General features: G+C 46.1%; 2 protein-coding genes across 2 annotated transcripts; one reads left to right on the top strand and one right to left on the bottom strand.

Annotated features, from left to right (window-relative positions):
- Positions 1–34,088: 34,088 nt before the first annotated feature.
- On the top strand, positions 34,089–38,884 carry LOC142814783 (uncharacterized). Its single transcript, XM_075894087.1, has 2 exons — positions 34,089–34,318; positions 34,400–38,884. The coding sequence occupies exons 1-2, from the start codon at positions 34,104–34,106 to the stop codon at positions 36,621–36,623; spliced, it is 2,439 nt and encodes an 812-aa protein (XP_075750202.1). The 5' UTR covers positions 34,089–34,103; the 3' UTR covers positions 36,624–38,884.
- Positions 38,885–60,285: 21,401 nt separating this feature from the next.
- Zpr1 (zinc finger protein Zpr1) lies at positions 60,286–142,453 on the bottom strand. Its single transcript, XM_037423580.2, has 3 exons — positions 141,602–142,453; positions 86,430–86,726; positions 60,286–60,605 (listed from the first exon to the last, which is right to left on the bottom strand). The coding sequence occupies exons 1-3, from the start codon at positions 142,301–142,303 to the stop codon at positions 60,363–60,365; spliced, it is 1,242 nt and encodes a 413-aa protein (XP_037279477.1). The 5' UTR covers positions 142,304–142,453; the 3' UTR covers positions 60,286–60,362.
- Between the last annotated feature and the right edge of the window lie 1,726 nt (positions 142,454–144,179).

Raw genomic sequence — 144,179 nt, 5'->3', positions numbered from 1 at the left:
TTATTCTGCTAAACAGCTGATCGTGGACCATGAAATTGATGGAGGAAGTTGCATTTGCTCGCATCGCCTGTAAAGCAGAAACGTAGTCAGCAACTGATTCCCCCGGTATTTGCTTGCACTTTTTGAAGTGACGCTCTAGGACTTCATTGCTTGGAGACTTGCAATTATTTTCTAATAGAGTGAGTGCTGCCATGTATTCATCCTGCGTGCCTTCGTCCCCTCTCCACTTTCCACCTGGTCCTGTGCATTTTGTAGTGTCCAGTAGACATCAAGGCCCTCAACTCGGAGTACATCAAGTAGTAGACTCATCTTGAGAGTGGGCCGGGCGGTGTCTCCGACGGCGACGTACGCCTGAAGGACACGGCAGCATTTAGCCCAAGGCACGGGAGGAGTGCCCAGAGTTTGCAAAAATGGCAGAAGGAGTGATGGAAGTGGTGCTCCATTTGCTCCAAACTGCTCCAAAGTGCAACATTTGCTAGTAACTTTTTCAAACGTGCTCCGAAAGGATGTTGGAAAACTAAAAAGAATGAAGTTGAACCATAGGACCATCCCGTGAGATAAGCGAAACCAAAAGCAAGCTGTATACACTATCATCCTAGTATGCTACTCAGTAGCATAAATCTAGGAAAATCTCAATGAGTGACACATATAGGGCCGGTTGTATATTTATTTATATGAGAATGAAGTCATGCTTTCAAATAAAATTTAAAAAAAAACAAGCATAGGGTCCGAGCTCGAGCAATTGCATTGTTCTATTCAGTCTCTTTTATCACTTTTTTTCGCTTTCTATAATTCACACAGCTGAGGGGCATTTAACACAGGTATGCAGTAAAAGATAAAAAGCCTTTCAAAATGTTGATTGCTCTCTACTTAACTGTTTACTCAATTATATCACGTGCTAAAGCTAAAGCTCAAGTGCGACACTTGCAAAAGGTGTCCTTTCCAGCCTGAACACAAGAAAAGTCTGGGCTCTCTTGACCCTCTCCCCCCCATGATTTATGCCAACTATATTGCTTGTATACTAGCTGCGTACTTGCATACGACATGTGCAGTAATAAATATAAATATTTATTATACCAATAGCGATCCTAAGCTATAGCACTTTTTTGTGCTCCAAAAACACTTAATTAAGGCTGCTCCAAAGCACCTTTTTTTCTGCTCTAGAATGTGCTTCAAAAAGCCAAATGTCACTTCAATCACTGCAGAAAAGCAATCACGGAAGTCATGCTGGAACGTTGAGGCACTGAGGAGTCGCAGTTGCCGGTATGCGTTGGCGAGTCACTGGTGCCAGCAAGCATAGGCCAAACGTGCAGAAGCGGCCGCAGTAGGCCTAACCCATTTCGAGCAGCGTGAGTCGGGAAGTGCTTCGTAAATGCGACAGAAAAGAAGCAATCTGCATAGAAAATCAGTGGAGGATGCCAACGAAGTACGTAAGATGCTTATTGCTTATTCATCTCGTCGCCAGTTTGTTGTATCGCCGCCGGATGCATTGTCCAACAGGGACAATGAACATGCTAGCGCCGGTGCTGTAAGGAGCGTCACGCTAGGTCGAGAACGGGGAGGGGACTATTTATTTAAAGAGTGCGCGTCGGCACGTAGCAATGGTTACACAACATTGCCGTTGTGTGGCGCTATGCGACACATCCCAAAACCAAAAATAATCGGATATCCATGACTTCGAGATAAGTATTTTTTAATTTACGACATGAAGAGAGAGAGAGAGAGAGAGAGAGAGAGAGAGAGAGAGAGAGAGAGACGAGAAAAAAGGAAGGCAGGGAGGTTAACCAGATGCTAGTATCCAGTATGCTACCCTACACTGGGGTTGGGGAATAGTGGGTTGAGAGAGAAAGGAAGAGTTAAAATTCTTAGGACATGAAATGCCCCACACCACAAGCACATCTCCAGCCAGCCTTGATTAGCGATACCATGCGGCAGCTACAGGCTCTGACACGTGGCGTGCACAGGAGCACGCACCGCCTAATAGACATTCTGACCTGCTTTGCCTGAGTATGGCCACGTTGAAAGGTCCACCTGTTCAACTGAAGATGCATGCTCCCTCAGGCGCTTTCAGCATGTTGATTCCAAAAGATGACGCGTTTTGAATGATAGCACATGCCTGACTAGGTACTTGTTATTGTGCCTAGTCAGGTATGATACTCTCGGCATTGTGAAACGTCTTCAGTGCCAGCCACTCCAGTTCAAAACTAAAGCACAGCGCATGAAGCAGGTAAAAAATAAGTGCACTTTCCGCCACAATTCTGATATTACAGTTTTACATACTCGCAAACAGGACCAAATGAAGGCATGACTTTATTGAAAGGCCATGTTCCCCAAGAAGTGAGTGCCCTTTTAGGGAAAGTCGCACCTTCATTTGGTCATGTTACAAAAGTATGTGAAATCATAATTTGTGACAGCATGTGTGCTTTTTTTACCTCCTTCGTGCACTTCGCTTCAGTCTAGACCTGGAGTGGCTGGCACTGAAAAAGTTTCTCGATACCAAGCGTTCAGTAGCTGACATCACTGAGGCAAAGTGGAACCTAAAGGTGAGGCATGCCACCTGTTTTATACCTAAGAAGCCTGCTCTAATGACCTGGCAAGGCCCCACTGGGCTATGAAATGTTCACATTGCAGAAAACATACACTGTATACTTAGCAATGTCCCAAAATTTAGCCACAAACCTTCTTTGCTGGCTCATTAATTATTGTCATTGAACCGATGAGTTTCCAGAAAAGCCAATGTTAGGGACTGTTGCTTACAAGTGGGTGCAGAAGCTCTAGCCAGAACTGGGGGAAAACCTATTCTACGTCAGAAGAGTCCTATGGCAGGTGTCGTGCCATTCTTCAAGCAAAAACAATTTGTGTCTATTTCAAGTGGCTAAAAGAAGTGGCTCCGTGGCAATGAATGTAGATGTACGCAACTTTAAGGCAGGGCAGGCAATCTACAGGAACTTCGTAAAGTTAAAAGCCAGCAAAACAAGAGTTTTGAATGTTGAATTATGTATTAAAGAATTGTGCTGCATCCCTTGCCCCCTTTTTTAACGATTCTCTATCGAAAGTCATTTGATTCCGGTGCTTTACCGCGTGACAAAAAAACTGCAAATGTAATTCCTATATTCAAAAGCGGCAATAACACACAGAGTCGAAACTACAAACCTATTTCACTAACTAGTGTTTCATGCAAGGTACTAGAGCATATCATTTACTCTAACCAAATGGCTCCTCTCCAAGAAAACAATTTTTTCACCCCAGCACAGCATGGTTTTAGGAGAGGTCTCTCATGAGACACTGAACTGATTGTTTTCTCATGATATAGCTCTGTCGATTAATAATGGCAAACAAGTGGACTGTATTTTCTTAGACTTCCAAAAAGCCTTCGACTCGGTAGAACACAATCTATTATACTTGTAAAACTCTCTGTACTTAATATTCCTACGGCTCTTTTTCAGTGGATTGAGGCTTATCTTACTGATCGAAAACAGTGTGTTGTCCTTAACGAAACGACCTCATCACATAAAGCAGTCTTGTCAGGTGTTCCTCAGGGATCTGTACTCGGGCCTCTTCTTTTTTTTATATTTATCAATGATATAGGCGAAGGAGTATCAAGCCGTCTCAGATTGTATGCCGATGACTGTTGTCTTTACCGTGAAATTAATACTTTGAATGACAGTGACAAAGTGACCTCACCAAGATACTACTATGGTGCAATACGTGGAATATGACACTAAATTTTTCTAAATGTAACATTGTCCAGTTTTCTACAAAACGACATACATTACATATGAAACACTCTCTTGATGGCGAAAGCCTCAAGATTGTACCCAGCTACAAATACTTAGGGGTTTTATACAAAAATGACTTTTCCTGGAATGACCATATTGATTACGTAGCAGCGAAGGCTAGTCGGGTCCTCAACTTCCTAAGGCAAAACTTCAAGCAAGCTCCTCCTAAGTTAAAAGAAATTCTTTACTTTTCAAATGTTCGCACTACATTAGAATATGGATGTTCCGCTTGGGATCCCGGTACAAAGACATGTATTGACGAATTAGAGCGCATCCAAAAGCGTGCAGCACGATTTGTGTATCCGAACTATGATTTCAGAAAAAGCTCTTCCGACATACGGGACACTTGGATGGCCGTCTTTGCAGGACAGGCGGAAATACATGCGCCTGAAACTGTTCCACAAAATTTTTATAGGTGCAACAGGCTTAAGGAAAAAAACCTACATACTTGATCCTACCTATAGATCTGCCTATGTAGACCATTCGCTGAAGGTTAGGGAATATAGGTGTCAGATCAACCTATATAAACATTCCTTTTTTCCGAGGACAGCCCATGACTGGAATTGTCTCCCGAATGAAGTTGTACTGTCGTTGCCCACTTCCTTTGATGAAGCCCTCGCAGAATGTTTGTTTAACCAGGTTTTTGCATGAAATATTGTAACGGGTGCAAGAGAAGAAACTTCAAAAGCTAGTTTATTATGGGCGAACTTGTGCCCAGAAAATTATGTGCGAAAAGATGGAAGAGTCCGCTAGAGCGTTCCAAAACAAAAACTGTTCATGCCCCATCGCACCTTCTTCTTCTTTGCTGCTCCAACCCACACTGACTCGTGCCCGTGAACAAGAGGCATGAGTCGTGCGGCCACAAGCAGGAGTGCGCACAAGACTGTGGACGCTGATTCTTCATAATGTCGGATAGTGTAAACAGTCTCTGTGGCATTAGTCCCCCTTCGAAATACACATCGTCCCGATGCACGATGGAGGGAGGCAAACAGAAAAAGAGAGCATTTTCATTCCCTCTCCTAATAGGGCTTCATACGAACGACGTGTACGACTTCTGCGCTGTTTTGCGCTTTGAACGAATGTGTCCATCGGCGATGACTTCGTAGTTTAGGTCACTAATTCGTCGGAGAACCTTATAGGGGCCAAAGTATCGACAAAGAAGCTTTTCTGATAGGCCGCGGTGTCGGATTGGTGTCCATATTTACACTCGCTCGCCTGGGTTGTATTGAACTTTTCTGCAGCACAGGTTGTAGTGGCTTGCGTCCTTGTTTTGCTGTTGATGTATTCGGTGTCGTGCCAACTGGCGTGCTTCTTCAGCCCTTTGCAGAAAGTCGCCAAGTTCCGATGGCTCGTAATTGTCGTTGTCTACTGGCAACATGGCATCGAGTGTCGTAGTGACAGTGCGACCGTAGACCAGTTGAAATGGTGTGACGCGGATGGTCTACTGCATGGCCGTATTGTAGGCGAAGGTTGCGTATGGCAAGATTTCGTCCCACAATTTATGCTCAATGTCAACGTACATCGACAGCATGTCAGCGATGGTGCGGTTCAGGCGTTCTGTCAACCCATTGGTTTGGGGATGGTATGCAGTGGTCTTCCTATGGCTTGTGTTAGTCATTGTCATTAAGGACTGCACCAAATCAGCCGTGAATACTGCTCCTCGATCGGTAATCACGACGAGTGGGGCTCCATGGCAAAGAACAATATTCTGAACGAAAAACTTCGCGACTTCGTTGCCGTTCCTCGCTCAAGGCAGCCGGTTTCAGCGTATCATGTCAAATAGTCAGTGGCAACTATTATCCACCTTTTTCCTGATGCCGACATTGGAAACGGTCCGAGGAGGTCCATTCCAACCTGTTGAAATGGAGTCGCAGGTGGCTCTATAAGCTTAAGAAGGCCGGACGTCTTGAGGGGTGGTGTCTTGCGCCTTTGACACTCGCGACATGTCTTGACGTAATGCTTCACGGATGTTAGCAACTTGGGTCAGTAGTATTGCTGATGGATTTTCGCGAATGCTCAACTCGCGCCCAAGTGACCCGCAGACGGTTCATCATGACAGGCTTCTAAGACTTCATGCCTCATGGTTGATGGTACAACGAGTAAGAACTTGTCCTTGTTGTGTTCGAAATTCCTCTTGTAAAGTGTATTATCTCGGAGGCAGAATGAGGATAACCCTCTCTTAAATACGCGAGGCACTTGTTCATCGTGCCCTTCGAAATACTTTATTAATGGGAGCAGTTCCATGTAAGCCCGTTGATGTTCAGCAATTTCTGAGGTTTTTATCACACAAATGAGTGGGAAGTCCTCTTCTTCTGAAAGAGTCGAGTCGACTGGTGAACGTGATAAGTAGTCAGCATCATCATGCTTTCTGCCAGACCTATATACGACCGTAATGTCATATTCTTGGAGCCTGAGACTCGATCTCGCAAGCCATCCCGATGGGTCTTTTAAGCTCACCAGCCAACAAAGTGAGTGGTGGTCGCTGACGGCACGGAACGGCCTGCAGTAGAGGCATGGGCTGAACTTGCTGATCGCCCATATGACTACCAAGCACTCTTTTTCGGTTGCTGAGTAATTTCTTTCCGCTTTTGACAGAATGCGGCTAGCATATGCTATCACTTTCTCTTCTCTATTTTGCCATTGCACCAGGACCGCACCTAGGCCGAGATTGCTGGCATCTGTATGAACTTCCGTATCTGCGGTTTCATCGAAGTGGGCCAGGATAGGTGGGGCTTGCAAACGTTTCTTTAGTTCGTTGAATGCACTGTCTTGTTCGGTGCACCAAATAAATGGCCCGTCCTCTTTTATGAGTCTTGTTAGAGGTTCAGCAATTTTCGCGAAATTTTTCACAAACCACCTGTAATAAGCACATAAACCCCAAAATCGGCGTACCTCCTTCTTATCTTTTGGCTTGGGAAACAGCCCCACGGCCACAGTCTTCTCCGGGTTCGGGCTAACACCTTGAGCGCTGATTACATGACCGAGGAAACGAAGCTTCTCGAATCCAAACTGGCATTTTTCCGGTTTAATCATCAAGCCGGCTGACTGGATAGCCTGAAGTATCGAACGTAGTCGCTCTACATGCTGTTCAAGCGTTGCTGAAAACACCACAACGTCGTCCAGGTAGACTAAGCAGGACTGCCATTTGGAGCCTGAAACGACACTGTCCATCATGCGCTGGAATGTTGCAGGCGCACAACAGAGGCCGAATGGGAGTGCTTTAAACTCATATAGACCATCCGGGATTACAAAAGCAGTCTTTTCACGGTCCCTTTCGTCCACTTCAATTTGCCAGTAACCGATTTTTAAATCCAATAAAGAGAAATACCTTGCGTGCCGTAGCCGATCCAAAGTATCATCAATACGGGGCAAAGGGTAGACATCCCGCTTGCTCACGCTGTTCAGCTTTCTGTAATCAACGCAGAATCTCAGCGTATTGTCCTTTTTCCTCACAAGGACTACAGGCGACACCCACGGACTATTGGATGGCTGTATGACATCGTCCTCCAGCATCTCTTTCACTTGGCTCTTTATGATCTCTCGTTCCTACGGTGATACTCTGTACGGATTTTGGTGTACCGGCCTTGTAGCTTCATCTGTTATTATTCAGTGTTTAACAACCTAGGTCCACCGTACTTTTGACGAGGTAGAGAAACATTTGGTGAAGTCTCTTAGGAGGTCCTGAATGATTTTCTTCTCGGCTGGTGATAGATTTTGGCTGATTGCAACTCTTGCCACGACATCGGGTGCAGGTTCCGAAGTAGGTGGCCCTGACACCAGACCACATAAGTCCGTCACTGTTTGAAAACCGTGCAGGAAGGGGATAGCAATGTCCTTTGCAACATGCTGAATTTCGTTTCCGAAATTCGTGAGCAATACATCAGCACATCCACCACTTAATTGAATAATGCCTTGAGCGACACAAATGCCTTTCTTGAGCAGTAGTTCAATGTTTGCATCGGCTAACCTTCAAAATCAACGAATGCTTCATTTCTTACACCGCCTATTACGCTGCATCGTGGCGGCACGGTAACATCACAATCTATAACACGTAATGCAGTGTACTCTGGCTCATTTGTGTCTATGGCCAGTTTGGTCGAAAAAGAGACACTAGAATTCTGCAGGTTGATTATAGCTCCGTTTGCTAGCAGAAAATCCATTCCGAGTATTAAATCTCTAGAGCATTCCGCAAGTACGACAAAGTCAGCAACGTTAGTAGTGCCTTAAATTCCGATTCGTGCGGTACATCTTCCCACAGGTGTGATGAGATGACCCCCAGCCATGCGTATCTGGGGTCCACTCCAACGCGTCAGGACTTTCTTTAGATCCTTTGCGGCAGCGTAAATGACAACCAAATAATCAGCACCTGTGTTAACTAAAACGTAAATACACACCCGTCTACGGTAACACATAAGTCCGAAGAAATTTTGTTTTTACCTAACCTAGTTGTAGTGTTCCGCTCGTCATTACTGCACTGGGACCTTGACAGAGGTCGCAGTGCGTAATATGTGAACGTAATATATGAATCTGTTCCAATTTACTGCTTTTTTTCGCGTTTCTTTTCTCTTTGTCTTTTTGAGTGATTCGTGATCTGTGAGAATATTGGAAGTGCTGTGCCATTCTGTCTATGTTCGTTGGTCGGACATCAGCGGCCTTGCCTCCATAGGTCGCTGGCTTCAGTTTTCCTGATGGGAACTGCTTGAACGACGGTGTGTTCATGTTGAAGGTGGAGAAGGTGAACTAAATCTTCGAGGGCTTGGTGATCGATAGCGAGCAGGCGCTGGTGATCTAGGCTGATGTTGGAAACCAGCAGTTAGAAACAGATGGCCGGACAAGTAATCTTCGATTTCAATGGGTCTTTCGCCATTTCTGGGGCATGGCGCGTTTGGAGAAAACCCACGGAGACCAACTCGTCAATATGGGCACATTCTGTACAGTTGTCCAGCTTCGCCAGAGTGAAAACAGAGAGGCGTCCTGTTGGGTGTGCGCCACACGTCGCTTTTTCGTGGCTTCGAATTAGCTGGATAGTTTGAGCCACGCGAAGCCGGTCGGTAGCCACTGGGAGCTGCAAACGAAGCAGTATGCACGGCTACAGTGTACTAGAATAGAGGCAGTGTGCTCACAGGCGGCGGTGGGTGACCCACTTCGTGTCGACGCCGAGAGGCGGCGCGGTTCGCAGCGTCACCTGAAACTCCTTTGCGCGCCGAAGTAGAGAGCCACAGCGCAATTGTTGAAATGTCAGAAAGTATGCAACGTTCGCGACATGCAATGCACGACACTTCTTTTGGGGCATCTTATCAGTGTGCAGGGCGTGAAGCAACTGACATTGTATTATTTTCCGGCCGTTTAAATGTTCAAAGTGGTTTCGCTAATGCAGCGGTCATGTCGACTGCGGTTCCGAGGTGCGAAAAACACTACGCACTTTTTTTTTCGCAATGTCAGAATTAAAATTTTGGAATTTAACGGGCCGAAGCCACACTTTCGCTATGAGGTGCGCCATATCGAAGGGCTGCAGGTTAATTTAGATCCCTTTAGAATTTTTATTGTCAGCCAAAATGCCGACACACGGCTTGTTTCGTTTTTCTCCTCCATCAGGAGAACAGCCACCGCAGCTAGGATCGAACACACGTCCTTGGGTTGAACAGTACAACGCCTTAGACAGCCTCCACGCCGGGTTTTTCTTGATTACGTGCCTGCTGCAGGAATGCGCGCCCTAAACCCAAACTTTAACCACCATGACAACCACGCACGACGTTTAACATTCTAGCATCGCTGCTTCGAGACTTGAGGTGATGATTGGTGTGTGGCGTGATTCTTGCTGTAAACAAGACGTAGCATCATTATTATCAACAGCCTGTTAGGTCCTGCAGGACGGAGACCTCTTTCATTGATTTACACCCGCTCCTGTCCTTCACTGCCACAGTCCATTCCATTCATTGCCTCTGGATTTTCATATTTCGTGTATCCATCAAGTTAATGACGTAGCAAATTAAAAAGAAATGATAAAAATTCATGTAAATTGATGAAATAATGTTTATTTACAAATAAGGGATGAAAGAATTTGCACAAGAAACATTAGGGTAAAAAAAAAGGCTGAATAATGGCAAATCGAGACATTTACACATTGATATGCACCATTACTTGGAAGGAGTCTTTAAACAATAACAAAACGACAAGCAATGCTCTGGCTCCGCTGGAACGTCATCCTGTGTGAAGTCGCAGTCCTCCCCTGAATCACCAATAGCAGCCCGTGGAAATTCAGTACAGTCAGTCTCGAGAGCACTTCGGCTCTTTTTCTTTGCGGCTGCATGGTCATTTTTGCACATCTTCCTTTTAGCTCTCGGTTTTGGCATCTTCTTCGTGAGGTACTGCGGCAACTTTGGAAGAATCGTGGGGACGGAGTTTTCCGACAGCATCGGTTTATCACGAGGAATGCGTACCTCTTTGCCATCTATATGGTGCACGAACTCCTTGATAACGAACCTCGGTTAGAAATGCAGTTCGCAGACCGCAGAAAACTCATCCAGTTTCTTACCTGCACGGTGGAGATTTCTTTCCCACTCCTTCCCCACTCCTTCCGCCGTTCTTCATCACGCGGGACGCTAAACAAAGACGCCTGTGGTGCATCCTGCACACGACTGTACCCGGTTCGACAACCGGGCGCAAAACAGTAATTTCGACGGCGGTTAGGCATCTTCACGAACACATACTACACAATGATCCAAGCATAAAGCACAGAACACGCACACGGGGTACCCACGTTGATCCAATCGAACTGAACTGAGCGAACCAGCCGCGTCCGCCAACACGAACCAAGAGAAGTTTTTCAGGTGCGTCAAGCGTCAGCGCCCCTGGTGGGCATCGTGGAAGTCGACACAGAGTGCGCTACGGCGGAGCGCCGCAAGGATAGGGCAGTGAGCACACTGCCTCTATTCTAGTACACTGTAGCACGGCGGGATGGCGCACAGCCTCGGCGTAAGTCAGTACGGGGCGTTCCTGCAATTGCTGTTCAAGTCAAACAGGTTGTGCCTCGGGTTCGGCTTGAAGAATGGCGTGGCGAACTTCATCTCTGATCAGAGCAGTGAGAGACGAAACTGGCGTTGGGACTTGTCGGGGCAGCAGCTTCTGGAGCTCTTCCTTCACAATGGATCGCACCATTTCCCTCAATGCTTCGCTGCTGCTGCCCAGGTTTGCTGAGAGGGCATCCGCAGGAACCCTACTCGTGTCATGATTGTAGTGACGGGAGCGCTGCTGCAATGCCCGCTCTATGGAGGTGGCTTCGGTGCGGAATTCAGCAACTGTGCGAGGTGGGTTGCATACCAAACCGGCAAATAACTCCTGTTTGACACCTCGCATCAAGTGACGCAGCTTTTTCTTGTGTGTTTGAAAAGGCGGGACATGTCCTCAATATACATGCCAACGCTTTCATTCGTGCGCTGGTTCCTGGACTGCAGAGCGTTCTCCGCCTTCTCCCAACGATCGGTGCTGGCATATGTAGCTACTATTTGTCGTCGAAATTCTTCCCATGTCGGTATGAAAACCACGGTATGAACGCTTCGTGGTTTTCATACCACGTCCTCGCTGCATCCTCCAATGCTAAGTACACGCGACGCAGTTTCCTTGCTTCATCCCAGCCGTTGGTCTTCGCAACTCGCTCGAGGTGTTTTAACCAATCCTCCACATCTTCGAACGTGTCACCGTGGAAGGGCTCAGGCAAGCACGGTGGGGACAGAATAAGTTGCGATGATGTCACCTGGTAAGCCATCGTTCTGTTGTCTGTGGACGCTGCTTGTGTTGCTGGAGCACTGGGGAGGGGTGCGAATTCAGGCGGCTCTCCTTGAAGGCGGCAGCTTGAACGCTGGTGTACCGGAGTCAGTTCGCCAGGTTCCAATCGTTGAGGATCGGGGCTTCGCTCTCTTGCGCCAAGGGGGCTTCCAATCATACCCGGCACCGTCCACCAGAATGTAACGGGTGCAAGAGAAGAAACTTCAAAAACTAGTTCATTATGGGCGAACTTGTGCCCTGAAAATTATGTGCGAAAAGATGGAAGAGTCCGCTAGAGCGTTTCAAAACAAAAATTGTTCATTTCCCGACGCACCTTCTTCTTCGCAGCTCCAACCCACACTGACTCGTGCCCGTGAACAAGAGGCATGAGTCGTGCGGCCACAAGCAGGAGTGCGCACAAGACTGTGGACGCTGATTCTTCATAATGTCGGATAGTGTAAACAGTCTCTTTGGCAATATGTGGGATATTTTGAGCTTTAGCTCATCATTTACAGCTTCTGTCAAGTTGTGTTTTCTACTCTGTCTTTCTTATGAGGTTATGTATCTATAAAGTTATTTTTTGTTTAAAAGTTTACATTATATTATGTTTTGTTGCTTTTTCATGTTGTACGACATGTATCAACCTCTTAGTAACGTGGTGTTTAGTCTTTCTATAATGTTATATATGTTTAGAGTGCTGATGTTATCTTTATTCTTACATAATGTTTGTTGCTTTTCATGTTGTATATACTACCTGTATCTTTTCCTGTTTGTTTCCCCCTTACAATAATGACCATTTGGGCGCTATATATATCTGAATAAATAAAAATAAAAAAAAGCAAGGTAGTGGCTTCATGTAACGACTTGGAACTTGGAAAAACTAAAATGGTCTATTGCAGCTATCAAATGCAACACCGTTTCTGTGTTCTTTACAGCCAAGATGCATAACCTGAATGTTTCATTCAGGACGATTGTGAGTGAACGAGGTATCTGGCAGAATGTGATTAGTCAGTTTTTAATGAAGCAGCTAAACTCAGTTGTCATGAAAGACCCGTTTTAAATGGACTTTCTCGAGCATCACCCACTTTCTTCAAACGAATCCTTCGATATAGTACTCGCTCTCGGTTGATGTCCAGGACCCTTGTTAACAATGTTTAAGCAGGATTCTGCAGACTGGGGAAAGGATTTGTATTCACACCCGAGTTGCTGGCTAGTGGGTTTTTGTAGTTTTTAGCTTAGCACATTACTTTGCAGAGTTGTCATGCCTGTTGGCTTTATTTGACTAGGTGTGCAAAAGAATTTCTTCCATACAAGTTGGCGTATTCCAGAACTATGAGAATGGCCATCACTAAACAATGCCTACAGTCTGTGTACGTGAAGATTTTGCTCACACATTATGCAGAAGGCTTTTTAAAACCAATTGGATCGGTTGTCTGTGCTTGGTTTCCCTCACATACTCTTTATTGCTGTAGCTGAGTCACTCCTCCAGGATATCTAGGGAGACCAACATGGTACTGGGGTACAGCAAGAGCAGAAAACCATGAGACTCGAGGTCATACCACATATGCACCGAGTTGCACACAACCTAAAAATGGTCGCAAACAGACATGGTGTGCCGATTGTTTTTTCTGCGCCGCGAAAGCCGTCTCAGCTTTCCCACATATAGTAGTATACTATCTGATGCAAGCAACAAAAGTGGACACCACAAGAGGCATGCCAAGTCGTCCACAAAATGCGCCAGCAGTGTTCTTTATGAATTTACACTATCCTGCGGCAAAAGACAAATGCTGGCCTGGGGGGAACATACATGAATCAGCGAGAGCAAAAACGTGTACTTGTGTTGAAAGATAAAGATGGGGCACATTTGCTGATGCATTGCAATTTTATTATTTTATTATTTATTTTATTTAATTATTGGCACCTCAAGGGCCCCACGGGACATTAAGTTAGGGGTGGAAATCAGAAATAAGGACAAATGCAGAAAAAAAATACAACAATTGACAACAAACAACAATAAGAAAATATAAAATGTAAATACAAATTGTGGCCATCAGAAAAAAAAAGTCTATTTACAAAGGTAAGTCGAAAGATATCAGTTTCATGCCGATAGTTATAGCGCGAGAACAAAACGGTGACACAGAGACAAGAAGGACATGACATGTTCTCGCGCTATAACTACCGTCATGCCATACCAAATAGCCCAAGCTGCTACACATCACTTTCATATATCATACTAAGTGTTTGATAGTGATCGGAAGCATGCTGCATCATGAGCAGGAGCATCATCTCCTGAAAGGCCATTCCAGTATCGGGCAGTTCGGATGAAAAACCACTAAGGAATGTGGTGGTGTGGGTACGGGGTGGAATTACTGCGTTCAGGTGCTCTGTTCGATGTGTTCAATGAGTCAGTTGAGTCAACCGGCTGTCGCGAGACATAGTGTGAAAGAATCTGTGGTAAATCATCATCATCAAATCAAATTTTATTTTCGCTTCAGACAATACAGCGCATTGTCCCTGCGAAAATAGGGGACCAGAGAAAAAAGCTGCGCTTGCGCAGCTTGTATAAGCTGTGGTCACCCGTACAGCATCCCTGCGAAAATAGGGGACCAGAGAAAAAAGCTGCGCTTGCACAGCTTGTATAAGCTCTGGTCACCCGTACAGCAGTAGTGACAGGGCAAAACATCTAACAAGTCTATATAGCCACAGTATATACAATGCGATTACCAAAAGTAGTTATGTAGACTACGGTGTTCTAATAAAAAAAATGCATAGGCATGAGATGCAACGACAAAAGAAAAGAAGTACTAGCTTCAGTTTAGACGTTGGAGACAATACGCTTATATGATATGAGTACTCGGAAAGAATAAATCTAGCGAAACAGTTCTATACCGATTGAAGAGCTTTAGTGAGATTAGATTGGTGGGAGTCAAAGATAGCACAGGCATGTTCAAGTTTAGTTCACACTAGCATTTTATAGGCAAGTAATCTTATGTGTGACGGTGCCATGAAAAGACTACAGTAAAGGTAACCAAGCATTTTGATAACTGAACTGATAATGGGGGTTATATGATCCTCCCAAGACAAATCTTGAGACAAGTGAAGTCCAAGGTACTTCAAGAAATGCACATTAGATTTAATGCAGTTATTAATCCTGTACATTCAGGGTGCATGGCTGGGTCGACGATGAAATGAAATGTTCACGGTCTTACTCGTGTTCTGTGACATGAGCTATGTGGTACACCAATCTTGAATACAAAAGAGGTCTTTTTGAAGAGTACAAACGTTGGAAAAGTTATTGATAGAGTGGTACATAATGCAATCGTCTGCAAAAAGACGTATTGCAGAGGTTACAGTAGATGACAGGGCGTTGATGTAGGTTAAAAAGAAGAGCGGCCAAAGAACAGTGCTTCTGGGAATGCCAGACAGAACGGGCGAACTGGATGATGCGCAGTTGTTAGCATATACGAACAGTTTGCGGTTGAATAACAAACACTTAATACTGTTGCGAAAAAGCGGATGAATGTTCAGGCGGGATAATTTTAACAAAATGATTGATATGTGGGGTTTAACGTCCCAAAACCACCATATGATTATGAGAGACGCCGTAGTGGAGGGCTCCGGAAATTTCGACCACCTGGGGTTCTTTAACGTGCACCCAAATCTGAGCACACGGGCCTACAACATTTCAATTTTAACAAAAGACGAGAATGAGGTACCTTATCGAAGGCTTTTTCAAAATCTAAGAATAGAGCATCGGTTGGAATGTTAATGTTTAAGTTGAAATGAATGTCATGAGTGAAAAGAGCACCTTGAGAGTCGCATGAGTGACCTCTCCTAAAACCATGTTGATTCGGATGAAAGAAGTCCACCGAGTTTGGGAAATAAGCAACAGTAAATGACGTGTAAATGAGTAAATGACGGGTTCTATGATCTTGGAGCATATGCTGGTGAGTGAAATGAGACAGTATTTACCAGGGGAAGACCGGTCATTTTCTTGAAGACTGGAATGACCTCCCGTATCCTTTAGTCTGGCACTATACCTATGTCAAGTGAGTGCCGGATAATGATACAGATAATCGAACTGCTCACATACTTTTTAGCATTTTCACGTTGATTCCATCTATACCACAGGATGACGAGCACTTCAGGGAGTCTATGAACTTAACAATGCCTTCTGCCCTGAATTCAATACCCTCCATTGAAAGAAAATTGAAGTATAGAAAATGTGATAATGCATCTGCAGTTTCTTTTGTCAACACTGAACCAAACGCTGGATTCAAGTCATCAGGAACATGGGAATTGGCAATGGCTGCCCCATGTTATCACATATTGAAATGGAACTTTTATTACAAGCTTTTATCGCTTTCAGAAAACGCCGTGCAACATATTTAGTATGGTAGTGGAATAGTAGTCACGGCTTTGCATGTGCTTTTATTGAGTTGTACTCTTTATCGGCCTCATTATGTTTGGCCCGTTTGAAGAAGAACCAGCACATATAGCGACTTGAAATAATCACTTTTTCGTATTATTTAGGCCCTCTAAAACTTGTTAAACCAGGGTGAGTGCGGTTCTTTATTTATAGTTATAGTCTCGCTGTAAAGATTCATTAAGTACAACATTTTGGCCTTGAATAGTGTTCAAATGCTTTCAGTTGACAGCTGCTGATACGTAAGAACAAGTTTCTCCTGAAAAACAAAGTTTACGGTTAGTGCTGGAATAGTCAGCCTTGTCATACAGCATAAGTACTTCTTTAGATTTGTTGCTTTTTAAGATGTTCCAAGAAAAGGTTGCGTGGATGACATTGTGGTCGCTAAAACCACTGATATATGTAAGGGGTAGTACATTATCATGTGACGTGAAAAGGAGATCCAAAATGGTTGACGAGTGTTTGGTTACTCGGATAGGTATAGTTACCAGCTGCGAGAGGCCAAAAAGCAAACATGTGTTCACAAATTCGCTAGCCATGTTATTTTGCGCAAGACATGATGCAACATTACTCCAATCTATTGTAGAAAAATTTCAATCCTCGAATGATAATGAACTACGATGTTCTAATGAAAAAAAAAAACAATATCAATGTATGTTTCAAGTTACAATCACTTTAGTAAAACCAGCTACTGTAAATATACAAACATGAGTAGTTCTAATACATTTACATAAATAGATCTAGTAAGGTTTTGTTAGTAAAGTTAAGAACGTCAACATTTCTTTGTTCTAGTTCATTTAGTGCGGTTGCGAGTACATAATCAAGTTTTTCTTTCCCATAATGGGTACGCGAGAAAGGAACGTGGTATGGTGGGTGATACCTGAAAGGATAGGAAATTGTATTTGCTCGAAGATTTGCAATTTCTTCGAATAGCTGTGTTCTTCCTAATGTGGCATTTTTGTATGTTCTCAGTAGTTTATCCTTGTATATGTTGTGACTCTTCATAATTTTATGTTTGTGAAATAAAGGTTCTGTGTGTTCTAGAAACGAGACGTTTTCTATTGAACGAAGTGCTTTTTTCTGGACCAAGAATATTTGCTGTAAGTTTGATAATGTTGTGTTTCCCCATATTAGCGTGCAATAATATAAGTGAGTGTTGAAGAGCACGAAATATAACATTCTTTTAATGCTAACAGGAAAAGTGTGACGGTTTCGGCTTAATACACCGGCTGCTCTGCTTAATTTTGGCAATAAGGTTCTCACATGTTCATTCCAGGACATATTTTCTGAAAAAATTACACCAAGAATCTTAATATGTTTCTCGATTTTGATTTGAAATGGCCCAAGAGTTATATAATCGTCAATGCTTCTTAAAATGCCCGGGGCACGGAACAACACACATTTAGTTTTCGATTTGTTTAAAGTAAGCCTATTGAACTTGCACCAGATCTGTAAGTTATGACAGAATGTATCACCCTTTCGTGTTATGGTCTCCAAATCTCTTCCCTCAAGAATCACCTAGCAATCGTCAGCATATATAATATATTTACAATCCTCATAGATTCTTACAATATCATTAATATATAAAAGGAAGAGAATCGGTCCTAGTATGCTACCCTGAGGAACCCCATATTCAATAGGCCTAAGGTGTGATTTACATTTATTTAGTTCAACGTATTGGTAGCGCGTTATCAAATAAGATTTAGTAAGTTGTAACACTTTCCCACGTAACCCATAATGTTCTAACTTTTTAAATAAATTTGAGTGGTTTACCCGATCGAAAGCTTTACTAAAATCTAGAAATATACCCAGTGTCATGACCTTATTTTCAAAGTTGTGTAATATTTCCTCTTTTTGAACAAGAAGTGCTGTCTCAGTGCAACGTCCCTTTCTGAAGCAAGATTGGTGATCTGTTAATAGGCTGTATTTTGTAATGAATTTTTCATTACGACAATTTATTACTTTCTCGAGTCCCTTTGAAAAAATAGGCAATATTGACACAGGACAATAGTTGCTTAAGCTATTTTTGTCTCCATTCTTGTAAATCACTGAAACTCTAGCCACCTGCATGCTGTCTGGAAAAAACCCAGTAGAGATAGCGACGTTATATATGTGTGTAAGCACTGGTGCAATTAAGTCTATAACGTATTTGATTGGTTTTATTTCTAAATCATCCACATCGCGGCTACGACTGTTCCTAAGCTTCTGATACAGCATTGTCCCTTCAGGGACAGATGTTGGCTGCCAGTACATTGTGTGGGATAGTCTCGGGATACGATTAGCAGCTTCGTGACAGTAGGTGCTACTTCCAATTTCAACAAAGAAGTTGTTGAAAAGGTTCGCGAGTTCGGTCCCGCCAATCGTTTTGTCATTTATGACGAGGTTGGCGACAGAGCACGTGACCACCGCCCGCCTATAAAACTACTGCTGTTGCATGGACGCATCATTTGGCAGTGGTGACAGCGGCAGAGCAGCAGGCGTAATTCTTGAATGTTGCACATTAGAGGTTAGCAAAATTTTCAAATATTTCTAAAAGTCTATTAGGACATTATCGCTGTCACCGCTGCCACAAAGAGTGACACTTTCTGTTCGTTGTTGTGACCATTAGAAATGACAAAGGATGTTTCAAAACAGGTTGAACAGTCCAAAGATGAACTCCGGAAGGAATTTAGGAACTTGAAAAAATCTCTCGAAAGAAGCATGCATGCAGAAGAAAGCTCCGGACTGAGATTGACGACATGAAGCGGAGCACGGATTTCATTAGTAAAAATCTTGATGATGCTAACTTGCGGCTTGATGTTACTTTGATGGAGAACAGCTCTCTTAAAAAAGAAAATGAAGCGCTCCAGCATAAAGTTCGCTCCTTAGAGAGGGAAGTGATGGAATGTCAAACCAGTCTTGTCAAAACTGAGCAGTACTCGCGCAACAAAAACCTTGAGATCAAAGGTGTTACGGAAACACCGAATGAGTGTTTGGGAGATGTTCTTGCTCGAATTGGAACGGCCATCAGTGAACCTGTCAGTGCGAACGATATAGACGTAATTCACAGAGTGGCAACGAAAAACAAGACAAAAAAGAACATTATTGTTCACTTCATGAAGCGCGAAAACAGAGACAAGGTTCTAGAGAAGGCTAAGAAAACAAAACTTACGAGTGGAAGCCTGGGTCTATCACTGGAAGCTTCTAGAAGTGAGGCAAATCATCCTATCTTTGTAAATGAACACCTTTGTCAGTATCTAAAGAGACTACTTGGTATGGCAATAGCACGCAAGCGCGAAGATGGCTGGAAGTTTGTCTGGATAAAAAACGGTGCCATTTTTGCCCGTCGCGATGAGACTTCATCCATCGTGGCAATAAAACGCGAGAGCAATTTAGACAAGATTACCGCCAGAGGATAAGAATGCGCGCCCCCTGTGCAAACACTTCGATTGTCCAGATTGTAGAAACATGGATGCTAACTACGTGCTACCTGAGGACATGCGCGGTATCATATCTGACAACCCAGAGAAGCTTTTTAAGGTTTTCCATCTAAATGTTAGATCCATGCAATGTAAATTTGGTGAAATCTACGCCCTTTTGGAATCCTGCAATATTAGTTTCGAAGCACTTATGTTCACTGAGACTTGGTACAATGAAAATTCAGATCACTTTGTTTTACCGTCGCACGATCATTTCTTTCTAAACAGAAAAATTTGTAGGGGTGGTGGAGTTTCTATTCAGGTTGCTATACCAGGTTTTGAAATTCTATCAGAGCTTAGCACTGTTACTTATGATATCGAAGCCATTTGTATTAAGAAAAATAGCAATGTGTTCGCTGTTCTGTACAGACAACCAAGTGGCAACATCTTGGCATTCTTGAAGTTTTTCGATTCTTTGCTTTCATGTGCCAGTGAAAACTGATGGTTACTAACAATAGGCGGTGATATGAACATTGACATTGCAAAAGGCTTGAGTGCGACGAATGATTTTTTGCTTGTATTACAAATCAACGGTTTTCAAAATCTTCTATCAACACGTACACGCGTTACTCTTTCATCAGCATCTGTGCTAGATTTGTTCATTACTAACCGAAACACTGATGGCATTCTCTCTGGCGTTATCAACAGTGATGTCAGTGATCACCTACCTACATTTTGCATGCTTAACCGTAACAGTTCATTGCAACAAAGGGATTGGCCTCAGCTCGTGTACAGGAATATATCGTCTCAAGCGCTAGAGGTGTTTCGGGATAAGATTTCTAAAACAGATTAGAGGGAAGTATTTCTTCTTGAAGACAGCAATAAGTGCTATGACTTATTTATAAAAATTTTCAAAAAACATTATTTAGAGTCGTTCCTATAACGGACATACCGTAAACAAAAAAGGGTGCGCAAACCGTGGATCACACATGAATACATCAAGCTTATTAAACATAAGAATAAGCTTTTTGCCAACTTTCTCAAGTCTCGTAACACGGAAGAATTAAAAGAGTTTAAAAAATTTCAAAATAAGTTGAATAAAGACATTAAAAAATCAAAAAACGAATATTATAAGCGCGTATTTGACAACGATTGCTTGCGTAGTGGTAACAAAGTGTGGAAAAAAATAAACGAGTTACAAAACCAGAATACCAAGGATTATACGATCGACAACCTCGTCATAAATGATACGTCATATTTAGCTCTAACAATGATTCATGAAGAGCCGTCATAAATGATACGTCATATTTAGCTCTAACAATGATTCATGAAGAGCCAAAAGAAAGAAGCTATCGGGCCTTGGTGGACGATAGCAACAGCCGATTAACATTTATTTTATTCATTCATTTACAAGATACTGCAGACCCAGTAAAGGTCCAAGCAGGAGGGACAGAAAAGTACAATGCAAACAGATATAGAAGAAAATGAAAGAAACAGTAATATTAGACAATTAACACAATCCATTGACAGGATGAAAAAATTATGTTACAGAAATGAACAATTTGAAGTAGAAAATACAAAATAATTTGAAAGCACAACAGTACTATAAATCCAAATATTCTATTAGCAGAATAAGAAAATATGCACAAAGAACAAAGACATATTCAACAACTAATAATATTAATAGCGTCAGTGCTGCATAAACTACCTACAGATAATTTGTCCCAGTCAGCTATGCTATGGGGGGAAAAAAAGAGTATTTTAAAAGGTTAGTTTTCGAGAGATACGGTGTCAACGATTCAGCATGACGATTTCTCGTTCGTCGAGCTGCAAGTGGCTTCAAGTAAAAATCTGGGGTAATCAAAAAATGGTTGTTCATCAGCAAAAAAATGAATTTAATTCTATGAATTTTTCTTCGTAATCGCAATGTCTGATTGTTATTAGCTAGCATAAGACTGGTTGGGGAATCGGTTGATCGATATTTAGCGAAAATTAATCAGACTGCTTTAAATTGGACTTTTTCTAAAGCGTCAATGTTGCATTTGGTATAAGGGTCCCACATGATAAATCCATACTTTAATTTAGGACGGATGGATGCATAATACACTGTTAGGCGAGTGATAGGGAGAGTGTGTTTCAATTTATGTCTTAGGAAACATAGTTTTTGGAAAGCTGCCTTGCAAATGTTGGAAATGTGAGAATTCAAAGATAAGTTGTTTGTCATCGTCACACCAAGGTACTTGTATTCACAAACTTCTGCAAGAGGGGTAAAAGTAATTCTGTATGAAAACAATCATTTGTTAAGTTTTCTCGTAACTTTCATAAATAGAGATATGTTTGCACTTAGTTCTATGTGCCACTTGGTACACCATGATTCTATGTTGTGTAGGTTTGAATTTAGAGCTCTTTGGTCGGCGTCGCAGGTTATTTCGTTAAATAATACACAGTCATCTGCAAACAGCCGAATCTGCATGGGTGATTTAATTAAATTCATGATGTCATCTATATAAATTAAAAACAATAAAGGTCTTAGAACACTGCCCTGTGGGACACCTGAGGTTACAGGAAACTCACCTGAAAAAATTATAGTCGATTTCAACGAATTGTTTACGATCAGTCAAGTAAGCAGTAATTCAACCAATAAGGTATGATGGTATCTAAACCAATTTAAGTTTTTTGACTAGGTGAGGGTGGGAAACAAGATGGAAAGCCTTTCTAAAATCTAGAAAAATTACATCAATTTGTCCAGCCTTATGAAGCACACCTGCAAACTCGTGAATAATTGTGGTTAATTGGGTAACAATTGACAAGTCTTTACGAAAGCCGTGCTGGTGGTCAGACAAAAGAGTCTTATCTGCGAGAAATTTATCAATTTATTTTGCAATAACAAGTTCTAGTAGCTTGCAACAAGATGAAGTTAGAGAAATGTGACGATAATTAGTCAAAAGTGTAGCATCACCCTTTTTAGGTATAAGTACTACGCATGCCTTAGGCCAGTCACTAAAAAGGATTGCAGACGATAATTATGCTTGAAAGAGCAGTACAAGAAATTCAGATAATTTTTCTGCATATCCGTGAAGGAAAGCATTTGGAATACAATCCGGTCCAGGGGTTGATTTAGTTTTCAACTTAAGTAACAAAGAGACTATACCAGGTTTCGTAATCTTATCAGGTGGTGAAACAGCAAGTGAATGGTTCAAACAAGGCGGGACAGATTAACAGGAAAAAAACGCTATGAAAATACTTGTTGAAATGGTCTGCAATACTTTGTTTCTCAACTACTACACAGCCCTGGTGTACAATTTGGTCAATAGGTCTTGCTACATGTTTCATGAACACCCAAAATTTTTCCGGAGCATCCAGCATAAAGTTTTGTCGAGTATGCCTAAAGCACCTTTCTTTTGCATTTGACACCAAATGATTTAGTTTAGGCTGTCATATTTGAATAATATTACAAGAGGCACTTTGTCACCTTAAGCGCTTAAGTTTTCTTTTAAGCTGCAGCGTATCTCGCGTTATCCAGGTGTTTTTTTAGCTGTTTTCTTTGTTTTATTAGGAACAAAATTATTAATACAATGCATGCATATGTGCTTAAACCTCGCCCGAAGGTCAGTAACATCACTTCCACGAAAATTACTTATACAAAAGTTCAACTAGTCTAAAACGCATTCATTTCTGGCACATGAAAAATCTTTGACAGTTACCTTTTTAGGTAGAATATTGCTACCTGACTGTAGCCGACAAGAAAAATACACAAGGTGATGATCCGAAATTCCTGGTTCAACAGATACAGGAAAGACGTCAGAGGTTTTGCTAATAAAGGCAAGATCAAGCACACTCGACGATGTGCCTTGAACATGTGTTGGTTGACTGACGATTTGTTGCAAGTTGTGGCACATAACAATATCACCTAAGCAATCCACATTTTAATTTGGATCTTGATCAAAAATACATGCTCCCACTGAATCTTTGGAAAATTGAAATCCCCGACAAGAAACATTTTGTCAAGAGGAAACGAGGACATGTGTTAGTGCAGGCCATGAAGGAACTGCAGAGGCGAGTCAGGAGGGCAGTAGACGCCAAACAGCAATAATGACACGTCCCAGAATGTGAGCTTTAAAGTAATGCATTCCACATTTTTCGCCTGACGCAAGAGTACGACAGGAATGTGTTCTCTGATCAAGATAGACACACCTCCTCCCTTTATATGTCTGTCACAACGAAAGACACAGTAAGAAGAGGAAAAACTGTCAAGTTAACAATATCATGTAACCAGGTTTCGGTTATCACAACTACGTGAGGGGAGTACCCTGAAATGATCGCCTCTAATCGGTCACTTTTGTTAACAATGCTACGTGCGTTTATACTGAGAATTCTTATTTATTTGCAGCATTCAGGACAAAGTCAGTTGTTTTTAGAGGCAGCATGGCGGTTCCGAACACCAATCCTCGTGTTCTGAATGTTACCCCAGATAAACAATTGATAATCTAAATGCAATTTATCATCTTTCAAGCTGACCTTCTTTCCCTCCCGTTTCTCTGTTTTCACTCTATCCCACAAAAGCTTGCACTTTCTTAGTGTGACATGAGAGTAATTGTTTTGTACAGATATTCGAAAACCTTTTAATCTGCAAGCGTTCTTTAAAATTTGCTGCTTTTTGATGAAGTCCTGAAAATAAACAATTAATGATCTAGTTCTACTCGGTTTGCCAAGAAGGTGAGTTCTGCCTATTGATTTGCATGTAACATCAAGCTTTGTCAAGAACACATCCTGCACAACCTTAGATTGCAGATTAGACACCGATTCATCTGCTTTTTCGGGAATACCAAAAACAACAAGGTCAGAATGCCTACTTTTGTCCTCGAGATCAGTCAACTTTGTTTCCAAGGACTTGACTGTATGCTCCAGAACATCAATACGAGTGATTCGTTTTTCTAAATCCGAAAATCTAGCGACCCAATCTGCCATCAGTTTTTCCATACCACTTTGTTGCGCTTGAAGTACCGTCATGTCATCAGCTAACTTTTGTTGCCCAGACAAAAGCTTTTTCAGAAACATTTCAGTGGTAGGGTGGGGTTTGATTCAATGCTCCCACAAATTAAAAGCAAGCACATACAAAGAACATCATGTACAATGCTAGCCAACCATTGTGGGTACGGTAGGACCAAAAGACCACGACGATCACTTCGAATTGAGCTGTAGTAGCCACTAAACTGCACAAGACAGAAGAATGACCTATCAGGCCACATGCTCGTCATTGGTCCACCGTATCCACTGAAAGGATAGGCCCTGTCGGGGGTGCCTTATAAGTTGGTTCGCAGAGGTCACATGATGAGAGCGATGCATGTGCGCATGGACACCCAGAATCATAGATAATGTCCTGTTGTGAAGGGGCTGGTGCACGTTGCACGATGCAGTGCAAGGCAGTTGACGCACATCAGTGACAGTTTGCTGCAGCTGTAGTCCTGCTTCTGTAGGGATACGCTACTGCTGATTTGTTAAACATTCAAACCATTTCCAAAAAAGTTTTTACATTTACAGCAGAGCACTTAAGCAAACAATGTGTGGCAATAGCCACACCGCCCCCACAATCATCATCAAAGCGGTCTTTACGAAAGATGTCAAAATCTCGTAGATCAGGAAGAATCTTGTACTCAAATATGTAAGAGGTTAGCCTCGTTTCTGTAAACAGTGTGACGTTTCTAGAAGATGAAGAGGTCAAGGTGCATAACAGATCTCGTTTAGGCATCAGGCTGCGAGTGTTAGAGTAGAGCAGCAAGAGATAAAGCTCTGATTCGGTCTTGGTGGCGTTTGCGCTCGTTGCAAGGCTTGACGTTCGACAACCAACTGCATAGCCTGATCATAAATGTATGTTTAACAGTCACAGATGAGTTTGTCATAACTGAGGTTATACAGGGAGTGCAGTGCTTTACCGAATTCGATAAGGCATTTTCTGGCTGCCTGAATTTCCGGGGGAAATTCTTCAGTGATGCCGTAATCTGTGCCTGTCAGCTTACTGCTTAACGAAAGGAGTGCTTTTTATCCTTGAAGTGTGCAAATTTCACTATTATCGGTCGTCGTTTCCCATCTTGATAAGTTACGAGTCTATGGGCACATTCTTTGTCACGACTTTTTTGTCATGCCCAGACTTTTGTGACAGAGTTCAATGACTACTAATTCTTCACTATCACGCCAAGTCTTGTTTCGTACATCACTAAGCCCATAAAAAATGAGGTTACAACTTTGGGATCTGCTTTCCATGTCGCTAATCCAGTCAGACTGCCTAGTTACTTGAGCAGCGCTGTTGGAGGCAACACTTTCAATGTTGTCAATTTGAGACTGTACATTTGGAAGTGACAGTAGGTGAGATTCTATCTTGGTCAATTATGAGCTCAGATCATTGAATGTTTTTCAAAATCAGCAAGGGTTGATCTGACTTCTTCGCTGCGCAGTTCCTCGTGCTGCCCTGAATCCTCATGCTATTTCAGAACTTTGACCAGCCAACAGAGTTTCCACTATCAAGCGGCGCTCGCCACCTGCCTGTGAACACGTCACCTCACCATGATAAGCTGTGCCAGACTGGAGTGCGCATTACAGCCGACGCTACCAGCTCTGTGGCCTCATGGTCACCAGCTGGCAGCTTGGATCTCGGTACGCCATTTTCTGACAGCAGCAGCGTTCCCTGGAGCCAGGCAGACGCTCATTGTGCTCAGTGGGCTCGGCGACACACCACCGATGGGTCATTCTAACCCGATTGACTTCTTCGCTATGCAATTCCTCGTGTTACCCTGGATCCTGATGCTATTGCAAAACTTTGACCAGCCTACCGGGTTTCCACTATTCAGCGGCGCTAGCCACCTACCCGTGAATGCGTCACCTCGCAATTCTCATAAGTGTGAGCCGTGCCTGGATAAGGTTAGGGTTATCGGTAGAAGCAGGGACACCGCTGTTCGAGAATGGGTGGAGGCATTCCGTATATAATCACGAAGTTCATTCTGCATCAGCAAGGGTGTAGCCATTAATTTGGGGAGGGGGGGGGAGGAAGGGGGCATTATTTTGAATTGGACATTTTTGTATCTCTATGCTACGGAGAAAAATTATTTCGAGGGGAGGGGCATGGGCCTGGTGTGCCTCCCCCTGGCTCCGCCTCTGTGTGTCAGTGATATTTTATTGTGTCTCTGGTAGGTAGAAAGCTAGTCCACAGATTGTGCTTAGGTAGTATGCGCTCAATGTGTGCTTAGCTTGCTGCACCTATCTGTGCTTACAATTCTCGATGCAGGATATTACGAATAAGAAGCTGAAAGTTTGCGCAACCCTCGACCCCTTCCCTCATTATTTCGTCATGCAAGACAGCCATATCCTTGTAGCTTGTACATGAACATGAACCGAGTAGCCCAGCAAAGAGTAATTCTAGCCTGACCTGCATGTCTTAAAAATTCATGAGAGCAGACTTGACATAGATGACGGACACTATGTCTGGGTGATGCAGGCCAGCGAGACATGAGGCTGTGACAAGATACAGATATGCAATGACAAAAAGAATGAATGCAGTGATTGTGCAAGCAGACCAAACTAGAAAGAGGCCACGAGTGATCAGTGCTTGTTGTCACACAAAGCATAAAACAAGAAAAGTGACCATCAAAGGTAACTCACGCACCGTCAGGAATGTAAAAGCACTACCATGCATCCATTGTTATTTTGTGCATGGGTAAAAATGTAGCTCCATAAAAATAAAGCTAGGGCTGCAACTAAGGCCTATAAATGTTTTGCTGCGATAGTGTCAGAGCGCATGCTCCAATCTGTTGTGGTCAAAATTAGAAAAAAATCACTTATTGTTTAAGTCATTTTAGGAAAAACTTCTCTAAACTTCACTTTCGGTGCCAAGTTAGTTTCCCAAATTGGATTGAGGCCAACATTATTACCTATGGATATTTACTGGTGAAAGAAAAAATTTTTTCGTTTCCTTAAGAACTTCGTAAAATTAGGTTTTACTAGATACAGTTTTAATAGTAATTATCAGTAAAAACTGCACAGTGGGAAGCCACCAAAAATTTGTAAATAGTGGTTGCTAGAGCCGACGTTTTGACAGCTGGACTTGTTTTTTTCAAAGCTAAACAAAATGTCAAAAAATTTCCAGAATTTTTCTTCTGTACAAGAGTTATTGCTTTACCTGAGGGCCTATCCCAAGAAATAAAACTATTTAAAATATAGGGAAGCAGAGAATTGTACCTTGATACTATTTGACATAGTGCACACATGCCAATGTACACCAAAAGTTTTGAACGTGCACTGACTGCTAAGCATAGACAAATGTGCTAATCTGATAGTAAACATCACATACTACAGCTTAATAAAAGCACTTATAAAAATCTACAACTTCTATGACTTAAAACGACATTGTACTTCTACAAGAATGAAAAGTCCTATTTTTCTTGTGATACTTGATTTAGCAACACCAAACAGGTGCATGTGTTTCGTTGCAGACGTCCCATTATTCTAGACTTAACCAGTATGATGCACTTTTCCTGCGTAATTTTGATACGGAAACCCTTGTATATATAGTAGACTGCTTTCCTTGCGTGGTCAATAAGACACATGCTCTTTCGCCGACACAGAAGAACAATGGTTTTTTTTTTAACGAAATATACTTTCTTAGCGTGCAGGGAACGTTTTCAGAAAGAAGATAGAGCCAAGAGATAGGACAGAGCGCACACTTACAACCAATTTTATATCCATCTTCCTTCTGAAAACGTTCCCTGTGCACTAAGAAAGTATATTTTTTTCAAAAATACAATACCAACCAACCTAAGTAGCCACTCTTTTGCAACAATGGCTTTGCTGGCAGAAGATGGTGCAAAGCGCGTCTTATCAAGATCAGCTACGATGACGCCATAAGGCTCGACCTAACGGTACCGCCGTGGATGCGGCCTCCTTTAGTCATAAAAGACCGAGCTTTAGGGCGCTAATAAAGTTTCGTGAATTAATGAATGAATCTGCTGATGCAACCACCAGCCAAAAAGATAGAGGCCACAAGAGCACACAGAACTGAGCAGTTTGAGCATTCATGCGTGTGGTCATATCGGTGACACACGGGCCTTTTTGATCACAATTAGGGCGTCAGCATCAAACTTGATCAAGATTAGACAACAGTGACAGACTTGTTGATCGTGATCAAGAGTACTCAAGTGACACCGGTATTAGTCACCCCTACATGACCCAAACTAACCAAGATCTAATACGGTGCAGCCGTCAGGCCAATTGAAATTTAAAAGGTGACAACATAGCAAACAAGAACCCTAGTGACAACGGTATTCTCAGTGCAGTGCGTCAGACACCGCGGTCTCATTCAAAACTAAGGTCTGCACAAAACACCCAGCACTTGTGCATGATCATGCCGACGCGGGATGTTAGTAATTCAACACTACAGCTAGCACGAAACAGCCAACACTAGTGTATTATCACATTCACAGGGAATTAAACGTTTCATACAAACCACTGCACAACACACACAAGACAGCCAGCACTTGTCCACAATCACATTGACGCGGTATATTGGGCATTCAACACTACACCTCAAAAGAAAGAGCCACGGCCGCCCAATCTCCCCCCTTTGGAGGATCAAGCAGCCGAGAATCAGCCAGCACTCACGCATCATCCCAGTAACACGTAATAATATCGCAATCATATAAACTGCCACACAGCACCAAAATAAAGAAAGCACTGACGCACAAAACAGCCAGGTGCAATGATGGTCGATGTTATTGCACCGTTAGAGACTGAAGCAAATAGGAATATTCGCACATTTCGGTGCCTAGGCCGCGCACGGTCACCAGAAAAGCACTTAGCATTCGGGCGCTCCTATTAGTTCACGCCATGACTTGCCGTGGTGCTGCAGTAATCGGCTGGAGTTGGGAGGGATTGTAAAGACGCGTTCCAGCACTTGCTACAAACATTCAAATAAATGTTTTAGGGGCAAAGCTCTTTACGCCATGGATTGTATGTCCCATGTTGTCATAGTAGCCAGTTGCATTGCATTACATGTCAATAAAAACGGTATCACAGCATATCCACGAAGTGAATAATGATTAGTGGGGCAAAGCGTCCTCCAGTTCACCCGTGCTTCCGTTTGTGAGTCTGTGCGTGCATGCATTTGTCTGTGCATCCGTCCATTCGTCCGTACTTTGCCCCACTCGTCATCGTTCACCCCATGGATGTGCTGTGATTTTTAAGTTTCAAAACCACTTTCTCTGTATTCAGTGATCTCGATGAACAGGTCCTGTAGGAACTATGCTAATACGTATGCAATAGCAGTGAGGTGAAAATCTACACATTCTTTCAAGGACTGCAATAGGCCATTTCCTGCTTATAATATTTCTATTCCCAACTGAGAATATTTAGACTTCTTGTTGGATTATGAAACCTGGATGTTTTTTCATTATCTACTGGAAATAATTCCATTCCCTGCTGAATTAAGGAACCTGGAAATCTTTCTAGGCTGGAAAAAATTTCCATTCCCAGCTAGAATTTCTAGCCTCGAAAAATTTCCAGGTTCTATAATCCAGCTGGGAATGGTAATTATTTTCACTTGAGCTACAGCTATGCTCCCTGAGGTGGTCGTTAATACAACGCCCCGTTTGTCCAATGTAAGAATTGCCACAGCTAAGGGGAATTTCATAAAGAACACCTTTGGAACACCGCCTGAAGGGTTTCACGTGCCTCTTTTAGCAACCTTGCTGCTTGGCACGAGAGATTCGTGAGCACAAGTGTGCCAGTTTATTCGGGGTGGAAAAGAAAACACAACAGGAATTGCACACCTAGAAGCCACCTTCTTGACGTTATAGATCAGCTTGTGCAAATAGGGCACGACTTGTGGTTTATCGCGCTCCCTTTCTGTCGAGTGCTTTCCCTGAGTGCTGGTATTCTATATTTATTTTTTTATTTTATTTATTGAATACTGTAAGCCTTTCCCAGGCTCATACAGGGTGGGCGAGTAAATATACACAGTCGCGTGCACACCAGGCAATATCGCACATAGTGGAAAAAACAGAATCACAAGATGATGGTGAAAATAAAACTTCAACGATGAAAGCAATTGTACGAAATCATGGACAGGTCACAAAACATCGAGGTATCAGCAGGGGGTACAGTGATCAGTGTTTTCAGAAGCGCTCAAGAACATCAAAAAAAAAAACAAAAGTCGCTTTTAGTCTTCATAAAACAGGTTTTCTAGATTCCGAACAAATGAATCTGCAGAGGAAAGGTTAACGCATTCACGTGGCAATTTGTTTCACTCTTCCACTGCTGACGGGAGGAATGAATATTTAAAAGTGTCACAGCGTGACATGAATGGTCTGATGAGCTTATTGTGGTTGGTACGAAGGGAGTGATGGTTAGGCGGCTTTATATAGTTGTCTTTATCTATGTTTAAACCGTTGTGATACAAAAGAAAAATAAACTTTAAGGAAGAGACACGGCGACGGGCTGCAAGGGTCGGCAACTATGCCCGCCTGCGCAGCTCAGTGACACTGTCATGCCTCGAATACTTAGAATAGATAAAGCGAAGGGCCTTGCATTGGATGATTTCTAATTTGTTGGAAAGATATTTTTGGTGGGGGTTCCAAACAATGCTGGCGTACTCGAGAATCGGCCTTATGAAAGATTTATATGCTGTCAGTTTTACATTAGAAGGCGCCAATGCAAGTTTTCGACGCAGGAACCCTAGCTGGCGATAGGCTTTTGTGTATGTGCTGCTTATATGTGCATACCATTTCAGTTTACTTGTAAAGGTAACGCCCAAGTATTTAACACCGTCGTTTCTTGCAATGTTTGTGCCGACCAAATTGTAACTAAAATGCTGGATTGTTTTTGTGCGAGTTATGCTAAGGCAAGCTGTTTTTGACACATTAATTTCCATTCCCCACTCAAGGCACCAACATGCAATATTAGCTAGTGTAATATTAAGTCTAAACTGGTCATCAGTTGTGCGGATAGTGGTGTAGATCACGCAGTCGTCAGCGAATAATCTCATTTTAACGTTAGGCTCAAGGCACATATAGATATCATTAACATATATTGGGAACAAGATGGGCCCTAAAACGGAACCTTGTGGTACTCCGGAAAAAACTTCCAATGAATCAGAGGCTGTGTTGTTTACGGTTACATACTGGCTTCGATTTGATAGATACATTTTTATCCATGCTATTATGTTACTGTTAATACCAATAGACACAAGTTTGTCATTCAATTTACTGTGAGGCACCTTATCAAAAGCTTTGGCGAAGTCTATAAATATGGAGTCAGTTTGCAATTGTGAGTTAATAGTAGTTAAGAAGTCATGCGTTATTTCCAAGAGTTAAGTAACGGTAGACAGGTTTTTACGGAATCCATGTTGGTTTGGATGCAATAAGTTGTTATCTTCTAAATAAGTAATTATTGCCTTGTTGATTACATGTTCCAATAATTTACAGCAGCAGCTAGTTAGCGAGATAGGCCTGAATGTTTTTATAGACAGCTTGCTCCCACCTTTATGAATTGGGATTACCTTTGCACACAACCAGTCTGCAGGTAAAGAAGCTGTTTGCAGGGATGCTTTAAAAATTGCTTCAAGGAAAGGACATAGTTGCTCTGCGTAGTGTCGAAGGAATACATTTGAAATATTGTCAGGACCCACTGATTTCTTAACATCGATCTGCAACAGCAGGTTCAGAATACTTTCCGTAGTGACAACGACATCGGGCATTAAAAAAGGATGCACCGGAGCAACAGGGCTGCTTGGTGCGCATGCACGTGTAAATACCGACTGAAAATACCTATTGAAAGCATTGTAAACGGCCTGCGCGTCCTTTACGATAGTACCCTCAATTTCTACTTCAGTTGTTGGGTTTTCAGGCCGTGCCAAGAAACGCCAAAATTTTTGTGGCTGATCCGTCATGAAGTGAGATAACGTATGTGAAAAAAAAGTTTGTCTTGCATTTCTAATTTCCGCCTTAAGCTGAGATGCAAGTTCCTTTAAGATGATTGGATTCCTCTTTTTCTTGCGCATTCTCTGTACCCTTATTTTAAGGCGAATAATACGGTGATTGATCCATGGTGTTTTTCTTTGTGTGCGTTTTAGTTTCGTTGGGATAAAATTTTGTTCACAGTATGTAATTATTTTTTTCAGTTGAATCAACATACCATTAACACCTTCACATTCCTCTAGAGAAAAAGTCTCTGGTGATTGATTGATTGATATGTGGGGTTCGACGTCCCAAAACCACTATATGATTATGAGAGACGCCGTAGTGGAGGGCTCCGGAAATTTAGACCACCTGGGGTTCTTTAACGTGCACCCAAATCTGAGCACACGGGCCTACAACATTTCCACCTCCATCGGAAATGCAGCCGCCGCAGCCGGGATTCGAACCCGCGCCCTGCGGGTCAGCAGCCGAGTACCTTAGACCACCTACTATAGCCTAGCTAAGTGCACGGTGCGAGCGTTACACCATTGGTGCTTACATCACTGCTCGACACTGGAGATGCACACTCGGCAGATGCAACAAGCCTGCAGCAAAAATTGATGACCACATCGCTCAAGGAGATCTTGACGTGATAGAAAGCGCTGCCTGCCATGACAGTATTGCTGCCCCAACTGAGCATTACAGCCTTGTGGGAAAAAAAAGTGACTCTCGCCTAGCATATTACATGGCTGTATATGTTGCTAAAAAGTGTGTTGTTATGCCAGCGAGTCCTCGTCAAACGACCGTGCCTCTGAAAAAGGCAATCTGGGTCAAGGCCAGCCCGCAGTCGGCCTGGCGCGATCACCTCGACGGCGTGAACACGCGCGGCGCCCCTCTGGCCCATGTGCAGTGAGTCAGCGGCGCACGTGACAGCGAGCCGGCGGCCGCGTGTCGGGTGGTCTGACGCATGGCGCGGCGACCCCCATTGGCGGAATCTGCTCTGACGACCAGCGGCGCTTCTGATTGGACACTTTGGTTGGACTCGGTGTAAATAAAAGAAGCCCCGCGGCGTGTCGTGATCGGCAGTCCTAGAGAGAGGAGTCCCCATGTCGGAGGGCCGACATGTGTGTGAGTCAGCGGTCTTAGGCGAAAGGCTGACCTATGTATTAGAGAGAGGAGCTCGGCTCTTCGAGTCTCTGCCGGCCCCAGTGCCGAAATTGTAACGCCTCTGTATATATGCTGTACATAAACCTTGTTTAACTCACCGTCGTCTCGTCCGCTCGTCTCCTCAGCTCTGCGCAGAAGCAGTCGCGAGCTGAGAAACATACGCTACCAAACGGCTGGTGACCTTCCCGGCGGGGTCGAAAGCAGTGGCGCCTCCGGGACCGCGTCGGCGTCGCCGTCTTTCGCAACAGTGGTGGCAGCGGTGGGATCGGTCCGCCGTTTCTCAACAGTGGAGGTCAGCGGCGGGATAGGCCCGGCGCTTCGCAACAGTGGTTGGCAGCTGCGGGATCGGCCGGCGTCAGCGACATCGATGCGGTGAGTGCCTGATGTTTTCCCCTCAGTTCACCAGACTACTCTAGCTCAGGTTGTAGTAGTTTAGAGAAGGGCTGTGTGAAGCATTAGAGTGAGCTTTGATCGTTTCAAGCAAAGTCGAAGTGCTTTGAAACCAAAGTTAATGCGGAGGGGGTAAACACGGGAGAGTGAAAAGTTGCTTGCGCGTCTTGCTAGTTGACTTATAGTGGGTACGGCAAGTAAATTGTTAACAGGGGCAAACAGCAAGAGGCTAGTGTGAACGATGGAGAACCTTAAAGTGAAGGAACTCATCGAAATTTGTGAGGAACTCGGCATTACTTTGGGCCGTGCGAAACGAAAGCAAGCGATCCTTGAGATCATGAAGGATGAGGGAGTGTCGGCTGAGGAAGTCGATGAGGCCTGGGTGGATATTAAAGCACGCCGTGAGGAGGCTGAAAGGCGAGAAGTAGAAGCTCGCGAACGTGAGGAGGCTGAAAGGCGAGAAGCTCGTGAAGAGGCTGAAAGGCGCGAAGCTCGCGAACGTGAAGAAAGGCGCGAAGCTCGCGAACGTGAAGAAAGGCGAGAAGCTCGCGAGCGCGAGGAGGCCGAGAGACAAGAGCGCCTAGAGTTGAAACGACTAGAATTGGCAATCCTACAGTGTTCGCAGGCGCCTAGCGTAGCTTCTCCGACGATTCAGGTCAGCGGTTTCAGAATTCGGGACCAACTGCCACCGTTCGTAGTAGGCGAGGACATGGCGAAGTATCTCGTCAAGTTTGAACACGTCTGTGAGCGAAATGCTTTGGAGCGGTCTCTTTGGGCGCAGAACCTGCTAGCTCTTCTTCCCGGCGAAGTGTCCGACGCGATAACTTGCTTGTCTAGGGAAGCGTTTGAGAGCTATGACGAGGTTAAGGAAGTGCTTTTGAGACGTTATAAGTTGTCACCTGAGGCTTTCAGGCAAAGGTTCCGGTATGCTAAAAAGGGGAATGAGTCACACGTTGACTTCGCGTTTCGTCTTAAAGCCGATTTGATTGAATGGCTCAAGGGCGAAGGTGTTTATGACGACCGCGATAAAGTGGTGGAATGCGTTGCATTGGAGCAGTTCTACCGCTGCATCGAGGATAATGTCAGACTTTGGCTGCAGGACAGACTCAGTGAAGTACAGCTAAACAAGGCAGCAGAGTTAGCTGAGGAGTATTATACTCGCCGAAAGTTGCACAGCAGGGCAGTGCGCGTTGAAAAAGATGAGAGAAAAGAGGGCTTTTCAAGGAAACCTGATCAACGGAAACCCGTTCCGCACCGTAATTTCAAAAAGGACCCATCTCTTACTAAGGACAGTGTAGGGGAAGGGCAAGCAGAAGCGGAGAAATCGAGTGAGGTTTCTACCACACAGGCATTTGAATCGGAAAACAAACGGAAGCCGCTAATCTGCTACAACTGTAAAAAGGAAGGGCACATCGCGAGAAACTGTCAGGAAAAGTTTGCCTTCGCAACGATCCGAGAATCAGAGAAAAACATTCGGTTGTTGGAGCCGTATCTCCAAGAAATTAGGGTGAATAAGAAAACGTGCCGAGCACTTAGAGACTCAGCGGCAACCATGGACGTTGTCCATCCTTCATTGGTGTCTCCGGATGACTTCACAGGAGAATGCGCGTGGATCAGGCAGGTCGCCGAGGAGCAGAGTGTTCGCTTACCAATCGCCACCGTTGTCATTGAAGGCCCGTTCGGTAAGCTTTGCACCGAAGCAGCTGTGTCTGCCGCGCTGAACGATCGTTTTCCTTATCTTTTCTCCAACAACTCGGAGCAGCTTCTCAAAGAGCAGGGCAAATCGTTCTTCCCCAACTTAGCGTGCATGGCTCTCACGCGATCGCAAGCGCGGAAGCTATCGCGGCAGCTTGATCTGGTTCCATGCGGTGAACTCTCAAGTGACCTTGTCGGCGGGTCGACGGAACCCCAGAAAGGAAAGTTTCCGCATGAGTCATGGGAGCAGTCACGCGAGCGGCCCGTCGTCGACACGACCGGCGCGGTTTCCGGAGAAAGGGGAGACGACGTGGCGCCATTGAGTCAGAGCGAGAGGGTTGCAACGCTCTCGCCTGTAGCGGAAAGTTGGAGCGAGCTGCCGAGAGTTGATCGAGAGACGCTCATTGGAGAGCAACGTGAGGATTTCTCGATTGAAGCGCTAGTGGAAAGCCAAATTGAAGCGCGAGTGGAAAGCCAGAAAAACGCGGCAAAAGTGCTGTCGAAGGAGCACTACGAGAAATCGGGGAAGAAGCGCGCTTTTGAAGTTGATAATCAGGTAATGCGGCTGCAGCCACCCAAAAGGAACAAGCTTGAGGTTGATTGGGAAGGGCCCGCCAAAGTATTATCGAAGCCTTGCGATACAAATTATGAAGTGAAATTAGGAAGGCGGCCGGACAAAATTTACAACTTGATGAAACCATACGTTCAACATCAAGCGATCGTAAATCTGTTGTTGAATGCTTCGGAGGAAGAGGAAGCAGAAATTTTTAGTTCTAGTGAGATAATCGAAAGGAAATCGGAAGTAATCTGGGAACAGTTGAGCCTAGAGCCTAGCTTAAGTGAAGGAGGACCTGAGAAAGAGGACCTGAGAAAGATTGTTTCCGAGTTTGGGTATGTGTTGTCGGACCGTCCCGGAGACACGACGGTGATCGAACACGATATCGAGCTAAGCGGTGAGGAGTCAATCAGTAGCAAGCCGTATCGTTGTTCCCCTGTGCAACGTCGAAAGTGTGAGCCGCTCTTGGTGCCGCATAGGTATCGTCGCCTAAAAGTGGCCGGTTACTGAAGTGGAGCATGTTGCTCCACGGCGCAACTTTGACGTTCGCTAAAGAAAAAAAAAAGGGAAAGGTAAACGTTAATGCAGGTGCATTGAGCAGTGCGTTTAGTTAGTACCTTCTCAACCTTTCGGTTTCTGGCTGGCGATTCGGGGCAAAATTTTGACCTCATCACGACCTGGGCTGAGCGCTCTCGTTCAGAGTGATCTCAAGGGGCCAACTTTGTGGTATTCTAATTCGTTACGTTGTTGTACGTGGGAAAAAAAAATTGAGTTGTCATTTTAAGAGTCTTGTGTCCCACATGTGCCTCTTGATGTAGAGGGAACAAAATTCCGATAGACACGTAGATAGGTATATGTTGTACTATACTTTGTCTGGTGTTCTGTCGGGTGACCGAAGGCACTTGCGTGTGTCGTGTGTTGTCTGTTGTCGATCCGTTCTTGGCAAGTTGCAGAACCATCGACAAGTGCTGAAACCGAAGATGGTCAGAAGAGAAGAGTGAAGCTGGTCAGCAAGTTGTGGCGACAAGCCAGTGGAGCTGGGATCCGTCGTCAAAATGGGATGTGTTCCCGGAACAGTCTGGAGCTGTAGTCTCCCCATGGCCCTGGAGGCGAACCTGGAGGGACCTGGCGAACGAGCGCACCTGACATCCGAGCCCCGTGGAAGCAGCTCGTCTTTCCGGTGCATTGTCTGGCGGCGGGGGTGCTGTTATGCCAGCGAGTCCTCGTCAAACGACCGTGCCTCTGAAAAAGGCAATCTGGGTCAAGGCCAGCCCGCAGTCGGCCTGGCGCGATCACCTCGACGGCGTGAACACGCGCGGCGCCCCTCTGGCCCATGTGCAGTGAGTCAGCGGCGCACGTGACAGCGAGCCGGCGGCCGCGTGTCGGGTGGTCTGACGCATGGCGCGGCGACCCCCATTGGCGGAATCTGCTCTGACGACCAGCGGCGCTTCTGATTGGACACTTTGGTTGGACTCGGTGTAAATAAAAGAAGCCCCGCGGCGTGTCGTGATCGGCAGTCCTAGAGAGAGGAGTCCCCATGTCGGAGGGCCGACATGTGTGTGAGTCAGCGGTCTTAGGCGAAAGGCTGACCTATGTATTAGAGAGAGGAGCTCGGCTCTTCGAGTCTCTGCCGGCCCCAGTGCCGAAATTGTAACGCCTCTGTATATATGCTGTACATAAACCTTGTTTAACTCACCGTCGTCTCGTCCGCTCGTCTCCTCAGCTCTGCGCAGAAGCAGTCGCGAGCTGAGAAACATACGCTACCAAACGGCTGGTGACCTTCCCGGCGGGGTCGAAAGCAGTGGCGCCTCCGGGACCGCGTCGGCGTCGCCGTCTTTCGCAACAGTGGTGGCAGCGGTGGGATCGGTCCGCCGTTTCTCAACAGTGGAGGTCAGCGGCGGGATAGGCCCGGCGCTTCGCAACAGTGTGCAGAAGTCAGGATGCACTGCTTGTCGTACTTCACTGCGTGTTCCAGCTTCAGAAGGGAAGGAACATGAGTGTTCGGCCTTTACGAACTTTTGCGACAAAGGTGGTTTGTTGTACCCGTCTAAGGAGCTGTTTGACTTCATTAGCTATTTAGAAGACACATTTACAGACTGCTTCAGCACTAATGAACTGCGCAGTGATAGCATTTTAGATGTGCTGCATCTGGTCAGGGTTGAAGGGAGACCCCTTGGCTGTGCTCAACATGCAAAAGCAGTGAAGTCTCATGTGGTAAAATTTTATGTTGTCACTCGATTGAACTTTTTGGTTAAAGGAATCAATAGAGCTAAGGAAGAACGGCGCAGGAGGCTGCAGCACCTAAAGCTCCGTAGGTGCGTGTAGGATTCCCGTACAGCTGAGTGCTCCTCTCGTCCTGTTACATACCTGTAACAGTTTTCTTTGTACATAGTATTTACAGTGATTTTTTTGTACTTTGAAGTTTATCTGTGTACATAGCCAGTGTAACAGTGATACTTCTTTGTATATATGTAAAGCAATAAGTTTTAAACATCTTTATTTTTATTTTGTTTTCTTTTAAAATGTATCTTTATGCATAGTGTGTGTGACTGATATTTCTTTGTATATAGCAGCCGGTTTTAAACATCTTTATTTTTATTTTGTCGTGTCTGTAAACACATTTAATATGCTGTTGACAGGTGGAAAAAAAAGCGCGTTGGTTTATGCCTGGCTTTATCCTTTGGCTAAATTACAGCTGCTTGTTTCTACACATTGAAAGATATTTGTATATTTGCTGCTGATCCAATAAAAAGCTAAGGGATGCAGACATCGCTGTTGTCCTTTTAATATGGGTGTAAGAAAAGGTAGTTTTCTATTAGCATCGTTATTTAAAGCATTCCTTCCCGTAGCCGAGGCGTTGTGACAAAAGCACACGTGTAGCTTTCGCTCACGACATTCATTCCAATTTGAACTGCTATTTACAGCTTCGCTTTACTGCGGCCATGCACAATGAGACGGACAGCACGCGGACTTGACAGTTTCTCTCAATTGGTAAAAAGACTAAAAAAAGAAACGGAATCGCGAAGAACCTACGCAAGGGGCGCATTCGCGCGTCACCGTAGCAGACGCTCAGAGCCGCGAAACTAGTGCAGCAACATTTAGGGGCAATATTATGAGGCGAAAGCCTGATTATCGTGTGGAAACACCATTTTTAATGCTACTCTGACAATATAAATCTATAGCCGTACACCGGTAAGAAACTGGCCGTCGCACGTGTCGCCAAAGGCGCAGAAGCCCGGCAACGCACGACCGCGCGAGCGATGCGCGACCAAGCCGGATTGCTCGTAGCGCCCTCTATCGCAACCGCGTACGGAGCTTCAGGAAAACAGCGGTGGTCGCGCCACTCAACCTATTCTAGTGTATGATTTAGTGTAGATGTATGATTCCAGCGGTGGTAGAGGTCGGACGTGTTTTTGGAGAGCTCCGGAATGACAGCTACAGATAAGTGTTTTTGCATGTTTCCAGCTTGCCTCTGTATGTAGCGTTATGAGAACGTAAGGCGCTAGCGTAAAGCTTGATTAGGTCTATTACGGTGTACGTTTTTTTTTAGTATTTTGTACTGTGTCTTTTTTTCTCCAGCCACCACGTGGCTGAGGCCTGCGCGTAGACCGACCACGTGCATGCGCAGGTGCTGTGAAGTGTAGCGTATTTATTTATTATTGTGGTTCTTTTTGGCTTAGACCAGTGTATTTTAGTACAGTTTTCTAACACGTGGGCATCGGTAAACTGAGCTAGCCATGGTCAAAAAGACCGTAAAGTGTTCAGAGTGCGGGGTAGGGTGGAAGGTGGAAGTTAGTGCGGAGGAGAAAGCAGAAGATGACGCCAAGTGTAGACAGTGCGAGTTCGAGGAGAAAATGAAAAATATGATGGCGGTCCAGAGTGGGCTCATGGAGAAAATCGCAGAGCTGGAGAATGCATTGGCGAAGGAGCGAGAGAAAACGTCAGCCATGGAAGAAAGGCTCCGGGCAGCCGAGAAGGGCCTATCGAAGGTCGTGAAAGGGAACGAAGACGCAGGTGACGGCGGAAGCATTATGGCGACGACCCCCCGTGCGGGAGAGATGAAGGAAACAGGCATGACAAAGGCAGATACATTGGCCACAGGGCCCAGCTACCGGGAAGTAGTTTTGAGGGAGGGAGGGAGCAAACCAGCAGCCGTGACTCACGCTAGTCACCTAGTCAGCAGCCAGGTGCAGGTTTCAGAAGGAATGTCTGAACAGGTCATCATCGCCAGTGACTCAAATTTAGTCCGATGCCCAGCGGCAATCAAAGAAAGGGTGAAAGGCGACAAGAGAGTTGCGATAGGGACGTTCCCAGGACAAACGCTGGGGACAGTAATGAGTCAAGCGGGTGAACAACTCGCAGCTAAAGCTAACAATCGTAACCTCGTTGTAATTGCGGGAGGGCTAAATGACGTCCTGAAAAAAGAATCGTCAGGACTAGCGACGACCTTGGCGAAAGGGGTGGATGACATGCGCGCCGTGTCCCCCCAGGTGCAAATTGTAGTATGCACAGTACCGGAAGTACCAGTACGCAACGTCAACCTGCAAAGAGCGGTTGTCGACGCAAACAAAGAGATATGGCGAATTAGTCGAGAGAAGGGTTTCGAGGTAGTGGATTTAAACAGGGAAGTGCACAGGTGGGGTGGATTCCAAAGAGACAAGAATTCATTTCGATAAGAGGCTTGGACACGAGGTGGGCTGGCGACTGGCAGGACGCGCAGTAGCTTTTTTGGGGGGCTCACGGGCCCTTCGGAGTCCGGGGTAGCTCGTAACAGGGAAAACAACCAGGAGGACGCTTTGACAGGTAGAATTGCGAAAAACCAGAAAAAAGGTAAAAGAAAAAGGAAAAAGGCGCGTGTTGCAATTAGTTACATAAACATGCAGGGTGGCAGAAAGAAGGCAAAATGGTTAGAGATTGAGGAGCAGCTAAACAAAGAACAGATAGGCGTGTCTGCGGTTACAGAAACACACCTTAGAGACTTGGAAGAGCCACCACATATTGAAAATTATGTTTGGGAAGGGTGTAACAGGACCATATCGGAAAGGAAAGGTGGGGGTGTAGGAATGCTAATTCATCGCGGAGCCAAATGGGTTAGAGTGAAACAGACGTGTTCAGAGCACCTCTGGGTTCTGGGCACAGTAGGTGGAAAGGAAACGTGGCTAGGGGTAGCCTACTTGTGGACGGGGAATAACTGCAGAGAAAAGAATCAGGAGATAGTGGATTGCATGAGTGCGGATATTAAGGAATTTGGTAATGGGGCCGAAATCATCCTTCTATGGGACATGAATGCCCACATACATGACCTTGACGGATATTCAGACACCAATGGGAAGTTATTACTAGATCTTTGCGAGCAACATAGTCTGGAGATGGTTAACACGGGGCCTAAATGTGACGGCCAGATCACATGGGAAGTCGGAAACAAGCAATCAAGTATTGATTATTGTCCCATGACTGAAGGAATTTACCACAAACTGACAGAAATGAGGATAGACGAGGAAGGCATTAACAGCTTGGGTAGTGATCATAAACGAATAACATTACAAATGGGATACGAAACTGAAAATATGAGCATGGAATCAAAGTCTGGCAGCTCGTATTTAAATGACAAACAAAAAATAAATATAGCCACAAGAGTCGAGGAAGAAGTAGGCGAAATACCAGGCAAGGACTGGGAGTATAGTGAGCTGTTACATCTAATGACGAAGGAGATAGGGAGAGAGAAGAAAACTGTTTGCTGGAAAGGAAAAAGGAAGCCAAAAAAGTTGGTGGAACAAGGAAATCCGGGAGGCGATCGAGAAGCGACGCGAAGCATCACGGGAGCATAGAAAGGCAAAAAAGGAGAAGCGGCCGCAGGACGAAGTAAAAAAAAATATGGGAAATATATTTAGGGAAAAAATCCCTTGTACAGAAATTGGTAGAGGCAAAAATTAAAGGTGAAAGTGAACGCTGGATGACAGAGATACACGAAAAAAAGGAGGCCGCGCCTAGGATTTTTTGGAGCCACATAAAGGCGCTAGGTAGGAAGTCTGTCACAACGCAACAACATATTCTAGATGGAGGAAATCAATTGGAAGGGTACGAAGCGCTAGGTTACATCCAAAAGGTAACAGCCGATTCGTTTCAAAAGAGCGTCCAGGGGATCTCCCCGGTGAGTAAAAGTGTGGCGGAGAAAGCAACAGAGGAAGAGCTAGTACTTGATAATTTCAACTAGAAAAAGGCCGAAGGAAAAATTCCAAAGCGCACTGCCGCGGGTTTAGATGGGATTCCCGTTAGCCTCATTAACGAACTAGGACATAACACTAAAGAAGCATTGTTAAAAGCAGTAGAAAAAAGCTTAAAGGACGGACAAATACCGGACAGTTGGCGACAAAGTAAAATGAACTTAATCTATAAAGGCAAGGGAGAAAAGGACAAGATTCGCTCGTATAGACCACTAACCATTACATCGGTACTATACAGGTTGGCGATGCAAGCAGTAAAAATGAAAATAGAAACATGGGCCGAACATAACGATATTTTGGGAGAACTTCAGAACGGATTTCGAGTCGACAGGCGGTTAGACGATAACCTGTTTGTTCTCACTCAGTGTATAGAAATATCTAAAATAGAGAATAGGCCCTTGTACGTGGCTTTTCTAGACATCACTGGGGCATACGACAACGTGAATCAGGAAATTTTGTGGGATATATTGAAAGGAATGGGCATGGGCGACGACTGTATACAGCTTCTGAGGGAAATATACCGAGAAAATACAGTTTGCATAGAGTGGGAAGGAATGCGTAGCAAAGAGAACGTTGAGGTTAGCAAGGGTCTGAGACAGGGATGTCCTTTGTCCCCGCTGTTATTCATGCTGTACATGGTGAGTATGGAAAAAGCGCTAGAAGGTAGCAACATTGGTTTTAATCTGTCACACAAACAGGGCGGCATGATGATTGAGCAGAAGCTTCCAGGTTTATTTTATGCGGACGATATCGTCTTATTTGCGGACAGTCGAGATGATATACAGCAGCTGGCGAATATATGCGGAAGGGAAGGTGAAGCTCGTGGACTAGGATTCAGTGTAACGAAGTGTGGATTGATGGTATTCAATGATCCCTGTGATCAGACGGTGTCCATACAAGGCCAAGAAATACCGAGGGTAAGTGAATACAAGTACCTTGGAGTATGGGTAAATGAGAGTGATAGATACATGGAGGTACAGGAAAAAGCCTCGGCAGCAAAAGGAAAGAGGAATGCGGCAATAATGAAGCACAGAGCGTTGTGGGGATACAATAGGTATGAGGTGCTTCGAGGCCTGTGGAAGGGTGTAATGGTTCCAGGGCTTACTTTTGGGAACTCAGTGGTGTGCATGAGGGCAGAAGTGCAATCGGGAATGGATGTAAATCAAAGGACTGTGGGACGCCTCGCGTTGGGTGCTCACGGGAAGACGACAAACGAGGCTGTAAAGGGCGATATGGGGTGGGCAGGTTTTGAGGCGAGGGAAGCGCAGAGCAAAATAAGGTTCGAAGAAAGGCTAAGAAATATGAAGGAGAGTAGATAGGCAGAGAAGGTGTTCCGTTATTTGTATAGGAAGAGCGTGGACACACAGTGGAGAAAAAGAACTAGAAGACTCACTAGTAAATATACGGCTGGTATTGTAAGCCATATGTCAACAAAGAGCGTTAAGGGAAAAGTCAGGGAGGCGGAGAGGATTTACTGGATGGCAGCTATGGAGAAAAAACCGGCTTTGAGTAACTACCGAAAGGGCAAAAAGGAAATAAGGAGGGAGGCATTTTACGATAATTCAAGGGGAAGCGCTTTACTGTTTGAAGCGAGATCGGGTTGCCTTAGAACGCGTAGTTATAAAGCAAGATTCAGTAAAGAAGAAGAACAATGCACATGCTGCGGGAAAGATAAGGAAACGGCGGAGCATGTTCTGATTGAATGTGGAGATATCCACCCAGGTGTACGTTTGGGCACGAGCCTACAGGAAGCCTTGGGTTTTAGGGACAACAATGGAAAGATGAACACACCCGCGATTGAAATAAGTAAGAGACGGTTAGAGTATTGGTGGCAGAAAATTATAGAGAAAGGACAAAAACAAATATTGGAAAAATAAAATATGGACAGTGTGCCGTAAATGGCAGAGAACTTAAGCTGAAAATTTACCTTTTTTTCCATTAAGATAGAATTTATCGAAGTAGAGGCATTAGGCCAACATAAAAAAAGAAAAAGGTTTTTTTTTTTTTTTTTGTGTCGAGCCTGGTGGCATACTTGTCACCACCCCGTTATAAAGGGGACGCTCATAGCATCCATCCATCCTAGTACACTCTAACTTAAGTGAACTGCATGCGCCGAGAAAAGCGCTTGATAACGAGAGCATTTGCAATTGTGGTTAAGAATTGCCTATATATGTACATTAAGAGAACGCCTTTTCAAGTTATTCTTTTTTCTAAATTGACATTACAGCAAAATACGTGCATTTAGAGTGGTAGTGTTGTTTTCCTAAGCCTTGTGCTGATAAAGTTAGCGAAACGCTCCTTCAAGTCTGGCAACAGTCAAACCCAGGCAGCTGAACGAACAGCTGGTGGCATTTCGTCTGCTGCTGAACGTGTCTACCTGCTTAGTTTATTTTGTCTTGTATGCGTCTATTAACGCAGTTTATATTTACGGTAGTGTTTGCGTGTGTGTAGTTTGAGAGCCTACTTTCGCCGGGGTGACTAACGAACTACGTGAGTGATGACAGGAAGCGCAATAGATGGTTTGTTGCTTTGTTTACTTTCGCTTTACTGAGAGCCTTCTGATCACTAATGTAGCCACCGAATGTATAACGTGGTGGAATGAGTATTTTTTTACTATATATCACAGTATGTTGGCGTGCTTTTAGCATTCACCACCGCATTATGTATAAGGATTACTCGTACGTAAATTCGTTCTCGCTACGGGAGTACGTGCACAGTTCCTAATTTCAGGGGCCTGTGCAATGTTTTTTTTTTTTCTCATTTACTGCGAATTTCACCGTGGCGCTTTCGTAGTTGTTCCTCTGCGTATAATAGGAAATTTGAAAGACATTGCTCGCAACTGATATTCAAGGTTATACCAGGGTAGCGTTAAAAACTAGGCATGTTATACTCGTGGCTGAGCGTTTGAATTAGACTGCTACGCAAGTTAAGAAAAGCGATCGTGTGCCTTTCTTTCACTATTGGCGAAAAATACAATTTAAAGTTGTTTTCTTCATTTAGTAACATATATAGTTGGTTAACAGGGACTGGTGTGTGTGTGTCAACTTTAACATTTCAAACTTCCAAGGAATAAGTTATTGTTTTTGCATTGTTTTTCTATTTGCCCTGCATTTGTGGATGCGTCTAATTTGACAGATTCGCATAGAAGTAACCTTTAAATTTGTGTAGCTTCCGTCTCCAAGTTCACACAGCGGCAACGTCTTAAATTTTTTTACCGTCTCCTTCATCTGCATGCTCAGAAGCACAATCGTTAGTGCATGAATGACCTTCGCACTAATGTTTTGGATTTTATTTGCAATATAGCTACTGGAAGTACCTGTTGAAAAGGTTCGTGGTGTCTGTGCTGCATTCCAAAGCCCCGGCACAACATAAATATAGGGGATGTTTTATTTTTTTTTTTGGAAATCATAAAATTGAAGCCGCGTCTGACTTTTGGCGCTGTTCTGTTTTAAAAACTATCCTGTGGGTTCTCTCAACCTTAGAGAAAGTGTCGTCAAGAGCAGCGTATATTATTCTGCTGATTTATTGAAGACCAGTGCAACAAAGCGGTGAAAAATGCTCAAGAGTATTGCAGTCATCGCGGATACACCTGGTCAGAACCCTGGAAATAAAATATCCGCTATTGCTGCATCATTAGCAAGTCTACCAGTTAGAACCACGCCATCTCAGTTCCGTGGAAGAGGAGTGGTGCTGCTTTATATAAAACAAGCTTAATTTTCCTAGAACTGCTTTCCTGTAGAATCGAAAAAGTGGTTTTTTCAGTCCTGTGTCATCATGAAAAGACAAACACGACGATAATTATGTATTAATAAATGAACAAAACAGAAGTTGTGAATGGCAAATGGACCTTTATTACATGTGGCTGATGAGGAGCAACGTGGCAAACATAAGAATGCAAATGAAAAGTGTTCATCAATTAAACATATGCAACCTACACACTGTAAAGATAAAGTACGAGCTCGGAGGACATCATTAATAAAGATTAGGAAGTAGACACCATAGTGCGCCTAATGCAGTGTAGCTGCACGCATTCACTGCTGTTTTTGTGCTTTTGTATACAGTCGTGCAAACTCTGCAATGCATTGATAATACGGCAGATTCTAGGAGGCCTTTTCTCTGTGTTCTTCTGTCGGCAGCTGGTCTCCTGCACAAAAGAGGCAAGAAATAATATTAGAAAAACGTAATAGCTTGGATACAAAAGCCGCGTTTTTCTTTAATTCTAGCTGTGCACACATTCATTAGTATGTCTCGCGTTCAAGAACAGACATGGTTGAAGTATTGAGCTTTGAATATTTTGACACATGTTTAGCTCAGGCACTTGGGCAGCTGACCAGGCATATGGGTATATACTTTCATTATCTAATTGCACGAATCAGTGCCATAGTCAGCAATTCTTCTTCGGGGGGTAGGAATGGGGTTAAATTTAAAAAAAACAATCTCATTATGTATCTGCTGTTTTTATATTTCATATGTTTGCGTTTTCGTACGACACTCGACGCACTTTTGCGTACATGCAGGTTTCACAGAGCATGATCATCTGCTTGATCCCCGAAATGTGTACTTGGTTGTTCATTGGTATTGTGAGCTGCATAGACACTGTATAAAGAAGCTATGTTTCACGCGTAGTAGCTACAGCAGCACACTAATTGCGCCCAATGTATTGTGTTGTGCTTTTCTTAAACTGTCTTTAACAGTAATCTGACCGAAGCAGGAAAAAAAAACACAGGAGAACTTACCTTCTCATTGGTACAGATGGTCGTCTAACGGAGGTGTGCTTCGTCGTAAATTTCGGCTAGGGCAGCAAAGGTTCACCGGAGAAGAAGCCACTCTAAAGTACGGTGAACCCAGCGCATCAAAAGTTTGCTATGCCGCTTGCTTGTCAAGCTTTCGCACCACGCTTGAACTGATGCGGTGTGCGAGCTTCATCAAAACACTTCAAAGCACTGCAATCCGCAGTAAGTCATGGAGCACTCGCACGAAGAGTATACGCACACCCGAAGGCAGGTAATCCACTGGCTCATGCACGGAACGCAACACATCACGGCACTGGTGAGTGCTCCTTTTGACACCACGCCCGCTTGTCCCGGCGCCACAGTAGCCGTTGCTGAACCGTTCGAAGACAGCTCCGTAGTAAACGCGCACCGTCATTGTTGAAAGAACGCGGCGGTGGCAGCCTACTTGATCGAGAAACGCCGTCAAAGTGAGACGGGCTCCGCCATGGACGCGATGCTGGCGCAAATATTTCACTCGAGGGACGATTCAAGGTAGCTCGATCGCTTCCAATTGACAATCTCGAGGAAACGCTCAAGATTTTTTCAAGTGAAGGAAGCGTTTCAAGTGAAGGGCGGTTTGTGAATGGGAAAACGCCACTTAAGGAGTGTTTCGAGTGAAGGGTCGAGTGGAGGAGCGTTTGTGAATACGGGCCTTAGCGTTTTTTTTTTTTTTCACAAAGCCCGAGGCATTATGTGTACGCTATTTTTCAAAGAATGGTATGAAGTCAACCCTTTAGTATTGCACACACCCAGAAAAAGCGATTAGCGTAGTGTGGCACGCGAAAAAAAATGTGGAGTCGCGTTCCTCGAGCACAAGCAAGGCTGCGCTGTATGTCGTCTGCTCAACGATACGGATGGATGGATGCTATGAATATAGTGACAAGGACTCTTTGTCCACTTCATAACCTCCGTCGCAGGTTATGAAGTGGACAAAGAGTCCTGCCTGTTTTGCTAGGATCGTTGTTTCGATCAATATCTTGCAGAGAAGATCGGCCTTAACATTTTCGTGTGCAGCAAACACCCCCAAAACCTGAGAAAATTTGCCTGCAAATGGCACGAACATAACAACCATACCATGGTCGCAAGGAAGGTTCGCATCTGCCCGTGGTATAAAGAGACCCAGGTCGACAAAGCCTCCGATTCTACCACTCTTGTCAATTGAAAGGTGCTCAGACAACTTCATTTCGTCCACCAGGATGCCGCCATGACGGCTGAAGGTGTCCATTGTGTCTGTTTTCGTCTTCAAAGTTTCTAGAACCTTTCTGTTGAAACCGAAGCCACTCCTGTACGAGGCGGTGTACTTCCGCAGAGTAGTATCGCCCGGAAGCACGAGAATGTTGTGTCTTCTCAGATGTCTATAGAGCTTCGGACTTCTCATCTTCATGAGAATGCATTCGAGCATCCATTCATTAGTGAAACGCATGCCATTTGTGCTCTTTCGCTTTGATGCTCTGAAACAGTGCCGCACATTTTCCTGCTGCTTTGGGGGCAGCGTAGAGATCTTCTCTTCCAGTGTTTCTTCTTTTAAAACCGCGTTTTTGGCTCGCATGCCCTCAATTCTACCTTTCAGGCTCAGCACCTTTTTAGAAAGGCGCCTGTGCTTTTGCAAGGTTGACCTCAGCCTCTGGGCAGCTGTCATCACTTGCTTTCGGCGATGTCACTTGAGCCAAGACATTCTTGTGAGAAGAGCCTTTCGAAGGTACCGACACGACAAGTGAAAGATTAGTTTTGCCCTTACCTTCTGTCACTGTCGTTACTGCGCATCTCCGGCTGTAGAAAGCGCCGCCAATGACGGCTGTTTTTTTCAGGAGGCTCTTTGTTAGCTCCTCTGCGATGATCGCCGATGTAGACATGGCACCAGGGCATTTCAGTAAGCCTGAGGCTCGAAGAAGAACTCCCTCAGCTTCCCTTACAGTCTCGACACGTCCTTCAGTCATCAATTTCCCAGCGAGGAATGTCCTGAATGAGACTTCTTGGTCCTTGCTTACACTTAAGAGGACCGAGCGGTCCGAGTTTACGGTCCCAGTGGACTCTACAAGCTCTCCAAGGGCGTATACCGTACCTTCAAAGTTTGGAAACCGATGGGACGACCAATACGCAGACGCAGTACTCAGATTACACAAATTGTCAGCGCCAAGCACTGGGGAATCAAATCCGTCGCTTTCGAACGGCTCTTCCACAGCCGCAGTGCTGCATGGGCTTTCAACTTTCTTCCTTTTGCGCTTTGTATCATCAAGCTTGGCTGGTGCCTCCCGTTTGCGAGGTGCTCGCTTGGGAGGAGCTGTCGAGCTCAAGTACTTTGGCGCATTTGGCAATATCGTAGGCACTGCGTCACTCGTTAGTGCCGGTGTTCCGCGCTCAATCCTCACCTCCTTTCCGTTCACAATGTGCACGTAGTCCCGCTGAATGTACCGCTTATCGAAGTGGAGCTCACACACTGCGCATTTGCTATCCAGGGGTTTGTCGCTCCGATGTAAGTTCTTCTCCCAGAGCGCCCGACGAGCTTCATCTTTCGGCATGCTGAACAATGAAAGCTGCTTCTCCGCTTTAACGCCCGAGTAACCGGTGCGACAGCCTGGCGCATAACAATGCCGATGCCTGCCTTTCGGCATGGCTACACCGTTTTCACACACGAGTAAACGGCACTGAGTTGCAAAACATTTCGCGCAACACGCAGTCCCCGTCGCCTTCGCTGCAAATTGCAATGGCCCGGCGGCGGACGCGGAGGAAGTTTCCAAGCCGCTTCGATCGCAGCGCCCCCACGCTAACTTTCCGCATTTCGGGCTTCGCCAGGAAGCGTAGGCGACGCCCGGCGATTGCACCACTCAACCTATTCTAGTACACTCTACTTAAGTGAAGGGAGCTTTTCCAAGGCCTCTTTTGGCGAAGGAAGTGTGGAGGAGCGTTCATGAAACGCAGCGGCCCCTTGAGTGGAGGAGCACGCTCCACCTTGACTTCGTCAAGTCGAGGGGAGCCCTTGAGTGAAGGAGCGTTTGTGAATACGGGCCTAAGTCCCGCTAAAAGTGACCATGAGGCGATGGGAAGCTGTACCGGTAGTGTACACTGCGTTTGCATCGGTTTGACTGGGTGCTTCTGTTGATGTTTCTTGTAATTATGCGTATTTAGTCTTATCGCCGTATTCACTGCTATTGAGTGGTATCAGCACCGTTGAAGCCCTGGCACTGAAGTTGTCGAGCGAAGTGTTCCACACGGGCATGGACTCGCATCGTCTTCCCGCAGCCAGCGCGTGGGCTCGACGCCGACACTTGGCTTCTGCATCGGTGTTGCGTAAGGCAGGGTTGCTTGCCGACGCTGCCATCACGTTTCGGCATGTCGAGCCCGCACTTCATTCCTAGCAGTTTTTCATCGACGTTGCCATTTGCGCTGAGTTTTCCTAGACTGGAGCTCGGGGTCCGCTTGCCGACAGTTACGTTGCACTTCAGCACGTCGAACCTTTCGCTTCTCCACCCGTTACTTCGCGATCTCGCTAGGCATCCAACGCTGGGAGCTAGAGTGCAAGGGGGAGAGGGCACAGCCGCTTACGCAGGTTCAAACGCACTAGCGAGTTCCAGCGCCTTCCGACTAGGCCTTGCTTCATTGCGCGTCGACAGAATCTTGTTCCCCGATGCCATCACGTGTTTGCTGAAAGAGTGTTAGCCTTTAAGTGAGGCCACAGTGTCTTCTCTAGCCCCTTACACAGGCCGGACGCACTAGCACGCCATGCAGTGCTCGGGCCAGCTGTTGCGCATGCGCAGGGGGGTGGTCATGCCGCACATCAAAGTGAGCCCCGCTCGATGATGCTTTGCCTCTAATACACCTCAGTGTTTTGAGGGCGTGTAACCAGAAATTTTTTCGATGTTAAAATGTGAGCACTGTGGTTTTTTTTTTTTGTTTGTGTCCTGCCATTTTCCTGTTTCCAGTTATGTATCTCTGCAACTTATTGAAGTCATATTCGATGCCTGTTCACATTGTAAAAAACTTGCCTGCTGTTAAATTTTTTTGCCTGCTGGTCAAAGTGCCGTGTGTACATTTTGTCGGCAAAAAAAAAAGATCAGTTGAAAAAACTAACGCGTAAGCGAAGCAAGTTTCTTTAGTTTGCACTATACAAAGCAATCGACAAAAAACAGGGCTTAGCCTGGGCGTTGCTCTTTTTAGTTGACTTCCCCTACCGACTATCAAAAACTACTAGTACTCTAAAAGAGAGCTTTGCAGTGCATTCATGGGTACTGTGGTAGACCCAAAGATTATTTCAAATTGTCATTGTTCTCTACTTAGGATTTGCTTACAGTGAATCAAGTCCAATCAAGCCCACTGTTGCATTATATGAAGCACATCAACTACACAATCAAAACTTTACTTTGTCTAACGATGCATATCACTTTTGAAAACAAATCCACTGGGTCCCTAAGATGCGCACAAACTATGGCAAACAAAAATTAAATTATCAGATAACTGCACCAATAATGAAATGCTGACGAATGTTAATTTTGATGGTATGTTGAAATCATTCAAAAAGCAAGCAAAGAAATATTTACTCGTATCTGATTTGCGCTTTCTATAAGTTTACATTTTGTATCAGTTTGTGTTTTTATAATGCTTTGTATCTGGTCTACGCTGTATGCTTTACAGCAGCATTGTGTTATACAAGTAAATGCAGCTAGCTCTGCAATTATGGCTTTCCTTTATTTATGTCAGGCTGCACAAGGGAGTCGAGGCCTTTATTAGGCAATCCTGCCTTCAGCCCTGGCTTCTCTCTTTGTGTGAATAGAAAAATAAACTTTTCTTTACAGATGAATGCAGCGGGTTAAGCAGTAAAAGCGTGTGACTGATCGAGTTAACATAATGACATGCTCAGAGAAACCGACCTGCAACATTTGCCCAATCTTTCACTACATGCCTGCAACAGGCAGCGTGGATGCAAGCCATCTAAAAAAATGTTCAGCTTGTTTTCAAGAGAATCGAAAGTTGGGCTAGTTGGATATACATGGTATAACTGTCAGTTCAAGCGCACGAATAAGCAAAAAGGAAGAGAGGACAAGCGCTTTCTCCCAACTAAACTGTTTATTAAAAAGGGAAGAATATATAAACAGGCAATCAAAAAACAACGCATGCGTGTGCAGGCGAAAAAGTACACCCGTGGCACATCGAGAAGACAGGGTAAAAGAAGAAAGATTATCTCGGAACATAATCTAGAAAAGCAAACTCTTTATCGTGGAGCAAAACCGAAGGCTGGCTGACGCATTGTTCCCCTCTTTTTCTTATGTGAAAAGCTTCTGTCAACTCACGAGTTAACCGAGTGTTAGATCCAAAAACCACTTCAGTATCCTGAAAAAGAGGATAACAACTGCACTCTCTGCAATGAGCCGCGAGATGCGATGCACCCAAGGATTTCAAGGAAGGATTTCAAGAGACTGCATTAAGTCAGCACATCCTTGCTCACAGGTAAGGGAAACCACCACGAACCCACTTCCCCCGCAGGCAGAATAGGGAAGCAATTTTCTTTGATGTCGAGACAAGCTGCTTTGAGTAGATCACAGTTGATACAAATAATATGATCCGTTGTGCGCGCAAATTAACAGACAAGGTGGGCACCACTTATTCAGCGTCAACTCTCGGTATCACATGAGCAGACATCTAAAACAGCTCTTTGTACGCCAATGCTCGAAACAGATGCCTTTTCTGTCGGCAACCTATACCTATAGGGCTGTGTGAATAGCCCATTTTAGAATGAGATCGAATAAGATTGAAATAATGTAAATGATGACAAATCAAATACAAATTGAATAGTATTCTAATAGTAATAGGACAATTTTCAATATTTTATGCTTCAGCAATATTTACATTGTAATTAAGAGTCTGCAACATTAACAAAATGATCATTACGACTAATTTTTACTGACGAAATATGCCATTGTTAGGTTAACTGGGTTAGACTTGTAAAGGCAGTGACAAACAATGAAAATTTTCGACCGTTCGCGCAAACACAGCAGTTAATTCAGAATTCAAGGAGGTGCTTTGTGGTCCAGAAATAGGGAAGCGCGTCCTCGGCGTGCCTTTACGAGCTACACGACTACCCTGGAAGAAAGGCTTAAGGCCGCAGGGACCGACTGTGTTAGCTATCTGAGTTGCTGAAAAACGTTGCACGTACGGGGTGCATAAAAAACTCTTTTTGACTATATGTATACTTGTGTTTCTCTGCATGTTTTTTTTTTTTAAACTTTTCTTTTCCCTCTTTAAGAGAGTGGTGAACATACTGTAAAATAAATCAGTCTTCGTGATGCGTTCGTACTGAAAGGACGTCTTGACTCTGTCTTCGTACTTTAAAGAAAGTTTTTTGCCGCCCTGCTATTCCCCAACACCAACCATTTTCAGCGTAGTTCTTATCATGACTGCTGTCATTTTAACCAGAGCTGTCCTGTCTAAACGAAAAACGGCCCAAAACATCTGTAAAAGCCTCAAACAAGTTGGCTAACAGAAATATAAAAATGCTCTAAAAAACAGTACTCATGATTTTTACTAGTTACAAAAAAGACGTTCTCGAAAAAACAGTGCCTATGCTATACACTGTTCACCAGACAAGTCTTTGCGACAGCTATCAATTAAGAGCATAGTACAAAACGTTGCAGCAATTTCACCTTCCTTCTCGCATCTTCCACCTTTTCAGAAAGCTCCTGATTGGTTTTCTTGCAAAAAAAAAAGAAAAAGAGAGGGTGTTCTCATCAGAATATGAACCATTACTACTCTAGCCATCACATTCTCCTGAAAAAGATGTAGTGGCAATCTCCTTAATTTTTCAAGCACAATCCAAAAGAGGTCACCAGCCACAGTGTTTTCGTGAAATGTCTTTAGATGGTTTTCTCAATTGCTTTTAATGTAGAAAAAAGACCGCGCAAGAGATGATGTAAGCAGCCTTCTTGAAAACACCTCATCTGAGTGAATGCACTTTCATGTGGTCTAGGTGCGGCTTCCCAGGGGTACTTGTGAGACATGCTATACTCTTTTCTGCGAACGTATCCGCAGAATTTTTATGCAAACGTACCCACAGATGTAGTACACTCACAGTGTGCTACATCTGCAACACCCAGTTACCTGCTATAAGGTTGAGACATGGGAACATTGCAATTCAGGAAAATTTCTACTGTTGTAATATGAAGCCATTGTAACAAAACATGGTCAAAGATGACCGCTTATATACGATTGTGTTGTTTCATAAGAGAAATATATATTAAGGGGGGAGGCTACCCTGGAGACCGAACTTTTTTATTTTTTAAGATATCTGGATGAAACTTTCAGGGGTTGTTCACTACAATAAAACTAGCACAACTGCTAAGTTTCACGAAGCTGTGTTTCTTAGTTCCAGAGTTATTGAGGTTTAACTGGGTGCTTCATTCACATGGGTGCCTGAGGAAGAGTCGTGAGAAATCCCAGGACATAGTAGAAAGCTGAAATTCATTGTGGTCATTCCTTGATAGCTATCCCAGGGCGCTACAAAGCCGTTTTTTTTTAATTTCCCCCCCCCCCAAAAATTTTCACGCAACATTGAATTTGATGTAACCAGTAATGACCAGATTCATCAAAAATTAATTGTTTATTATAAATTAACAGCACCAATTTTCAAAAAAAGGAGCTTGTTACGCCCTTGCAAGGTCATTCAGGAACAAAATAAAAAAATGGCACACAAATCTGATGAACTGTTTTTGAGTTCTTGCTTTCCTCAGCACCACAACTAGCAAAAAAATCCCTTCTGAGAAAACAGGCCGAGAAAGTTCAAAACACGTGTTTTCTTCAAAAAGCTCCAGCACAGTAGCTAGAAGTGTCCTGGCGCACTCTTTTCTTCTTTTGCCTGGCCTCCATCTTCTCTTGGTGTCTTTTAGAATTCTTTTTTAGGCGTAAAGCATCTTTTTCACGAGCTCGCTGGATGGCCAGATGACCTGGTTGAAGTCCAATGGAGTCCGATATCACATGGGTTGCTTTGCAGCAGCCGGCATTGTAGCGCAGCACTGCTTCATGCAGTGCTGTTTCTACCGCGATCAAGGATGAGTGTTGTTCCTTTGGCATCAGAGACCACAGAATGGAGTGGAATGATTCTGATGCATTTTGTGTCTTCGCTCCCAGGCAGCGCTGAAGAAGCGACTTTTGTGACAATCTTTCGTAGATGGGCAGCATAGCTGCAGCAACATAGTCCGGTAGGCTGTGTTTATGTTTTGGCTGTGGCACACGCTTTGCCTCTGCAGCTCTATGGCGGCACCATGATTGAGCCCCCTCTGGGCAAAGTTCATGGTGAGGGTCCTGGTCAGTCGGTGTGACGTGGTGATATGTTGCCATCACTGCACGCTGCATGGCTGTTAGGTCAGTTGAATTGTTTCTCAGGGCCCAACCATAATATCCTGTCACCTTTTCAATGAGGGCTTTAGTCAGCTTCCCCTTCCCACTCAGTGGCTTATCACTTTTCTGCACAATGTTTCGAAGAGCACTTCCAATCCTTTTCTGAACATGGTTCAGACATTCTTCTTTTACAATTGGCACTAGCCCGTACACATTCTCTTCTGTGAGGGCAGCGAAGGTACGGCTGTCTCCATCGGACACAAGAGTGGTGTACCGCAGGCCATGCTTGGATACAGACCGCCCAAAGAAAGTCAAGCCTGCCTCCACTTCCATGCTTCCCGATTTTGCGTCTGTGTTTTTCTGGCAAATGTGGTGTTTCTGCCAGCTTTCGTATGCTGCATCTCCAGGTTTGGGCCCTGTTTGGCATCCAAGGCAGTGGTTTGAAAGAACTGCAGCATCCAAGATGAGACCTGTAAAGAAGTCAATTACCGATCCCACTCCGATGTGTGATGTGTGACCCCGCTTATGCCATGTGCCATCGTACACTACGGTGATGTCCTTGCAGAAGCTGGGGTCCATTTCTTTATATGTTTCGATCACTGCTGTGGCAGAATCAGCATAAAACTTCTCCAAAGCGGTGGCCTCTGGCTTCCTGAACGTCTCTTTCAAGTGCTTTTGAAACGTCTTGTGGTGAAGACCTCTGTAAGAGACGTTCATGGCAGCCCAAAAGTGATTAAGAGCTGTTTGCCCCTTGCCTATTTGCTTTATAGCCATTATGGCGCGAACATTTACATCGAAGGCCTGCGTGTCCTTTTTGCGGGGTGATGTCCATAATTTATCGACGGTGCCACAAGAGGCGCACACGACTTCAAGTTTTGTTGCAAGTCCAAGCTTGGTGCTCTCTGGGACAGTCATAGCACCTTTCAAACATTCTTTGAACACTGTGCGAATGAGCACGACGTTAAAGATGTTCATTTGAACGAGCGAAAAATGTTCGCCCTCACTTGTCACTGCAGGTGCAAGAGCCGGCTGCATCAGTTGAAATTTCTTCTGCGTCGCCGGCGTAGACTCGAGTTCAGCGCGAACGGCGTCACGACGTTTCGCATTCGCATCGATTTCTTCCTTCGTTAGGAAACGCGTCCGCAGATGAAGCGACGGTCCACTCACGCTCGATGGCGGCACCGATTCAGACGAAGTGCTGGGTCCGGCGATATCAGAAGCACTCAGTGTCACACTGGATGGCATCGATTCGAAGCACGTGTCGAGCCCGGCGATCTCGGAAACACTCGGTGCATTTGCGGCTCCAGCCACACTCGATGTGTCGGATTCTCGACTGGCGACAGCCGACAACACAGTTCCGTCGCTTCAAGCGTCTACGCAGTCGGCACCCGCAGCAGAATAGCGGAATTTCGATGATCGTACAAGCTGCATAGCGCGCCTCCGCGCACCGGACTTCCGCACTGACTTCGGCTTCGTTGCCGGCATCGCCCGCAACAACAAAGACGAAAGGCACAGAACTAGTGCAAAAAGAAAAAAAAAAACGAGAGAAAATGATCGAAAAGATAGCACAAGGCGAAGAGCGGCTCGTAAGCAGACGTCTGTCAAGGCGGACGGAGCAGAGAGCAACAACGAAGCGAGCGCGCTGGACGCGCCATCGAGAGGAGCGACCGCCCCCGCTGCTGCACAGCAGCCAATGGCGGGCACGCTTTCTCCCGCGAGATATGAATGCGCTGCTCTAGCCACTCAGCGCTCCGCATTGCATCACGGGAAAACGCCAATAGCGTCTCAACTGTGCTGCCGACGCCATTTTGCAAGGCGGCGAACGAGAGAGAAAGAATTCACGGTCAAAACAACACCAAGATGGCGCGGGACGACCGCATGGTCCGGGAATGGCGCGCGCGCGAAGTTTGGTTTGATTTCGGGATTTGCGCCTGTTTTGGACGCCGCGGCGGCCTCGAAAATAGTATTTTTTTTTGCACTTTGCGGTTGAATTAGGTGCTGATAATTATAGAATAGGTAGTTTATGAGACATACAACCTAAAAATGTGGTTTTTCAAAAAACCGACTTTTTCGCGATTTTTCGGTTTTCAAGGGCCGCGTCCCCCCCTTAGAGCAACAATATCCGCTGCTTTGTAGATGCTTCAACAGTTAATAATTGATCGAATGTCACTGTGATGCAACTCTCTAAGTATGGAGAGCGTTGTTCATCGCGCGCCTTTCATCTTGCTGTTCTATTTCTGGCGGCTCCTCCAAACTCTGAACTTGACATTCAAAGGACGCCATGCATTGATGGGGATTGATGCCTCTGTTATGAACATTTTGGCTTTCATATATGGGGTGAAATTGCTGAGAACAAGCACGGAAAGGTACCGGGCGCGATTTCTCACTTTTTCCATGAGTTCAAAACATCTTGTCCAAAAAACCATGACGGTCATGCATTATACCATGTTGTCGTTCTCAAATTGAACATCATAGACCTTGTGTTCGGCTGTGGCCTTTTTAACTTCGTGACGCAAAGCTTGCTTTCACCTTTTTAATTGCGTCGGATTTCTTTGGAGGTCTGTCACGATCAACATAAATTGGTTTACACCCCAATCAAGAATAAAGTATGGCATGCAAAAGATTTACTTCACCATGCCAGATTAAAATATTTTGCTATAGTAACATGGTCTCAACTTGTTTCGCTCGTCCACTCAGTTTCCTGGGGTATTTTCATTGGAGGTTACAACTACCTTTCAGTGTGACACTTGATTATCCTTGATCATGCCCTCAAACTATGTTGTTTGATAAACGATTGTCTGTTCACGTATAATTACATTTAAAATATTTATGCACTGTATATTATATGAATGCAATAGCTTTAAAGAGCTTGTTTCACAGAAATTCCAATGTCAGCATCTCAGTTGTGAGTGAGAAAACGTCACCTTGTCTGTGACAAAAAAAAAATCTAGAAACCTGCCAATAGAATAAATAATCAAGAACATCATTATGACTAAGAATCGAATTGAACACCTGGCAATCAGGTGTTCTACCACAGAGGAACGCCAATAGTCGAAACTGACACGAACAAAAAAGAAAAACAATATAAATGTCAGTAGTAGAAGTAATCATTAATATAGTGTCTAAGCAATAAAACGAGGCCTTATGTTTAGACTTGTTTCCTTTATGTTGTAAGTGGTAGAAGCGTAGAATTGGGCCAGGCGTCCATACATGTGAAATGTGCAACGAGTGGGTGCTTTAAAGGCCTATCCATTACAAAGCACTCAAAGATATGTTCACGTGTTGCCTTATGCACACATAGAGGGCCCTTCACGGATTGGCGTAGTTGGAACTTTACAATTGTACTTTCAATAGACATTCTACGATAATTTGAAAAGCCCAGTGTTGCACGCACAGTCATTCGATGCCTCACGGCATTATTGAGGCATACATCGAGACCGAAGCTAAACAAGTAATTGAGAAGGTGATTCGCACAGGGCCTGGTTACTCTATCACGGTCTACTTTTGACGCAGAACCCTAAGTGTCGCACAAGTTTTAGAATTGCTGTGTTTGTAACTGTTGCGTAATTGCTTCACACAATATATACATAATAGTCAATGGCATCATCTTTGCTATATCCATATATTTCTGCTGCATGTAATAATATCAATAATAATAATAATAACAGAATGATAATTTTCATTTGCACAACAATATGAACTCTCGGTTACCGTGCAAGGCTAGAAAGAAAATCTCCTTACAATTGTCCAGTCTGCTAGCCCTTCACCGTAGGGCTAAAGAGACTGGGGGCTACCTACCCATATGAGCTTCTAAAGCTGCTTATAGCACCTTTTATCTTGGCCCCTGCGACTGTAGAACTATGTTCACATGAATAAACAAAAAAGAAGCAAACAAGTTGCGCGAAGCAAAGTCTTCGTTGCGGTCGTCGCTGTTGGAGTCCGGCGCAAAGCAAGTCGGTGTACCGTACTATAGATGAATCTACTCCTCCTCTGTAATTTCTGCCGCATGTAATAATAATAATAAATACCAGAATGATAATTTTCATTTGCGCAACAATATGAACTCTCGATTACCGTGCAAGGCAAACACGTTTTCGTACAAGAAATTACGCCGTCTACACAACAACCCGAAAGGTGACGTGTGAATACAGCGTACCATTCGCTTTCCATTGCCGTCGCCGATCACAACACGGGCAGCGGGAGCAAACTCGAACTGCAACGCCACTACTTCTCGCGACCGCCATCCGGCCTGCCTCTCTGGCAGAGCTTTCAAACCGAGTTTATTCTAGTAACCTTTTCTGCACCCAAAGTTGCAGTTAGGAATAAAGCAAGAATGTTAAGCTTTCTTCATCGTTTTATAGGTCATTGTCATCACTGCTAAAAAATGTATGATCGAAGTACAATAATAAAAGAACCACATCAAAGCCCCGCTGTTGAGCGCTACACTTCCTTTGAGTGATTTGCGATGGCGGTGGCTGCTGTCCATACACGCAGCGTCCCTTGCAGAAGTGCCCCTCGTAGCGATGTCGTGCAGAGGGACCCTCTCTGGCAAGAGAAACATGCAGCGCTCCGCACACTTCCCTTTCTAGGTGTGGGGTGCTCAACATGCATAGGTTTATTTACCTATACGAAATACCCCACTATACAAAATACGTCGACAGAATTCTCAGACAAAAAAAAAAAAAGCAGTGACTTATAGTCAGTAAAATACGCTATTCAATAATTAGAGGGTACAAGTTCTGTGAAATTGCATGCACACTAGAATCCTGCACATTCACAGGCAACATATAAAAATAGTGGCAATGTAGCTGCAGTACATCACCACACAGAGAATGCACAGAAGGCAATGGCTATGCAATCCAGGATTTAATCATTTTCTGATGAAACAAATCAGCATGCAGAAGGTCATGCAATTTTTTTCATGTGTGTCACAAATAATTCTCAGTCCTCATGTCGTTCAGCCCAAGCAGCTCATTCTGCTCGAAAGTACGCTCGTATTGCGTGACCTTCAGGGCTGGGTCTGGCTCCGGGGCACACAGATTCTGCACATAGCTGTTACCACAGGGATCATCCAACACCAAGGTGACTGGTAGCTTCCCAGCAGCTGCCTGTGTCAGCTTTTCCACCACAGCACCCATGCGCAGCCGGCCTGACCCGGTAGCTGAGTCACCCTGCACAATGTGGTTCCACTTCAGAATGCAGCTATCTCCGCGCAGCAGGACAAGGCACGAGAAAAGAAAGATGAACAAAACTGACAACTTATCTACTGAAAATACGCATCAACCTTATGTGGCGGCAACAAGAATGACGTGCCAAAGAATAACAATCTACTGAAAGAACTAAACGATTAGAAGATTGCACTTGATGATCAAGGCTGTACGGTCAACTGCAGCACGTGAAACGAAGACACATATATATACTCATACAAATTTTAAAGGAGAAAATTCAAGGATATTCTCAACATTTCAAGGGTTCCTCACATTTTTCGGCTAAATACAGACTCCAAGCTAGGATTAAATTTTTTACAATGACTGAATTAATTGATTGCACTTATAAATATAGTTGAAACTCCATAGACTGTGGCAAAATGCTCTCAAGTCATGCTGCCACGAAGACACAACATGCATAGTTCCTATGCCGATGAATACCTGTGCCATTTGGAGTGACGTGAGCAATAAAGACCGGATTCCTAGACAATAAAAGACCTGGAATTAGGCGCCAAAAATAGGCAGGCAAAACACTATTTTAGGCCCTGGAAATCGTAAATATAGGCACAATAAAGTTTGAAGAAAGTCAAAATTCAAGTGGGATCTGTGTCTATGACAGAAAAGCAATCAGAAATCTTTTAGTTTATGATGGTAAAAAGGCGCAAATGGTTTATCATGGCCATTCACTCCTGGGTCTGTTTCTTTTGGCATGGCTGAGAAGGGCAACAGAGCAGCAAGGAGCCAGAGTGATAATAGGCCTTTCTTTCTCGTATTAACTTGGTCTAACAACGCAGGGTTACATTCACCAGGTTCACAAGGGCCATTCACCAGGTTCGAGAACTTTGAGCAGGCAAGAGGAATGCATGCACTGGGCACTCATGATCTCATCTGCCAAGATTTGTAATGCTATGCGCCCTAGAAAAAGGTGACATGTCAGAATGAACACCGCTTGACCTTCATCTGACGAGCACTCGCCCCAACATCATGGAGGTGATGTACGTATACAAGAAATGGACCTGCGTACGCCAAAGTAGTACATGACACTGCAAGAATTATTCAAGGCGACATGTGCAATTTGTGCACTCTGTTGCCTGAATAGAGGCATGAAGGTAGACATAAATAGATTCAATTTGTATTAAAACATACAAATGCAATCTATGTCGTATCAGGAGAGATGCGACGCTAAGCTGCCTTCATTTCATTTGCACTTGTGTTCTTGCCATTCTCACATCTTACCGGTGCCAGCCCTGACATATGTTGACATGTTTCTGGTGCATCGTCCCTTAGACCACTTCCAGTGGTGCGAGGCTGTGTATCGTGAGGATACATTATCGATGCCAGCCTCTCTAAACATATCCACAAGAGGAATCCATCCCACAGAAACAGGCAGTACAATGCAGAGAAAGTAGAAACGACGCAACAGCGCTTGCGTGCTTAACTTCGCATGAGCATGTAACGCAAATGTAACTTTGCGTGCGCATGACGTGTTGGTGTGTCTGCGTCATGTGATCATTCGGCTCCAAGTTGCTCCAATATCAAAGAGGGGCTTGCGAAGTACACACCGTGTGAGTGGCAAAGGTTTCAAGCTCACTTCCTCGTATCATGCTTTCACAGCTTGTAATGAAATAAATAAAAATTCTAGTGGTGCAATGCTTTTTATTGGGCAAGCAACAATTTATAGTGTACAAGTAAAATTTCTCATGTGAAGTAGTGGCGCACGATTTAAGAAATGACAAAGAAAACAAAAACACGTGAGCATCCTTGGTCTTCTTGATTTACACCTACTTCGCCCTCATGACACGCATTTGTTCATTATTCTGCGACTGTACAGAATCATCTCCTGTTCCCTATACGCATGCGAGTAGACACAGCGGAGATGCCAAGCAGACGACGTGACACAGATGAATACGTGATGGAGGTCGATTGGCCTTCCTACTGTCTGAGAGGCCTTGTCGCCTTGACAGTGCTGAAAGGAACTTATGAGATGGAGTATAGGCTGCACCTCATAAAGTGCCGAAAGCTCAATTTTGCCTGGTAATATGAACACCAGTCAACAAATGTACTCGAAAGCAAAATCTGAGGTTAAATAGTGTTCATATCAATACCAATTTTGAAAATAGACATTTATAGACACTTATAAAAATTTAGGCACAAACAACATCTATAAAAGCTCTTCTTAAGCTCTAATTCATGATAATATATCAAAGTGGCACAATAGGAATGCAAGAAACAAAATAGGCATTCAATCCGGTCTCTAGTAGTCAACAATGCACTTCACAACACACAAGTGAGGCATTTCAAGTATTTAGGCATTACAATATCAGATGACTTATCTTAGAAAAACATATTATTAGCTTATGTAATATTGTAGAGATTGTAGAGCATTGGACATTAAGGCGTAAGCTAAAATTTGCTTCCCTAGATGTTAAACCAACTGTATACATGACTTTGATATGACACGCACTTGAATACGGAAGCATAATATGGGATCCACATAAAAAACGAAATAAAGAAAATTAAAAAATACAGGTACACAAATTCAGTGACTGACGTGCTCACACAACAAAGCTTGTCTGAGATTTCATTGTGGCGAAAAGTGGCTAGATTAAAATTCATTCACTTAATGAAACACGGCTGCTTTAGATTTAACCCTGAGATGCATACAAAACAGAATGTCACGTATTTCACAGTCTGTGAGATCGAGCCATCAGGACCAATCTGTGCCCATACCTACAAAGGTTGGCACTTTTGAAGAGTGGAACGTGCTACCGCACAATGCGACTAAAATTAACTCTTCAAAAGTATTAGAAAAAAATGATACAGGCCTACTATTCCTCAATATAACCACATATAAGCATTATTATCTTCCTTTTTTTTTCGTGTGATAAGTGGCATATATGTTTTGACATGATTTCAACTAACTACATGTGATGTTGAAAAGTTCTCAACTTTGATGAATTTTGAAGCATATGGAACAGCGTTCGTTGAGTGTAGTGTCTTGGATTTTGTTACTCTGCTCATCATTGGTCACCTATGTGTAAAACTTGAATACTTTTGTGCGTTGTACTTTCGGTTATATTTGCTTTGTGTTCGAACTATATACAACTTGTATGGTCTGTATGGTTATTTAAAGCTGCCAGATGCATTATCTGTCCTGATTTCACTCTGTAGTGCTAGTGTCTTTAACAATGTTTGAAAGGTATTCCCTCCTAAGTATTGCACCCCTGACACACTTGGACATGCACTGCCGGGACTGCGGGTGCACTGCAGATTTTTCGAGAACGAAGGTTCTTTTTCGTCACCACGGAATATTTGAAGCCCACAAATTTCAAAAGGCAGGGAAAAACTACATCAGGGCACCATCAATTGCTCCCCATGAAAACAAAATATCATTTTTAGATTATTGCCACTAACATTGTTAGGGCAAGATGGCTCGTGTCAACACAGCAGTGTTTCTTTAGTTTTATTGCGATGGCAATTATATGGACAGTCTTGGCTGGTTTTTACCGTCTGGTTTTAAGCTGCATTCATGCACCATATATGTATACATTTCTATATATAGGAAAAAAGCCGTCCGCGCTCAGCACCCAGCTCGTCGCAATGCGCCAACGTAGCTTATCTCCCACGGGTACTTTGCTCACGTATGGGGGTGGGGTGGGGGATAGGTGCTAGTGCGCTCGTGTATCCTTCAGTGGGGAGAATCGTGTGCCTTTGCCTTTCACCGGAATGATTGCGTTAGTTGCCTGGGCGACAAAGGTTAACTTCGCTTGCTAGGCAGGCCTCGTTTGTGAAAAGAGTGCTTTTCAAACACAGCAAAGTAACAACTGGGACACTCATTAGTTCGCACTCATGCCACCCCTCTGCACCTGTGATTATGTTTCGTGCATCAATTTTGATTAAACAGCGCATCAAGTGTTGCGTTGTACACGTTAGTCAGCTCTCGTCCTGTGTATGTTCTTTTCGTGCGTGATTTGTGCGGAAGCAGCGGGCTGCACGTTTCGATCTGATCTCCTAGCCATTCTCAGCGTTACATTTCAAGTTATAAAGTGAACCAAAACGTAGAGGCGAGTGAATTGGTACTGATCCATTAAGATCAGTACCAATGTAGCATGAAAAGGACACGAACATGGTGTGCAGTTTCTGCCTGCGTCTGGGTCGTGCGTTCATGATATATGTAGTAGTAATAGTAGGTGCTAGTGCGCTCGTAGTAGACGTAGTAGTAGTAGTAGTAGTGCGTCATAGTAGTACGTAGCCACCACCACGGCCAGACTAGAGGAGCGGCACATGCGCACTCATTTGAATTGAAGAGGAAACCCGTGCACGTTAATTATAAATAAAAAGATAGTTGTATTTTTCGCGCTACGTTTATGACGTAATGATATTCCAAGTTATTGCTTTCATTTCTTGGCCCTTGCGGCAAAAGTGTTACATTTAGGGGCGAAGCTCCTTAAGCCGTGGGACGTGCGTTCATGATATATGTAGTAGTAATAGTAGGTGCTAGTGCGCTTGTAGTAGACGTAGTAGTAGTAGTAGTAGTAGTAGTGCGTCATAGTAGTACGTAGCCACCACCACGGCCAGACTAGAGGAGCGGCACATGCGCACTCATTTGAATTGAAGAGGAAACCGTGCACGTTAATTATAAATAAAAAGATAGTTGTTTCTGATGAAATAACCTACCGCGACGAGCATTGGTGCCTGAATTTACAATAAACTTGCCTTGAATTTGATGCTTACTAAAGAAAACTATTAACAGAGGGACGCACTTTGAGCACAATATCGGACCAGAAAAGGTTGGCACATTATTCTCGCTGGGCGTAACCGCCTTGGTTTTAGCACGATTTAGCGAAGGTTAGGCTGCAGTGCCATAAACTAAACATGAAGCAGGGGCCACAAGAGTGTGCACACGTTTGTCTGCGCCACCTCTCGTTTAATCCTTGGAATGTCCGCTGGGTGGCGTTACTTTTATATGATGATTATGTGATGAAAAGATGCGAGATGGCGGTACTTGGAGAGTTCCCTACATATACAGCCGGATGGATAGACAGACAGATGCAAGGACGAACGGATGCACAGCACAAATGAACGCATCAATTAACGTACGCACTGGACGATAAGATGCACGGACGGACGGATGCATGAACGGATGCACAGACAGACGGAAGCGTGGACGGACTGACGGATGCCTCACCGCACTCATCATCATGCACTCCGTGGATATGCTGTGATTTTTTTTAGTTTTCTTGCCTTGTGAGTGCATGCGCGAATAAATGTGTTTGATGGTTCTTCAAAAAACTTCTCAGTTGAAAGTCAGTGCTCGTCTTGTGTCCTTCCTTTAATGTGTCTTAGTTTCTTGCACTGGTTATCTCGACCAGCTCTGAATCATTATCAACTTACCCAGTTTTCAATACTACTCAGTGCCATATCTAGTACACAGGGTTCCTTTTTATGTCCTAATCGCCAGTTCGCAAATCCAAATATTTCAACGTCTATGATCGCTTTATGTGCCTGCAAGGCAAGATCAGCTTCTTGGTATGCTCGACGTTTTAATGTGCCCCCCAAAGTTCAGGTGCTGTGTGATTTTCTACAACCGTCCCCTGGACATTTTTGAAGAATGTGCAATATTCCTACTCTGAATGGTGGCACCAAGCGAGACACCAAAAAGACGGCCTCTGGTTGACATGCTGCGAGGACAGGACTTCTAGCAGAGAATTCCAAGCGTAGTCAAGAGCAAGTGAGCAGGTAACAGAGTTTTTATGAAATAACGTGTGCCGTATGCTTCCAAAAAAAAGCAAAGCCTGATATTCAAGCGAAACTATTGAATGCAAGTAATGAACCAATTCCGAGAGGGTACGAAGAAGTTCTACGCCTTGGGCCAAAATATTGTGTCGAACCCCATCTTCGCACTGTTGAAAATGTTGCTATGTGCAGGGAAGTGTCGCGGAGGCTAAAGAAAGAAGAAAGGCTAAGCTGTGTGTCTGTGCCGACATTTTACCAAGGAACAGCAGCAGTAAAGAAAAAAAGGACAGGCGTCTTGTACCAATCGCCGATATCTTGGCATCTGAGAAACTTCGGAGCTTGGTTTCGGACAAGGAAGGCTTTTTTTTTTTTTTCTGGTTCCTGAACTCACATTACGAGAAAATGCAGGATGTGCCATAGGGAAACTTTTCGTTCTGGTCGAGGAGAAGCCAGGCAAGTATAAGCAGTGGACAATTGAACTACTCAATCACCTCAACCTCAAAGCGGTTGGTGATGTTAAAAAGACAAAAGGTCTTCTCATGAACATACTCTACGCAGCCAAAACACACAAGTCCGACATGCCGTTCAAAGCTATAGTGCCTGAGCATGGCACCTGTCTTCAAGCAGTATCTGGTTATTAAGCAATATCTGGCATTATTGTCTGTTTGATCTCATTATTATTGTGTCGGCGTCGAACAGCCACACGAACCGCAGGAGAAGCAGCCTTCTTAGGCTGCTGGTGGACGCTGCACAAGCTGACACTGCAATTCCCGCACTGGCCTCGAGGTTAAGTCCCGGCCATACAGCCTCGCCTGAGCTCGAGCCCAAGGTCGACAGCTCAGACCTGTCCACGGGCACGGAAACGTCAGCGCAGCCTGGTAGTCCTGGATCTCCTCAGGTCACCGGGCGATGGAGGTAGGAGCCTTGGCTCGGGTCCGAAACCCGACCGCCCTGATGCTTGGCTCGTATTTCTCTCGCCACCGCTGCGACTCCTCTTTTTCTTCTCTGTCATGCGTGTGCTTCAAACTATTGCTGCATTGAACTGGTGCTTCAGTCATTTATCGTTTGTTGGTACACATCTGTGCCAGCTTCTTCCTCATTGCTGAGTACCAACTTGGGTGACGGCGAGCACTTGAAATTCCGCTCACTTCATCCGTTTCAAGTTTCACGAACTCCAACCACTTTCAAATCCGCGCACTTCATCCCACACACGAGCCTTGTCCCATACAGCACTGTCTCTGCCATTGCTTACCGAACTTCCTGAATTTCGAGGAATCCAAAACAACTCATTTTTTAAGGTAAACAACCCCACGCTTTGGCTGCAAACCTTTGATGCATTAGCCCGTCACTATTCCTGGCCTGGCGACATCAAAACGTCACTTGCGAAGAGTCAACTACATGATTTGGCCAAAGCGTGGTATCGTTACAATGGCTCTAACCACAGCACTTGGACCACCTGGAGTGCAGCCCTAGTAAGCACCTTTCGCCCGCTCTCATCCACGTACGATACACAAGTTCATGCGAATGCAATCACGCGGGCAAGGTCCCACTGGAGATGCCACAAACTACATCTATGAGAAGCTCCAGCTCTTCAACGACTGTGGCATTACATGGCAGTCTCCCACTGCACGCCAGTATGTGGTCGACAGAATGTAGGCCATCCTGTCCTCTCAGGTGGCGGAGATCTCACTGTCCATCTTCATTCACAAAGCCACGGAACTCCAGCAGAGTACTCGATGCCGCCTCACTCTCGGCACAACGCAGCAGTCTGGACAGTCCCCAACCACCTCCACGTGACGGGGTTGCTTTACCTGCAGACGTCTAGGACACAACACCAAAGAGTGCCACCAATCGTCTCAGTCCCGGATTCAATATCAAGCCTTCTAAACTCTACTGTTACCTGTTGTGATGAGCGAAGAAAACGACAACGACGGAAGTGCGGGGCAAGGCGTGTTTAATGTGCGCGTGACTGTCAGCGAATCAGCTGATGACCAGTGGTGGCCCATAGAGGTGGCGTGCCACGATTGGGCCACGGGCGACCATCACGTGGCAGTGGGCTTTGTGGCTGGGGACGAGCCGAAGCAGCGGCAGACGGGAGACAGCGGGCCGAAGCGTCGGACGCAGGCGATCGAGGTCCCGGCCAGGGAACGCGGCCGTCCACGCTGCTGCCGTCCAACCACCAGCTTGGGCGGCATTGCCGGCACGAGTGCTGCATCTCGGGGCGCGGCCTGGCCTGCTGTTCTCTTCCTTGCCGAGGGCATCGCGGATCTCGGCGAGGCGTCTCCGCGGTCAGCCGTTGAACACAGCGATGAACGTGGCCTGGCTAATGGTCACGGTTGCGTCGAGCATCGCGTCTCGGCGCACGCTCTTCGCTGGACGGGCTGGCTATTCCCCGCATGGAGCATCGCGTCTCCTATGCGGGTTGACTGCTCCGTAGTCGCACCTACGCCATCAAGCGCCGGTGTCACCTGAGCGTCGCACTTCGGCAAGGGACGAGCGAGATGTTCTGCCGGGCGAGACGCGGGCGTGTGTACGGAGGACCATGGAGCCGGGCGAGGTTCAGGGTGGCCGAGGATTCAGATGCCAGGGGAGAGAATGGCTGAATCTACGATCGCCGAGTGGTGCCGAGCGACGGGCCAGACTCGGACGTGGGCCACGAGCTCATGAGCTGCAGGGTGCACCCGAGGGTACCTGGCGGTGCCCTGGCCAAGAAGGAACGTGCGGAAAAGAGAGCTCGAGAGTTGAGGCCACGAAGGCAGACGAAACGGTGTGCCGCTCGAGAGGACGAGTTCCTGGCAGCGTTCCTGAGCCGGACGTGAGACCCGTACGTGTCGGCCAGGTCGAGCTCCGGTGTGTCTGTTCAAGGTTCAAGGCCGAGACCTGCCGAACGGCTCCTGCCTGAGTGCAGAGGCCGGGAGCAGGTTCGTGGACGAGGCCTACCGGGTGTGGTCGTCGTGAGCCGTGGCCTGATCCAGGACCTCCGGAGTTGCGACCCTGACTGCTGGGTTGGCCGCGACGTCCGACTAAACGGCGCTGCACACGGTAGCGTATCCGTGCGTCGTCAGCCGTTCCACCCATGCCATGAAATAAAAAGTTCATGTTAATGATTTCTCGTCCGCTATCAACAAACACAGTGACGAACGTCCGTTTAACCACTACAATAAATGGCGAGCCTGCCAGGATTAAGCTCTCGCGTTACATCTGAGAGCCTCACGTTGTTTGTGTGTGGCAGACGAGAATGGACGACAAGAGAAAGCTAGTTGAGCTAGGGAAGGAGATGGGGCTGAGTGGAGAGGCTTTGCTGGCATGAGTGAGCGCGGAGGAAAAAGAAATGAGGAACCAGAGAGCTCGGAAACGAGGCCCGAGGCCGCGCTGGTCCAGGCTTCTCCGCCACCACTGCTCGAGAGTCGTGAGTCCATGGGACTGTTCTTCCTCATCACTGTGTATTGTGAGAAAAGTTGTTTGACTGAAACAACTTTCTTGTGCGGGGGGTTATTGTGATGAGCGAAGAAAACGACAACGACGGAAGTGCGGGGCAAGGCGTGTTTAATGTGCGCGTGACTGTCAGCGAATCAGCTGATGACCAGTGGTGGCCCATAGAGGTGGCGTGCCACGATTGGGCCACGGGCGACCATCACGTGGCAGTGGGCTTTGTGGCTGGGGACGAGCCGAAGCAGCGGCAGACGGGAGACAGCGGGCCGAAGCGTCGGACGCAGGCGATCGAGGTCCCGGCCAGGGAACGCGGCCGTCCACGCTGCTGCCGTCCAACCACCAGCTTGGGCGGCATTGCCGGCACGAGTGCTGCATCTCGGGGCGCGGCCTGGCCTGCTGTTCTCTTCCTTGCCGAGGGCATCGCGGATCTCGGCGAGGCGTCTCCGCGGTCAGCCGTTGAACACAGCGATGAACGTGGCCTGGCTAATGGTCACGGTTGCGTCGAGCATCGCGTCTCGGCGCACGCTCTTCGCTGGACGGGCTGGCTATTCCCCGCATGGAGCATCGCGTCTCCTATGCGGGTTGACTGCTCCGTAGTCGCACCTACGCCATCAAGCGCCGGTGTCACCTGAGCGTCGCACTTCGGCAAGGGACGAGCGAGATGTTCTGCCGGGCGAGACGCGGGCGTGTGTACGGAGGACCATGGAGCCGGGCGAGGTTCAGGGTGGCCGAGGATTCAGATGCCAGGGGAGAGAATGGCTGAATCTAGGATCGCCGAGTGGTGCCGAGCGACGGGCCAGACTCGGACGTGGGCCACGAGCTCATGAGCTGCAGGGTGCACCCGAGGGTACCTGGCGGTGCCCTGGCCAAGAAGGAACGTGCGGAAAAGAGAGCTCGAGAGTTGAGGCCACGAAGGCAGACGAAACGGTGTGCCGCTCGAGAGGACGAGTTCCTGGCAGCGTTCCTGAGCCGGACGTGAGACCCGTACGTGTCGGCCAGGTCGAGCTCCGGTGTGTCTGTTCAAGGTTCAAGGCCGAGACCTGCCGAACGGCTCCTGCCTGAGTGCAGAGGCCGGGAGCAGGTTCGTGGACGAGGCCTACCGGGTGTGGTCGTCGTGAGCCGTGGCCTGATCCAGGACCTCCGGAGTTGCGACCCTGACTGCTGGGTTGGCCGCGACGTCCGACTAAACGGCGCTGCACACGGTAGCGTATCCGTGCGTCGTCGGCCGTTCCACCCATGCCATGAAATAAAAAGTTCATGTTAATGATTTCTCGTCCGCTATCAACAAACACAGTGACGAACGTCCGTTTAACCACTACACCTGTGCATGTTGAAGGGATTGGCATTTTGTCAGCGCTTGTTGATACCGGCGCCGAACAGACGGCGCTCCAATGACGCCAAGCTCCCGACGCCATTTCCCCGTGGACTCAGCCTCCACTCCGTGAACTTGGAGGCATCGCTACTCCAGTGGCGATGCTTGACGTGAATGTCCGGACGACAGCAGGGAGAAAGTCTCTCCCAGCCATTCCTGTCTTGAAGGACCTGCCTGCCAACATGACGACATCCAGATCACAATCTATCACGACCGTACAGAGCTCCGGCCTTCATCAAGCGAGGCTATGGAGGCGCTCCTGCCAACGCTGAAAGGTGAGCCACCACCTGGTTCTTATCTTACCTTAGGTCCTTACCTAAGGTTCTTAGGTCCTTACCTTAGGTTCTGTACTGGCCCAGCATAAAGCAATTTTCGCCGACACTATAGCAGAGCTCTCAGGCACTAAGATGCTGTTGCACCGAATAGCAACTAGGCAATACCTTGCGATATACGTACCGTTGAGAAGATACGCTAACAGGGAGCGTGTTGTTATCGCAGATCAAGTACGCGATAAGCTCTCCGCAAGCATAATTAGCTTTTCGTCAAGTCTATGGGCAGCACCTGTCATGCTCGTGCTTAAGAAAAACGTATCTATGCTGTTCTGCGTAGATAACAGGCAGCTAAACAAGTGTACGATGCCTGACTCGTACCCATTGCCCCACATCGACGACCCTATCGATACAGTTCGCCACCGCATATTTCTCTCTTCACTCAATTTACGCGCAGGGTGCTGGCAGATTAGCGTCTCAGAAAAGGATAAATGTAAGACAGCCTTTCGAACTCCATCAGGCCTATACAAATTCAATCGCATGCCGTTTGGGCTCGGAACAACCCCTAGCACATTTCAGCGCGCAACAAATTCCGCATTAGGTTCACTAAAGAACCAAGCCTGCGTGGTTTATGTGGATGATATACTCGTTGATAGCACCACCAAGGATGAACACCTGCTTTTTTTAAAAGTGCTGCGCAGACTCTACGACGTGGGGTTTCCTTTAAACCGAAAGAAATGCCAGTTCAGCCTGTCTAAGATAGCATACCTAGGGTATAACATTTCTCCTGATGATATACAGCCACTCACGTAATCTAAGATAGCATACCTAGGGCATATTCCCCGATGATATACAGCCACTCCCAGAGAACATTGCAGCAGTGCTGGAATATCCGACACCAGCCAGCGTGAAGCAAATTCAATTTTTCATAGGTATGACGTCTTACTTGAGAAGGCTTATTGCTGACTTCGCTTCGATTGCAGCTCCCCTGAGCGATCTCCTTAACAAGGGTGTTCAGTTTGGATGGGGCGACATGCTAAAAACCACTTTTTCGACGATAAAACAAAGGCTCACTGCCTGTACAGTACTGAGTCACTTCAATGACGAATGGACCACTGAATAACACACCGACGTTAGCCAAGTCGGTCTAGGGGCAGTGCTAGTCCAGCGAAGTCCTGACGATGTTGAGCACATTGTCACTCATGCCAGCTGAAAACTCTCCGATACTGGGGCTCTTCAATTTTCCACTTCTGGCTACCCGCGGGCTGCCAGAGCCAGCCAGAGCAAGCTCGTTTTTCTCAGGCTGCTCCGTCCCCCCGCGGCGCACTTCCGGTTGGTGTTCGTTTTTCTCGAGTTGGATGTTCTGGCGACCCGCGGGGAGCCCGAGGGTCGCCAGACGCTTCCAGGACAATTTAGTCGTCCTGGAAGAGTCTTTTAGTCCAGGACAATTTAGCTTTCTGGAAGGTTTTGGGCAGGTTTCGGGCTAGCAGACGCCGAAAAAGGTACGATGCGCGCTCGGTGCCATCTTTGTGAAGACTCGGTGGATTGTAATGTGGGCACTTGACTACGCCTTCGCTTGTCATTACGCGTGGGGTTATCTTCTGAAGCCTGTTCCACCTTACGAGATGAGGCGATTACGAGTGGCGACGAGTGTTTGAAGCTACTGTTCATCGCATTTGTTATGTTTCCCATGAAGCTTCCTCCCGTGAACAATGCGGTGAACTGTTGACTGTGTCGTGCACATGCCTTAAAAGTTATGTACGTAGCACACGTTCGTACGCACGCATGGAGACAACTTTGGAGTTAATTTTTTTTTCGTAGTAGTCGTTTGTGAAGCTGTGCCTGCTTTCTGTGCACTAAGCAAAGACGATTGTGATCGAACTAGCTCGCTCTGTCGTATGTTTGCGCACGTGAAGCTCTTAGAACCTCTGTCCTAACTACTGGATTGATCCTCGATGGTGATAGAAGGCCCTAGATCGCAACTGTTGATGATGCTCGCAAGTCGCGAACGGCATGCGAACCGATTTCCATCTATGAGGCAGCATATGTGATATGATATTATACGATGCGGCGCAAGAAAAAAAAGGAGAATGGATTCAAAAATGTATACATCCTTTCTTGGCCCATTTAATCGTTGGCTTTGTCTTTTTTCACCTCTTCCTAATAATGCCGCGCAATACGTACAATGACCTAGTAGGTCGAAATCAAAGCTGATATACATGACATTCGTTATGTGCCACTAAGGACTGGAAAACAGGCAAGGCAAGTTCTAAAAATGGATCGAGAACGTGTCATGCAAATGTTAATTTTATATACGACGCACACTCGTGGTACCAATACCTGCGCATATCATAAACCTTAGAAAAAAACGCAAGTTGGTCAATGTGTGTTTGCAACGTATGATACACGATAGCTGAGCAGGTATATATCTTCAAGCTCTTTAGGGGACACGATCACTTCCGTGTGACTTCGCGTTGTGATGTGCAGTGACTGATATATGTACTAAAGAGGCGTGAGCTTGTCAAGCCGGCACCGTCGTGGCAGCTCGCCTTGCATTGTTCTCAAGGCAGCGTGCGCCAGCTGGCTGTTTCGTTCGCGGACGCTGCGATTGATCGTGCGAGCGTACGAAGTCGTACCCCAAATGCGTACACTTGATGATATTATTTCAGGTTTTTGGCGAGCTTAGCTACGTATTTCCAAGCGGACAATGCAGAAAAAAAACTAACATACACGCGGCCCACTGTTTCGTTTGCTGCCACGACAGTAAAGTTTGTTTACGTTTATGCTGGCTGTCCTGCATTCAATTTTGCGAACTTCGGGATGTCGCTGGGCGAGCGCGTAGCCAGCCTACGTCATTTTCTATCAGAACCAAATGCAGTGGTAGCTTTCAGGGAGCCCGCGGATAGGGTGGCTAGAATGGGGAGGTGTGAAAAGCGGCCGCCGAAACCGGCCCCAAAGCGCGCCGATGCCGCTTGGGGCGCTGCATGCACGGGCGGAGGTAACCTTGCGGAGGAGACACACGAGAGAGCATGCGCCGCTCTCCACAAAAATTGCTCCCACGCTGTGTGGTGGTAACCCGTTTTCGGTAAAATTATTTTGATCTCACCCGAAACCCTGAAGTAGCAGAGCAAGTAGCTATAGCTATAGCTATGCTCGACAGCAAACGGGAATTCATCTACAGCGACTCCAGGCCGGCCACCGAAGCCTTCGAATGCGGAGTCATCTCCGACCAGGCGCTACGTATCCTGCGCAAAGCGGACCCGAGTGCCCTGAAGCACTACACTGTCATCTGGTTTCCCGCCCCTCTCGGCCAGGTGCCGGGTGCCCTATCCAACCTCAACGAGATCGCCCATGATGCAGCGCGCGCACTTACCGACCGCACTGCCACAGGGCAACCCCATCTTGCTGGGTTAGATACCAATCGGGATGCACCAATTACGTAACATGAAATTACAAAGCACTTTTACCTGCAACGCCGCATTTTTCCACCCCCACATCTGAAAATTAACCGACCGCAGGCATTAACCCTACGCCTATTACAGACACACACGTACCCAAACCTTGCCACGCTTCACGTTTATTATCCCGATGCATACCCCAGCGACACATGCCCATCATGTGGACACACAACGACACTCGCACACATGCTCTGGGAGTGTAGAACAACTCCTCCCGACTCTACCTCAAGCAAGTGGGAGAGGTCCCTCAGGAGCTCACTTCTCGCCGACCAGCAATAGGCTGTCCAGCGGGCCCACGAAGCGGCCGCCAAGTACTCCCCGTCGGACGCCCGCTACGCGCTAAGCGCGTCCTGCAGGACTGAAATAAAGTTTTTTCATTCTATTCCATCGAGCAAGTGTAGGGCAGTAGATAGCACCTAAGCTCTTTAAAGTCTCATCACTGAAAACCATTCTTGAAAAGGTTTTGACATCTTTATTTTAACGTCCCAAAACCACCGTATGATTATGAGAGACGCCGTAGCGGAGGGATCCGGAAATTTCGACCACTTATTGATTATACTTCTGATTATACATCTTATTGATTATACTTCAAGATCAGAAGTTTGAATCAATGCGCCCATGCTGCAGGAGCCAGAATATCATTTTAATAAACCCCGTATATATAATTGACATGTCATAAAGCATTCGTTAAACATGGTTGTAGTACCATAATTTATCTTGCTAAGATAAACGTATACCCAAGTGTTTGTCTCACTAGGCACGAAGAGTTAAATGTGCATTTTACTTATTCCTAGAAGCATTTAGGATGAACAATGTCCTACAGGCTACCTTACCTATTAACCACCTTAAACCACGAAGACATTGACACTTTGTCCTTCCTTCTGCCATTGAGAACTTCCTATGAATCTATTTAAACATTGCAAGAATGACTGTCTGTCTTGCACATTTTTTAAATAATTCTTATTACTATATTGTATCTTTTAATGTGGTGTCTCTGTATCAGTGCATAGTTTTGATCCTGATGATTTTACGACACTTCATTATAATATTATGTGTAATTAATTTTTTACAGTTAATTCCCAACTATAGCACTGTAGATATATGTGATTTTGAATAATCAAAATCGTCAAATTAGATGCTTCGCCCAGCTAATTCATTTTCTCGAATAGTACATCTCCCGGAATTTCGGTCACACTACTTATTGATTTTTGCTTTTCATGTTCATGCCAAGTCATGATACATATGTATTCCCTCGCTCTCTTTTGTGGAGCTTTGTTTCATAACTTTTGTATTCTTACTCGGTGTCATTTTACACTTGTAAAGTTTATTTTTTATTCTACATGTATGAATGTCAGTCGTGTATTGCTGCTTTGCCAACTTGTGACTGGGTTGGTACTTTGTCAATCCCTCAAGCTTTTGGTCCTGTGCTCCTCGACCTATTGAAATAAAAGAAATAAAGTCTCTGACCAAAAAAAAAAAAACTATAGCTAATCTAGGAGAATTTAGCAAATTTTGCACAAGATGCCGGACGTAGAACACAGTGGCCTAATGTGCACCGGAGAGTTTCATGTGATGGCTTATAACAACGTGGTGCATGTTAAATACATTTCTCATTGTCACAGAAAGCCGAAATATTATTTCACCGTCAACCCTCTCCGCAAAGATATGATCACTGACCTACAAAAATTACAGTAATTTTGGCAGCTTGCATCTGCTAGCAGACCATAATCGCAGGTATTTGCAGTGTAAAATATTTGCAGTGTAAATAATTTTTCCACTTTTAACCTACATAAGGCCCGCTAGAATTGCAACTGTTTATGGTAACGTGAGCCTTGCTTTTGCAGCTACTGCAAACTTAATGCTCCGCGACCTGTACCATCAGCAAAAGCAAATTTTATTTTGGAAACATAACTTAAATAGCGCTACCGTGTTGCAGGAATGACTTGCTGACAACTACAACTTGCACAATTTAAGCAGCAGCTCCATGTCTACATGTATAACAAGTGCATCAAATACTAATCACCGAAGTAACGTGCTATACTAGCAACGGTGTTACTCATAACGCGTAACCACCACTGCAAAACAAGCGGGCGTTCTTGCACTCATCACGATTATTACGAAGTACCAGATTTCTCACAGCGAAGCTTGCCACATAATATACAGGGCGACCATCCGCCGCTCAGCGGTGTATGCTTCATGGGCAACAGACACTGCTAGTGCATCAGATGGAAGTCTTTCGTAGTCTTCCTTATTTTATTCCATCTCGTGCGGCATTTTTTTACAAACAGAGCGACTCCTCCACTAAGTGATCCACGTTGCCACCCTTGGGACTCTTCAAGAGGCTGAACTGAAGCATTAAGTTTTACGGACAAGCATAACGCAGGGACGCTGGATCTATTATTTTTTTTTTTTTTTGTCGTTGACACCTTCAGGCATTTCAGAGTAACCCAGCGCAATCAACGATTGACGAAGTACATGTAAAACAGCTACCGCCTTTGAAAAAAAAAAAAAAAAAGAAGCAGCGCACCCGAGGAAAACTCTGTGAAGTCCACCGCTCACTACCCGCGCCGTTGCCATCAGCGCCCCTAGCGTCATCGGCGCACCGAATGGCCTTCTCCGGCAAGCAAAAAGCGCCGCGCTCAACACACCTCCCCATTCTAGCCACCTTACCACGGGTCTCCAGAACCAACCCAGGAATCCGAAAATCAAAAAGCCCCACTGTGTGCCACTATCATTCCTATGAGCTAGAATGTATAGCAGTGACCTGGAGCGTGGACAATAAATTCCGCCGTTACCCCTTTGGGTGCAGGTTCACAGTGATAACGATGATGCTGCTTTCACTTGGATGCTTTTCACTTTTCACTTTTGACTTGGATGCTTTTCAAGCAATAGCTCAAGCATAAGTTTGCTCGGTGGATTATCACGCTCCAAGAATATGACTTTGATGTCCGTCACCGCGCTGGGTTCTTTAATCACATCGCCGATGCCTTGTCACACAACCGGCCCAAGCGCGTTGAAAAAAAAGCAAGCAAAACCACATCTATTTTGCTCATGTACATGTGCGCAAAGCCCAAGAAAAGGAAGAGAAATTGGCACCAATAATTGCATCTGTAGCGAGTACGGAAACAAACCAGTTGTTTTCAATACGCAATGATGTACTGTGCTGTCATCAGTGGTACCAGGATCTCTCCGAAGAACGATACCTACTGGCCTAAATGTTTGAGCACCAATATAGTACGTATATAGTACATTCATAATGACCCCGAAGGAGGGCACATCGGATAACGATGTGCCCTCCAAAAATTAAAAGAATGTTTATGGCGGTCAAAAATGCAATGCACTGTGCACTCTTACGTCGCCAGTTGTGCCCCGTGTCAGCAGTTTAACCGGCTTCCGGTGTGCCAGCCTAGACTGTTGACACCTGTTGAGATACCCGACCAGATATTTCATATGGTGGGCATTGACAACATCGGGCCACTCCTTGCCACCACTGCTGAAAACCGCTATATCATTGTAGCTGTAGACTATTTATTGAAGTACATGGAAGTGGCAGCCGTGCCATTGCTTGCCTGCGTTCATTTGGTCGTTCATTTGAATGGAGGCGTGGCTTGTCAAAGAAACTGATATCAGACCGCGCAACGATGTTTTGCAGTTGGAAACTACGAAAGTATCTTACCAAGGTGGGTGTACAGCACCATTACACATCTGCGTTCCATCCTCAGGCAAACGGCCTTATTGAGTGCACTAATAACAATATTCAGGCAAGACTCGCTCCATACACCAAAGTCTACCAGAAAGGAAAGGCCGACTGAGATGCCCACCTTCGGGCTATGCAGTTAACACGGCGCTGCAGACCTCTACTTTTGCAACACCATACGAACCCATATATGGAAAGCTTCCCCAACTAAAAGCGGCCCTCAGCCTGGATGCTCCAGTTAGTGTCACACGCTACGACAACCCTATAGACGCCTGCCAGAAGCTCAGAGCTGTGGCGAGGATTGATTTAATTGATATGCGGGGTTTAGCCTTTCAAAACTACCATATGATTATGGGAGACGTCGTAGTGAAGGGCTCCGGAAATTTCGACCACCTGGAGTTCTTTGATGTGCACCCAAATCTGAGCACGCGGGCCTACAACATTTCTGCCTCCATTGGAAATGCAGCCGCCGCAGCCGGGATTCAATCCCGCGATCTGCGGGTCAGCAGCCGAGTACCTTAGCCACTAGATCACCACGGCGAAGCGACTGCGGCGAGGAAAAGAGCCACACAAGCGCAAGTAAAAGAGAAGCACTATTATGACTGCCACCAGCGACCTGCCCCCCGAGTACAGCATTGGAGATGAGGTGCGGATGCAAAGGGGCAGCAGCTGCTTGGGTGGGAAGCTACTCACGAAATTCGAGGAGCCCTTCACTATCACCGAACGTCTAGGGCAGAACACTTGGCACATTACCAGCTCAGATACAAGATTTGCACTTGACCGGCAGAAAAGGAATAACTTTGCAGTGCACGTGTCACGCTTCAAGACGAGTGCGTAGTTTGGACTGAACTGCTGTTCCTTTTTGTTTGCCAGGTCCGCAGCGTGGCCAAGTTTGAAGAGCCAGCACGGCAACACGGCTCGGCGGCTGGAGCAAAGCGGAGGAAGACGAAGCAAAGAATAAACCAGCTTGCTCGACCAATGGGTCTTTTCTCTCTCTCTCTCTCTCTCTCTCTCTCTCTCTCTATATATATATATATATATATATATATATATATATATATATATATATATATATAGATCTAACAGACAGTAATGCCAAGGAATGTACAGGGGAAAACATTAGAACCAATGGAATGTAAATAAGAAGAAAGAAAAGTGGATGAAAAAATAACCAACGGTTGGTTATTTTTTCATCCACTTTTCTTTTTTCTTATTTACATTCCATTGGTTCTAATAACTTCCCCTGTACATTCCTTGGCATTACTGTCTGTTAGATCTCATTAATATTGTGTTAAAACACGGAAAAACGAGTCCTTAGGTATACACTTCTTTCCCTTATTTTTATATATATATATATATATAAATTTATATATATATATTGTCACGTGATCACAGAACGACCAGAACGTCTGTTCACAAGAGAAGCACTGGACGTCGAGCTGAACCAAACGTTAGAGCCCGAGCACACACCAACCGTCCTCTTCTTCTTTCACACCATGGCACATACTCGCATTGGCATGGCTAAACCTCCTTTCATGCCTGTGTCATTACCCCCCCCCCCCCCCCTTCGAAAAAAAAAAAAAGTACCACCCCGATGATCAATGCCGATTAAAAGTTAAAGTAGTCGCGTACACGCACAAAGACGCGTGATGAAGCAGTGTCAGGTGGCTCGGGGGTAGTGTGGCTTCATCCGTGCCACATGAACAATGTCGGCCTGCTGGGAACATCGAGATCGCTGAGCTGTATCTTCAAGCACAATTTCGTAGTTGAGATCTGTAAGGCGCCGTAGTACTCTATAGGGATCGAAGTAGCGGTGAAGTAACTTTTCCGAGTGGCCCCTTTTGCGAACGGGGATACACAGCCAGACGAGATCACCGGGTTGGTAAATGACATGGCGATGATGGGAGTTGTACCTCTACGAGTCGATTCGTTGTTAATTTCGGATCCGCTTGAGTGCAAGCTGGCGGGCCGCGTCGGCGAGCCGGATAAAGTCGTTCGCATCAGTAGTAATATCGGTCGTGTCAGGCAACAGCATGGCATCAAGCATCGTAATTGCTTCTCGGCCGTGAAGCAACCGGAATGGAGTGAAACCCGTAGTCTCTTGAACCGAAGTGTTGTAAGCGAACGTTACATATGACAAAATTGCATCCCAGTTTTTGTGATCACGGTCGACGTACATAGATAGCATGTCAGCGAGCGCCTTGTTTAATCTCTCCGTCAGACCGTTGGTTTGTGGATAGTATGCGGTTGTTTTGCGATGAGCTGTTCCACTAAGTCTCGTGACGTCTTGCATCAATTGGGCTGTAAAGGCTGTTCCACGGTCAGTGATGAGAACTGTTGGCGCTCCATGGCGGAGGACGATGTTGTTGATGAAAAAATACGCAACCTCATTGGCGGTGCCTCGTTGTAGGGCTTTCGTTTCGCGGTACCTCGTTAAATAGTCAGTAGCGACTACGATCTAGCGGTTGCCATCATGTGACTTCAGGAAGGGCCCAAGCAAGTCCATGCCGATTCGTTCAAACGGTTGTGACGGGGGTGCAACAGGCTGTAACAAACCAGCAGGGCGCACAGGTGGGGCTTTACGGCGCTGGCACGTTTTGACGTAATGCTTGACATCCTGGGTGAACTTTGGCCAGTAGTAGTGAGTCCGAATCCGGGCAAGGGTACGTGCGAATCCTAGGTGGCCGGAGGAAGGCTCGTCGTGGCAGGCAGATAAAATCTCAGCACGTAGCCCTGGTGGAACGACGAGGAGGTACTCAGTCGCATAAGGTTCGAAGTTCTTTTTGTAGACGATGTCGTTGCGGAGACAAAATGACCCTGAACGTGCAAATGCCGATGGTGGACTCGAGCTGAGACCTTGAAGGTATTTGATAAGTTGTTGGATCTCTGAATCATTCCACTGTTGTTGGGCCAAGTCAGATTCACTGACTGCACAAAGAAAATGGCCATCGGTATCATCGTCCCTCGATGTTGTCGCGAGGGGTGCGCGCGAAAGGCAATCAGCATCAGTGTGCCTGCGGCCCGACTTGTAGACGACTGTAACCTCAAATTCTTGAAGGCGTAAGCTCCACCTCCCGAGGCGCCCTGAAGGGTCCTTGAGATTGGCCAGCCAACAGAGGGCATGATGGTCCGTAACTACTCTGAATGGACGGCCATACAGATACGGTCGGAACTTTGTTATCGCCCAAATAACAGCAAGACATTCCTTCTCCGTGGTCGAGTAGTTAGTTTCCGCAGATGACAAAATGCGGCTAGCATAAGCGATGGGACGTTCAGCGCCGTCTTGCCACTGGACGAGTACTGCACCAAGACCGATGTTGCTTGCGTCAGTGTGAAGTTCAGTGGTGGCATCTTCATCAAAGTGCCTCAGTAAGGGTTCACTCTGAAGGCACTGCTGAAGCTGGGAAAAAGCGGCTCTCTGCTCTGGACCCCACACAAAAGGAGTATCCTCCTTCGTTAAATGGGTAAGGGGTTCAGCGATGTTGGCAAAGCTCTGGAGACAAAGCGCCTGTAGTAGGCGCAGAGACCCAAAAACCGGCGCAAATCCCGTTTGTTCGAAGGTGGAGAAAATGCAGCAACAGCCATGGTCTTTTCTGGGTCTGGTCTAATGCCATCGTGACTGATAAGGTGGCCGAGGAACTTTAGTTCTTCGTAGCCGAAATGACACTTCTCCGGTTTTAGAGATAGGCCTGCGGATCGAATAGCGACGAAGACGGACTGAAGTCGTTGTAAATATTGCTCAAATGTTTTGGAAAAAACAACGACGTCGTCTAAATACACGAGGCAGGATTCCCCCTTCAGACCGAACAGGACGGTGTCCATCATCCTTTGGAACATTGCCGGTGCAGAGCACAATCCAAATGATAACACTTTAAATTCGTAGAGGCCATCGGGAGTTATGAATGCTGTTTTTTCCCTGTCACGTTAATCGACCTCAATCTGCCAGTAGCCGCTGCGTAAATTCATTGAGGAAAAATATCGGGCATGTCGAAGTCGATCCAGTGAATCATCTATGCGTGGGAGAGGGTAGACGTCTCTCTTCGTCACTTTGTTGAGCTTCCGGTAATCGACGCAAAATCGAAGAGTGCCGTCTTTCTTTTTAACAAGTACGACGGGTGACGCCCATGGACTGTTCGAGGGTTGGATGACGTCGTCGTCGAGCATCTGTTTCACTTGAAAACGTATTGCCTCTTGTTCTTTTTGCGACATGCAGTAAGCGTGCTGTCGAACAGGCCGTTCGGTAGGGTCCGTTATAATTCGGTGCTTCACGGTTGGGGTCTGCTTGATTTGGGAGGTCGACGCAAAGCAATCACTATATAAACATAACATCATGCGTATCTGCTGTTGCTGCGCACAGGATAGCTGGCAATTCACGTCAACTGTACTGGCTAATGCACTGTTACCTTCGGCAGCAGTGGCAATCGGAGCGATAGTGGAACATTCTTCGTCATCGGTGGCTTCAAAGTTCGCGATTGCTGTTCGCTTTGCCAAGTGTTGGTACTGGCCGCCGAAATTCGTGATCAGAAGCTGAGTCTTCCGATGTTTCAGTTTGACGATAGCACGCGCGACACAAATCTGCCGAGCCAAGAGCACCGAGAGGTTAGTTTCCGCGATGCCACTACTCTTGTTGTCACAGTCGCTCTCCACCGTTACCAACATACTGGCTCGCGGCAGCAGTGCGATGGTGTCGTCAGCAATTCGAAGTGTTGTGGTCAGCGCAACTGCATCCTTTCGTAAGGCTGTATGGTCGTTAGATAACGTTATGAGCAGGTCGCGAAGGTTAATAATGGCTCCATGCTCGCGGAGAAAATCCATTCCAAGAATCAGGTTTTGGGAACATTCGCGCAATACAACGAAGGAAACAATGTACGTCGACTCACGAATTCGGAGGCGGGCAGTGCACATTCCTAGCGGTGTCAATAGATGACCTCCCGCAGTCCGGAGGTTGGTTCATGTCCCCAAGGTGTCGTTACCTTTCTTAGCTGAGCAGCGAGGTCAGCGCTTATAACAGAATAATCGGCACCCGTATCTACCAAAGCGGTCAGTGGGTGGTTGTCGACAAGAACAGAGATACGAGCAGAGACCCGTTTGTTGTCGATGGCACACGTCGGTGAAAGAATGTCGTCGGATGTCGGCAGGCAAATCGGGGGAGGGTCTTGTAACGGTCAATCAACAGCGGCCTCACCCCCAGAGGTCGCCGTTCTTAGTTTCCCCGGCGCGGGCCTGTGGATCTAGGCGATCTTCCTGCAAGGACGTCCGCAAAGGTTGATTGTTGGCCAGGTGACGTGGAACGCCGTGGAGATGGTGAGCGGGATTGGCGACGCGGAAGGGTTGAGGATCGTTGGCTTGCCAAGTATTCGGCGATAGCACGGGGCCGCTCACCATCTCTGGGTCGACGAGCATCCGGACGAAAGCCGGGAAGACCCATGTGCCTGTAGGCGCACTCACGGTAGATGTGACCTGCTTCACCACAGTGATAACATAGAGGCCGGTTGTCGGGAGCACGCCATACACTGGATTTCCGTGTAAGAGATCGGTTGCCGTACTGCGGTGGTCCCGAGTAGAACGACGGTGCCGTCTGCAGGGGGGACGGACGGGACGGATAGCCAACAGCCGGTGCAGGAGTACGTAGTGCTTCCGCGTACGTTAATAGCGGAGCTTCGGCTGGACGCAGGGCCGTCATGGGTTGGACTTCGGCTGCACGCAGAGTCGTCATGGGGTGCACCAGCTGCCGGACCTCTTCGCGAACGACATCCGTTAGAGCAGCAACATGGGGCAGAGAAGACACCACGTGCAGCTTTTGCAGCTCCTCGCGCACAATACTGCGCACGAGCTCCATCAGGTCTTTTACAGTCGTGACGTCAGGTGTTGGTAGGGCCGACGACACTGACGAAAGACTGCCAGGACGCTCATACTGGTACGAACGCTGCCTTAGCATTCTCTCCATTGTCGTGGCTTCGCGGAGGAAATCCCCTACAGTGCTGGGAGGGTTCCGCACTAGTCCCGCGAACAGCTGCTCTTTCACTCCCCGCATTAGGAGGCGCACCTTCTTCTCTTCCATCATTGAGGAGTCGGCCCGCCTGAACAGCCGTGTCATGTCCTCAACGAACATGGCAACACTCTCGTTCGGACGCTGGTTTCGGGAATTGAGGAGCCGTTCCGATTGCTCCTTTCGGTCAGAGCTTCGGAAGGTATTTCGCAACTGGTTGCGGAACTCTGGCCAGGTTGTCATAGTGGCTTCATGGTTTTCGAACCAAGTGCGCGCAGAGTCCTCGAGATAAAAGTAGACATACTGAAGCTTTCGCTGCTCGTTCCACTCGTTGACGCTGCCGCAACGGTTGTAGTCGTCAAGCCAGTCGTCGACGTCCTCATAAGGGTCACCGTGGAACGGCTTCGGAGTACGCGGGACGTTGAAGAACCATGGAGGAGGCAGCGTTGATGTTTCTTGGGTTTGCGTTCCCGCACTAGCCATAGTACTGCCGAGTTGTGGAAATGGTCCGAATTCAGGAGGTAGGCCTAGTTGTCGCCTGCTGCGCCGTAGGTCAGCTGGTTCTTCCAAGTCGCGACTAGTGTCGGGACCTTGCTGCTGATTGCAGTGAATACAACACTACCCAGCACCTCCACCAGAAAATGTCACGTGATTACAGAACGACCACAACGTCTGTTCACAGGAGCAGCACTGGACGTCGAGCCGAACCGAACGTTAGAGCACGAGCACCCCAACCGTCCTCTTCTTCTTTCACACCATGGCACATACTCGCATTGGCATGGCTAAACGTCGTTCCATACCTGTGGCAATATATACCACTTCTGTCACATGACCTGGCAGGTAAAATAGCAAAAAACAAAAATGGGGCTTTAAAACAATTTACCTCAGATCAAATCTTCAGAGTGCTCATGAGGTATGAAAATTCTTTTTTTGTTAACATTATGAAGGGTGCGCTTACGCATTCCTTCCCACTTCTCCTAATGTGAAACACCTCTATCAGCTCTCTGGTGGTCCGATGTGGATAAAACAATAGCATTCCAAACAGGTTTCAATCGCACGAACTGCAATGTTTGGGTAAGTGTGAACTATCTTTGGTGTCCAACGATCTCCTATGTCCTTAACGAGGACTACAGTTGTCCGCCACTACCAGCGTCCGTAACTACTATCGCGTAAAATGAGCAGAAAAAACAACAACTAAGTAAATGAAAAACACCATAGGCACAGTGGGATTCAAACCCGGGTCTCCTGCATGCCAAACCAGTATTCTACTACAGAGCCACGCCAGTGCTTGGCCTTCCTTAGGCAGGCTTGATGCTGAGAAAAGAATCACATTAATAAGAGTGATAAAGTGCTTTAAAACAGCAAAGCAATAACCAGGCATCCCACAAGGCAAATTGTGTAATGAGGGGATCATCGAATGCTCCAACCCATTAAAAAAGTTCAGGCATAATTCTTCATCTTCATCAGCCACCTCGTAAAAAATTGCACAAAATTCCTTGCAAGTGTGTAGCAGGTATCATGCTCTTCCAAAGGATAACAAAGGATGGCATAGTGAATGCCTCCATACTACACAAAAATTATAATCTGAGGCATAACGGGTACCCTCTCAGTGTGCTTGCAGCACTCATGCAGTGTATAATAAAGGCTCTGAAGGGCCACTCTTCATACTTTCGCTGTGACTGTGCTCTGCTATCCGTGCAGGCCTGGTGTTTATTTTTTATTCTTAATTACATGAGAAAAAGGGGAACAAGTATCTAGTTCAAGTTTTATTACTTCAGAAAGGATTGGGCATTTTGTTTTTATTGCCCAATAAAGGCTGGCAAACTATTACTTGCCTGGAAAAAGGGGTTCTCCTGTGCCAGCTGCTGGCGCATGCTGTCAAGTAAACCCTCGACAGTGGTGAAACGGCCAGAGAGGACACCCGCACCAGCCTCCAGCTCTAGCTCAGGCACATGCACAGTGCATGTTTCAGACTTTAGTAAATCCCGTGCCAAGTCTGCAGGCTCCAGGACACGCAGCTCAATTTGCACCCCTTGTGGCTCTATGCCTGCACCACTCTTCACTTCGTTGGTACGGTGGCCGCAACGATCACACGAGGTCGCCATGATCACTACCTCTTTGAAGTGCGGCACCTGCATAATACAGCACCTTGAAATTTGCTGCACACAAAAACGCACCGAAGTGAAAACACAATTGAAGTCTTAACAGTTACAGTGCTGCTCGGTTTGGGTTCAAGGTCCACTATGTTAGTCGTCCTTGAAATTCAGTAAGACTTCTTGGTTGTTCACACATGCCAAAATCATTGCACAACAAAGGAACACGCACAGAGGTGAGCACCACGAGTTGGTGCTTGTTGTGTTCTATCGTTCCTCTGGCTTTCATGCTATACTGCTTTCTATCCTAGCCATATGTCATGACATGGCATCCCAAACAAATCAGCGCGCCTCATGAAAGACTATCACAACAACACAACCGAATTTTTTTTGTGGCAATGAAAAGAAAGATAAAAGTGCATCAAACTGTCTTTACGATTAGTAGATCCTACTAGTACTGAAAATGTAAGGTTCTTAGAACTGTTTGTGCTTTTGCTCCTCAGCTTTAAAAAAACAGACACCTGTTGTGATGGTTAACGGGACGTTCGTCACTATGTTTGCCTATAGCGGACGAGAAAGCATTAACATGAACTTTTTATTTCATGGCATGGGTGGAACGGCTGACGACGCACGGATACGCTACCATGTGCAGCGCCGTTTAGTCGGACGTCGCGGCCAACCCAGCAGTCAGGGTCGCAACTCCGGAGGTCCTGGATCAGGCCACGGCTCATGACGACCACACCCGGTAGGCCTCGTCCACGAATCTGCTCCCGGCCACTGCACTCAGGCAGGAGCCGTTCGGCAGGTCTCGGCCTTGGACCTTGAACAGACACACCGGAGCTCGACCTGGCCGACACGTACGGGTCGCACGTCCGGCTCAGGAACGCTGCCAGGAACTCGTCCTCTCGAGCGGCACACCGTTTCGTCTGCCTTCGTGGCCTCAACTCTCGAGCTGCAGTGGCGGAGATGCCTTGACCAGCGCGACCTCGGACCTCGTTTCCAAGCTTTTGATCACCTTCCGGGCGTAGCGGTTCCACGTGCGGGTTCTGGCTAGCACAGCACCGTCTGTGCCGTGCTGAAATGCTGCTCACTACAGCTGCGGTGCGGCAGCTCACTCACCGGCGTTCGTCGCCTTGGCCAGGGCACAGCCAGGTACCCTCGGGTGCGCACCTCGTGAGCTCGCGGCCCACTTCCGAGGCTGCTGCGTCGCTCGGTACGGCTCGGCACCACTCGGCGATCCTTGATTCAGCCAGCAACTCCCCTGGCATCTGAATCTTCGGCCACCCTGAACCTCGCCCGGCTCCATGGTCCTCCGTACACACGCCCGCGTCTCGCCCGGCAGAACATCTCGCTCGTCCCTTGCCGAAGTGCGACGCTCTGGTGACATTGGCGCTTGATGGCGTAGGTGCGACTACGGAGCAGTCAACCCGCATAGGAGACGCGATGCTCCATGCGGGGAATAGCCAGCCCGTCCAGCGAAGAGCGTGCGCCGAGACGCGATGCTCGACGCAACCGTGACCATTAGCCAGGCCACGTTCATCGCTGTGTTCAACGGCTGACCGCGGAGACGCCTCGCCGAGATCCGCGATGCCCTCGCCAAGGAAGAGAACAGCAGGCCAGGCCGCGCCCCGAGATGCAGCACTCGTGCCGGCAATGCCGCCCAAGCTGGTGGTTGGACGGCAGCAGCGTGGACGGCCGCGTTCCCTGGCCGGGACCTCGATCGCCTGCGTCCGACGCTTCGGCCCGCTGTCTCCCGTCTGCCGCTGCTCCGGCTCGTCCCCAGCCACAAAGCCTACTGCCACGTAATGGTCACACGTGGCCCAATCGTGGCACGCCACCTCTATGGGCCACCACTGGTCATGAGCTGATTGGCGCACAGTTGACTCGTAATCGCACGTGTCTTCTTCTCTTCTTCATTTCTTGTTGTCGCCTTCGTGCCACCTGCTCTCCGCTCGTCTTCTTCAGTTCTGGTTTGATGCTCATCGGCGTCTTTAAGTCCTTTCCTTACAATATCCCCCTGCTCAAGAAAGTTGTTTAGGGGGAAAACAACTTTTCTCAAACAACAATGAACAGACGCCGCTCTTCGAGGAGGAGCCTTTCAGCCTCCATGCGAGCTATTTCACGCTCATGCTCCGCCTGTGCTGCTAGACGTGCCTCCTCTCGATCTTTCGCTATCTGGTTCCTCATTTCTTTTTTTCTCAGTGCTCACCCATGCCAGCAAAGCCTCTCCACTCAGTTCCATCTCCTTCCCTAGCTCAACTAACTTTCTCTCGTCGTCCATTCTCGTCCGCCACACACAAACAACGTGAGGCTCTCAGATGTAACGCGAGAGCTTAATCCTGGCAGGCTCGCCATTTATTGTGATGGTTAACGGGACGTTCGTCACTATGTTTGCGTTTACTGGTGGCACAATTTCTTTTCATGTCAATTCACCCTTTCCCTAACAGAATGAACTTCTGTAAATAATGTTTTTTTTTGCTATGTTTTCGCTTTTGGGTACTCCACCTCGCGCGCTTGTGAAAAGTTGTTTTCCCCCTAAACAACTTTCTTGAGCAGGGGGATATTTGTAAGGAATGGACACAAAAGTGCTGTGTTTAGGTACGATTTGTGGCTAAAAGGACTTGCAAGCGCCGAGGAACGCCAAACCGAAACTAAAGAAGACGAGCGGAGGGCAGGTGGCACGAAGGCGATAACAAGAAATGGAAAAGAAGAAGAGAAGAAGAAGGAACGTGGAAAAAAGCGAGCTCGAGCGTGGAGGCCACGAAGGCAGACGAAGCAGTGCGCCGCTCGAGAGGACGAGTGCCTGGGAGCGTTCCTGAGCCGGACGTGGGACCCGTACGTGTCGGCTAGGTCGAGCTCCGGCGTGTTCGCTCGGGGTCGAGTCCGCCGGCCGGTACAAGGTGCAAGGACGGGGCCTGCTGAACGGCTCCTGCCTGGGTGCAGTGGCCGGGAGCAGGTTCGTGGCGAGGCCTACCGGGCGTGGTCCTCGTGAGCCGGGGCCTGACCCTGAACCTCAGGAGTTGCGACCCTGACTGCTGGCCGCGACGTCTGACTAAACGGCGCTGCACACGGTAGCGCATCCGTGTGCCGTCAGCCGTTCCAGCCGCTCCAGCCGTGCCACCTTTGCCCTCGCGCACGTCGACGATCGCATCATGTCGGGACGACGGGGACCCAAACTGTGAGGCAGCGTTTTTCTCTTGCGAACTGAGAACTCTACGCGCTGGACTCGGAGTAAGCGTAGCCGCGAGCTCCCCGCATGCTAGAGGTCTGACTCTCGTACATGTTGCGTGACGCGTGGCGTGTAGGGTTGGACATATAGTTTTATTTTCACCTGCCACTTCGTTCTCTAGTGTATAATATAACGCTTCTTTTGTTCGCATCCATTGTTGATGTGAATCCTTTCTCGTCCGCTGTCAACAAACACAGTGACGAACGTCCTTAACCATCACACCTGTGTTAAACACCCAAGCATGGCCGCATAAACGGTATTTACTCGTGTAATCCTCACACTTTTTTTGTGTGAAAAATTGATGAAAATTTTGGGGTCCAAGAATTACGTGAAGAAACCTTTTTGCAAAAACGTATGGAGCAGGAGAAAAAAAAAACGAAGTGGCCCCAAACTGAGATTTTTCCCACCTTACTTAAAGAATACAGCTACAGGTTCAACACAAGGCAGGAAATCATCGTGTGGCAGCAGAAATATCTACGGACCATTCAAGAAAGGCAAAACGGTACGTAGAGCTACTGCTTTGTTTTGTTAGACAGAGTTATAAATGTCAACGATTTCAATTAAAACACAAATTCAGCAGTAAAAATTCAGACTTGAAAGAGTAGCAAGAGGAAATGAGAATGAAAGTTCTCATACCGGTGAATATTAAACTTTTCATTCACCTGTCCTCATACATTTGTATTTTTTTAATGGCTTGCTTCTGCATTTGTGGCTCTTGTATTTTTCCTGTTATTCTGGTTATTCAAGTAAACGCACAAGTATGTATCGACGTGTTCTAATGAAGTATGGATAGCTCTGTATAAGGTATTTTGTTATTCTGGTGAGTTGGTACCTTCTGCAAACATTTTTTATATTTGTATTTTTCAGTACCACTGAGGAACTGCAAATATCTGCCTGCCAGGTAGAATGATATTAGACTCACATTATCAATGTCTCTTGTCTCAACTGAACCCTATTGTTAAAAACAGAAATCCGTCTCTTGATTTTGTAGGTCTATACACTACCTTGACGAGACTAGGCTGAATGCAGGACTCGTCAAAGAGAAGATGTGGGAGGACACCATTGTGTCATCACGTGAGAACGCCTTTCGCAAGGGTCTCGAACTGGGCCTCATGCACCGAGCGGCAAAACTGGTCAGCTCATTGTCCTTCATGCTGGAAGGGAAAATGGCTTTGTGGATTGGGCACCTGTCATTTTCCGGGCGAAAAAGAGTGTTTACCAAACTTTTACCGAACATTGAGCCACGGGGCGTAATTGTCAAGGACAATGGTTCGTATTATAGCGTACAGCTAAATAAGTTGCCCTTCACATCGTCACGCAAGACTGAGAGTCAGTCTTGATTGACTCAAAAAAACATTCCGTGGTTTAATGCCCCGTTAAAGCCTGAGCTCATTCCGCTAGTTAACCAAAACAAGCCCCGCTTTTATGGATAGCGGACTGCTGCTCTAGCCAAGGTTGCTGGTCACGGCATTGCTTGGCTTCCTCCTTTCCATTGTGAATTCTCTATTGAAATGGTATCAAGCCAGGAATGGAATGGAATGGAATGGAATGAAAAAACTTTATTTTATTTATCAGGCCAGGTCTAGGGGTATATTGTAGCCAACAATGGGTTGTTCACTCTTGCTGGAGTTGGAAAACTTCTGGACAAAGCCATTGCACTTGTGACTCCAGAAAATTGGGCACACGACTGCGCTCACGTGGTGCATCTTGAAGAGAATGCCTGGGAATAGGATGGTGCAATAGAAAGCATGCTGTGAGATCTGACTCCAACAGCTGCAGTAGCAGTAGTGTCAGTGAATTGTGTGGTTTAGAGGAACTCTGATGAACCTGGTGAGCACTGGCTTATGTGCTGCTGATTGTCCGTGAGATGTGATGTATTCCTTTTTGATACTGAACAGCTTGGGAGTATGCTCTGTCATTTTAAAAAGAGAGGGCATGCAAACGAGGACACAAGAAGGAAATCAAGACAAGAGAGGATAAGCACTACCCACTTACGTGATTCTGGTCGCATGCAGTACCAGTGCTGTGTGTGCGTTTCTTCTCTAAAAGTTTCATCTTTTTTTGCGCTGATAAATCTGTCTAAATAGCCAAGCAATCATTTAGTATGCTTGTAGACAGCCTGCGAGTTAGTCTTTTGATTGTCAGTTGTAAGCGTCCTTCACACATAAAACGGCACCTGAGGAGAGCAAGCACTGCTGAGTGGTGCATCACATGTCTTGTTTCACCCGAAAGAAATGGTAGCAAAATTTTTATTACAACTCAAGAGACCATGAAGAGCCTTTCCAATTAGCTGTTACTAGGTGAATGAATTAACAAAACAAGACTGGAAAAATTATAGCTCGAGAGCTGCGAGACAGAAGCGACTTCCAGAAATGTCTAGTCTCATCATTTGTAACTGTTCCAAAAAAAATACCACCATCAGTTACACTCCATAAGTAGATAATATTTACTGCCGACTTGCGCAGCTTTTGTTTGCCTCTTTGACTACACAGGTTAATTGCTTAAAGGGACCGTCTACCGTCCTTCATTGCTCTCCTGTTTTGTGTCTCAATAAAAACCGTATCATGTGAAGTATCTAACCTTGAAATGGTTTTTCTGGAAAGTGTGCAGAAATTTTTGAAACAGAATTTTTGTGTTTCTGTCTCTTTTCATTGGTGGCATGAATGACCACAACATTGGTCGGTGCCGATGGAAGCCGAAAACTGAAACCCCGCGTGCGCTTTTTGTAGGCTTTATCAAGAATTTTTTACTAACAAAACAAATACTTTAGTGGTCCTTTTAGGCAAGCACACACGTTTTTGTTGTTCTCATGAGCGACAGAGGACGTTGTGCTCGCATTTCTCTGCCGTTCGCCGACAGGCATGCAGGCAAGTGAACACACACACCGCCAGCAGCGCTACCGGGCAGCTATTTGAATGCGTGGGAATAAAAAAGCAAAAATTAGACTCTGGCGCAACCTAAAGCAGCCTCAAAAGCATAAAATACAATTTCAAGTTTTACTTCTTTGTTTTTAAGCAAACTGAATCTTCCCGCGAGGATTTCTTGTCCTACCAATAGACTGTCAAGATTGACCACATTCGCTATTGGGTGATGCTAGTGGTCACCTTTTATCAACTTTCAACATCAAGTTAAAATTATAATTCCTTTTTTCTGGTACAAAAGCACACTAGTTGCCATTTATGTGATGAACGATCTTTGCATTTATGCTACAATCAGAAATTTTTTTCCGAGCGGTAGAGAGTTCTTTTAAATAAATGGGCACATTCAGCGCAAATACTTTTTCAAGTTCAGTTTTACAGGGCCAAATAACAACGTCTTAAAGAAATACACATAGTAATGCATGTAATGTGAAGTTCTTCCTGTACATTGTAGTCAGGTACTTCATATAGGTGCTCATGGTGTCATAAATGTTTCGGTACATATACACGACTGTCTAGCTTTCATAGATTAAGTTGGCTTGAAAGAAGTGGACACAGTAATAAAGGTTCGTTCCTGTGACTGGCGTGTGTGTGTGTGTATGTGTGTGATTTAAGCCAGCTGATTATGCAAGAAATATATTACAAAACACCTCGTTTTAGCTGCTGCAGTTTTTCATGTCACACAATTTATTTCTCCTAACAAAAACAGGCCATGGTAGCCTTGTGTGTTCAAGGGGTTTCCTTGCAGTCGGGGGTGAAAGTGGGCTTCAGTCTTTTGGAGCAGCTTTGGGAGCAGGAATAATTCAGTTTTGGAGCAGCTTTGGAGCAGTTAAAAAGGAGTTTTGAAGCACCGCTCAAGCAGCAAAAGGTGTATTTTGGAGCATCTAAATTTAGTTTTGGAGCAGATTTCTCGGGCCATATATAACTGTTCATAAGCATTTCTGCTTTCTGTAAAATTCAGTTGTGTTTAGTAATCATTCAATGCTGATCAACTGACCAGATTCAACCGAAATTCATTTCATATATATTAAACCTTATAACATCACAGTTGAAAGCGCAGCAACTCAAAGAAAAAACATAAGCGACGCTTTAGACAGCTGCTAGATCTCACATAAATGAAAAAACTTAATAAAATGTGATTAAAATACCACATCCAAGATGAAAAGCAACTGAAGACTAGATGAGTTAATATAATAAAAGTTGTCTCATAATTAAACAGATAGGTCTCTGTAAAAAAAAATGTAAAAAAAAAACTTACGTTCTGGTCATTGAAGTGCCACAGCCAACATGAAAACCACGAAAAAATTTAGATGCGCTCACTGCGCCATTGTGATAGGCAATTACACAAAAATTTCTTTGTTATGATAGAAATTATATGGACACTCTACGGGTTTTTGCCCTCGCAGCCATGTTCCGTGTAAACTACAAGTTGGTCCCATTCCTCGCACATCATACGTTCTACCCCCCGTGTAAAATTGCACAAGCTGGGGTAATGAGCGCTATTCAAGCAGTGATTAAACGATATGGCTGATCTCAGTCGCTCGGAGAGCGCACGTGTTAGCATCCCATACCGGGTCAGATCTGCCGTCGAATGCTCAAGCAGAGAGAAAACACCCTGCTCTTTTTGAACGAGTGCTAAAAGACGTGGGGGAAAGGGGGGGTCGCTCAAGCAGCAGTGGTGAACTTTGATTCTAATCAAGGGCATAGTGCGATAGCTGGCGCGTGCAATATCAGCAAGCATCAGAGCACAGCTCGTAAACTGTTCTACGTGGTGCCCTCTAAACAGGAAGGGATTGTGTGATAAGAGCATTTCTCCCTGGAGCGGACATACTTTTTCTCTTACAGCAGCACTTTACGGCTGTCAATGTCGCGATGTGGGATCCAAAAGAGTTCGCTGTCAGCCTTCAAGGCAGCAGTCGCTGTTTTCATGAGTGAACTATTCATTTGAGCTAGCCTGTGCCAAGAAAACGAAATGTTACTCTACAAGAAATACACGGTGGATGTAGAGTGCCAGCAGCCAACACAGAGCGTCGGCCGTCGATAATCTGCCACGCAGCAAAGTGCGCCGGCATATATACATGTGGACCGAAGATTCCAACATTATCGCTAGCGACCACGTAAGTTCCAGAGCAGCCTGTAATGTATGCCTTGTGCGCGTAATCTCATTGGAAAGTTCCAAAATTATCTAGATGGTCTCCAGTCATTCGGGCGCGGTTTGCGCAAGGCAGCGTGACATGTAATGGTGCAGTAACAAAAATTGAAAGAAAGAAGCACGTGCGGCATTACCATTCCAGCATTACAAACGGTTGCTATTGCAGTCATTGCTTTGCCAACTACACTGATTTCATTTTTTTTTTTTTTTTTCAGTTTATATGCCGAAAAGTTCACTGTGCCATTGCCGAGCGCGTGCTGTGCTCTGCGGTTGCTCGGCAACAGTGCGGAGAGTTTTTTTTTCAACAACACTGCCATTTTTATAGTTTGTCTAACAGCTTTGCTGTTAAAACGTATATAGAGTCACATAATGAGGTATGCACACAAACACCACCTTAACAAGATTCATGCATTCTGTTCACGACCCAACCGTACTAATCTGATATGGACACGGTTGCGTCCTTTGTGTAGTCCACGCGTGTAGCTCGGCCAAGGATGATACTTGACTGAATTCGGCATTACACGTGCAAATTGCCGTTTAGGCACAGCAAGTCAGATTGACGCAGAATGGCGCGATTGGTGCAGCACTTCCACCCCTGGGAATAGTGTGTGTGAATACCGACCACAGTTTCGAAAATGAATTTTATTGTAATGTAGAGAGAAGAGGGATGGTGTAATCACCAGGCTGAGTATGACTCAAAATGCTGGTGTTGGACAAAGTTAGCTAATTAAATGTGCATTACAATTTTGAGAACCCATTATTGCAGGCAAAATGATAGGTGACCACTTATTTTCTAACTTTGGAACCAGCGCTAATTGTGTAGTTGTTCAGAAAGCATGACATTTCCGACGTGCAGGGGTTTACATGCCTTTTTGTTCCAAGTAAGTAACCTAACAAGTGCAACATACAATTGCTATTCAAAGGTGTACATAAGTGGCGCCACGCAATATTGTGAGAAATGACCACATTTCTGTACGGTTTTAATGAAGGAGATGAAAATGAGCAGCGGTTGGGACTGAGCAAAAGATTCATGGGTTCTGCAGTGGCGCGAGGTCGCCGCTATACGTTTTCTGAGCTACGAAATGTATTGGCCACCAGTGCCTTTTGATGCCGGTGTAACTTAATGAATGCGATCTGAATTTCACCTCGTGCCGCAGAATGTGCGAGCTGCTCTTCAGTATACCGCGCCTGCACTATGTAAGCCCGCTACAGACACAATTTTCAGCTCTAGATGAGTTTATATAACCGTGAATTCCCTAAAAATTACAGCCCTGAAAATATTCACACCCTTTCTGAATGACACAGAACGACACTGACAAATTAAGCGTAGGGAACAAAACGCCAATATGCCTGCACGTTTGGTAATCATAGTTGAACGCAACCAACGAAGGAGCACATGTGAAGAAACAAACAGCAGGAAATACACATCAGTCATGCCAAAACTGAAACTGAAACAAGTTTATCGAGAACTACTTTGGCAAAGTAACAAAAAGCAGTTAGCTCCCTCCTTGTAGCTTTCCCTTCATTGCCCCAAAAAGTTGTCTCCGAGTATGGTAGACAAAGTTATTCGAGCCCAGGCGCGCTTCATGCCTCACTGGCAAAAGAAATCCTCTAACTATCATCACTTTATTGCCATCAAAATCCAATCAAACACCATGACTTTCGAAAGAAAACAAAAATAGGCATGCTGGCATGTAAATGACATGTTATAAAGTGATGTCGGTCATTATCGAACTGCTTGGGACGCTCTAGTGGTAAATGCGCCTTCTGTTCGCCATTTCCTCCTTCCTCTCTTTTATTTGCTCTTTATGAGCTTCCAAGTGGGAGGAATAAATGAGTACCTGTCAACTGCGTGGTGTCTTACTTAGTACACACATTGTGTGCGTAGAAACTATGCAACACATCAGCATCGGTTTTTATATGCCAGTACCTTTTTGTAAACAATTCCAATTTTGTCGACACCAGAGTGCTATAAACAACCGAATAATAAGTGGACACCTAAATGTCGAGCAACAAGACCGACAGCACTTTTTTAGAAACAAACAGATGCCATCAACACCACGAAATCGAGACTGCGCCTACCGCAACAGACAAGCGGTAGTCTCTGCAACACCATAAACACGCCGCGAGTGAAAAAAAGCAAAGATAAAAAATTACGCAGTCCAGGAAAAATTATGTCTCCAAAGCATGCCAACACTTGCTTACCCAGAACAAAAGGTGCCGAAAACATACCACATCAACCACACGGGACGCGTTTGCATCGTTGCACATTATCATGTTTGACCCTGAACGCATCGAAACCTTCCAGGGCGTCTCACAGACTCATTTTCTACCTAGACTGCATCACTTGATACGTGTTACAGAGCACCAGACCGGAAAGCCAACTGCAACTGCAACACGCGAACACTGTACATATAAACGCTAAGCTTCACACACGCCAGTGGGTTGCCCGACCATGGACAGTGCCGCCCGCATGCTTAAAATTAATTATATTCATGGCAGTACAGGCATTAGGCAGTAGACACGATGCTTTACCATTCATAATTTGAAAATACTTACCGAATGTTATCCACCCTATTCTTATTCTTCTAGTTATTTCGCTTTCAAAGTCAGACCCCACGGTTACTATCTATGAAGTCAGACCTTGAGAAAACACACACAGTGCTTGCTATAGCGTTGAAATATGATGCCCCCCCCCCCCCCATTAAGAGCGTTGGCTTGTGCACAGTTGACACTTGCAGCACGTTGCTCAACAACCAAGAAGTAACAACTGTGACAGTGGTTAATTTACACTCATCTTGTGGATACATGTGTGTTCTTTTCTAGCATCCTTCTTTGTGTTTAAGCAGCACACTTCCATAGTTGAGCTGTGACAGTTGTTCATCATCACTTGTGCTGTGCGCTTTTTTTTTCTCGTGCGTCCTTTCTGCTTGAGCGGCGCATTGCATGTATGGAGTCGCTTGCCTTTCTTCGTGTGACATTATAATTTCTTGCTATCGCATTCACTGCTTTACCCTTGCCACAAAGCTAACTTTTTCTTTTTCACATGCATTTTTGCAAAATAAGACCATGTGCCCCCCCCCCCCCCCCCCGCCGTATTACTGCTTCTGAAATGGGGAGTTCGACAGGTTGACACACCGATCTACCACATTTAGGAGGTCGCCATGTTGAAATGAGAGTGCACTCCTCACGAAATTCAAGAATTTTTAAGGATATCAAAAATTTCCGGGACTTTCAAGGGCCTTGAAAATGCATTTTTCAAATTCGAGGGCTTTCAAGGACTTCAACGACTTGTATGCACCCTGTTCAAGGCCCTCGTCCGCGGATATCTTTCGAGCTCAGTGTAGCGAACCGGTTCACAATCAAGACGTACGGCTCATTGCGCCTGCAAATCCAGTTCAGACGCCTATGCCGGGACCTTCCTTCAAATTTTGTCACACCCCACGACGCTGAGCCAATAATACACTCGGACTTTTTGGTACACAATAACCTCCTTTTTGACTGCCGCCATGATCGTCTCATCGATGCGACAACAGGACATTTTTCGCCATGCCAGCAAACAACCACCTACCAACCAAGCATCAAAGTGCTCAGTTTTGATAGTCACTCGCTGTACCATGCCATCCTCGCCGAATTTCTCAGCTTGACGCGACCCAGCGGACTGCCAGACAAAGTGCAGCACACCACCGTGCACCACATCCGAACCACTCCAGGCATCCCAGTTTTCTGCTGCACCCATCGCCTTGCCCCAGACCCAGCCAAGGCAGAGTTCGAAACCATGCTCCGAAAAGACATCGCCCGTCTAGCCTTCGCCCGCCTTCGGTGCCCTCAGCACACGCACTATCTCGGACAGATACCACATCCACCACATACAGGAATTTGCCCATCTCATCCGCGGCTGCCCTGTCTTCTCCGTGCTAGACTTGGTGATGGCTTACACGCAGATAGCTGTCAATCCAGATGACGTCCCGAAAACTGCAACAACCACCATGTTTGGCTTGTTCAAATTTCCCTTCAAAAGCTTTGGCCGAAGTAACGCAGGACAAATGTTAAGTGCTTCATCGACGAAGTTGTCCATGGCTTCGGCTTCTGTTTTGTCCATTTTGGCGACATATTGGTCTTTTCACGTGACCCCCGAGGAACCCCACGGGCACCTTCGTCTGTTGCTTCAACTCCTCGACGGCCACGGTCTGCTTGTCAACATCCAGAAGAGCACGCTCGGTGCTCTTCTTTGGTCTTTTCACGTCACCCCGAGGAACCCCACGGGCACCTACGTCTGTTGCTCCAACGCCTCGACGGCCACGGTCTGCTTGTCAACATCCAGAAGAGCACCAAGCGTAAAAACACGCACTTCTATTTCACTGTTATTTCTTTTGTACTGCTTATTTTTAGCAAAAAATATCTATATGCTCCGTATACTTAATCCTGAGTTTCTTGTTCTCTTCTCGCGCTCTGCAATATTTAATGCTTATTTGCTGTATTTGAACAATGTAAACTTCTTTGTTTTTTAGCCTCACACTACATTGCATGCTACAAATGTAAACAACTCCCCTCTTTGATGAGCTCAATACCTTGGGGTAATGAAATAAGTAAAAAAATAGATTAACGAATAAATTATTTCAGCCCTAACATCTGTAGTTGCACAACATAATATGACCATTAAGCAGTCCAGGCTCGCTCCTGACAATCAGTTTTGAAGGTACAAGTCTCACTATGTTAGTGAAATATCACATTGTCTACTGAAGTCTAGCATACATTTTACTCTGCCTAAGGTGAAAGTGGTGATAAAAGCGCATAAATTGATGCACTGATTACCATAAACGTTGTTAGAATTTCATGCCATCATGAACTCCCATTGCAACGAATATAGCATTCAGATATTTACGCGAAAACTTTACGACAACTCGTGCTCTGTTTGTTTTACTGTGATAAAAGTTGCATGCTCTTCGCGAAATGTAACTGCCAGTGATGAACGTGCTGCTCCAAAAGAGAAATGTTCCTCCGCACTGCTCTATATTTCATTTCATTTTATTTATTTACGATGAAATGGTGTGGAAGACCAGGGGAAAAAAGCTGATAAATCAGCTTGAGGGTATCCTGGCCACCCTACATGTATTGCAGTATAACGGAAAAATTTCATACACGTGTAATATATTGCACACGACTATCCCCTATGCAGAAAAGAAACGTGCTTGCATAGACATTATAAAGGAACATTTAAAAAAATAATTTTTCTTAGAAAAACAACGAAAAACAAATCGACGACGTGGCTTGAAGGAAAGTTTATGGTAAAGATATTGTGGTGAAAAGTCTCTGCAGTTCTTATAAATGAGGTTATTTTGTATATTTGTGAGTAACTGCTCTGAAATGACGTTGGGAAAACTAAAAACAATGAAGTTACACCATGTGACCATCCAGCAAGCCCAAATGAAAAAAAAAAAAAGCTGTACTTTGGCCTAGTATACAGCTTGTATGGTAGCTGTATACTAGCCACACGCTACACATACTCGCATTTTCTATATATATCTGATATATTTGTATATTTGTGCCTTACAAGCAGACTATTTTGGTGAAATGTGTGCGAGACTTCTTAGTTGTACTAGCCACTGATGTGACAACTGTCATATATGACTGATTGTGTAGTATCGTACGTAGGTGCGAAGAAAAGACACTTCAGGGCAGGAATAAGACTGAATGTTTATTCAAGAGGCTGCTTTTATACCCTGGCCAGAGGGCCAGAGCATGCGCCGTGGGGAGGGGTGAAGGCACATGTTGTCGGCATTTCATCTCGGCTTCTCGCGTCTGCATCTGAGGATGAACGATACATCACTTCCTCACCCCTGAGCTAGAACTTATCCGGGGCTTTTGGGCCCGAGTGGAGCGTCAGAATCGGATTGGTTCTGTTGGCTCTGAACCTGCTGGCTCGATTCCACCTTCAGACGTTGGCTCCCCCTGCACAGACTGACTGGCTTGCAGGGCGTGGCTGCTAGTTGTCTGTCCCCAACGGAAGAGAGGGGCCCTTTCGGAGATGAGCGCTCCAGTGTCATGGGCGTCTCGAAGGGTTCTTTCTTAACCGGCGTCGATGAGGCCCGGACTCGTACTTGATTCAGGTGCCTCTGCTGCACCCCCCTTGGTGTGTTGACAGTTAACAATCCTTTGCCTTCGATTGTTGTCACGGTACCTGGAAGCCAACTTTGACCTGACTGACCATATTGTCGACTCCAAACCTGTATTCCTAGAGCATACTCTTTTTTTCCTGGGCTTGGAGCTCCGCTGACGCTAGCCCTCTTTGCCTCATTTTCCTTTGCAAAGAAATTGTTTAGGCGGGTCTGTGGCTGGAATCCCAGAAGTGTTTCTGCGGGCGACTGCTCTTCTTGGGTCGACATGGTCCCGTAACGTAAAAAAAAAATTTAGAAAGACGGCTTTGTAGCGTTACCATCCGATTTTTTTTTTCAGGCTCTCTTTGATGGTGCGCACTGCCAGATTGTTTGATTGCGGGCAATATGGGGCTGTTGTTACGTGGCGCACACCATTTTCCCGAAGAAACCGTGCTGTCTCTGCACTGGTGAATTGTGGAACATTGTCCGACACGACAGTCCATGATAGGCCATTGCAGTGTTTACACTAAGGGACCTCTTTCTGTATACCTTTCCCTATATGCAACTCCCCACCCAATTACGCTCAATAAACTGAAATTGAAGAGCGCGAGCGACAATGCCCCTAGGTACATCCACTGCTGTTTCCACCGTGACCGTCTTCATTGACACTGCCTCTATCCACTTAGTCTTGGCGTCGACACGAACGAAGGTCATATGTCCTTCCACGGGACCGGCAAAATCTATGTGTGACGGTACCAACGTGCGTTGTTTTTCGGCCAATTTACTAGAACCTGCGCTGAGGGCATGGGTAAACAATGCACGCACTATGGACACCGTTTTGCAAGCATCTCAATATCGTTGTCTATTCATAAAGTGTCAACTATCTTAGGATGCTTCACAAGTCCGTTTTTTTTGTTAGTATGGCCTGTTGTGTCGATAAGTTTTTGTTTTTTGATGCGCATGTATGCTCCATGTGTACTGAAAAAGTGCTATCACGTGAATGAATCTGCTGCACATGCGTAGTTGCTCTGTCGAAGCGGGCTAACCTGTGTATATATTCGTGCCTTTCCTTTATTAAATCTTTAGTCTGCATTCTTCTTGCGCTGCGAGTAATCCAAAATGAACTATCATCAACTAGCCCAGATTTCACTTCTTGATCACTGTCTGACCCTGGGTACCAGAAAATCGAGTGCATGAGATTCTTCATTGCTGTGATGCCTGCATGCATGTCATGCAGCTCTTTTAAAATAAAATTTCGAGCAGCTTTTTAAGAAGAACCACACGGTGACCCCAATACAGTATCCCTTTACTCACGGTCAATTCTTGTCTCCATGCAAAATATAGTTGATACTGTTAATCGTCTGCCGCCCCCAGATGCTTGGGCCAGCCTTGCAGGATCCAAGTCTTTACTTGCTTAAGTATGCAGTCTTTCCTGGTGTGATCAGACACATCTGTGGTGACAAAACAATGTCATCTAGCGCCTGTGCATGCAGGACATAATCGGCAAGTTCTTCTTCACTGCCATCATCACGGACAGGCAAAGGCAAGCGGCTCAGAGCATCACCATTCGCATTCAGCTCCCCCTTTCTGTATTCCAAATCATACTGAAATGCTGCTGAGAGTAGCGCCCAACATTGAATTTGCGCCCATGCCATTTGCGGGATGGGTTTGTCTGGACTCATTAAGCCAGTCAAAGGGTAGTGATCGGTCACCAGAGTGAACTTATTGGCAAACAAATAATCTCGGAATTAGACAGCACCAAAAACCAGAGCTACTGCCTCATTTTCTAACTGTGAATAGTTACGTTCTGCCGACGTAACAGTTCTGTAGTGGAAAGCGATAGGATGATCCAACCCTTTAACGCGATGAGACAAAACTGCGCCTATTCCTTCCGCCGACGTATCACACTCAAGCCGCAGGGGCTTCTGAGGATCATAATTCACAAGAAAGTTTGCATTAATCATGGTGCGCTTGGTTTCTCAGAATACTGTCCCCTGTGTGTCCCTCCCAACACCAGGGTACTGCTTTTGACAACAGGCGGTGTAACAGAGCCAAAGTGGTTGACAAATTTGATAGAAACTTCAAGTCACCAGTTCTAGGAATGATTTAAGCAGGCTTACCGAGGTCGGTGGTGGTGCCACCAGCACGGCTTCTACGTTGTCCTGAAGGGGGTGAAGGCCTCTTGCGACGATTCAATGCCCAAGAAATACCACATCTTTTTCCCGGAAACGACACTTCCCTTTGTTCAGCGTGAGGCCATTCAGCCGCAGTCCTTCCAGCACTTGGCATAGCAGCGTGGTATTGTGCGCTTTTTTCGCTACAATAATGTCGTCCACGTAAACTTTAATCCCGGGTAACCCCTGTTGTACCGTTTCTATGCACCGCTGAAACAGCGCAGGCACTGTGGCAATACCCTAAGCCGAGCGGTTGTAACAGAAGAGGCCCTTGTGCGTATTCAGCAAGGCTATCTTTTTGGCATCATCATCCAGAGCAAGTTGGCTGTATGCGTCCGGTAAGTCGAGCGTGCTATATATCTCGCTTTCTGCTAGCATCGCAAAGATGTTTTCTATTTTTGGAAGGGGGTACTGTTCTGTTGTTGTCTTTAGATTGACCGTCAGCTTCAATCTCCACATAGCCGAATGTCTCTGTTCTTCTTCACTACCGGCTCTACTGGCGTAGCACATTCAGCCACGCTCACCGAGGACAGCACTCCCACTTTCACTAGTCGGGTGATTTCGGCGGATGCTTGCGCTTTCATGGCGTACGGAACTGTTCGAGCCTCCAGAAATCGAGGTTGAGCGCCTTCCTGGAGGTATAGTTTCACCGGTCGCCCCTTACAGCATCCAAGGTTCCCAAAGCAGTCTGAAAATTCGTCAACAAGTGCGGTGAGCTTACTGTCGACGTGCACAACATTCACTGTAGACGACATGCCTCTCTCTAAAAGGAAGACACCTGCTTTGCGGAATTCCTCCTTCGTGTCTCTTCCACACAGCAGGGGCCCTTGATGGTCCGCCACTATAAGAGAACTGCTCACCGTTACTGGACCAAGCTGTACCTTCATGTCCACGTTGCCCCAGACCAGCAACAGTTCCAGGAAACATGAGAGACATATGGGGGTTTTCTGTAAAGCCGGCCACCACTTGCAGTGTTTCTTGTACATGCTTTAAGAATTACACTTACTGGTGATCCCGTATAGAAAATCATTCGCAGTCGGCGGTCTTCCCCCATTAAGGTGTGCTCAATTGGCTGCACTAAGCACCTATTGGCCAAACTGTGTGCGACTAGAGCATACAAAACATTTTCGCATTTCGTTCCGTCGACGGTGAACATTCCCAACGTGGGGGCATGGGATCTTTTGCAGGCCCTGCAAGATGTCCGTTGCCACATTGACGGCAGATGGAACCGCGATGTCGACACAACGCCGTTGTATGCGGCCCTTTGCATCTGTCGCATAAGAGACTAGGACTGCGTGATAGGTCGTTTTTCCTATTTCCTTCCTTGCTGCTGTTTCTGTACCATCTTGACGCCACCGCCTGCAGTTAGTGCATATGGAGCTTGCATGCCGCGAGCGTCTTCGTTCACTTTTTCAGAAGCTGTGACAAATTCTTCAGCTTCTTCACAAGTCAAATTCTTGCAGCCCAGCAAGCACTGGCGCGCTTCATCGTTCCGAATCCCACAAATGATTCAGTCCTGCAACATACGGTCCAGTGTCATTCCCAAATTACAATTTACGGCTAGTCTTCTCAACTCAGCAATGTAGTCTCGGACGCTTTCTGGATCTTCTTGCCTTGGCGCGAAAAAGATATAGCTTGAGGCTATTTCGTTTTGTTGAGGGTTGAAATGGTCTTCCAGGTGTTTTACTACATCGTCATTTGTCATAGAGCCCTTTCAAAATCCGGACGACACTGTTGCTCTATGACAAAACTAGTAGGGCCCGGCGTTTAGCTGTGTCGGTAATCTTGTTGCCCTCAAAGTAGGCTTGCAAGTGTACACGATATGTACTCCAGCTACTCACAGCCTCGTCGAAGGCTGGTGGTCGAGATACCATTACTCTGGTGTCAGAATCGAAGTGTGTTCAATTATCCCATCATCGTTGCCACTATAGTATCGTACGTAGATGCAAGAAAAAGACGCTTCATGGCAGGAACAAGACTGAATATTTATTCAAAAGGCTACTTTTATACCCTGGCCAGAGGGCCCGAGCATGCGCTGTGGCAAGGGGTGAAGGCGCATGTTGTCGGCATGCTTCTCGCATCTGCATCTGAGGATCAACGATATATCAAATTGCATTTAGAACTTTTGTCAACATTGACCTTGTTTATGTCTCAAGAACAAATATTTTAAATGTATTTAGCTTGATTTTAGAAAATTTCAATGCTGGTTACTTTCACAAAATATGAATATTGCACTTACTTGGTGCTCAAAGAACATTCATCTGCTATTTATAGTTCTTGCAATTTGCCCGGCGAAAATGTGTAACAGGGAATCCAAATGGTTTCAACTGGCATGAACTGGGATCAACTGGTCGCAGATGCAGGCCAACTGGTTTTCAGCTGGGAATGAACTGGGAACAGTTGGTCCCAGTTGTAAGTGGTTCCAGTTAGTAGCTGGTCCCAGTTACAGCTCAACTGGCCGCCAATGGGGACCGTCACCAGTTGAACTGGAAGCTCTTGGTCAAAGTTGTGTTCTAACTGGAAGTGCAACATGTTCTGGTTTTACGCTTCTTCATAGTGAAAGATGAAAAAAAGAATGAACTCTATTGTGTATGGTACTGAGAATTGTTGCAACTCAAGAAATGGGCTTTATCCATGTTTTTTTTTTTTTTGTCTATACGCACGGAAGTGTACCAAACCACCAGCCAAGTGTAAGACACATAGGATGGTAAGAAAATGAGTGTCTCATGGCTTACAAATCTATTACCCTATTTTTTGCTCATTCTCAGTTCGTTTTTTTTTTTAACCTGACTCGATTAAAATAAACGGGAAATATTGAGTTGCACCAGTGCACAACCACATTGCATTCAAACGTACGCTAGTTTAGCTTCAGTAAATTAAACTGCATTGAGCTATTATTAACGTTTTTACATCCATCCCGGCTACAATTCGCAGACGAAATGGTCCCGATCGACGTCCAGCTGTAATATTGACGAATTATGTCGCAGGGAACATGCCTGTTTGACAGCCTTGTGTGCTGCACACGTGCATTACTTTTGACTGACCAATAAAGACCACAGTGCCGGGTCTATGGCTACCACAGCCGAGACAGCCGATATCCTATAAAGCTGCACCGATATCCTATAAAGCTGCAAACTCCAACGCTAACGTGCATCGTACACCACCACAAACGGTTTTAACACAAATATCTACCACTCTCTCCCACTTCCTCTATCGCAATCTACCTGAATAGCTGGCAGCCATCACTGTAGTTGCGTATCTAATCTTACGCTCAAATACTGAATAAAACAGTGAAGTATAATCGGACAACATTATAATATAGACTGAAATCATTCATTAAGTGCAGATTCCACAATTTTCAATTACAGAAGTGCACAGGCAGTAAATATCACAGCATATCCACAGAGTGAATGATGATTGGTGGGGCGTAGCATTCGTCAGTCCATATGTGCTTCCGTCCGTCCATGCGTGCGTTTGTCTGTTTGTGGCTCCGTCCGCCCGTGTGTCCATCCCTCAGTCTGTCTGTCGGTCCGTGCATACATCAGTCCGCCCGCCCATCTGTATGTCCGTCTGTCTACCTAGTTAGTGGACACTCGAAGCACCACCATGTCACATCTTTTCATCATGTATTCATCATATAAAAGTATTGCCATCCAGCGGACATTCTAAGGACTGCTCTCTTGGGTATGTGCCACCGGCGGTTACGCACTACAACAAGGGATGCACAAGCCATGCCATAACGAGCTTTAGCCCTAAACATTTTTAACACAGCGACGAGCAGTTTCGTACAGCCCATGTGGCGAGGACGAGCTGTTGTGCCACACATAGGCACGGAAGTGTGGTGCAGGGGTGTAGTTCTTGATGAAGAACATGGAGTCACGGCACGCATAATTGAGGTATTTTGATTAGTGCTCAACTGTTTCATCCCTAGAAAGCTTTACGAGTTCAGGTGATCGTCGGACGAGTGTTTTTGCCTGTGACAAGACGAATATGTGGATCCATCGTATTTAGAATGTCGCGCTAGCTGCCTTGCCCGCAATGCAGCCGTTTGAAGGTAATCAATCTCTTCTTCTTTGAGTAAGTGAAGATGTAGATATAATATAATGTAACACTAAGTGTTTTGATAGTGGGGATGATCGAACAATGCCTAGTAAACAATTTTTTAGACACTGCAGATTTCCTGCCATTTGTTTTGGTGTGTCATCAAAAATGAGTGTCGAATGTTTAACAGCATTATAAATAACTAATAGGTATACTCGTGCAGGCTTGTAGCTCTATCCGAAGTACTAGAAAATGGCACGTATTCGTAGATAATTAAATATCCCCAAACCTGTTTTCTGTGTGTAAGCTTCGACTTTAGTGTTCAAAGCTTTTTTTCTTTTTGTCGCGGAGAAAAAAATATTTTTCGCTATCTGCTCTGAAAACACAAACAGCTGCTCCAGGCCGGCATTTTTGCTGTTCCAAAAACAATCAGGGCTGCTTCAAAGCACCATTTTTTCCTGCTCCAGAATACGCTCTCAAAATCAAAATGTCACAGGTGTGCTCGTGAGATGTTGGAAGCCTTATTCATTAACATGAAAAGGGATAGCTGTGTAAAAGGCCTCGATATCGCTCTACGGTGCAGAAATTTCCCTTTTGATGAGGTGCCTTAGCATGTGATGTACCTGGCGTGTCTGCGCAGCTATGTTCGGTTTCTCTATTTAACCGATGATCTGCAGTCAATAAAACAGTTGGTAGTTTGCGCTCGACCTGTTCAAGTGTTCTTTCTTTGTGGTGTCTTTTTTTATTTGTGCAATTTTTTCCTGTGTAGTCACTTTCATCACTGAACTGCTGTTGTTTTTCTTGCACATTGATTTTGTAATGACATATCCTATAAGAAAGTTTGCCAACAAGTATTTGTGATCAACACTGTTTACAGAGGCATGAAATTGTATTCAGAGATTAATTAAAACTACAGGAGCCCTGAGAAAAACAATTATTCAGTCAATATTGTGAACCACTTAGGTAGTTCAAAGGTGACTTTATGTTTTTTATGTTTTTATGTATAACACCATGTTATACATGAAGATTTTATTGTTTCATCACACTACCTATTATTATCAGCTGTTTTCTTCTCTTAGCAATCATTCATTAACTCCAATAGACCACAAGTGATCTGCCCAACACACATTTATAATACCTAGTATATCGGCTGCCCTCCTTTTTCAGTATGATTCGTGACACTGCTTGTGCTCCTGTTCTAGTAATGCTCTAACTACACCTTTTTTTGCCAACTTACTGCAATCTTCTCTCTGTGACTAATCAAGTGCAGTTTGTGCACTAATCCACCTGCTGTGGAGCATTTTTGGCCAAAAATATTTTTAATGAGGCACAGACTTTGCCATGGCAGCTCTCTCCTAATTTTTCATCTACGTGCTTTTATAAACGGCCTAACTATCAACAAGTACTGCTGACTAGGCGAGTTGTTGCATGATAAAATGATATTGCTTTAGCGCAGCTCGGTTTGAGTGTGAGCGCTAACTTCCAACTCTTGGAAGTAGGAAGAGTTGAATATTAGTGCTCACACTGTCATCTGTTTTTTCTCCTTCTTTACTGTATATCATCTTTTCCTCACACTCAAACTGAGCTGCGCTAAAACAATATCATGGCCCAACTATGTACATCTCCCTAGGAGTAATCACCGCTCTATCCTCAATAACCTGGAGCTAATAACATTTTTGACACCTAAATGCACACGTCTTCACAAATGCTGCACGCCAGAGTACATCTTTTATGTGAAAGTGAAGTTGCAATAAGGCATTATTTGATCAAAACAGCCTCATGCCCTCATTTGCAATCCAGCCTAGTTCTAAATGACCAATAGCTATGTTCCCTGCCCATTTATACTTTATTTAGACTAAGATGTCCTTAACACCTGTTTGCTCCCTGCCCCTATGGCTTCCTGTGGCATCCTGAAATTTAATCCTCGTCATAAGTCTCAATGTTTCTGCTCCACTGGTAAGTGCTACTGAACTAGAGCTGTTGCACACGTTTCTCATGACGAATAGTGGCAAACTGTGATATATGATTTGAGAATGCCTGCCAAGTGTACTCCACCTCATCGTTATTCTCATAGCTACTACATTCTGAAAACATGGTTTGACTACGTGTCCTAAGAGATGTATTCCTTTACCACCTCCAGTGTCTTGCAGCCTGTCGTAAAACCCTGTTCTCTTTTGAGACTGTTGAACACTACTTTAGTTTTCTGCATACTAATTTTCTTACCTACCATTCTACTTTCCTTGTCTAGTTCAGTAATCATGAGTTGCAATCAGTCCTGTGGGTCACCCATCAACGCAATTTCACCAGCCAATCGCAGGTTACTAAGATGCTCTTCATGAACTCTTCTTATCCTTGACTTCTTCCAATCTAGAGCTGTGAAAACATCCTTTCATCACGTGGTGAATAGCAAGGAGAGACGCTCAATTATTGGAACTTTGTCAGTTTATCAAATACTATGGTGGTTCATAATCTATTGTGAGTGTCTTCTAGTAGATTTATGTGTGCTTCGTCAACACTCCGATTCCATAGTGCATGCATTACTGCTGATATCTCAACTGAATCTGCCTATACTTGTAATCTATACTTGTAATCTATATACAGGGGTTAATTATGTTCCATGCATATATCTATTACCTGATCTATAGTGCAAACTATGAGCAGCCTGTATAAAATCCTGCTTGGTCTTATGGTTTATTGAATTCTAAAGTGTTGCTCATTTCTATTAACTAGTATTTTTCTACAAAGCTTGTGGCCACAGTAAGCTGATCACTCTGTAATGTATCAATTGCTTGACTTCTCCTGCCTTATGAATTGCACTACAGCCCGTTGTTACTTTGTACATTTCCTTCCCGTGATCAGGGCTGCTAAGACTATTTTATTATATCAAGATATGCTTGCAAGGATCATAAGAATTATTAGGCAATTATGAACTTATTCTTCTTATAGTGCTGATTCAGTTTAAAATGAGCAAAAGCAATGATTATGCGGTGAATATTGTGTCAGAAATACGTGTAACAGAAAAGCTGTTTAAGCTATCAGTAACTTGTGCCCCGTAGTGCAAAACTTGATTTGATTGATATGTGGGGTTTAACGTCCCAAAACCACCATATGATTATGAGAGACGCCGTAGTGGAGGGCTCCGGAAATTTGGACCACCTGGGGTTCTTTAACGTGCACCCAAATCTGAGCACACGGGCCTACAACATTTCCGCCTCCATTGGAAATGCAGCCGCCGCAGCCGGGATTCGATCCCGCGACCTGCGGGTCATTGTGCAAAACTTCACAGGTGGGTATGTGCAGGTGCGCGTTAAATGAGAAATTGAACAGGTTAAAGAGAGAGAACAAAAGAAAAAAAACTAAAGGAAAAAATTATGTTATGAAACAGACCTGAAAACAGATAGGAAAAAAAAAAAAATAGAGCAAGATTGAAAAAAAAAATGAAAGAAGGCCACTCAGCTACCTTCTATCCAGGGTTAGTGGCACTAGCGTGATGCTGCCATTATTAAAGACGATAGTCTTTCTTTGGGTACTTTGATGCAAAAATTTTGGTCTGACTGTCTGTCTCTCCACTTGTCCGCCAAAACGATTCGCGAAGAGGCCAAAATTCAAACACATCCGCAGCGCCCACCAATATTGCTCAATTTTCAGCGTTCATACTTGTGCGACTGTAAATTAAAAAGCAATTATTGTGCATATCTTGGGCACAATAACAACACGTCAATATTTTATGGTGTGTCTTTTCATACCAGAGAAGGCATACATAACTAATTCTAAGAACTATAGCGTTTATCACGCCGCGCTGACAATGCAACGCTATGCACAAAAAGGATAGTGTTTTCAACGCTTTGCTAAAACTAGCTAAGAAGACACGGTGGTGGCACCTACCAGTCGCTTTGCGCACGCCATCCTTCGTTTCTTGGGCACTTGAGCACTCGTGTCTCAAGTGCCTTGATGCGCTCGTTCATCTCCGCTGCACAGTTCGAGGCACTCTGACGCAGTGCCTCCAGATTACAATTCACCCATTTTCTCGCGCAGAACATTAAATAACCGTCTTGTTCACTCTCTCCAGATGCAAAACTATCGTCTTTTGACGACATATACAGTGAAGCATGCTGATGCGGGGCCAATTTTGTAAATTTGTTTCATTTTTTACGCTACCTTAGGGGAAAAAGGGACTTGACCAGCTAAAGGCAGCATAGCAGTTTATGCAAATCTGTGGTATATATCAGCCTCACAGACACAAAAAACGCAAAAAAACTAAATCGGATTCACTGTCCAGCCGTGCCCACACTCACAGTTCGCATTATCCATCTTATGTATGTATTTGCAGTCAAGCTTAATATTAATAGCCCGCATAGTATAGCCCGCACAATTAATAGTTAATAGTTAATAGCCCGCACAATTCACGTACAATAAAAAATTTTGAAATCTCATTCCCCCCCCCCTCCCCCCCCCAAATTGCAAACCGCACGGACAAAAAAGCATGCTGTAAGCTCTGCTGCCTGCAGTTTTGTGCGCCCATGAAGTGAAGCCGGCAGCGTTTTTTGGTCCAAGTGCAGGACCAGTGATGAAGCACAACAGCGCAACAACCGTCTCCTAAGCGCATCGGAGCGTGCATTATTTAGGGGCCCGTAGCACCAAAAAAAGTTGTTTCGCAACAGGAATGTTTGTTTGGCTTTTCAGTCGCTCTGGAGACGTACGCCTCAAACAAGCACGCGATGATAGATGACCAAAAAGTTCTCTCGCCCACCGTCTATACGCTTGATTTGCGACATCCATCACGAGATGACAACGCAAGCGATATACACGAAACGTTATTATACAGGAGTTTATCGTAAGGCGTTCCTTGCTATACAAATGTAATGATTTCTTTTCTTAGACTCGGGCATAGCAGTACTTGGCAAGTTTGCAAACTATCTTTTTTTTTTTTACATTGAGCCGGAACTTCTGCTGGTACGTAATTTAGGCTACGGAATCACGCTTACCGTGATGAAGACGCCGTCAAAGAGAGTGGAAGCGAGGTATTGTGTGAAGGCCACCATGAGGTGACATTCCAGGCATTTACGGTATGTTTTCATCAGATGTATGCTGTGATTGGAAGCGGTCTTTGACATTAGCAGCAGAGTGTTACGAAGTGAGGACCCTGCTTTACAGCAACAAGCCATCCGCCTGGCAGAAGAAGCCGCGAGGAGTCAGAACCTCTTCGCCTGCTTCTAATCGCGCAGGTGCTGGACCCCGTCACCTAGGCATGTGTGCCGGGGACCGAAGTAGGGGGCCTCCTTATATGGTGGAAGAATAAAATTGTCATCAATCCATCCATCCAAATGCGAAAAAGAATGTTTCTCATCATCTGCTCGAACTTCGAACTTTGGGGACTCAATACGTTACTTTTTGTGCACCGATTTCCATCATTCTAATTGCATCTGTCCCATCAATCATTTATACACTCGTTCCAGTGCTAAATAAGGCTGTCGTAAAAGTGTCGCAGGGCCTGTGTTGAAGGATGAAATTTCACTTGTGTGTTGATTGTAGCCACCAATCAGTTAGCCTCCTCCTGGTTATTTCTACCAATATAAAGTCTATTTTGCCTTCACTATCCCTAAACCCCAATGCTTTGAAAAAAATTGGCAGCATATCCACGGAGTCAATGATGGAGAGTGGGGCGAAGCATTTGTCCGACCATTTGTTGTTGCTTCCGTCTGTCCATACAACCGTCTGTGTAATCGTCCATGTTGGACGAATGTTTTGATGGCATTAAGTTGCATAAATTATGTTACAATATTATTCGCTAAAAATAAATCTGACAACCTTTGCTTGAACTACTTCAATCAAGACATCTTTTGCTGATTGAGGACCCCAAAAGAAACCAAGGCATATATATATATATTGTCACGGTACAATGCGAATAAAACACAGATACACCTTGGGACGACGAAAGCAGCGTGTCCTTAACAGCTGAGCCACAAAATCGTCTCCTTCGGCCTCGAGAGAAACTAGAGGCCCACTACCTCGTGTCCACTAAATGCCCCATCATCGTTATCCTCCACATGTAGACACGCGTCATTTGCCTCTCTCTCAAAAAGCATCGCCCCAATGCGCAGTCTGTAATGCAGTTTTTTTCTAAAGCAAAGTATCATGCAATCACTCGCAGACGTAAGGTTTCATGCGGACTACGTGAACGAGAAGAAATGATGTTTCCTCCTCCTCGGGTAGGGTTGCCGACTCAATGGGTGAACGGGACAAACAGTCGGCGTCCATATGTCACTTCCCTGAATTACCGTATTTTCCGGTTTATAAGTCTCACCCTTGTATAAGTCGCACTCCCCTCAAAATAGCAGTTTTTTTGAAAAAAAAAAACATATATAAGTAGCACCGGTGCATAAGTCGCACCGGTGTAGAAGACGCACTTGCTCATCTGACCACCGACATTTAAGTATCTGGTCGTGACAATGCATTGCAAAAATGCATGCTTGCGACGGCCAACGCTTTTGCACATTTCTAGCTATCGGCAGTCACGTGTGCGAGCGCTTTTAAACACACATAGAAACAATACTTTCAGAAGTACCTTTATTATTCCGATAGCTTGGTGACGTTTATTCAAAGCCATCGAAGTCGTCTTCCTCCGAGTCGCTCACAAACAATGCAGCTACTTCTGGTTGCAGTACTGCTGGCACATCACTGTCGTCCTCCGACTCGCTCGAATCGGACACTTCAACGTCGCCATCGGCCGCGCAGGGGATCAAACCGGCCTTGCGAAAGCTCGCCACAATGGTCTTCGCAGAAATTGACTCCCAAGCGTCACTCACCCATTTCGCCACTTCGCCGAACTCTGCGCGTCTCATGCGCCACGTTTTTGTGAAGCTGTGTTCTCCCTCCGACATCCACGTTTCCCACGAACGTCGCAGAACTGCCTTGAAGCTGCGGTTGACAGAAATGTCAAGCGGCTGAAGCATCTTCGTCATGCCGCCGGGAATAATCATTGGCATACAGTTCTTTGAACTGATCTTTTTCTTGACAATATCGGTGATATGTGCCCGCATACTGTCCATTACCAGCATTCCTGGCTTCACGTGGAAGAATCCGTCTGGTCGACGGGAAAAACAGCGGTCAAGCCACACACTCATCATTCCCTCGTCCATCCAACCTTTTGTGTTCGCCTGAATCACCACTGTAGGAGGGAAATTATCCTTTGGCAAGGTTTTCCGCTTAAATATTAGCATGGGGGGCAGCTTTGTGCCGTCCGCGCAGCAGGCGAGCACAACGGTGAAGTGGGACTTCTCGTGGCCTGTTGTCCTCACCGTGACAGTTTTCTGGCCTTTTTCGGCGATGCTTCTCCCAAGCGGGATGTCGAATGTCAGCGGCACTTCATCCATGTTAACGATGTGGCTCGCGCTGACATTCTTCTTCGCAACTTTTTCCCTCACGAATGAGCTGAAGTTGTCCAGTTGCGCCTGAAAGTAGTCGGGCAGCTTCTGGAACACTGTCGTCCGGGCTCTCATAACCAGCTGATTCCGTCGCATAAAGCGGAAACACCACGACGGACCACCATTGAATTCCGTAACATTGCTCTCCGCTGCCAGCGCCTTCGCCTTCAGGCGCAGCTGCACTGTTGACAGCCCTTTTCCTTCGGCTCGTTGTTGCAGTACCCACGTGCGCAGGCTACGCTCGAGGTCCGGCCAGCGCGCCTTCTTGCGGCGGTTGGCCTTCTTTGTCGACTTCATCGTCCGGAGGACGCTGTGGACCTTGCGCCAGTCACGGATTATTTTTTCACTGACGTCGAATTGCCTCCCTGCTTCTCTGTTCCCGTGGTTTTCGGCAAATTCGACAGAGCGCAGCTTGAACTTGGAGTCATAGCTTCGCCGACTTTGCTTTCCAAGCGGCGCCATGGTTCGCGAGGTTCTACGGCGCTACCGGCTCTATGCTACGACGCACAGCACAACACACGGCGCCCAGCAACAGCGACACAGCGAGTGCAATGAAGACGTTATGGCGGACGGAAGTGAAGGTAAAGGAAGTGGCTCTGAAATCCAAACTTGCTTTCCATAATTTATAATTTAAAAAATACCTCCACATTTTCACCCCTCTGATTATTTTTTGTGCAAAACTACATAGCTGCATTATCTTTAGGGTGTTAACTTACCGTTAATCTTACTTTCTTTTTAAATGTGGTTTCTGTGCATCGCAGGAGGCGGTGAAGCGCCGTAGACGCCATTGTGATGCCCGCTTGACGTAAACAGCACCACCGAAGCCGTGGCATCCAACTCGATTTTGAATGTATATAAGTCGCATCGTTGTATAAGACGCACCCACGAAAAATTCAGAAAAAAACCGCAACTTATACACCGAAAAATACGGTATGTACGACTGCCATATCGAATTCCTGCAGCCTGAGACTCCAACGCGCTAATCGGCCGGTAGGGTCATTAAGATAAGTTAACCAACACAGTGAGTGGTGGTCGCTAATTACTTTGAAGGGGCGGCCATATAAATATCGACGAAATTTTGTAACCGCCCATACCATGGCGAGACATTCCTTCTCAGTCGTGGAGTAATTAGCCTCAACGCAAGTTAACGTTCTCCTTGCGTAAGCGATTACCCTTTCTGTGCCCTCTTGCTGCTGCACAAGCACAGCCCCCAGACCAACATTGCTAGCATCGGTGTGAAGCATCGTAGGGGCTCTCTCGTTGAAGTGGGCAAGGACTGGGGGTGTTTGTAGTCGCTGGCGAAGATCGTTAAAAGCAGCTTCCTCTTCGTTATTCCACTCAAAGGTGACGTCTTCTCTCGTGAGGCGAGTTAGCGGTGATGCTATGCGTGCGAAGTCCGCTATAAATCGTCGATAATATGCGCAGAGGCCGAGAAAGCGTCTCACAGCCTTTTTATCGGTCAGCATAGGGAACTGTTCTACGGCTGCGATTTTTTCAGGATCGGGACGAACACCAGCATGACTGACGACATGACCAAAAAATCGCAGCTCTTCGTAGCAAAAGTGGTACTTCTCAGGCTTCAACGTCCGGCCCGCGGACTGTATGGCTCGTAAGACCACCTCAAATCTTTCAAGGTGCTCGTCAAACGTCGTGGAAAACACTATGACGTCGTCCAGATATACTAAGCATGTTTTCCACTTCAACCCAGAAAGCACGGTATCCATGAGTCTTTGAAAGGTAGCAGGTGCTGAGCACAAACCGAATGGCAAGACCTTAAATTCATATAACCCATCTGGTGTCACAAAAGCGGTCTTCTCGCGGTCTCTCGGGTCCACCTCGATTTGCCATAGAAGAGAAGTATCGTCCATAAAAGAGAAGTATCGAGCATGTCGAAGTCTGTCGAGAGAGTCATCTATACGTGGTAGAGAATATACGTCTTTCTTGGTCACCTGATTTAGCTTCAGGTAATCCACACAAAAGCGCAGGCTGCCGTCCTTTTTCTTCACGAGGACTACAGGCGACGCCCAGGGGCTCTATGAAGGCTGAATGACGTCATCTTCAAGCATTCTGTCTACCTGCTGTTCTTTTGGAGCCACGTTTTTTTGGAGCCACGCGATAAGGGTTCCGGTGAATAGGTCTCACCGTTTCCTCGGTAATTATTCGATGCCTGGTTAGAGGCGTGCAGCCAACTCTTGATGTTGTCGAAAAGCAGTCTTGAAATTTGGCCAGTAGCTCAAGGAGTCTGCGTCGATCGTCTTTCGGCAAAGTAATGCTAACGTCCAGAACAGGCGCTGAATCAAGATTTAGTGACTCGTCGATTACCGCCAAGCAGCCTTCGACATCTACGACATCGTCAAAGTAAGCGACAGCCGTGCCTTTAGGAAGATGCTGGCACTCAGCACTAAAATTGGTCAGCAGCAAGTCCGTGCGTCCAGCAGCAACTCTGACGATACCTCATGCTACAGAAATATCGTGGGTGAAGAGCAGCGAGCTTATTCGGTCTGCAACTCCTTCAGCGTCAAACTGAGCAGCGGCGGCCACAGAAACAAGCGTGCATGACCTCGGAGGAAGAACCACATCGTCATCAGTAAGACGCAGTTGGTTCGGTCGCGCCTCTGGAGAATTGGGTAAGCCCGAACTGTTGCAAAACGTAATCAAGCTCTCTGGTATGTTGATGACGGCACCATATTCCCGTAAAAAGTCCATGCCAAGAATTACATCTCTGCAGCATGCGGCGATGACGACGAACGACGCAATGAAAGGAGAACCTCTGATGTCAATTCTTCCGGTACATCTTCTCGAGGGCATCAATAACTGGCCTCCTGCTGTTCTTATATGAGGGCCCGTCCACGGCGTCTTCACTTTTCTGAGGCTGTCGGCGAGGTCCTGACTGATAATGGAGAAGTCGGCACAAGTGTCGACTAGCTGTTACTTTCTGGCCGTCAAGAAGAACACTAAGGTCAGCAGTCACAATTTCATCATTTTCACGGCTTATCGGCTGTATGACGGCATGCTGTGGGGGGCTTCTTGTCGTCATCGTTATGGCCTGCAGCCTTGCCCCCGGAGGTCGCCGCTCTCAGTTTCCCCTGCGCGGGCTAGGTGACCTTCTTGTATTAAGGTCCGCGTAGGTGCGGCGGTACGACAAAGGCGAACGCGCGGGTGAAGCGGGATCGGCGTCTCGGACCAGGAGGGTGAGCAGGCATTGCCTTCTCTGCAGTGATAGAGCCGTCCTCAAAGTGAGAACGGGCTCCATAGAAAGAGGTGTCGTCACGGCACGGAGTGTATTCGTCGTTGGCACGTCGACCGTCAAACCAAGGTCGATGAGGACGGAATGAATCATCTCGATGCCAGCAATGACGGACAATATGTCCTGCACCTCCGCAGTGAAAGCATAGTGGACGTCTGTCCACTGTGCGCCATGCATCTGTTTTCCGCGTTGGTGGACGTGTCGATGCCCATGGGGTGGCTGTGGATGGCTGGTTGTATGGCTGTAGCGTGGGTGGTTGATGCAGTGTCTGCTCTTGCGGCAAATACGAAGGCGCCATCGGCACCTGGTGGCACACCTGGTGGCATAGCGGGTAGTGGACGTCGGAGAGCGGCAGCGTAGCTCATAGGACGCTGCGGAGTATCAGGACTAGCCGTAGACAACGCTTGGTGGATTTCGTCGCGTACAACTTCAGCGATCGACGCGATGAGATTTTCAGCAACCGGATTCTGCAACCTCTGCAGTTCTTCGCGAACTATCTCCCTAATCAAGTCTCGCAAGGAGCTCCGACTCTCAGACGTCATGGCGATAGCATTGATTGGGACATTGCAGGACATGCGGTCATATTGCCTGCAGAGTTGATGAAGGGCCCGCTCGATAGTCGTAGCCACCTTAATGAAGTCAACCACGGTACTTGGAAAGTTGCGCAGTAGCCCGGCAAAAAGCTGTTCCTTAACACCGCGCATGAGGTAACTCAACTTTTTATTTTCCGTCATGTGCGGGTTGAAAGAGACGAGTCATGTCTTCGGCAAACATTGCAACGGTTTCGTTGGGTTTTTGAACCCGTAGCTTCAATAACTGCTGCGCATGGTCCCTTCTATCGATATTGGCGAAGGTATCGATGAACTTCTGTCAAAGTCGGGCCAAGCTGACAGATTGCCTTCTCTATTCTCATACCAAGTACGAGCACTGTCGTCAAGGTAGAAATAGGCGCGTGAAAGCTTTTCCTGTTCCGACCACTGATTTACCTTGGCAACACGCTCGTAGTGGTCAAACCAGTCGTGAACGTTTTCATGGGCACCGCCACTGAAGCGATCGGGAACGAGGGGTTGAAAGAGGGTCACCTGAGATGGGCGCCGGAAAGCTGCCTTGGGGCACCTGTCGGGGGCTTGCGTTGGCCATTGGTTGAGGTGTGCGGTGCCTAGCAGGCTCCGGCGAGTGAGTCAGCTCTGGCGCGAGGCCTCGCAACCGTCGACTGGAGCGATGCACCGGTGTTTCTACAGGTGACAATGCGCCTGGACTCAATGAACAGCTCCCAGCGGGCGTGTAGAGCATCAGACAGGGTGCGGCCCAGCACCTCCACCAGTGTCGCGGTACAACGCGAATAAAACACAGATACACCTTGGGACGACGAAAGCAGCGTGTCCTCAACAGCTAAGCCACAAGATCCTCTTCTTCGGCCTCGAGAGAAGCTAGAGGCCCACTACCTCATGCCCACTAAATGCCCCATCATCATTATCATCCACATGTAGACACGCGTCAAAATATATATATATATATATATATATATATATATATATATATATCAATCTTTTGCTAATATATATATATGTATATATATATATATATATTAGCAAAACCTCTTCAATTTGAACTCGGCACTTCAAAATCTCGCTTAATTCAAGTATTTCCGTATTTCCGCGGTTCTGTATTTTGAAATGTAAGCCTGAGCAGATAATTTGAAACGGCGGTCAGCACCAGCCAGGTTAATTAGAAAACTTTGGGTGCCATGTGGCAGTTCTCGATCCCGATTTCGCCGCAAATTCCCGGAAACGACGGCCCTTAAGAGCCACGAGGCAATGCAATGTAGTGATACTAATAATCGGCAGCTAAGGCAATCTAGGCTCGCTACTTCTAGTACACAAAAAGAAAAAGCCGGTCTTGTGGGTAATTAAATTGTGTGCCTGCAGAAAACACAATGTCCTTCACTGCACCACAGTAATGACGCGCGGGCAGCACATTGCATGTTTCTTGCAACGTCAGCACATCATGATTTACCCATTCTTCTGCATATACTGCATATGATCCATGCATATGCTTGTAGTGTAATCTGACCGCGTAAGTGTATTTGTCAGAGTGTCTCCTAGAAATTTGTATTTTTCTACATCTTTGAGCAGGTTGATCCAAATACAGTAAGTATAAAAGCTGGGAGCTTGCTCTCTTATTATCTTCATAGGAAATGTTTTTTCACTATTAAGTTACATACCTCAGTTCTGGCACCATTTGTCTATATTGTAAGAGATTGAGAAAGTAACATCTGTTGATTTACACAACATATTTTTTTTTAAAACAACACAGTCGTCCACGAATATTCGAATAGATATGTCCTTATGTATGACATCAACTAAATCATTAATAAATATTAAGAATATTAAGGGGCCTAACACACTACCTCGTGGCATACCGGAAGAAACACGTAGACAAGCACAACTGCTGGCCTCAACAAAGTGGCTTAATGTTTTTTCAATATGCATGAATCCACCAAACAATACCCGAAGAAAGCGCAATATTTTTTATCTTAAACAAGCTAGCTATAGGGTTCTTTATCAGATACCTTGTGAAAAACCCTATTAAAATCTAAAAGGAATATGTCAGTCTGTTCAGATATATTTAGAATCTGTGCGAGTTCATGCACTTCAGACACCAAGCTGAATTACTAGCAGAGTTAGTAGACATATTTCCTCAGAAACCATGTTGATATGACGACAAAATATTTTTTGCTGATAAAATGTGTTGACATAATTGGCAACAACATGTTCTAACATTTTACAGTAGCTACTAGTGATAGAAACAGGGTGATAGTTTAACAAGGAATGGCGAACACCTTTTTCAAATATCGGCACAACACGAGCTGTCTGCCATGAGCTGGTATCTCACAACATTCGAGTGATACATTGAAAAGGGCAGAAAGGAAGTCAGTAATTTGTGCAGCAGAGCATTGCAGGAATGAATTACTAATGCCGTCAGGCCCTGACGATTAACCTTACGTAACATTTGTAGAACACCTTCATGAGTTATCGTCTGGGATTGCAGGTATCGGGCCACACGGTTTGTAATACTGTGATTTAAAAAAGTACTTTGAAAGTATTTATTAAAATGATTAGCAATTAATGCCAGAGCTGTTATCATGACCTGCTCAAATAGTATTTTATAAGCTTCTTTATTACTTTGTTTAAGGTATTGCCAAAATTTACCTGGATCTGACTTGATGGACTCAGGTAGTGTGTTGTTAAAAAAATTGATGGCTAGCATTACAAACATTTTCTAACACTCTCTAGTTTGAAAAATGCTGGGTACTGGTCTTGTATTTTTTTTCCCTTAATTTGCAAATCTCACTGTTCATGCATGGGTGATGTGAACTCTCGCATATTCTCTTCAGAGGCACAACTTTTTTTGTGCTGAAGTCCACAATACCACAGATTTGTTGCCAGGTGCTATCAACGTCACCAAAAGAAGTGATGAGATGCGTTTTAAATAATCAATTACTGCAACATCATCCTCTCAACTGCAATCTTTCACTACACTTTCCACTGGTGTTGTCACCATTTACATTGACCATACCTATTCCAAACAAATTATAATATACTATCATCAGAAATACCGGTTTCAACAGTGATAGTGGTTCTGGTAGAGAGTTCCATTGTAAATAGCAGATCAAGTATCGGACTCCCCTTGTGGGGTGTCTTTACCATTTTCTCCAGGCCAAAGGAAAAGATTGTCTAGAAGTGTGCCCGATGAAGAAGTACCATATTTATATCATCTCAAATAATGGCTGGAAGGAAACCTTGAGATTTCCATGAAAATAATAATTTTTCTTCACAGATATAGCAGTTTATCGCTCAATGTACATCATTTATAGCAGTTCATCATTCAAATTCAAAATAATCCTCAACACTGAGACATCAATATGCCACACAGAGAAAAAAAATGACGTCAAAAAATGAAAGCTTCAAAAGGAGACTTTACTCTCACTGGAAAATGCTCAGCAATAGATATATCAATGCTATGCTTGATAATGAATGCCACTCCACCACCACGAGAACTGTGATCACATCGACAAAGTTGGTAGTTAGGTAGAACTGAAACCTCGATATAACGAGTACGAATCTAACAAAATACTGGTTATAACAAACTAAACAAAAAAGAGTCTTGCAATAGATATACTGTTAGGAATATACCATTAAAACAAATTTTTGAATATAATGAACTTATTTTTGTCTAAGGTGCAACTTTGTTATAATGAGCTTTGAGTGTATGTCTATCGCCAATGGCTCAGACTATGCTCGAACAAATCAGTTCTTTTTCCTCTAAAATCTAAGCTGTGTCTTCTCTGCATGGCCTCTCACAGCAAATGTATCAAATGTACTCAAATATATTTCTGCAGATATAGAACAGTCGCATGTGCAGTAGTCTGCCACCGTCAGTGTCCGTAAGCACTATCATGCAAAATAAGAAAAAATCCAAGGAAATAAAAACACCAAGGACACAGTGGTATTCCCACGTGGGTCTTCTGCGTACCAGCCCAGTATTCTACCACTAAACCATGAGGCCAGTGCTTGAAACTCCATTGCAAAGTGGCCTTAGACAGGCTTGATGTCGAGAGAAGGATTGTGTTAATATGGGTCATAAAGCATTTTATAACAGCAAAGGAACAATCAGGTGTCGGACAATGCAAATTGCACAACATGTGGGTTGTTGAATGCTCCAAATTATTAAAAAAAACTTGAGGCAATATAATTCTTCATCATTCTCAGCTACAGCACCAAAAAATTGCACAAAATTTCTTACAAGTGTGTAGCGGGTACCACGATTCTTAAAAAAAAATGACAAAAGATGGCATGGTGAATGCCTCCCTACTATAGACAAATTATGATGAATAATAGCATAATGGGTGCAGTGCAAGTGCGCTTGTAGAAGACACCCAAAGAGTGTTTAAAAAGGCTTTGAAAAGCCACTCTTCCAGCTTTTGCTGTGACTGTGTTGTGCATTCCGCGCAGGCCTCGGAGCTTTTTTTCATTTTATTACTCCAAGAAACTAAAGCAATAGTCGAGCCACTGTTTTTCTCGCCACATGCGTGCATGAAAATGCTGTGTATCCGCCATGTCAACTCGTCAATAGCTTATAAATGAAAAGAGTGAGCAAAGTACAATGATCGTTTCATGTTTTGTTTGGAAGATAGAAATCACCCAGAAGTAGGATAGTATACGATAAAAATCACACATGAACAAGGTTTAATACTATCATGCAGATAATTGAAAAGATAAAACCTTTTAGATGAAAGTAAGGCTAAAGTAATTGATAACATTTTTATAATTGCTCATTTATTTTGCTGAGGCTGTATGTGATGTCTTTAATCAGTTACAATTTAAAGAAATTGTAATAGTATTCGGTTACTTGTTTTCAGTTACGTATACCTGTCTGTTTTTGACATTCCCTTAATTATAGTGATAGAATCGAGCATCTTTTCATAATTTGAGTAGGGTATCTTTACATAGAGTTTGAGAGAGAGAGAGATGGTATGAATGAAGGCAGGGCTTTAATCAGTTACAATTTAAAGAAATTGTAATAGCTATCGGTTACTTGTTTTCTGTGACGTATAACTGTCTTATTTTGACAGGCCCTGAGTTATAGTGATAAAATCGAGGATCTTTTCATGATTTGAGTAGGGTGTGTATATTTAAATAGATTTTGAGAGAGAGAGAGATGGTATAAATAAAGGCAGAGAGGTTAACCAGAGAGCAAGTGTCTGGTTTGCTACCCTGCACTGCGGAAGGGGAAATAGAAAAGTACAGAATAGGGAATGAGAGAAAGATAGTGGGACAGAAGCGAAAACAAACACACTAAAACGTCACATACGTTCGGCGAGGCAGGTTGATCGAAGAAACTTCAGGTGGTTTAAATACAGTTTGATTTGCCTTGATTTTTTAAAGATAAAGTTTGGAAATCACAGCAAATACGATGTGATGTCACCTGATGCGGAAGCCTTCAAACTGAGTTTTGGAGTCATTTTACTGTTGTATCTTGCCTACTGCCACTCAGACAACCATTAATCAGGCTTAAAATTATGGTTGATGTACACACGCACATTGCCATTTCCTCCTTTGCTTACTGCACAGTAATAGGAGTTGTCACGGAGACGTGGCTCTTCACAAAAACTTAAAACTTCATTTAGCTACAATGCATACGTATGGTGCCTCTAAGGTGTTACATGCTTGCGCTCAGTTATGGCAGAATCTGGTAATGTGCCAGCTGGGATGCAATGTTTCATACTGTTGAATAAGTTTTCTGCTCATTTCAGAGCACTTAACATTTTGAAACATCAGTGAACTATTCAAAAATATTGAGATTTACAAATAGTCTATACTGAATACAATATATCAGTATTCAATTCGATATGCTAAATCAATGAATATTTCCACATCCTTACAATATATGCTGAGTTGGAATTTTCCTGGTGCATATAAATCTCGATGTTGCTTCACACTTTTTCTAGAGAAGGCGTCTGTGTCATGATCACAAAATATTTTAACAAGGCTTTCATACAAAGCGAAAGTATGTTTCACATATATTCATGTCTGACAAGCATGGTTGTGTAGGTAGGTGATTATTAATAAAATGATCCATATCCTGATTATGATTACTGGTAGGCATGGGTAGGCAAACAAAAGTAGAACTCACTCAGACACACTAAAAAAAGTCCAAATCGCAGCATATCCACGGGGTGAATCATGATGAGTGGGGCGAAGCACTGGAGGGTTTCATTGCTAAACCGTGAACCATCCACAAATATCGCCCACTTCATCATCAAAGACGTGACGAACACTGTATATATTTATACAAAAGATTTCATTATTCGTAACTGGTAGCTATACGTCGCTTCCATTCCCCCTTCATTATATTGGTCATTATATTTATGGTCGGTGAAGTGGTGGATAGGTGATGTGGTGTAGTAGGATGTTTGCAAGGACGAAGTAGTGGGCAGTTTGCAAAGTAAAAGCGGTCACGCACAAGGGATGGACAGACCCGCGCCTTTAGGAGCTTTGCCCCTAAAGCATATCTTGCTCTTTGGGCTCACTCGGACTCAGACTCACCAAAATTTTTCTGAGCTGGACTCAGTCAGACTCGCACACACAAATTTTTTTCACCGGGACTCACTCAGACTCGCGGCTTGATCAGAGTCTGAGTGAGCCCGAGTGAGTCGACTAATGAGCGAGTTTGCCGATTTATGCTGGCAGGGTGGTGAGGGGTTGTAAGGAGTGCACTTACAGTCTCTATAGAGTGACCTGAAAGATCTGGCTTATTGCTCCATGAATGGCCCAGCATGTCCATTGAAATTGAGATAAGAATTCCAGCCTGGGGTTGTGTGTGTCTTGGTGACACATTTGTTAAAACTTAGAAAGGCAGAAATGTATGTTGAGCATTGCTTTGTGGTGTTTTTGATGTTAAATGACTGTGACATTGCATCAACATATTGTGAATGTGTCTGTTTACTTGCATACCTGCTAGAAAAGCCACAAACAAAAAAGTAGGACAGAGAGAAGTTAACAGATGCCCTGTGTTTCTTGTTTTATGTGAGTCACTTCTGTACTTTATTCTCTCACTAAAGCTGTACCATCTTGCGAAGTTATAAGCTTTCTTAAACTATTAGAATGTATGCGGCATCATTGACACAAGATGACAACAGAGCATATGTTAAAGCTCGTGCATGATGGCAGACTGAAGATGACAATCAGTTTACCTTTATCAGGACTAAAAATACTGAAGTTCTGAATATAACTCTCAGAATATTATGTAAGTGCTTCAGTGTAGTCTTGAAAACTTAAAAATGTGGTGCTCCTAAAAACGAACTTCTAACCCTGCCATTTGCAAAATCCTACCTCATTCCCAGCTTTCTGTGCAACCAATAATTATTAATTTACTAGGTGTTTCAAAAAGTGACCAGCCCATTTAAGGTAGCTGCAAGCCTTAGTGGTAACCCTACTATATGCGGGCTTAAATAATTACTGCTGTGTGCTAATCCTGTCAAGAAATTTTGAGCTTGGCCTTTCATAGCCATCTTTTTAAGTCTTGATGACCAGGAATGCAAAGCATCTCTACACCTGATGGCAGACACTTGCCTAATTACTACCCCATCTTTCCAATAAGCTGCCCCTGTAACATGCATGAACATGTACTATCATCTCGGGTAACCATAAGTTTGCTGAAACCAGCTTGCTCTTAGTTCTGGCACAATGTGGTTTCCAGAAATCAATTTCTTGCAAAGGTCAGGCTGCTTCATTGACAAACTGCACATATAATTTTTTACCATTCTTCAATAGTTATTTTCCTTGATTGCTGAAAAAGACGTCATATTGTGAACCCCGAGCTACTACATTTGAAAGAAAGTTTTAAAACATGGATGGTCATCTCATATACTTAGCTTGAGTGCATATTTGCTTAATCATTTTCTATTTGGAGCATATATGCGGTGGCAGCAAGTGTGGAGTACCACTAGAGTCTGTCATAGGTATTTAGCACTTCTTTAGAGATGCCATGCAACAATCTTCAATTAATTTTGCAATAAACTAGCAGTGTATTGCCTTGCAAACTGCTTGTCACAAAATGTTTTTCCAGGGTAAATGGATATGGGCTCGTTACAAAGGCTGAAGTCAGTGGTGATTCTGCCCACCGTATCACTATTAATGAGACAGGAGATGGTGCATGTATAATTAAGGCACACACACGAGGCTAATGACAGTGCTACATTTTCATTTTACACACAAGCGCGCACGCCTATACACGCTCTACGTCAGTACACTGCTGCATGCACTTCGCTGCATAACACGGCTGCGTCGCGGCAATGTTGTCCAATTTTATAAATCAGCAAGACAATGCTCCCAGCAATACAGATTTGTTTTACTTTCTTTTTTTACTTGTATACACCCACCTATACAGACACTATTTAGAAAACCGATTGTCATTATCGGTTACAGCATAATTGTTCGTGGACAATAACGTCGAGCACTGAATGACAGTTCACATCCCGTCGTTTCCACTTTGCGGGTGCCGTATCTTTTTTGCGAACTTACGCAAAGCAAAGCTTCAAGAAAAAATAAAAGTGTTGGTCCAAGTAATTCACCCAAATAACAGTCCAACTGATACCGATCGACCCCCAGACACACAAGCAACAAGCACCACATGTCCACGTAGTGCGTACGCCACAATAGTTCTGCATCAAACAGGTATTCACAAATCGTGTAACACATGGTATTTGATTCACACTCGCACAGCTTGCTATATTTGGCAGAGAACAATTCGAGAGATTTGTTGTTATCTACTGAGCACCGCAGTGAAGCTCTGTTCGCCCATCAGCGCAGGAACTTATAAAAGCGGCAGCAGCTTGAATGTGAATCACTTTTTATTACATTTTCATACACTCTTACGCAACGTAATAACGACCCCACAGGCAGAGGCGGTTCTCGCTATTGAGCTTAGCTCACGGTCCAAACCAACACCCACTACGGAACTAAATCACCATAGCACACCTACTGTACAAGCTTACAATCAAATGTTACAACTACGGTCATAAAGCTCTGCACAAGTTAGTAAGAAACTCCGTGGTAGCCAGTCGTAACCACGCTACCTGAACCACCTAAAAGCCAAGCGTTTCTGCCTCTACCTACTTATACACTTCAAGCCAAGTCAAGTCGGTTTTAGGCGGCTATATAGGGGAACGGAGCGTTCTGCACCTCAAAACGCTCGTGCCTCCAGGGGCAGCAGACATGGCCTTCTAGAACTAGGTAAGTAGCAAAACTGAGCGATGTCGTGCGCCGCTGCTGCTTCCAGAGACAAATGTGGCGCTGCTGTCGCATCCTGATTCACTCCCTGCATGCTCGCTCTTGTCACTCTCGTAACCTCAGTCGGCTGTGCATGTTGCAGTGCGTCGCTAGCTGTGGAGGCTTCTTTCTGCGTGAACAGTTTTGTGCTTCAGTGTGCCCTGTTCTGCTTTGTATGTGTTGTGTGTTTTCATAATGCCACATGTTGCGGTCCCGGCTGTATGGGTGGCTACAGGAAATGAGAGACACCACGACATCTTTTTTTGTGCCCCGCATGTACCTGAACAGCAAAAGGCATGGGATCATGCTATTCCTCGTGCGGATAAGAAAATGCCCAGCACATCACGTGTGTGTGATACACACTTTCATGAGGAGGACATCTTGAAGACTTTCACTATGGTCATCAATACTAAGAAGGTACAAATGGCCAGAGGAAAGTAGGACCTCATCGAAGGATGCGTTCCACGGATATTCACGAAGTCGCCCGCTTACGTTTCAAAATCGGCGTTGAAGGAGCAAAAGCTGCCCGATAAGAGTGAGGTACTTTCCAAAGTATTATCGGCAAAAAAGAACAGACGATATCCGAGCAATGAGCTCGAAGACAGTGAAACAAGTTCCGAGATGCCATTAACGAGTGGCGTGATAACTTCGCTTCAAGACATAGAAAACGTTTGTTTTGTAGTGAAGAGGAATGCCCACTACTGCAGTGACATCAACACGTTGGCGCGAGCTAACGCTGCCTGGTTGCCGCTGCGACGCTGCCCGTATACTCGGCCTGCTCTTGCTGCTTCTGTACGGACGCTGCTACCGCTTTTGACTTTGCATTCACATTATATTCTGGTGGAGAGTGCTGCGGTCTTCCCCAGTCCTGAAACTGCGTAGCCGAAAGCTGCCGTCTGTCATGCCTGAAGACACTGTCTTCACACCCCCACCGGCTTCGCCATGCAGGGGCTGTCCCGGTGCCCAGCTCTTGCGAGAACCCGACATCTTCAGCGGCACCGACGAGAAAGACGTTGAGGATTGGCTGGAATCTTATGAACGAGCCAGTGCTACTAACAAATGGGACGATCCCGCGAAGCTTGGTACCGTGATGTTTTATTTAACGGATGTTGCCAAGCTATGGTACAAAAACCATTAGGCGGATTTCCCCACTTGGACGACCTTCAAAGCCTGCATCGCAGATGTTTTTGGACGCCCTTGTGTGCGCAAACTTCGCGCAGAACAACGTCTATGAAGCCGGTCCCAACAAACTGGTGAGACATTCACCAGCTACATCGAGGACATCCTGAACCTCTACCAGCGTGTCGACCCGACGATGGCGGAAACTGACAAGATACGACATATCATGAAAGGCATTTCCAACGACACCTTTGCTCTCGAAGAACCCTGTCACCGTCTCTGAGCTCATAGAGTTGTGTCAGAGTTTCGACGAGCTCTGACGACAGTGTCTTCTCACGCGACGCCCTAACGTCGCGGATGACACACTCTCAAGCCTAACCACCACCTCTGACCTTGAGTCCCTGTTATTGCAGATCAAGGAGTTTGTTCGTGCTGAAGTCGCTCGTCAGCTATCGCTGCTATCTACAGTCGGCCAACCACAGTCACCTCTTCCAGCAACCATTCACCAGGCCATCCAGGAGCAAGTTTGCGCGGCTCTGCCATCTGCCCGTGACACTTCACCGTTGCCTACCCCTGTTGCCTGTGTCGAGATAAATGCACCTCTAAGCTATGCTGAAGTGGCCGCTCGACCACCTCTTCAGACTTTTACGTCACTGCAATCAGCCGTGCCACCGCGACCTACTCCTCGTTTCGCTCAGCCAAAGTCCCTCCAGAGTAGTGGACAATGGCGTACACTCGACAATCGGCCAATATGCTTTGCCTGTGGCCTATCTGGCCAGATAGCGCGATACTGCCGTCGATGCGGCCCTGTCTACCACCAGAGCTTCGAACATGCCCCCTATGTGCCACCGCGCTCTTCGTTCACAGGCTGTCAGCCTCCTGACCAGATGTTATCGTACCCCGTCCACCGCCCTCCTGTCAACCGCCACTCGCCATCACCGATGCGTCGTCGTCCTTCATCGCCGGAGCGGGAAAACTGATTGCCACAGTTTCAGAGGCAGGAACTGCGTCGCCCGCGAAAAGACCAAGGCCTCTTTCTTCCCCAACGAATGTTCTCAACGTATATGTGGACGACGTCGCTGCACTCGCTCTTGTCGACACTGATGCCGCAGTTTCAGTCAGTGCAAGACTGTGCCGCTTGCTCAAAAAAGTTATGACGCCAATAGCAAGTATATCACTTCGTACAGCCAGCGCAGAGCACGTCACACCAGCCGCTGCCTGTACTGCTCATATCGCGATTGATGGCCTCATCTATGTCGTCGAATTACTAGTTTTGAATTTGTGCTCCCATGACCTCATTTTGGGTTGGGACTTTCTCTCCGCTAATGAGGCCGTCATCGACTGCTCTCGCGCTGAGATGGAATTTAAGTGTTTGGCGACGCTGCGCTAAATTATGCTCTTGAACGGGACAAACTATATGTTGCTGAAGACGCCATCATATTGCCGCACTCTTTCGCCCTTTCCATGGTCTCTTGCAACTCGCTCGCCGAGCCAGGTGCCCTTTTCACGCCATCTGCCCTTTTCGTTTGCTGCAAGTGTTGGCAGCTACCTTATGCCCTTCTAGAACTTCATGACGGCGTCAGAAGACTGCTCATCTCGAACCTCTTGTCATGTCCTGTAACACTACTTTGGGTGAGTGCGTCGGGTGGGTTTACAGTCTCGACCCTTCTGCAATTGTCGACATGTTGACTGGTCCTTCTGCCAAACACGAAGTCGCGGGAGTGACTTGTGCCTCTTCGCCGCAGACTACTAGGCCTGACGTACTGAGCAGCTCCATCGCCGACACGTTAACTATTTCGCAACGAGCTCAGCTTCTACGACTGCTGGAGAAGTTCCGTTCTTCCTTTGACTGCCAGCATACTCCCCTCGGCCGCACATCCGCTGTGTGTCACCGCATCAATACGGGTACCAATGCGCCATTGCGTCAAAGATCCTATCGCGTGTCCGCAGCCGAGCGCCAGGTTATCGATGACCAAGTAGCTGACATGCTCAAGCATGGCGTCATCCAGCTTTCGAGTAGCCCCTGGGCATCTCCAGTCGTTCTCGTTAAGAACAAGGACGGGTCAATTCGCTTCTGTATTGACTACCGTCGTCTTAACAAAATAACTCGAAAGGACAATTGCCCCTAACCAAGAATCGACGATGCCCTTGACTGCCTCCAAGGTGCGGAGTACTTCTCTTCTATTGACCTACGGAGTGGCTACTGGCAAGTCCTTCTGGCACCTGAAGATCAGCCTAAGACGGCCTTTGTCACACCTGATGGCCTTTATGAATTCTGTGTCATGCCTTTTGGTCTTTGCAACGTGCCCGCAACATTCGAGCAGATGATGGACAATCTTTTGCATGGCCTGAAGTGGAAAACGTGCCTGTGTTACTTGGATGACGTAGTTATATTTTCACCAAATTTTCCAACACATCTCCGTAGGCTAGATGAAGTACTGCAGTGCCTAACTGACGCTGGCCTTCAGCTCAACCTGAAGAAATGCCGCTTCGGCGTAAATCAGCTCACCATCCTCGGCCATGTTGTCTCTAAAGACGGTACTGTTCCTGACACCGCCAAGCTTCGGGCAGTTGCAGAGTTCCCTAAACCTGCGTCTCTGAAGGATCTGCACAGCTTTTTTGGCCTCTGCTCCGATTTCCCCTGCTTTATTCGGAATTTCGCGATGATCACCGCCCCCTTGACTGAACTTCTGCGCAGTGACTCGAAAAGTTGCGCCGCCTGTTGACCTCGCCGCCAATCTTGCGTCACTTTGACCCGACTGCTCTGACTGAGGTACACACTGATGCCAGCGGTGTTGGACACGGCGCCGTGCTCGCGCAGCGCAAATCGGGATTCGAGGAGTATGTAGTCGCATACGCAAGCCGTACCGTCACCAAAGTGGAGAAGAGCTATTCTGTGACAGAGGAGTGTCTGGCAATTATATGGGCTCTAGAAAAATTTAGACCGTACCTATATGGTCACCCCTTTGACGTAGTCACCGATCACCATGCACTTTGCTGGTTATCCACATTGAAAGACCCCTCTGGCCGTTTAGCTCGCTGGGCTTTGCGGTTGCAAGAGTTCGACATGCCTGTTTCTACAGGTCTGGCCGACGTGACACTGATGCCAACGCCCTATCACGTTCACCTGTGTCCTCCGAAAGCTCTGCGTGTCTATCAGCCGTGGACAAAATGGTTGCGTTCCCAGAAAACTGAGACATGGCGTCTGAGCAACGTAAGGATGACTGGATCAGCACCCTTCTGCGATTCCTTTCAGACCCGTCGACTTCTACATCTTCTCGAACGTTGTGCTGTCAAGCGGCTCTCTTTGAGGTCCGCAATGGCCTTCTTTATCGCAGGAATTACAAGTCCTACGGCTGAAAGTGGCCACTCATCATACCTCGCCATTTTCGTGCTGCAATATGTTCAGCTTTCCACACTGACCCTCAGTGCACACATGCGGGCGTATTCAAAACATACGCTCGGCTTTCCTCCCGGTTTTATTGACCAGGCATGTACACCTTTGTGCGCAAATACATTCAGTCATGCCCTCAGTGCCAATGAAGCAAAGTTCTCCCTCATCACGCCTCTGGTCCGATCCAGCCAATCTCTTGCCCAGCCAGGCCTTTCGACCGCGTTGGAATCGATCTGTATGGGCCTCTACCATTCACGGCTTCCGGAAACCGTTGAATCGTTGTCGCTGTCGACTACTTGACGCGATACGCGGAAACAGCCGCTTTGCCTACGGCCACAGCACGCGACGTATCATCTTTTCTCCTGCGGAACTTCATTCTCAGTCACGGCGCACCACGTGAACTTCTCAGCGACAGAGGACGTATATTCCTCTCTGAAGTCGTCAACGCACTCCTTGCCAAATGCCGTATCATTCACCGGACTACCACCGCCTATCATCTGCAGACAAATGGATTGACGGAAAGATTCAACCGTACCCTAGGGGACATGCTAAGTATGTTGCCTCAGACCACTCTGATTGGGACCTCATTCTGCCTTTTGTGACGTACACATACAACACTGCTGCTCCACAGCGACTACGAGCTTTTCGCCGTTTTCCTGTTATATGGCCGAGACCCTTCCATCACACTAGATACCATTCTACCCTACCACCCCGATTACTCTGAGTCTACGCCTATCTCTGAAGCTGCCCGCCACGCCGAGGAATGCCGTAGGCTCGCCCAGTCGTTTACAACCATTGACCAATGGAGAAAAAAATCTCGACGTGACGATAACCAGCCATACCCTAACTTTGTTCCGGACACTCTTGTGTGGCTTTGGGTTCCTGCTGTCCCTACAGGCCTTTCCTCGAAGCTTGTTTCAAAATACAAAGGACCCTACCGCATTGTCTCGCAGACTTCACCTGTTAACTACATCATCGAACTTGTTACGCCATTCACAGACCAGCTCTTTCGGGGTCGTAAAATGTTTCACGAACAGCGGTTGAAACCTTATTACGATCGGCTCGTACTCTGTTCTCCGTGAGTCGCCAGGATGGCTCCTTTTCCGACGGGGGACAATATGCAGTGAAGAGGAATGCCCACTACTGCAGCGACATCGACACGTTGGCACGAGCTAAAGCTGCCTGATTGCTGCTGCGGCGCTGCCCGTATACTCGGCCTGCTCTTGCTGCTTCTGTACCGACGCTGCTACCGCTTTTGACCTTGCATTTACATTATAGTTTGCACGCTGGTGGAAAGTTGTTGAGAATAGCGAGGCAAGACGTCTTGTAGCGTTTCTAGTGCTAAAAGAAGAAAAAAAAGCATCATTTATGGAGAAATTCGTAGCCGTCGCAGAAGACATGACGGTCACCATTAGCAGCCGTCACCATCGCTTAGCCAAGTCGCCCGGCAATGCAGATACCATCACTCGATCGGCTGAACTTCTGGAGGACATAGAAAAGTTGACAGTGTGTTCGTGTTGTCCCAATGGGTAAGCAGGGAGCCTCGTGAGTAATGACTACGAAGTGCTCACCGATACCCGAGAGCGCAGTCCCTGCTCGAAGCTTTGGCTTCAGCTGTGTTAACAGGTTTCATTCGAGGAACTCAAGAAGAAGCAGAGGGAAGACATGCTTAAGAAAAGTGCCACATGTGCAGCTTTTCCACGGCCTAAGTTCCTAAGAATGTGACTGAAATGAAAAAAAAAAAAAAACAACTGACTACAGAACCAGACAAAAGCCGCGAGATTGCACCAGATAGTTGTAATATATTTTAAGGCACGAAAAGAACATTCACAAGAGAGGATACAAGACATTGTAATTGAGTTTTTTGCACCTGAAAATTGCGGACGTACACCAACTAGCAACTAACGGACAGACTCATATGTTATGCTATCAAGCATCGTTTATCCTGGGCAGTTGAGGAAGCTATTATTATACTGTATTTGCCCTACAACGCTAGATATTATGCACTATTAAGTTGTGTAGCAGCACAACAAGAAATCCCAATAATAAACTGTTGGCAAAGCTCTTTCAGAACGGCCGCCGCGGCATTTTGCCACGATGACTGCGCGTATTCGTCTGCTAGCGGAAGCTTGTTGTGCCGCCAGCGAGCGCCACCAAACCGGAAGTTGTCTCGGCGCCGTGTGACAGGTCGTCTGACGTGGGGAGTTTTGCAACTTACCTAGTTCAAGAAATGTTGGTTTCGTAGTCGCTCCTACGTGCGCGCGCGCTCCATGACTGCATTGATGCCGTAGCTCCGGTTTATTAAAGTCGTTTTCGCCTTATCGCCACCTTGTCTATGTTGCCGAGCCCTCACATTTGGCGCAGTCGTTGAAGAATCATGCGGCGGAAGCCCAAGCCACTCGTTTATTTTGTGTGAGTTGGTGGTTGGTACCAGCGGCCCACATCTCTGCCATTTGCCTGCGTATAGCCTTATTCAAGCTTGCCCGCCCGTCAATCGACCGCAACGTCGCTAACTAACTAGAATGAGACCACTGTAAAAGACCTCCACGGGTGCACAGCGGACTTCATACGCCCTGAACCTTCGTGCCATAACCTGGAGAAAACTGGCTCGAAGGAAGACATGATCGAACGCTTGCTTCATGACATCGCCCGGAACTATCAACTGTCTGGTGGGCCCGACTCGACACGACAGTTGTTTTAAGTAGGCAAGTGCTGAGTGACCTACTGCAGCAGTTTTTGACATCACAACAGCCGACGTTCACAGTTCAAGGCATTACGTTGCCCGACCTTTCGCCCTCGCTGCCAAACTTTAGTGGTGACGATAGCATTTCAGCTCACCAGTGGCTTGAAGAACTCGAGCGTACTCGAGGCTTAGCGTCATGGACACCATCTACTCTCCTAGCCGTAGCACTTGGTAAGCTCTGTGGCATTGCTGCAGATTGGAAAAGCGTGGCAGGAAACCAGTTGGACACGTGGGAGAATTTCAAAGCTGCGTTTGAGAACCAGTTTGGAGACAAACTTACGCTTTTGCTGCAGCAGCACATAGTCACCAGACGCGTCCAGTCACCCAGTGAGAGCCTCGTTGACTACTCTTTGGCGAAATTGCGCGTAATTTCAAGATGTCCGGTCCAATTAACAGATCCTCAGCGTATGAAATATGCCTTACAGGGTGTGCGCGACGCACATTTGGCAACGACTATCGCTGCACAATGACCACCAACTGTGAGCGCCTTTCTTGCCATCGCCACCCAACTCGACTGAACAATAGAGCATGCCTCTGCTTTTCCACGTCAGCCGCCCATCACAGCCGGAACATCAACGTTACGAGTGCCTCCCTTGCCAGTGCTGCAGAATAATTCTAGAAATGACAGAGCGTCTTCACAAGTCGATCCCCCTGCTTCATCAGCGCCACATTGAATTTTGTCATTAGCCCTGGATCAACAAGAGACTCGTTATCTTGCAATTAGTTCCCGAAATGGCACCCCTGCTTATCGCCCCGGGGAGGATATAAGCAAGGCGATATGTTGCAACTGTTGCCAACCGGGCCATCTTGCATCAAAGTGCCCCCGTTCCGGAACCAGTGCCCTGCTACCCAGACAGAAAACAAGTTTTCCCTCCCTGGCGTGCCTTTAACCTTCAGAACCACTTGAAGGATCTCTTGTACAGTGTGCTGTGATTCAAGCAGACGTTCCACTTATCGGCACTGTAGATGCATTTACGGACAGTGGTTCAAAGGAGACCTTAATATCGCTAGACGTGATTGGATCTGCCAACTTGCTACCGTGGACCAAACCTCCCATATCTGTTGTGGGTGGCGGTACCGTCATGCCAGCTCGTACATTTTGTACTCGTATCGCTGTGTGGCCTATTTCGGCAATACCTAAAGTTCTCGTTCTGGCTAGAAACCCCTTGCCTTTAATCCTTGGAGAGGACTGGTTTGAGGCTGCCTGCGTTGAGCTCCTTGTCCGACCGCCTCGTCCAACAAAAATCCACCATCCTGATACGGGTATTATCATGCGATGCCTGGAAAAGGTACTACCACGAATGTCCAATGCTGCTGTGCTGCTCATTAGCTCTATGAATTTTTTTACACAGACGACGTCTTCTACACTCTGTTCCCCGTTTTCGCCGTTGCCACACAAACCCCAGCCCACATGATTATTTCTCTCATCAAATGAAGGATTACCTAATGTGATGCTAGATGAACCAAACGCAGTGCACTTAACTCGAATTATGCCACGTTGGAATCGCCATGGCCACAGCTAAGTGATGCCCACGTAAGTCCCCAGTTACAACAAGAAGAAACTGCAGTTCAACACATATTGCACCAGCATGTAGACGTCCCTGAAACTGATGACAATGATTTGGGGCTTTACAAAGATACTGACCACTCCACTGCATTTTTGCTAGATATTATATACATACGTCACCAGTAAGGAAGATGACGATTTCATTCAAAGCCAATGTCAAGCGCTTCATGCTAAGGACTCAAGCATCAATACGGGAAGGCTGGACCCAGAATATTGTCAGAGAGTTAGCCAGCCACTGCAAGCCAATGAATTGAAAACGGAGACACAAAAAAAAGACAATGAAAGCATGCACTCAGCCGTACTAAAACCTGCCAGTTTTCTGGATGAGCCCCGAAGGCATTTCAGCTGTAAGATTGAGGCTCTCGGAGATAAGGGACCAGCTGGTGGTGAGCGCGAGGCCAAGAAACAAGCAACCAAGCAAGCTGATAAGCCAACCCAGAGTAAGCGACCCAAGCCGAGTCTCAGGAGGCCTAGCTGCTGCGCGCTACATGAAAGAGGAAAAGACATAACAAGAGGCAGCTGCCTTCTGCCGTCACAGCTGTGAGGAAGAAGCTCAGAAGAAGCAGAAATGTCACTGGGCTCTGGACAAGAAAGGAAAGATCAAAGTCAGAGGTGCCCATATTTTTGATAAATACGCAGCTGAAACAGTGCGAGAAGAGGCAGCAGACCAGCGCAAAATGTGGGATTCATGCACAGAGCAAGTAGAACAACGTCAGATAAAGCGCCAGCAGAAACTTCGGGACAACATTAAGGCCCGCAGAAAGACCAAGCCTCAGACAAAGATGAAGACTTTCAAGAAGGAGGACCATATCGTTCCAAGATTCTGAGATGATATTGGTGTTTTGGTTGCTGCTAGACTATGAGACATGAAAAAAAAAAACCGGGGTGGCGTGTGATTTCAAAATCCCATCGACCATTTAAAAAAAAGAGAGGGGGGAGTCAGATGTGAGACCTCACGTAATCTGGAAGCCCTGTGATCCATGTTGATAAATCGGGATGTGGTTTCATAGTCGTTCCTAGGCGCGCGCGTGGTACATGACTGCATTGATGCCGCAGCTCCGATTTATTAAAGTCGTTTTCTTCTTATCGCCACCTTATTTACGTTGCCGAGTCCTCACAAGGGGGGGGAGGGAGATAAATCCAGTTTTCTTCATAAAGTGTAATGGCTAGGTGGTGTTAGCCGTCGCCCGATCTAAAAAATACAGCCATATTAATCCATCCATCCATACATCGGCGACAGGACCGCGGCCAATGTGCCAGGTATATTACAGTCATGGAGGAAGGAAAGGTAAAGAGAGGGCATGCCCAGCCGGCGCAGGGCGTAAAAAATGTGGCGGAAATGACATCATGGCGGCCATATTCACTAGGCACAATGGCGGTGTTGCTATGGTTACGTGTTGCGCAGTGGAGCTGGTCTAGCAGTGAGCGGCGGCGGCTGGCGGCGGAATGTGTGCCTCCACAGGTCTCGTGCTGAGCCGTGGCGGACAATATCTGTGCTCTGCGCCGCGTTATTGGTTACGCAGGGTTCTCCTGGCAGTTACATTACTCTTAGCAGCGCCAGAGTCTTTCAATGCTTTTCTGGTCACGAAACTTCGCCCGAAGGTTGATATAGGGACAAAATCTGTCGCTAGAGGTGCCATCCGTCGTATGGGGGCCACAAGCCGCCGCCACTGCTGGGCTTGTATGCGCACTGCGGCCGACGTTTCGACGCGATTATGTGCGTGCTGTTCTTCCTGTTACCTTTTTTTAAACGTCTCTGAACGCATCAATGCCACCAGATAAATAAGTCGAAACGGGATCCAGTGTCGACGACGAATGAGAGCTGTTTACTTTGGAACGCACGCGTAGTTTACTTGGAAGTGCGGGCCCACCTTATAAACAGCAGCGCATCAAAAGTGTTCTCACACCGCGCGATAACGCATTGTGTCAATAATTGTCTCATAGCCCAATTATATGCACACTTACGATGCCTCGAAGCGCTACTTGCGAGCTATAGCTCGCAAGTGTTGAAAGACGATGCTTATGATCCATGATCTTGATGCGAGCAGCTACTGCTTGATCTGCTCGACAACATGTTTGTATTTGCGCCCGGCCAAAGGGCGATTATGTTTATGCGGTAGGTGAGCTGTATATTCTGGTAGGGCCGCTAATAGGGGGAGGAAGGAGAACGAAATGAAACACGACTTGGTAGTACAGGAGCAATCACATTGCTTTATATCCGGCTCGCCTCTCGCGCGCTACTACCCAAGTATTCAAATGAACTGAATGGTTGAGCCAGAAGTTTTATTCCAGACCTTTCAAGTGAGTTTACACCCAAATGCGCAGTTGTGTTGGACACACGTTTGTGAGCGCCGATCGCTTTTTTGACGCGGGGACTTTCGATACCGAGGGCTTTCGCGACCGCTCTAAACGTGCCCAACATTTGATCGATCACTTCTTTCCACGCAGTTTACACGGGACATCCGCCGCTTGACGTTTCCTTGTGTTTACTGTTTAGGGCATTATTATTTACCGGCCGGCAACCCATGATTTCTCCGGAAACGGAAGTACAGCAGCCTAATCTGAAAGTTCCTTTTGATGCCAGTGCTAGCCGCTTGGCCGCCTCTGCCACTACCGAGGTACCTCATCACACATTTGTTTTTATTTCTTGGGTGGGAGGGGGGGGGGAAGGGCAGTTATGATTTAAGGCATGCAATAAATCTTAAATTTGGTGCTAATGATACGCCGCCTAGTAGTCAGGTGTGTACTTATGAATGGGAGAATAACATATGGTGCAAGTAATGGGGAGAAAGTTGGAAAACATTTATTTACACAAAATACACTAAGAACAACACTTTGGAGAAGAAAAGCACTAGAAACTATTGCAGCTGTTCTGAGCAATGTTACACAATCTGTGACTCTACTGTACAATGTGTATTTCGTTTCATTAACAGCTGCACTCTGCCTTAGCTCACTGCCTAAAATAAACTGTATTTGAATATACACTATTTACACTATATGCAGATAAATATGAATAGTACGAAAATATTACAGTGTAATGTATACAAGATATACAACACTATATACAAATGGGAAGGCGTGCGCACATACACAGCCATTATGCTTAACACTGTGGCTTCCACCCACCACTTGCAGGGCATGAACTGCGCACAGCTGCCCGCGAGGCTTTGTTTTTTTCTCGAGTGAAGAAATGTAATCTACATCTCAAAAAAATGTGTACAACCTCAGCTGTTGTCCCTAAAAAGTGCAACAGACAACCTACACTTGCTGACGCTGTGCGGCTGTCGAGCAAAATGCCCTCAACAATCCTCGCGTACACGTCACCGCATGCAATGTTTTGCACCGTGTACGTCTCTACATGTTCTTCAACAATTTTCAGGAGAGCAAGAAGACGGCTGCTAGGTACTTTCAAATAGCCCCTCGATTCTTGGAAAAATTCTTGGAACGGCGTTCGTGCGAAGCCTCGGTCTCTCTCGCTGAAGCGACACGACCACCCCGTTCACGATGTGCTCGTCGGTTCTCACAACGTCGCTGGCATCAAAATGCTTTTCGCACACCCGAACGTTTTTACTTTCGAAGCTGAAACCACCAGCTTCCAACCGCGGTATAGCTCGCTTCCATTTCTCTCGGAGTTCGGCGCTACTTGGGAAACAGAAGAGCGACGCCTTTTCTTTGTTGCTTCGGTATCCGGAGCTGCAACCCGTCACACAGCACGTCTTAGGCATTGTTCATTCGAATTTTCATGCCGTCCACCTTGAGCACGGTGCACTGGCACATGAAGTTCGCGTTTCGCTGATGCAGAAACCGCGAGCTGCCACCACACAACGCCTTCGGGATGCCGCCGCGGCCAGTGCGCCCCGCCGGGCGCAGCGGGCGATGGCCCCCCTAGGACGGCTTGCGCCGCGTAGCGGCCGCTCTTGGCACCATATCAAGTTCTCCCATAGAGTGACGGAGAAGTTTCGTGACCAGAACGGTATTAAGGGACTGTGGCAGCGCTTACAAATCCCTTTGTCCATCACGGGGTTTCAACAGTGCGTAGAACAAGTGCATATCCATGTGTCGTGCGGCGGATGAAGCAGTTAGTGTTCAGCGAAATTGCGTTGGGCACCATGACGAAGCTGAATGACGACGAACGCCTTGCAGGTCAGTGACGGTTGAGCAGTGCTCTTGCTTGTGACAACGGACGACGCTGTTGAGCCCAGCAAGACGCCGTGAGGACCATGTGCCCATACGTAGTTTCGTGTTGTGACAGTACAGTAACAACTTGCATGTGCGTAATAAAACACCTCTTCTGTTCCGCTTGGTACACTCTCCACCAGCATTGCATGTAACCTCAACGTAACAGCAACCGCGTTCAACTGTCACTAGCACCGTGCTCAATGTCACCACGGTCGCAGAATGCTGACGCCGGTGAGTTTCACGCGGAACAAGGACACAGTGGCAGGACGCTGCATCGGTCGCGTGGCGGAATGCAACCGTAGAAGGCGCACGACCGATCGTGTTGTCTTTACAGTTGCCGAATTAATGACCTGAAAGCACTCGCCGTTGTCAGTGCATCCTAGCACGCGTTCTCTCGTAGTTGCTTCGTTGTCGGCGAGCTGTTACTCCCTGTTATTACTCGGACGAAGCGATTTCGCTGAAGGTGTCCCGCTGGCTCCGAGTGATGAGCCCAGTTCCATCAGTTTCGGATAGTCACGACACACGCGCAGCGCAGCCCACATGCTTTCCGAGCCGAAGAGAGAGTCGCGCCTTCTGCTTCGCATTCATATGTAAACAAGAGAGGAGAATTTGCCTAGTCAATATGGCCAACTTCTGGCTTCATCGCGGCTTCACAACGAGTGACGTCAAGGCCTCTCCTTACCTTTCCTTCCTCCGTGATTACAGTAGATTGGTTACTGGTTTCACTATGGAAACTTTTGCCGCACCGAACACTGCTCATCAAGGGCAATCAAATGTGGCTTGAAATAATACGTACCTGCGTGACTTTCATCCGCGTTTCGCACGGTGCCTGGCACTCGCTGCAGTTGGTGGTGAAGCCGAGCACGTCGTCGCGCAGACCATCGTCGTTCGATTCGGACAGGATGCCGAGGGAGAGGTCCTGCTCGGCTGTGCGCTCGTATCGGCGCACCTTCATAGACGGGTCTGCGCCTGGGGCTTGGGGGTTCTCCACAAAACTGTTGCCCGACGGATCGTCTAAGACGAGACGGAACGGCTTTTCCAGCTCCTGCAACTTTTTAAGCGCGGACACGAATTCCGTAAGCTTGTCACGACTCTCGGGGTAGTCGGTATTTTCCAGTCCTCGAACTACTCGCTGCAGCACTCCTTCCACGGTGGTGATGCAACCTTCCTGCGTCCTTGCGGGTATCTCGAGTTCAATTTCAGGAAGTGTGACCACGGCGTCTCTAGTTTTCACAACCTGGCGATTCAAGTCTTCTTTTACGCGCACAAGCAGCTCGAAGCGGATGCCCGTCGGCTGAACGCTCGCTGCCGGCTGTAGCTCGCTGTTCTGCCAACCGCAGTGCTCGCAGTGGAAAGACATCACCACAACTTCCCTGTAGAACGGAATTTTGGTGAGCAGCAATCGTGTGATGCCGTTCTTCCGGCACTGCAGGCACAAGCTCTCCAGCTCCGTTACCTGCGGATCATCACCAGAAAGGATAGGAAATAGGTCTTCCATGCTTACAGGCGATATGTTTATGTCCTACGTTTCTATTACGTTAATTACACCTCGAAGTGGATGCGCTGCAGCTGCGGAGGACTTTAACTAGAGTATACTAGAAGTGTTGAGTGGCGTGACCGCGCCTCGCCGCCTGATACCCCACGTTGCCCGCATCGGCGGCGCTGTAGTCGAATAGTGCGCTAGCCACCGCCCGATCTAAAGGGTACAGCCATATCCATCCATCCATCTATCCATCCTGGTAGTATCCATAGTAGAGGTAGAGTGCCTAGAATATTCTCCTAGTGTCATGAATAGGCGCCTTCCCCATCGGCGACTGGGAAATTGATTTGGATTCAGCGTTAGGGGGCGCTACTTGCAACTGGCGCGTCAGTTTGCGTGCCGGCCGGGCCGTTCAACGTTGTGCCGGGTGGCGACTTGTCTGTGTGGTGAAGCGTGTTCTCGCTACGTTTCGAATATGTGCCGTGAATTCTCGTGCAGCGATTGTGCGTGACTATGCCTGAAAAAAAAGGAAGAACGTGCTTTGTGCCTTTGTGCAAAGGCGGGTACAAGTCTTTCAAGGAGAAGGTGTCTCTGTTCAGGGCTCCGGCAGACCCTGTTCGTCTTCAAGAATGGGCGCGAAACATCAAAAGAGGTGACAAAGTTCTAGACGAAACTTGTGTAGTGTGTTCTCGTCATTTTGATGATCGCTACATCCAAAGAACTTTCAAGCATGTCATCAACGGCGAGGACGTCGAATTCGACCGTCAACGACCATCGCTAACGCCGGACGCCGTTCCTACCGTTTTCCCGGATGGCCCCGCTTACCTGACTAAACCAGTGCCTCGAAAAAGAAAAGAAAGGAATATTGCTGACTGCACAGCTCCGCCTGCTAAGCGTAAAGCGCCGAATGAACCCACGACTTCCCAGGCCTGTGACGATGCTGCCGCTGGCGAGGAAAGAGCACAGGCGCCGCACCCGTTTCACAGCATAACGCCGCCGTCGGCATTTTGCAGCAAAATTTGCTTGCCCAGTAACCCAGAAGCATTGTGCTTCGCATGGCACTACAATACAGTGCCGGGTGACGTGTGCGTGTTGAAACACGTAGTGTTTTCGTCAAGCAAGGAAGTAGGTGCTGCAGATGGGTACCTTTGCAGTACTTACTGCCGCGGCATAAATGTGGAAGAGCACTATGTCAGCACCGAAACTGACGCACTCGCTTCGCTGAAAAGGGCCGACGATCTGCTTCTTTGTTGCGGCTGCGAAATTGAGCCTGCCGCTGGCACTAAGTGCGTCCGTTTCGGAAGCGGATGTTTTTCGCCCAAGTGCTTGGTTACTACGCAGGATGGGAAAGCTTGCTTGAGGTGCAAGTACCTGAGGAGACTGATTCAATTATTCAATGACAGTGCGCCAGTGGTTTCGTCTGGCGCACTGTCATTGCTTTGGCATTATTTATTTTTCTGATTACTTCGAGGCGTGAAGGGCCAATCGAAGAGATAATGACCCTTGTACGTGGGTGCGTCCAGGCCTGCCACCGAGTGCAGGGAAAGTAAGTGTCCATAATACATTGTATATATAAAAAGTTGCGAGAAGAGGGTTTGTACAGTGCCTGCGATTCTGCACATGACAACAAAGTCGCGACAGCAGCCTACGGGAGGAAATGGTGGTCGAGGATGAGGAGAGAAATATGTGATTTTTTTTTTGTGTTGAACAACCGTACCGCTGGGAGCCCCCGGTGGGCCACCCCTTAATTACCGCAATTTAAAAAGTAGCATTGGTAACGCACGAGCGGCCAATCTATGAAGAGGCGGCACGGCAGGAGGACACAAAATCTCAGCAAGACAGAGAACTCGCATACATTTCGTTCAAATTCACACGCTTTATTTACAGCCTGCAT

Source organism: Rhipicephalus microplus, chromosome 4, assembly GCF_043290135.1.
Source record: "Rhipicephalus microplus isolate Deutch F79 chromosome 4, USDA_Rmic, whole genome shotgun sequence".
Classification (NCBI taxonomy): Eukaryota; Metazoa; Arthropoda; class Arachnida; order Ixodida; family Ixodidae; genus Rhipicephalus; species Rhipicephalus microplus.
This window is presented reverse-complemented; position numbering and strand designations above follow the sequence as displayed.

Coding starts and splice junctions, on each gene's coding strand:
- Zpr1 (XM_037423580.2), bottom strand. CDS start 142,303: ATGGAAGACCTATTTCCTATCCTTTCTGGTGATGATCCGCAGGTAACG. Junction 86,727..141,601: donor CGCGGATGAAAGTCACGCAG/GTACGTATTATT, acceptor TGTATTATGCAG/GTGCCGCACTTCAAAGAGGT. Junction 60,606..86,429: donor AGGAGAACCCCTTTTTCCAG/GCAAGTAATAGT, acceptor CACATTGTGCAG/GGTGACTCAGCTACCGGGTC.
- LOC142814783 (XM_075894087.1), top strand. CDS start 34,104: ATGGAGAACCTTAAAGTGAAGGAACTCATCGAAATTTGTGAGGAACTC. Junction 34,319..34,399: donor GAACGTGAGGAGGCTGAAAG/GCGAGAAGCTCG, acceptor ACGTGAAGAAAG/GCGAGAAGCTCGCGAGCGCG.